This window comes from Taudactylus pleione, unplaced genomic scaffold (assembly GCF_031769625.1).
Source record: "Taudactylus pleione unplaced genomic scaffold, aTauple2 ptg000393l, whole genome shotgun sequence".
Lineage (NCBI taxonomy): Eukaryota > Metazoa > Chordata > Amphibia > Anura > Myobatrachidae > Taudactylus > Taudactylus pleione.
This window is the reverse complement of record NW_028284794.1, coordinates 2,256,493-2,400,671: the sequence shown is the minus strand read 5'-3', so window position 1 is coordinate 2,400,671 and position 144,179 is coordinate 2,256,493. Positions and strand designations below refer to the sequence as shown.

Below are 144,179 nucleotides of genomic sequence, written 5' to 3'. Positions count from 1 at the left end.
AACAGCTTTAGAGGTCCCCCAAAATAACAGCGTCTCACCCATTTGAGCTAAGTTGTCATCTACATATGTGTTTAAAATGTAAAATGAAGTCATCAGATTGACAAAGGTATGCAGGAAAACTCCAACTTTTAATAAAAGCATTGGGGCAACAATAATTTAAGGGTCAAAAGTGCCGAAGCATGGTCGGATATAATTATATTCTTAATAGAGGTATGTATAACTTTAGAAAAAAGATGTCTAGATATTAAAAAATAATCAATACATCAGTGAGTAGAGTGTGGGTAGGAGTAAAGAGAGTAATCCCATTGTAAAGAGTGAAGTAAATTAGAGATGAGCGGGTCCGGTTCCCTGAGAACCGGACCCACCCGAACTTCGGGGATCCAGGGCGGGGATCCTGCCCCGGATCCCTAATCGAGGCAAAACCTCGCAATCCTCTGTCAAATCTTGAGGTTTTGCCTCGAGCGGCCATTTTTAAAAATCCCTTTGCCTTCAATGGGTAAAGCGCTGTTTGGCTAACAACGCCATCTGTCACAGCTCTCAGCCAATCAGTGTTAAGCCCATTGAATGCAGGGAAAAAAGAAGATGGTGCTGGTTCCCACTTCCGGCACCCCCCGCGGCCGGCCACCCCCACTGCCAACACACCAGCTGTCGGCACCCCTACTGCTGAAAACACCGGCAGCCCCGCTGCTGACACCACTGGCTCTCCCATGCTGCCGACACCGTTGACACTGACAGCACTCCCAGTAAACCTGCATTAAAGACACCGCTGGCACTGCTGACATCACCGGTACCCTTCACTGAGGACACTGTCAGCACAGCAGCACTGCCATTCCATGTACTGAGGACACCATCAGCAATCCCCCACACTACTGACACAGCCAGCAAACCTGCTCTGAAGACACTGCAGACACCCCCACTCTGCTGACACCACCGTTACCCTGCTCTGAGGACACTGCCAGCATCGCAGCACTGCCATCCCATGTACTGAGGACACCATCAGCATCCCCCACACTGCTGACCCAGCCAGCAAACCTGCACTGAAGACACCACTGGCACTGCCAACATTGCTGGTACCCTTCACTGAGTACACTGCCAGCACTGCCATTCCATGTACTGAGGACATCGTCAGCAACCACTGCACTGCTGACACAGCCAGTTAACCTACACTAAAGACACCACTGGCACTGCTGACATCACCGGTACCCTTCACTGAGGACATTGCCAGCACCACAGCACTGCCATTCCATGTACTGAGGACACCATCAGCAACCCCCGCACTGCTGACACTGTCAGCAAACCTGCACTAAAGACACCACTGGTACTGCCAACATTGCCATTACCCTTCACTGAGGACTCTGCCAGCAACACAGCACTGCCATTCCATGTACTAAGGGCACCATCAGCAACCCCTGCACTGCCGACACAGCCAGCACCGCAACACTGTCATTCCATGTACTGAAGACACCGACGGCACCCCCGCTCTGCTGACACTGCTGATACCCTGCACTAAGGACACTGCCAGAACTGCAGCACTGCCATTTCAAGTACTGAGGACACCGTCAGCAACCCTGCTCTGCCAACACTGCTATCACAGTAAGTGCACTATTGGTGTATCCAACCCACACTGTATAACACACTGTATCCGTGTTGGAAATTGGAAGCTGAACTGCCACATGTTAGTGCCGCCCACTGTGTCACTTAGCTTAGTCAGCCAGCTAGCTGGATGCAACCCTTTGGCCTTAACTAGATGAAAAAAATAATATTGTGAGGTGGTCAAAATTGATTGGAAATTACTGGAAATAAATGTTATTGAGGTTAATAATATTGTAGGAACAAAAACAGGCCCATTTTATGTGATTCTAGCTGCTTTTATGATATTTTAAACAAAAATCCATATCCAAAACCAAAACTGAAAAACAAAACACCAAGGAAAAAAATCCAAAACAGATTCAGATCCAAAACCAGGGGAGATCAAGATCCAAAACCAAAACCAAAACACAAGGGTCGACGCACATCTCTAATGTAGATGCCAAGGGTCCAAAAGGGCAGAGAGGTGCTGCAAAAAAATACTGGTTAGGGGTGTTTGGAGCGTACAAGTTAAGAAAAGTATAATCAGCATTGTCAATAGTAACATCAGAAACTAAAAATTTCCTGCATATATGATATTGTAAATTCTTATGAAAAAGTATAGCAGTGCCCCTGGTTTTATTAAAATATGGGGCAGATATACATTCTCCTATCAAAGGAGGACATAGAGGGGTATTCAATATAGGAGCGAAAAGTCCGTGCTGGACTTTTCGCTCCACATCGGAGATTTTTCTGGGATAAAGTATCGGGCGCGCGCCTGCTTTATCCCTGTATTCAATATAAAATCTATGAAAACGGGACCTGGCGAAGTGGGATTTGCGATAAAATACAAAATTTTCCTGGAAAAAATTGTAGGACCCCCTAAAGCTGTAAAAACATGGGGGATCACTATGGGTACCCCCGTTTTAGCCTGCAAATGAAAGTCGGGGATTTAAATAGCTGCGGCAGGTGCTTTTTTCCCGACATTGAAGAAGTGATGCAGAAGAGCACTTAGGTTATTTTTTTTCGTTTTTTTAAGTGGTCCCATCAAATTTGGGGTACATGAAAATGGGTACTAGCATATTTTTATGTCCCTAAAGTAATTTTTTAAAAATTCTGCAACTGTGCACCTGCAGCTATAAATCTATTCTAGAATACACCTGCCGCTAATAGCCTATTCTAGAAAACACATGCCGCATACTTGCAGAATAGCCCTGAACCTATTTCCCTATTGTTAAACAATTTTTTCCATTTTTTTTTTCACCCCAATTTTTTTATTAATTTTTTGGGTTGTCCCTATTTTTAAAAAAAAAATTTTTTTGACACAGTTATTTTTAAAATGTCATTCCCAGGGGTGCAGGCTATTTTTTTTAAGCCTACACTCCTAAACCCCAATTCTGCACTTTTTTTCGCCACCTATTCAGTTATCCCCATTTTTTATCAAAGACTTTTCGAACCTGCGAAAAGTCTTTGAAATTGAATACGGTGTAAAAAAAACCCCTGCGATAATGACGTCATAGGTGCGAAAACATCGCAAAAACTGAGTTTTCGCTCCCATATTGAATACCCCTAATAGAGTATTTCTAGGATTGTCTGTCCAGTGAGTTTCCTGATAAAAACGTAATATGGGGACAGAGACGGCCGGGATGTGATATAACTTTCTTAGAATTAACAGTAGATTGTTCATGTTATTGAGGGGGAGATTTATCAAATCTTGGCAAGAGATAAACTGGAGAATTTGTCCATAGCAACCAATCAGTAAGTTTTCTAGCACAGCCTGTAAAATGCCAGTTGGTTGATTGGTTCTAATGGGCAACTAAAACTAAAACTAACATTTTTATTTCTGAAATCCAAGCCATGTGTTTAAAATATATGTTTTCATGTTAGTTGTACAGTATATGCAATTCTAGCTGTACTAAGCAACATCATGGATACTGCTATCATTAGGCACTCCATGTGATAATTTAGTTGTTAGGAGCTCAGGATTAAGGAGGCATCTAAAATGAGAAGAGAGCGATAAAGTGGAGAGGGATAAAGGGCCTGATTCAGAGCTGAACGCTCTGACCAGAGCGCTCGCTCTGAATCAGGGCCCTCCAACCTTTTTTTTGAGCGTCCTCATGGACGCTCGCATAGCTGTGGGTTACCACCCACAGCTATAGCGAGCGTACATGATGATGGCCGCGATGGTCTTGACCCTTTGGTGCGAGACCCGGAGCGATGGAAAGCCCGTCGCTCCCCGGGTCTCGCGCATGCGCACGACGGAGCTCCCTCTGTCGTGCGCATGCGCAGTGGGGAACATCGACCCACTTGTGAGCGTCCTGCCGCTCACGAGCGGGTCTGAATGACCCCCTGAGGCTCCCGGTAATGTGTGAGAAGTAAAGTCACCGCATTAGTGATCACTTCTCTTTCAAGGCCGTGCGTGTGTGGTCTGTTGACCGCGCATGTGCTGCTATGGAACCCCCTCCCAGTAATTTAGGATACAGATACTTATGCCATCTGAAGATGCCAAGGCCTGGTAAATCCAAAAGCCTAGCAGCCCCATATAAACTGGGGGCTTATTCTGCCATCAGAAGTTGAGGGAACGCTGGAGATATTGGAGATACCTGCTGAGGTCCTCCCATGTTATGTTCGGGGTAAACATAATGTTTGTAGGTCCCGCATATATTATTTGATAAATAGGCCCATGAATGAGAAGCATATTTTCACTTGTTGAAAATTGCCGGAAGCTGACTTGCAGATGCAATAGGGCACAGCTTCTTATCTGTAATGCTGCAGGCTACCACTCCGCCATGTTTGTAATGGGCAGGTACTGCCTCACTGTCTGCACCACAGAAGATGACATCAGCATCACAAGGGATAAATGACCCATGGGGAGGGGTTGCTGCTGCCTTGGGCATTGAGGGCACATACGAAGGTACAAACTCTGCACCCCTGCAGTCACTCAGAAGATGGGAGATTGTCTTACTGAGCGATGGAAAGTGAAGCTTGTTGAATTGCTCAGACAACACAGTGCCCATAGCTGCGATGGGGATGCTGTAAGCTGCAGAAATACAGAGAACACAAGAGAAATCAGAGATTGTTCTGCATTAAACCTGTTGCTAAAATGGAGGAAGCAGTGATAACTCTTTTCTCCGGCACAATATCCACAGAAAGAGGTTATTATCACTGCTTCATAAATAGACCCATTTTGTTACTGTTATGAAAGCGCAGCACTGTGATCCAAAAATGTTCTGAAGGCTGAAAAAAATGAGGAAACGTTCAAAAATGATGCACCAAAATATATAACTGGACCAATGTACTGTATGTAATAAAAAAAATGGATTATGAGGTTTAATTGACATTAATAGGTTTTATACATATAAAAAGCATGACCTAATAGTTAATCATAAATCGGACAAATATCATGTACCAAAATAAAAAATCAGATCAAAATAATGTTAAATATGCAGCATTTATATAAAGAGATACTGTAGCATCAACAGGAATAAAACACACATAATAATGAGTAGTGTTTAGAGATGCATGCGGACCCCCGTGTTTTAATTTAGATTTTTCCAAAATCACACTCAAAGGTTTTGGATCTGGATTTTTTTTTTAATTGATAAAAATAGCTAAAATCATGTAATGTGGGCCTGTTTTGGTCCTACAGCATTATTTAACTCTTTAACATCCATTTCCAGTCAAGTTTGACCACCTCACAGCTCACAATATTGTTTTCAGTTTTCACCCATATTGGACAAAAGCTGCAGTGAGCTGACTGGCTAAACTAAGCCTCATAGCAGTGGCACACACACATGGCAATTTAAAAAAGAATATAACACATGTAAGAAAAATAGTGGCACTGCAGTGGAAAACAGATTGGTGGTTTAATATAAACTATACAATGCTATAGACTATTTTCAAGAACTAGATTAGAGGGCCGAGGCCAGCACAGGTAAATGGAGGTGGATTATTATTTAGTGGAAGACAGGTAAAGCATTGATTAATTAATTGATTGATTAATTGATTAGTGTTAATCATTTAACAATAAATCAGAGAAACGGAAAACATTGTTACAAAACAAGCATACAAATTCCCAATGAGGTTGATTGATTGATTAATTGATTGCAAAATATAACTATAAATAAAAAAGTAAATGGAACAAACGATTAAAAAACAAGAATACAAATAAGATTGATAAATTAATTAATTGATTGATTCAATTATTGATGTTAATAATTTAACTATTCAAAATAATGAATTGGAGAAATGGAAAAGAAAACTACCAGAAAACAAGTATCCAAAATCCCAATGAATTTGATTCCCCAGGATTTAAGGGCCTGATTCAGCTTAAGATGGAATTGCAAAGCTGCATGCAGGCACTGGTTCTAGTGATAATTTAAGCCCCTCTGCTTGTAGCAGAGGTACAAAAAAAATTTAAATTGTTAAGATGAGTAAAACACCGGAACCAACTGTGTGCTCGGAAAAATCAGAAATCCCAGAGGAGAGTCCAAGTGTATCCACGGTTGCCATGTGTGAGCCTGACCTTTCTAATACTGTAATTGAAGAGGATCCTCCTTCTACCATTTGCGTGCCTTCTGACGTAGAAATCGAGGATGCTTCTGTGGAATTGCACGAGGATGACAAGATTATTTATCTAGTTGGCGATAACAACAAGGATCATGAGGTTGTTGATGATGATGAGGATGTTGATGGCGAGGATGTTTGTGTAAAAACTGCAAATCAGGCAACAGTTGTTGCCCATGGTGGGAAAAATCCCATTGTTGACATGCCTGGGCAAAGGACCAAAAAATCTACTTCTCATGTGGGAATTATTTCCACCCAAATCCGGACAACCATTGCCAAGCCATTTGTAACCATTGCCAAGAAACATTGAGTAGAGGTAAGGACCTTAACTATCTTGAAACCTCCTCCCTGTTACATCACTTGCAGCGCATTCATCAAATTGGAAAGGGTATTTCAAATTCTAAAACTTTGGGGACAAAAAAATTAACAACAATCAATCCAGTGTCACCTAACTGCTCCCTTCTATCTGGATCCAAGCGTCTGCAATCTCCACCACCAACACCTGCATCATCATCAACATCCTCAGTCATGATTGGAAGTAGTCCTGCATCCAATTTCATAAGCATGACTGACTCCTCTCCTATCCGTGATTCCTCCTAAGGATCCTTGAGTGCTGTGCCTGTTGCTGCTGCTGGGGGTGGATCTTCATCCCAGAAAGGGACCAAGAAGACTACTGCTAGTAGTAATTTAAAAAAGCAATTGACTATTAAACAGTCCTTTGATAGTGAAAGTACGTATATAAGAGCTGTCACCCAGTTTCACAGCGGATCACTGACGCCATGACGGCTGTGCTAGTATTAGATGGTGAAATAATAAAAAATAAGGATGATAGTGTGGAGGAAGTGCAAAAGGAGGATGAGGGGGAAATTTGTGTCCTATCTAATGCTGATGTTGATGATTAGGATGTGGTTTGCATAAATCAGCCACCAGTGGCAGCAGTTCTTGCTAATGATAAAAAGAAAGCCAGAAAAGCAACATCTTGGGTGTAGAATTATTTGAATCTAAATTCTGACAATAGTTGTGAAGGCATCTGTTCCATTTGTAAAGCCAAAGTTAGCAGAGGAAGGGACGTTAACCATCTAGGCACCTCCTCCCTGTTACGTAATTTGCAGCGAGTTCATGCAATTTGTTTAAAAAAATTATAATTTGTAAATTAATAACAAGCAGTCCAGTATCAGCTACCAGCAGTTTGGACCACCACATGCAATCTCCAACACCAACACCCTCATCATCAACCTCCACCCTTAATAATTGAAGGTAGTCCTTCCAAAAAATGTTTTGTGGGGGCTCAAACAAACCAAGGAGTTCAGCCACGAAAGTGTCAGTCCTAGTGGCTAAAGTGCTTGGTTTGCTAAACTGTGCATGTCCTTTTTAATATCCCACAAAAGAGTGGGTGGGAGGGACAATTCCATCTTGCACCTCTTTCCTTTACATTTGGCACAATTTGGGGCATTGCCGACTCACATTATTATAGTTTATTAAACTGCCATCCTGTCTGCCACTGCTGTGTGGCAATGTTTCATAGATGTCCTATATTTTTTTAAACTGCCGTGCGTTTGTGCCGCTGCTCTGTTGCTTACTTTAGCCAGCCAGCTCGCTGCAGCCTTTGGCCTATATTGGTGAAAAATAGTGAAAACAATATTGTGAAAATGCCTATAAATGCCTGAAAATGATTGTTATTAAGGTTAATAATACTGTAGGAATAAAAACAAGCCCAAATTATGTGGTTTTAGCTGTTTATATAATTTTTTGGAAAAAAAATACAGATCCAAAACCAAAAACAAAAAACAAAACACCAAGGAAAAAAATCCAAAACCAGATTCAGATCCAAAACCAGGGGAGATCCAGATCCAAAACCAAAACACAGGGGTTGGCGCACATCTCTATGGTTTGAAATGAAACACAGGGCATTACTGAGGTGAAGACATGCCAGGGTGCGACCATATCTGTAGGTAGAGACCTCACTTCTGCCATCGTTTGGCCTTGTCCAGGTGATCCAAGCTGTGTTTCTTTCCTGGTTTGTTATTTTCTTTTATGTCTTGAAATTGTGAGTAACTGCTGTGACTTTTTAAAATTATTATCATCTTTGTAACTTTATTGTACCATAAGCTTTGAAGATGGTCTTGGAATTAAATACTTAAAATTCGAGTTCTGGTTCTGTGTTCTTAGGGGCTGATTCAGACCTGCTCGCAAGCGCTATGTTCTTGCAAGTGGGTCCATGTATGCCCCCTGTGCATGCGCCACCTCTGGCGTGCGCAATGCGCGAGACCCGGCCAGCAACGGGGGCTCCGTCGCTACGGGTCTCGCACCAAAATGGGGCGACTGTCGATTGTGATTTACAGCTCGCCCTGTTTTGGAGACGGTCAGGGGGGATGGCTGGACAAACGGAGGCATTCCCGAGGGAATGCCTTCCATTTGTAGGCGGCCCTACTGACATCACTAGTGATGTCAGTAGGTGGACTCCCTGCTCTAGTAGAGGAGGAAGTCCACTGGGGCTTGCGATGGATGAGACCCTACCACAAGGGTCTGCTCGCAAACCCGATGGTCGCGATCATCGCGACCAATGCCAGGCCGCTTGCAAAAGCTGTAGGTGGTCACCCACAACTAGGCGAGTGGCCTGGAGGCTGAAACAAACAAACAAAAAAATGCCCTGATTCAGAGCGAGCACTCTTAAAGAGCGAGCGGCTCTGAATCAGGCACTTAGACCCAAGGCCTCGTGTGGCTCATATTACCTATTTTACTAAGTGTTCATAATTGTGTGGGCAGGTAAGGGCAATGGCTCACCATGTGTTTTAGCACTAAAGTTCCTCTTTGCTGGTGGCAGTGACCGTGTTTGAGTAACCACACGTGCTGAGGTAACCAGTAAAGACACAGACGGAAATTCTCATAGTGGCGTATCTGGAGAATCGGCTCGCAGGACTGTGACAGGGACAATTAAATTGTACCAATGATGGATGTGAGCAGCCACCAGAGGGAGATAGTTAGCCTACATAAGGTATAAAGGCTAGGTTAAGGTTAGACAACCACAGTGCACTATGACATTTTAGCCTTGCTAGCAAATGTGTACAGCAGCCATTTTTTTGGTTGGTGATATCAATACATAGCCGCGACCATATGTAGCCGTCATCCATTTTGTGTGGGACAAACATTAACTTAGAAAACAGGCAGCCATCTTTTAGGTGTATATAACAGACATCAATACACTCTCCATAACTGGGACCATATGTTGCCTTCATCCATTTTGTATGGGACAGATACCTTAAAGACAGGCAGACACTTTTTTCAGGTGTACATACAGTATATATCAGACAACAATAGCATAATCATGGATAATCATCTATAAAGTGAAAATAGCATCCTATTTAGTGTATAAATCATAAAAATGGGTTCAAGAAAGAATATACATTAAAAACAAGGGGTTTAAAACCTTGAGCACAAATAAAAATGTGGGTAATCAATCAATCAATCAATCAATCAATCAGAAAAACGACATTCAAAAAGCTTGTAAATACTAAAAAGTAATAAATACATAAAAAGTACTAAAAAGCTAATATATACTAGAAAGAATCAATTTGTAAACAATCTGATTAACACAAGACAGCAGTATAAACTCAATATATGAATAATAATAAAAATCGATAAAAGGAGGTGAGGGCAACAGATAAAAGACTAAAAGGAATAAACAATGAAATTAGTTAAGAAATGGATCTATTTCATAATTCTCATTCAGGCCATTAGGCATAATGGTATTGAGCTCAAATATCACTAACACTGGAACAAAGCTTGCCAGATCTGTGCTATCATTTCCACTACAGTAAAAAAAGTTGAAAAATAAATAACACTTTTTTTAAAAAAAGATGAAAAATATTTTAAAGGAACAAAGCTAATAATTTAAATATGATCATGACAGTCTCCCAGATAGAGATGATGGCTGTGTTATGGATGTATGGCAGTCTCCACCACAGGGGTAATGGATGCATGGGGGTCTCTGCAAGTGATGTGTTCATGGGGGACCCCCAGGGTTGATGAGATCTTCTAGGTCTCTCCTAGGGTTGATAGGTGTATGAAGGTCCCCCCACAAGGGTGATGAGTGCATGGCTTTTCCATCCCCCAGACCTTGACACACAAGCACACCCAAATTCCACACTGGTTCAACTCATCAAACATCTAATCTTCTCTTCTGGCTGAGCTGTGATATTCTAAACTAGGGGTGGGCAATAAGCAGCCCCCCAGCTGTTATAGAACAACATATCTCAGCATGCCCTGCCACAGTTTTGCTATTTGGCCATGCTAAAACTGTTGCAAGGCATGATGGGATATGTAGTTCAACAACAGCTGGAGGGCCGTTTATTGCCCACACCTGTTCTAGATTAAATTCTGTGCAAAAACACATGGCACGCTAGCTGGCCCTGCAGCCAATCCCTTAGCAGTAGGGTTACCTCTAGACTCTAGACAGATTGTACAATTACTGAATTGTCCAGACTAATGCCTAACTGTTGCCCCTGATAAGAATGGTCAGAGATTGACCTGTTCCACAGGTGGTGAGAGATGTCCGCAAGTTCCTGTGCTTCGTAGGGTACTACAGGAGATTTCTGCATAACATAAAAATTGCCACTCCTTTGTGTCGAAGTCGGATGATTGGCTGAGACAGAATCTGTTTAAAATCAAGATCCGCAAAACGCCATTTTAGCTACAACTAAAATAATCCTTACATTAAATATTCAGTGATGACAAGACAGGTTTTGTAGATTTGTCTGTAACAAATAATTAAGAATACACAAAGGTATGGCGATCGTTTGCTCGGCATACAGAACAGTATGCCTATGAAAATTGAAGAATACACAAAAACACTGATATACTCAGACAGAGTGAATTTGAAAACAATTGTTAGGCATTTAAGCTATCGTTAGCCATTGTAGGCACGGTATCTGATGTGGTGAAGCAAATTAAACCATTGTATTTAAGTCTGAGGCTTAAACAAATTAGCCTTACCTGTGTGATCTCATCAAGCCTCTTTTGATCACATGTGTAAACACATTGCCTGTCATTATTGTAGCCCAGACAATTAATATCAAAACCAAGTAATGCATAGAGAGAGATATGTATGTATATATATATATATATATATAAATATATATATATATATATATATATATATATATATATATATTAATTCATGATAAATACATACATGGACATAGACAATCGCATGTGTACCCACAATGCATGCTCATTGTATTGTATTGATAAAGAATACACAATAGCAGCAAAGAGCAGCAGCATGAATCATATCAGTCACTGGTAGGGTCCAACACAGGTGAAGCATGTCATCATAATGGTATACTTAACAAAACCAGGGTGGTCACCAAACTGTCGGTATGCATCTCACCGGACCCCCAGGACAGCAAGTCTAAACTCGACAGCTGTTTCGGCGCTGCATGCGCCTTTATCAAGAGCAGAGTATATATATACAGTTGCTATTTCAGATATAAACAGACACACAACGCATACTTACATATAATCATAAATATACACACAATTACATTAAAAGGTTCCGCAGTATTTTAGGTTAATATTCAAGGTTTTTTTTCTATCAGCAATGTTGTGAAGTGCATGTTATTTGATATCTAAGGTTTAGTACATGGTAAGCAGACAGTGTTTGGTGTTGTTCTGTTCCACTGTGCCTTTGCAGACCTCCGGTTCCATCGGTGGGGATATCGCAACATGTGTCTGCAAATTATGAACTATAGAGAGTTAGGCATTAAAATGTATTCTGAAATGCAGCCAGTTTAGATTTGTTAAAGTGGACACAAAGAGTGGTTGGAGGCTGGATTGTGATCCTTTGAACTGACCTATGAACTGTACTGTAACAGAAGAACCAGGAAGAAGAACCAATGGAATCTTGCCAACCTGTTCTATTGTATTGTCTATCTCTGTAAGAGTATATAGGTGAGCTCTCTGAAATCAGTCTTCAGTCTTCTTGCTGTGCTGTGGACGGAGGTTTCATCTTTGATGCCGGGATCTGGATTCATAGCGCGTGCATATGTAACAACTGTACCTTGGGTCTGTATGATTTATTTGTGCTAACTGTATTTAGATCACAGCGTGTAACTATCTGTTTTTTATATTGAATAATAACTTTTTGTGCTTTGGAACCACAATCAAAGTCTGAAAGCATTTATTTCTTGTGCGACTCATAACGCTAAATAGCAACAATTTTAGGAGGTATAGGTAGGTAGGAATTGATATTTGCATGAACTGCTGCATAGAGAATCTAGTCATGGGCATAGTAAGAGACCTAGGAGCTGATTCTGAGTTTAAAACAATTCTGCACTACAGGTGGGGTCATATGTAAAAGATGCAGAGAGATTTAGATTTTGGAGGGCTGTGTCCAAACTCAAATCTAAATTGCAGTGTAGAAATAAACCTTTCTATAATTTGTGGGCTACATGCAAAAACAGCCGGTATTTACCCTGCATGAAAATAAGTGTATTTGCACCTCTTGCTTTGCAACATGGGGTCCCATTTACTAATGAAAATCATGCCACCTCTCTGTATTTAGTATACAGCGGTAATCTTAGATTACCGCTGTTTGTACAGCATCGCTCTTGCCATCCATTAGATGGCGAGAGCGATGCAGGCCCCATTGCCAGCAATGGAGACCTGGCAGTGCCTTTCCAGCTTCAGCGAAGCCTTCCAGGTACTGCCGGGTCCCCCTGTCATGCACATGACCCATCGATGGCAGTGTTAGGCTGCCAGCAGCCCAGCAGAGGACCTCATTGAGGACGAGGATTTCGCTGGACTTCGCGGGACCTCGCCGGAGGGGTAAGTATTACTAAATACCAGTGGAATTTTCGTTTGTATCACAGTGATACTAAATGAAAATTGTCACTGGTATTTCGTTTGTTAGTTAATGGAGCCCATGGTTTGTTCCAGATATGAAGGGGTTAGGTACGGGATCTCGATGGTCAGGCTGCCAACGTTCACAATACCAACAGCGGCATCCCAACAGTCAGAAGCCCGTCAGATTCCTGTAAGTATGGTACTTGGAGACTGGAGCTGGATGCGTGTGGGGGTCTGATGTCTGTGAGTCCTGCTGGCAGGGGTAAGGCTATCAGCTTCACCATGGTGCGGGTGACTGGGCGTGGCCAGGTTGCCTCAGGGCATGTGACATAATGAGCCTATCCTGAAGCATCAGGTGATCTCTCCCAGACATTCACGCTCTGCTGCTGGGTACTTAAGGGGGTTTGGAGCTCCCTATAGTTGCCAGTGCAACGTGTTTCACAGCTTGCTGTGAGAGAGTTCCCTGTGCTCCTAAGCCTTGTTCCTGCTCCGGTGCTACCTCTACCTCCTGTCAGCTAACTCGGCTACCACAGACCTCCCAGCACCTCTCTGACCAGTCCCACAGCCTCCAGTCCGGTGGTGACTGCTCTGTCTTCCACAGTTCACCCACTCCTGTGTCCTGAATCTGTCGTTAACCCCTCGTTCAGCCATTCAACAGGATATCAGGATATCTCATTCAAATCATTCTGCAGCATATCGGGATATCTCATTCAGCCATATTTGAATCATTTCTGGATTTCACTTTAAACATCTCTGCCACTTTTCTGGACATTGACTTTGTTCTCTCCCATTACAGTGACCTATCATCCACCGTCCCGGTTCTAAGTTTATTTACATTGGGACTCTAGTTACTATCTGTATATTTTCATGTCTACTGATATCCATATAAAACAACCAACTTTCCAATTTAAATCTGTTCCTGCTTCCACTTCTGCTTGCACCCCGGGTCCACAAAATTCCCAGTCTGTAACAACTTACCTCCGCAATCTGTCTGTATTCTGAGAGTCGGGATGCCGCTGTTGGTATTGTGAATGTCGGTATCCTGACTATCAGGTTGCTGTCTACTACTTTGATCCCAAATCAGAATCAGCAATTAATGTGCATCAACAGACCAGCATCATGTATATTTCACCAAGCTAGAGACATTAGTGATTAAGGCTCCACTCTTAGCTTACACTGACTATGAGTCACCCTTCCATCTCTTCACAACTGCAAGCACAAGAGGGTTTGGTTACAGTCCTTTCCCAAGTGAATAATAGATGAGAACGGGTCATTGCCTACGGTATGCCACAAGATACCCCTGGAGGATGGAGAGGAACACTGAACATTAAAGTGCCTTCAAATTGGAGCTGCTGGCAGTGGTGTGGGTGATAACAGAAGAGTTCAAGAATTACTTGACATCAACCTCTTGTATTATCTTTACTGGCAATATTTAGTTGGCTCTCCTAGGAGCCTTAGCAAACAGGTGGGTGGCAAGATTGGACAACTTCTCCTACCGGCGTATGTGTGGTACCCTTATAGAGTGATGCAGTCCAATTCATAAGTATATACAGTATGCAGGTACATTGCATTTGATGGTTTAAGGAATGCTATTTGAAATATATACATTTATTTGTATGTAAATGTTTCCAGTTTATTTAGACATGTTAACCTCTTCCTGGGGAACATTGGAGCAGGCCACCCGTTCAGGACTTGCGGGCACATGACATGGGACATTGTTGTGCAGCCGAAGAAATGGGGAGAAACCTCTGGCCCCATAGAGAGGCAAGTAGTGGAGAGGGAGAGCGTGCCGGCGGGAAGGAGCCCGGCACGTAACCGCTGTTACTTAAGGGAACACCCGCGGGGACTGCGGGGAGAGTGCCTGAGGCGAGCAGCAGAGTGGAAGCCCTGTGTATGTAGCGGGACTTACCGGGTGGTGCTGTGAGGAGCCGTGGCGTCTGTGAGGGGAGAGCAGGAACCGGAGCTGCCAGGAAGCTCAGAGGAGCTGCCGGAGGAAGCAGCATCACCAGGGGGAGGCCACTTCGAAGCCCTCCCCGTCGGAGTGACTGACAGCCGGGAGGAGTGAGAGCAGAGAGCGCTGTCCTGGGTGCTGGAAGACATAAATCGTGGAGCAGGTCTGTCAGCTGCAGATTACCGCACCTACATTCCAACACAATTACCAGACCTTTCAGCCCAGCACATCTATATAGTCCTAGAGACACTAGTACAACCAGGATTTCCCCTGTTAATAGAAACAGCCGCAAAATGATTATAGAAATATATAGTGAAATCTACACAGCTATCTCAGTGACTAAGAACTCTTCTAAAAAATCTGCACTAAAGTCAGCTTAGCCGTGCAAGTAATTTGTGAGACGTAGAAAAGGCTAAAAGAGTCATTCTTATCCAGCTAGCCCATCTGAGATTCACCATTTATCTGCAGAGTTAGAGACAATCTCAAAAGACTATCTACAGGAGCTTCACCGGCATTAGTTTCAGCAATAATTGTAGTTAAGTTACCCTCTAACTCACAGCAAGAAGCAGGATACAGGGACCGTAAGAGTGAGGAAAGGAGACTCCCCGTTATTTACTTTATTACTAAGTCTAAACATTAATAAGACTAACTGAAAACCCGGGCACCATTACTAAGTTGTGCAAATTAAAATAACTACTTACATGCAATACTTCAGGATAATTTAACTGTGCATAGTTAGGGATATTGGACTCAGGGCCTGATTCTGACCCGCTCGCGAGTGCTGTATGCTCGCAAGCGGGTCGATGGTGCCTAAGTGTGCATGTGCACAACGGAGGAAGCTCCGTCGCGCATGCGCGAGACCCGGCGGCGAGCGACGGGGAATCCGTCGCTCGGGGTCCCGTACCAAAAGGGGGCATGCTGTCGATGGTGAGTGACAGCACGCCCCCTTTGGTGGGCGTGCCGGGGGCGTGGCTGCCAGACGGAGGCGTTCCCATGTGAACGCCTACCGTCTGAGTCCGGCCCCACTGACATCAGTAGTGATGTCGGTGGGAGTGATTTTGGCTCTGATAGAGCCAAACTCACTCCAGGGCTTGCGGCAGCGAGACCCTACCGCAGGGTCTCGTCGCAAGCCCGATGGTCGCGATGGTCTTGACCATCAGGACCATCATCATGGACACTCGCTATAGCTGTGGGTGGTAACCCACAGCTATGCGAGCGTCCATGAGGCCACTCCAAGTTGAGGTAGGAGGGCCCTGATTCAGAGCGAGCGCTCTGGTCAGAGCGTCCGGCTCTGAATCAGGCCCTCTGGTATTACTTGTGTAGCTAACGCATTGCAGGAATAGATATATGGTGAATATGCTTTAATTTCTTCCTCCCTAACCTAAAGCTAGCACAATGGAGATCCAGTGCTCCAGATAAATAAAGTACTCCGGGATCTATGTGTAATTTTACTGTGTGAACTTTAATGTAATATTCTGCATAGTCTTATTGTACTGCTAATATAATGGTAATTGACTCCTGAGAGAGAGTTTACTGAATAAAATTACTTTTGTTGTTCAAAACCAAGCTGGTATATCTGCTTCCCTGCGTTTCCTTGAAGTTAAACCGGAACTCAGTGGATCGCTGAACAGGGAAAAAACACTCTGCACCACAGTAAAGCTGGGTGAGGCTACTTGTTTATTACATATGCAGATCGATCGGTGGTGCATACTGCGCACGCATACGCAGCACAGTGCACGTGCATGACTTAGCATTGCGATCGCTCAAGCAGAATAAAAGCCATTTCAGAGTAAGTGACAGGCTGTGAGCATTTGGTGGTGGTGACTGGGGAGTGGTCAGAGAAATGCAGAAATTGTCAGTTTGATCGCCATTTCCTGGCCATGCGTAAATTAGGCACTGCGACGGCATATGCAGCTTGAGTACTCACTGCATTCAACAAGACTTGCAGTTTTTGCGGCAGGTCAGACCTGCTGTAATTCTGCATGAGAGGCTCGATGTCACTTGATGTTATTGATGTATATGCAGGACTGCAAGATATTACGGATGTGAGATAGCAGTGGTGGGTGTATCTATGCTGGCTATGTGATGGCTTTGCAATTGCATTCACTAGCGCATTTTTGCAGCAGACCTCCATGTGATTATGGAGTTGCAATCGCAATAGAGGTCCATGCTGAATAAGAACCTCTGTATATAAGTCCAACGGGAATGCCAATTCTTTGTTATGGTTACCCAACAAAGAGGAGGTGGGAGAAGGTGAAGATCATTGGGAGACAGAGGAAACCGCTGTTTTCCTACAAGTATCAGCCAAGCAACAGGCCATCATCACCATACCTGCCTCTCCACCAGATTTTCTATCCAGTAGCCCTGGGCAAAGGACTCAGGGCCTGATTCAGAGCCGCTCGTAAGCGGCCGCTCGTTCGCTCCGAGCGATGTTTGCCCAACTGCGCATGCATATGGATCGTTATACGCATGCGCGAACCAGTCAGTGCGGTCGAAATTCATGTGCTCGCAAAATAGTGAATGTCTGATAATTTGAGTGACAGGAGTAGGCGTATGTGGGTGGTAACAGGGGAAGGTGCTTGAAAACGGGGAGTGGAGATCCGAACGCAGGCGTGCTTAAAGGTCAAAACGGGCATTTTATGGGTGTGCATAATTAAAACAGCAGCGTCATTGACCACGTCACTGGGTTATTTTATAGCCAGAACTGCTCGCAAAATTGTGGTAGCAAAAACCAACCCCAAGAATAGCGAGCAGTTCATACCCTGGTCGATGTACTCGATTAATCTAATAAATAGCGGACATGACGTAGGATGCGAGCGGCCAGGGGGCGTAGTTATCCAAAAAACGATCGCAAGTTTTGTTCGCTCGTTCAGACATAGAGGCGTGAACAGACCGTAAAGAGCGAACGGTTCATTTGAATAGCCACCCCCTTTTCCTGAACGACCGTTCGCAAATTGCATCCGGCTCTGAATCAGGCCCTCAGATCAAGCTCAATCAAGGCAGAAAGGCTGTATTCTTGCCATTTCAAACAATTGTTGGTTTGCTAACCCAGAGTTGGTCTGAATGCTGAGACAGAGGAACCGACTGCTTGACAAGCAAGGACTGATAATACAATGTAATGTGGCCCCGGGAACCCACTCACGCATCTCTCAGATTGTAGTGCCAAGACAAAAAGTCACATTTCTGCTAAAGTCATATCATGATCAATCAGGATATTTTAGATTTTAAAAGATAGAGGCAAATCTAAGAAACAGATTCTTCTGAAATATAATTTGTGAGGAAGATTGTGTTACTTGTGCTGCAAAGACAAATTAGCACTCCTTCACCACATCCACTGCAATCATCCTTAGGAAATAGTAGCGCTGGATTGTGTTACGTTAGAATGCAGCAATCATACTGAATACCAGTATGCCTTAGCTTTTATTATCATTATACAAAGTTTGCAGTAACTGTGCCAGTATGTGATCTAACCACCAAACCTTCATAAGAAGTGCTCTGTAAAGCATTTGTGTGGTATTCCGGGTATCCTGAACAAATACTCACTGACCAAGGGTCTGCCTATTAATCCCAATTAAGGGCCTGATTCAGACCCACTCGCGAGCGGCTGTCCGCTCGCAAGTGGGTCGATGTTATGGACTGAGCATGCGCAGGACGGAGGGAGCTCCGTCGTGCGCATGTGCCAGACGCGACGAGCGAAGGAAAGTCCTTCGCTCGTTGTGTACGATCAAAGGGGGCGTGCTGTCAATGTTGATTGACAGCACGCCCCCTTTGGTGGGCGTGTCGGGGGCGTGCCTCCCTGACGGGGGCGTTCCCACGGGAACGCCTCCCGTCAGAAGCCGGCCCACTGACATCACTAGTGATGTCAGTGGGAGTGATTTTGGCTCTGATAGAGCCAAAATCACTCCGGAGCTTGCGGTTGAAAACCTCAACCGCAGGCTCCGGCTCGCAATTTCGATGGTCGCGATGGTCTCGACCATCGCGGCCATCACAATGCACGCTCGTATAGGCTGTGGGTGGTGACCCACAGCTATACGAACGTCCAGGAGGACGCTCCATGAAAATGGAGCCCGGCCCTCATTCAGAGCATGCGCTCTGCTCAGAGCGTACGGCTCTGAATGAGGGCCTAAGTCCCCCTACAAAGCCTGTTGACTTGATAATGTCAATGAGTTGATGTGTTGCACCAGGCAATGCACTTTTTTAAGTCTTCTGAGTGTGAAATGCCTGATTTTCCTGTTAACCATTATTCTGAGGGACTTGTAATCAATGTGCCCATTGCCCCAGAGCCAAGTCCTCATAAGGAGATCAGAGAGGAGCATTCAAGGTGTTCTCTCTGTATGATTCTGGCAATTGTTCACAGCAAGTTTTCATGCTAAAGTTTATTGCTGCTTTGTCCAGGACTATTGCAGACTGTTTCTACACAAGCTTTTATAAGATTTGTTTTGTGAGGGAATTTAAGATTCTTGCTGGGGTGCATGTGATACCCTGCATGACAGTAAGTAGTGAATAATGGCTGCCATGGTGATCACCCAGTGAGATTACATTCCCCATGAAGCCAATGGTGGAAAGTTGTGCACTTTCATTGTAACAAGAAATGGATGTAGAAGAAAGCCTCAAATCAGAGGAGGAGATGTTTGTGCATACTGTACTACAAGCCGAACGGGCTGTTGCCATTAAAGTAGGTTCTGGTGGAATGAGCGGGGACAAGAGGACAGCATTCCCTGGAGATGCCCATTTGTGTTACAAAGGTCCTTAACAGAGCTGTGTGGGTGATAAGCTACAGTAAGTACTTAGAGCCTGCTGTGAACACACCGAGAGTAGATTAACTGTACGTTATAGGCTGTTGTGGCCGGAGGCCGACCACACGTGATAAAAATGGCTGCCAAGGCATTGCGGGGATTAACCGTCATGCCATTGCGCCATTTTAAAACGGACAAAAGACGCTAGGTGCCCATTGTAAATGTGTACTCTGCTCTAGGCGCCGAGTATTTAAACATAAAAACTTATTCAAAATGGTATGTGCAGCACTGAGCCAGGACATGTATTTAAAATGTATGATTCTAAATGTAATATGGGTTTAAATGCACTTTTTGTATATGACATGACCAGCCTCTGTGGCTGCAGGAAACTAGATGCTAATTGTCATTCCCTTAGCAGGATGTCTGATGAATAGGCTTGACTGGAAGTTCTCTGTGTAAAGGTGTGACTAGTGTCATTTAGCTAAACCTTTCATGTACAGAACTTCCTTTGAAAAGGCAATAGCCATCAAGGTTGGTAAAGACAATTTGGTTGTTTGTAAGAAGATCCTTTTGGATGTAACTTCTAAAAGTTGAATGTGTTAAGGTTGGAAATGCCAAACTGATTGATACTTCCATTGGGAAGGATGAATGTCATTTACCATTTCCTGTGAAATGTTATATCAACATTTTAGAAGACAGTATAATGTATGATAAATCAGTTTGTGTTTAAAGTTTAGGTGGTGGATTAGGAAGGAGGAAATTGAGTGACTCCTTTGAAATGTAATATGTTGTTAATTTATATTTTGTGAGCTAGCATGATTGGCTAGAAGGAACCCAGGGTGGACTTACCCCCTATGGCACTGTGCCCTGAGTGGCATAAAAGGAGGCTTCGTGCCTGGTAAAATTGTACAACCCTGTAACTTCTTTGAGAAGAAGAACTTCTGACTTGATAAGAATTCTGTATGCTAATTATTTCCCTTCATTCGGAAGGTTGAGTCTTCTTTAAGACTGTGAGCAATAAAACACAGTTTGCCTGACTTCAATTGTATCTCAATCCTGCGACCATCAGAATTGCGCCAAACGCTATTCTGTTCTCCGGCTGTTCTGGGTAAGAGCTCCGTGTCTCCAAGCACAAGCCCTCTGCCAAGCTACCGTGCAGACCTGGTCCATTGCGAGGGATCAGGTGGGAACAGCCGACACCAAACAGGAGGTGTGTCCGCAGTTAATCAAACGCATACGCAGCAGAACTGATTCCAGGTGTTGAGGTAGGAGCCTGTGGGTAACGTAAAAAGTGGTTCCAAACGCCGATGGTAGATTTTGGTGGTGGCAGCATCGTTACACACCCACTGCCCAGTGGGCGGAATCAGTGACAGGCGGTGGAGTCCAAAAGCGCTAACCCGTGACCAGGGCCGGCCTAGATGAAGGGCGTCTGGTCACAGCTGTGTTTTTTATTTTTCTGGGTACCGAGTGTGTATAGAGTATCAGAGAATGAATCATGGCTACTGTGAAGTTATACAGAAGCTGGCTACTAGAGATCCTCCTTTGTGCTGCAAAGAACCAGGAGCAAGTTAGCCTGGTTTCTGTTGTACGCAGGGCTCAGTCAAGAGACTAAAGTGTAGCATCAGAATAGCTAGTCATACCTCATTGTGCAGTCATCAGGTTGAGGGAGATAAAACCAATATTTGCATTGGCCATAATTACTTTGATATTGATATTTGCATAATTAACAGACCCACTCACAAGTGCTGTGCACTTGCAAGCGGGTTGATGTTTAGGCCCTGCACACACGCAGCGGCCTCACTGCGTGCGCAAGCCACGGAGTGAGAGAGAAATTCTCTCGCTCTGGGGCTCACTAGAAACGGGGCACCTGCTGTTTGGGGGTGTCTCCACTGACATCATGAGTGATGTCAGTGGAGAGCTTCTGGCTCTGTTAGAGCCAAAAGCTCTCTGGGGCTTGCGGCAGATGAGACCCTACCTCTAGGGTCTCATCGCAAGCCCCGATGGTCACGATGGTCTCGACCATCACGACCATTTCCTGGTCACTCGCTAAAGTTGTGGGTGGTAACCCACAGTTTAGTGAGTGGCCAGGAGGTCATCTAAAAAAAAAAATGCGCCCGCCCACATTCAGAGCGAGCGAGCGAGCGGCTCTGAATGAGGTCCAGTGTTGCAATGTTTTCATGTTTTAATTGACCCACCAGTGTACTTAACATTCCAAACATGTTATGGGCTACAAACCTTCAATTCAATCCATTAAAAGGTCTTGATACTGTATTTCTGTATTGCTAGGTAAGATGATAACAACTATTTGGATAGAATGTGTGATAGGGCTGTAGTGCACCATTGCTGATTTCAATCACCAGGATATTCTATGTTGATAGTGATCTCTATGATATTAGGACTGTAGGAATAAAATAGCTACTGTGAAGTTATTGATGGTAACTGGATTCTAGTTTAGGAAATTAGAGTTCATAAGGTTAGAAGTCGATGATATCACAACTCATAATTATGAATATTATTGCAGCCCATAGTTATTGTTATTATTGTTTTATTGCATCAAGTCAATACTTCTTGGTTTTAAGTCATAATAGTAAGCCAGACTTCATAACCCTCTGTAGTTTCCATGTATTGCTAGGTTAAGAGGCCTATTTATTTTAAGGTACCTATTTTGCCAAAAGTATAATTGTTACAAATATCTATTTGCGCTGAAAAGTATATTCTTCTCTAAAGTGCATATCTTTTTAAGTATCCATTTCCTACAAGTAAAGAGTAAATTTGTTACACTTATAAATGTATGTATTTACTTTGTTGGTGGGGATTCCTTGCCTCTCTGTTGTGGTGTGGAGGAAAGAACCACAAGGGCACTGCTAAAGGTTGGTGTCAGGGCAAGAAGCTAAACCCTCATCTCCTGCTGCAGCCAGGTAACAACGGGCCTGTAGTAACCATCTCTATTAATATCTACAAATGTACTGTATATGGGGTACCACAGGGACATCCATGACAAGCATAAGTTGAAGATTAAATATTGTAAGATGTTCAGACTCTTCTCAAATGCAATCTAATAAAACTACCTTGTCAGGAGCTTTTCTCAAACTAAAATGTAACAGAACATCATCTCACACCATTAAAATGTCATCTATAGAATGTTTAAAATTAATACTGGTAAGCTCAGGCTGGTAGTGAGCCCAGGATGGCTGTAACTATAAGAGGACATAGGGGCTTGTTAGTAAGTATGTATGTCACTAAATAAAAGCAGCAAAACGGCCTTTCAATTGTTAAGACAGACACCCTACTGTCTGGCTGTACTGGATCGGGACTCACATTATTGGGATGTTTCACACATTTAAGCACCTAAGCATCTTCCATCAAGATAAAAATAATCTCTTTGCTCATCATTCGCCCCCTTATAGTGATCACATTGTGACCATACAGTATGCAGTCTTGTCTGAGTGTAACAGTACATGAGTGACAGATAGTGACCACTTCTGTGTACTTCAATGTGTCAGCACAAGTGATTTCAGTGTATGAGAGCTAGAGATTTTCTGTCTGGAGAAACGCTGAGACTGCAAGTGTGACACTTACATTATACAGAATGTTTTTTCAAGAGCAAAGAGGAAATGAAAGTAATCAGGATACTGGGTATTTGTCAATTTCCCTTTTTTTGTCATTTTAAGACAAGTCTGCTTAAAGCCCAAAAGGTATCACTATGTCCTGTGTACTGGGTCTATACCTGATGTTACTATGGGGTATGTACTGTATATACAGCTTGTGCCCTCTGTGTACTGGTCCTTCTTATGCTGTCTCTATAGATTATACATTATACTTCCTGTGTATTACACTCAGTAGGATCTGTGTGCTGGGTCTATACCTGATGTTACTATAGGGTATGTACTGTATATACAGCATGTGCCCTCTGTGTACTGGTCCTTCTCATGCTGTCTCTATAGATTATACATTATACATCCTGTGTATTACACTCAGTAGGACCTGTGTGCTGGGTCTATACCTGATGTTACTATGGGGTATGTACTGTACATACAGCCTGTGCCCCCTGTGTACTGGTCCTTCTCATATTGTCTCTATAGGTTATATATTATACATCCTGTGTATTACACTCAGTAGGACCTGTGTGCTGGGTCTATAACTGATGTTACTATGGGGTATGTACTGTATATACAGCCAGTGCCCCCTGTGTACTGGTCCTTCTCATGTTGTCTCCATAGATTATACATTATATATCCTGTGTATTACACTCAGTAGGACCTTTGTGCTGGGTCTATACCTGATGTTATTATGGGGTATGTACTGTATATACAGCCTGTGTACTCTGTGTTCTGGTCCTTCTCAAGCTGTCTCTATAGATTATACATTATACATCCTGTGTATTACACTCAGTAGGATCTGTATGCTGGGACTACTCCAGATGTTACTATGGGGTATGTACTGTATATACAGCCTGTGCTCTCTGTGTACTGGTCCTTCTCATGCTGTCTCTATAGATTATACATTATACATCCTGTGTATTACACTCAGTAGGATCTGTGTGCTGGGGCTATACCTGATGTTACTATGGGGTATGTACTGTATATACAGCCTGTGTACTCTGTATACTGTCCTTCTCATGCTATCTCTATAGATTATACATTATACATCCTGTGTATTACACTCAGTAGGACCTGTGTGCTGGGTCTATACCTGATGTTACTATGGGGTATGTACTGTATATACAGCCTGTGCCCTCTGTGTACTGGTCCTTCTCATGCTGTCTCTACAGATTATACATTATACATCCTGTGTATTACACTCTGTAGAACCTGTGTGCTGGGTCTATATACCTGATGTTACTATGGGGTATGCACTGTATATACAGCCTGTGCCCCCTGTGTACTGGTCCTTCTCATGCTGTCTCTATAGATTATACATTATACATCCTGTGTATTACACTCAGTAGCACCTGTGTGCTGGGTCTATACCCGATGTTACTATGGGGTATGTACTGTATATACAACATGTGCCCTCTGTGTACTGGTCCTTCTCATGCTGTCTCTATAGATTATACATTATACATCCTGTGTATTACACTCAGTAGGATCTGTGTGCTGGTTCTATACCTGATGTTACTATGGGGTATGTACTGTATATACAGCCTGTGTACTCTGTATACTGGTCCTTCTCATGCTGTCTCTATAGATGATACATTATACATCCTGTGTATTACACTCAGTAGGACCTGTGTGCTGAGTCTATACCAGATGTTACTATGGGGTATCTACTGTATATACAGCCTGTGCCCTCTGTGTACTGGTCCTTCTCATGCTGTCTCTATAGATGATACATTATACATCCTGTGTATTACACTCAGTAGGATCTGTGTGCTGGGCCTATACCTGATGTTACTGTGGGGTATGTACTGTATATACAGCCTGTGTACTCTGTATACTGGTCCTTCTCATGCTGTCTCTATAGATGATACATTATACATCCTGTGTATTACACTCAGTAGGATCTGTGTGCTGGGTCTATACCTGATGTTACTATGGGGTATGTACTGTATATACAGCCTGTGCCCTCTGTGTACTGGTCCTTCTCATGCTGTCTCTATAGATTATACATTATAGATCCTGTGTATTACACTCAGTAGGACCTGTGTGCTGGGTCTATACCTGATGTTACTATGGGGTATGTACTGTATATACAGCCTGTGTACTCTGTGTACTGGTCCTTCTCATGCTGTCTCTATAGATTATACATTATACATCCTGTGTATTACACTCAGTAGGATCTGTGTGCTGGGTCTATACCTGATGTTACTATGGGGTATGTACTGTATATACAGCCTGTGCCCTCTGTGTACTGGTCCTTCTAATGCTGTCTCTATAGATTATATATTATACATCCTGTGTATTACACTCAGTTGGATGTGTGTGCTGGGTCTATACCTGATGTTACTATGGGGTATAGACTGTATATACAGCCTGTGTACTCTGTGTTCTGGTCCTTCTCATGCTGTCTCTATAGATTATACATTATAAATCCTGTGTATTACACTCAGTAGGACCTGTGTGCTGGGTCTATACCTGATGTTACTATGGGGTATGTACTGTATATACAGCCTGTGCCCTCTGTATACTGGTCCTTCTCATGCTGTCTCTATAGATTATACATTATACATCCTGTGTATTACACTCAGTAGGACCTGTGTGCTTGGGCTATACCTGATGTTACTATGGGGTATGTACTGTGTATACAGCCTGTGTACTCTGTGTACTGGTCCTTCTTATGCTGTCTCTATAGATTATACATTATACATCCTGTGTATTACACTCAGTAGCACCTGTGTGCTTGGTCTATACCCGATGTTACTATGGGGTATGTACTGTATATACAGCCTGTGCCCTCTGTGTACTGGTCCTTCTCATGCTGTCTCTATAGATTATACATTATATATCCTGTGTTTTACACTCAGTAGGACCTGTGTGCTGGGTGTATACCTGATGTTACTATGGGGTATGTACTGTATATACAGCCTGTGTACTCTGTGTACTTGTCCTTCTCATGCTATCTCTATAGATTATACATTATACATCCTGTGTATTACACTTAGTAGGACCTGTGTACTGGGTCTATACCTGATGTTACTATGGGGTATGTACTGTATATACAGCCTGTGCCCTCTGTGTACTGGTCCTTCTTATGCTGTCTCTATAGATTATACATTATACTTCCTGTGTATTACACTCAGTAGGATCTGTGTGCTGGGTCTATACCTGATGTTACTATAGGGTATGTACTGTATATACAGCATGTGCCCTCTGTGTACTGGTCCTTCTCATGCTGTCTCTATAGATTATACATTATACATCCTGTGTATTACACTCAGTAGGATGTGTGTGCTGGGTCTATACCTGATGTTACTATGGGGTATGTACAGTATATACAGCCTGTGCCCCCTGTGTACTGGTCCTTCTCATGCTGTCTCTATAGATTATACATTATACATCCTGTGTATTACACTCAGTAGGACCTGTGTACTGGGGCTATACCTGATGTTACTATGGGGTATGTACTGTATATACAGCCTGTGTACTCTGTGTACTGGTCCTTCTCATGCTGTCTCTATAGATTATACATTATACATCCTGTGTATTACACTCAGTAGGATCTGTGTGCTGGGTCTATACCTGATGTTACTATGGGGTATGTACTGTATATACAGCCTGTGCCCTCTGTGTACTGATCCTTCTCATGCTGTCTCTATAGATGATACATTATACATCCTGTGTATTACACTCAGTAGGATCTGTGTACTGGGTCTATACCTGATGTTACTATGGGGTATGTACTGTATATACAGCCTGTGCCCTCTGTGTACTGGTCCTTCTCATGCTGTCTCTATAGATGATACATTACACATCCTGTGTATTACACTCAGTCGGATGTGTGTGCTGGGTCTATACCTGATGTTACTATGGGGTATATACTGTATATACAGCCTGTGCTCTCTGTGTTCTGGTCCTTCTCATGCTGTCTCTATAGATTATACATTATAAATCCTGTGTATTACACTCAGTAGGACCTGTGTGCTGGGTCTATACCTGATGTTACTATGGGGTATGTACTGTATATACAGCCTGTGCCCTCTGTATACTGGTCCTTCTCATGCTGTCTCTATAGATTATACATTATACATCCTGTGTATTACACTCAGTAGGACCTGTGTGCTGGGTCTATACCTGATGTTACTATGGGGTATGTACTGTATATACAGCCTGTGCCCTCTGTGTACTGATCCTTCTCATGCTGTCTCTATAGATGATACATTATACATCCTGTGTATTACACTCAGTAGGATCTGTGTGCTGGGTCTATACCTGATGTTACTATGGGGTATGTACTGTATATACAATCTGTGTACTCTGTGTACTGGTCCTTCTCATGCTGTCTCTATAGATGATACATTATACATCCTGTGTATTACACTCAGTAGGATCTGTGTGCTGGGTCTATACCTGATGTTACTATGGGGTATGTACTGTATATACATCCTGTGCCGTCTGTGTACTGGTCCTTCTCATGCTGTCTCTATAGATTATACATTATAGATCCTGTGTATTACACTCAGTAGGACCTGTGTGCTGGGTCTATACCTGATGTTACTATGGGGTATGTACTGTATATACAGCCTGTGTACTCTGTGTACTGGTCCTTCTCATGCTGTCTCTATAGATTATACATTATACATCCTGTGTATTACACTCAGTAGGATCTGTGTGCTGGGTCTATACCTGATGTTACTATGGGGTATGTACTGTATATACAGCCTGTGCCCTCTGTGTACTGGTCCTTCTCATGCTGTCTCTATAGATTATATATTATACATCCTGTGTATTACACTCAGTCGGATGTGTGTGCTGGGTCTATACCTGATGTTACTATGGGGTATATACTGTATATACAGCCTGTGCTCTCTGTGTTCTGGTCCTTCTCATGCTGTCTCTATAGATTATACATTATAAATCCTGTGTATTACACTCAGTAGGACCTGTGTGCTGGGTCTATACCTGATGTTACTATGGGGTATGTACTGTATATACAGCCTGTGCCCTCTGTGTACTGATCCTTCTCATGCTGTCTCTATAGATGATACATTATACATCCTGTGTATTACACTCAGTAGGACCTGTGTGCTGGGGCTATACCTGATGTTACTATGGGGTATGTACTGTGTATACAGCCTGTGTACTCTGTGTACTGGTCCTTCTCATGCTGTCTCTATAGATTATACATTATATATCCTGTGTTTTACACTCAGTAGGACCTGTGTGCTGGGTCTATACCTGATGTTACTATGGGGTATGTACTGTATATACAGCCTGTGTACTCTGTGTACTTGTCCTTCTCATGCTATCTCTATAGATTATACATTATACATCCTGTGTATTACACTAAGTAGGACCTGTGTACTGGGTCTATACCTGATGTTACTATGGGGTATGTACTGTATATACAGCCTGTGCCCTCTGTGTACTGGTCCTTCTTATGCTGTCTCTATAGATTATACATTATACTTCCTGTGTATTACACTCAGTAGGATCTGTGTGCTGGGTCTATACCTGATGTTACTATAGGGTATGTACTGTATATACAGCATGTGCCCTCTGTGTACTGGTCCTTCTCATGCTGTCTCTATAGATTATACATTATACATCCTGTGTATTACACTCAGTAGGATGTGTGTGCTGGGTCTATACCTGATGTTACTATGGGGTATGTACTGTATATACAGCCTGTGCCCCCTGTGTACTGGTCCTTCTCATGCTGTCTCTATAGATTATACATTATACATCCTGTGTATTACACTCAGTAGGACCTGTGTACTGGGGCTATACCTGATGTTACTATGGGGTATGTACTGTATATACAGCCTGTGTACTCTGTGTACTGGTCCTTCTCATGCTGTCTCTATAGATTATACATTATAAATTCTGTGTATTACACTCAGTAGGATCTGTGTGCTGGGTCTATACCTGATGTTACTATGGGGTATGTACTGTATATACAGCCTGTGCCCTCTGTGTACTGATCCTTCTCATGCTGTCTCTATAGATGATACATTATACATCTTGTGTATTACACTCAGTAGGATCTGTGTACTGGGTCTATACCTGATGTTACTATGGGGTATGTACTGTGTATACAGCCTGTGTACTCTGTGTGCTGGTCCTTCTCATGCTGTCTCTATAGATTATACATTATACATCCTGTGTATTACACTCAGTAGAATCTGTGTGCTGGGTCTATACCTGATGTTACTATGGGGTATGTACTGTATATACAGCCTGTGCCCCCTGTGTACTGGTCCTTCTCATGCTGTCTCTATAGATTATACATTATACATCCTGTGTATTACACTCAGTAGGACCTGTGTACTGGGGCTATACCTGATGTTACTATGGGGTATGTACTGTATATACAGCCTGTGCCCTCTGTGTACTGGTCCTTCTCATGCTGTCTCTATAGATTATACATTATAGATCCTGTGTATTACACTCAGTAGGACCTGTGTGCTGGGTCTATACCTGATGTTACTATGGGGTATGTACTGTATATACAGCCTGTGTACTCTGTGTACTGGTCCTTCTCATGCTGTCTCTATAGATTATACATTATACATCCTGTGTATTACACTCAGTAGGATCTGTGTGCTGGGTCTATACCTGATGTTACTATGGGGTATGTACTGTATATACAGCCTGTGCCCTCTGTGTACTGGTCCTTCTCATGCTGTCTCTATAGATTATATATTATACATCCTGTGTATTACACTCAGTCGGATGTGTGTGCTGGGTCTATACCTGATGTTACTATGGGGTATATACTGTATATACAGCCTGTGCTCTCTGTGTTCTGGTCCTTCTCATGCTGTCTCTATAGATTATACATTATAAATCCTGTGTATTACACTCAGTAGGACCTGTGTGCTGGGTCTATACCTGATGTTACTATGGGGTATGTACTGTATATACAGCCTGTGCCCTCTGTATACTGGTCCTTCTCATGCTGTCTCTATAGATTATACATTATACATCCTGTGTATTACACTCAGTAGGACCTGTGTGCTGGGTCTATACCTGATGTTACTATGGGGTATGTACTGTATATACAGCCTGTGCCCTCTGTGTACTGATCCTTCTCATGCTGTCTCTATAGATGATACATTATACATCCTGTGTATTACACTCAGTAGGATCTGTGTACTGGGTCTATACCTGATGTTACTATGGGGTATGTACTGTATATACAGCCTGTGTACTCTGTGTACTGGTCCTTCTCATGCTGTCTCTATAGATGATACATTATACATCCTGTGTATTACACTCAGTAGGATCTGTGTGCTGGGTCTATACCTGATGTTACTATGGGGTATGTACTGTATATACATCCTGTGCCCTCTGTGTACTGGTCCTTCTCATGCTGTCTCTATAGATTATACATTATAGATCCTGTGTATTACACTCAGTAGGACCTGTGTGCTGGGTCTATACCTGATGTTACTATGGGGTATGTACTGTATATACAGCCTGTGTACTCTGTGTACTGGTCCTTCTCATGCTGTCTCTATAGATTATACATTATACATCCTGTGTATTACACTCAGTAGGACCTGTGTGCTGGGTCTATACCTGATGTTACTATGGGGTATGTACTGTATATACAGCCTGTGCCCTCTGTGTACTGGTCCTTCTCATGCTGTCTCTATAGATTATATATTATACATCCTGTGTATTACACTCAGTCGGATGTGTGTGCTGGGTCTATACCTGATGTTACTATGGGGTATATACTGTATATACAGCCTGTGCTCTCTGTGTTCTGGTCCTTCTCATGCTGTCTCTATAGATTATACATTATAAATCCTGTGTATTACACTCAGTAGGACCTGTGTGCTGGGTCTATACCTGATGTTACTATGGGGTATGTACTGTATATACAGCCTGTGCCCTCTGTGTACTGATCCTTCTCATGCTGTCTCTATAGATGATACATTATACATCCTGTGTATTACACTCAGTAGGATCTGTGTACTGGGTCTATACCTGATGTTACTATGGGGTATGTACTGTATATACAGCCTGTGTACTCTGTGTACTGGTCCTTCTCATGCTGTCTCTATAGATGATACATTATACATCCTGTGTATTACACTCAGTTGGATCTGTGTGCTGGGTCTATACCTGATGTTACTATGGGGTATGTACTGTATATACAGCCTGTGCCCTCTGTGTACTGGTCCTTCTCATGCTGTCTCTATAGATTATACATTATAGATCCTGTGTATTACACTCAGTAGGACCTGTGTGCTGGGTCTATACCTGATGTTACTATGGGGTATGTACTGTATATACAGCCTGTGTACTCTGTGTACTGGTCCTTCTCATGCTGTCTCTATAGATTATACATTATACATCCTGTGTATTACACTCAGTAGGATCTGTGTGCTGGGTCTATACCTGATGTTACTATGGGGTATGTACTGTATATACAGCCTGTGCCCTCTGTGTACTGGTCCTTCTCATGCTGTCTCTATAGATTATATATTATACATCCTGTGTATTACACTCAGTCGGATGTGTGTGCTGGGTCTATACCTGATATTACTATGGGGTATATACTGTATATACAGCCTGTGCTCTCTGTGTTCTGGTCCTTCTCATGCTGTCTCTATAGATTATACATTATAAATCCTGTGTATTACACTCTGTAGGACCTGTGTGCTGGGTCTATACCAGATGTTACTATGGGGTATGTACTGTATATACAGCCTGTGCCCTCTGTATACTGGTCCTTCTCATGCTGTCTCTATAGATTATACATTATACATCCTGTGTATTACACTCAGTAGGACCTGTGTGCTGGGGCTATACCTGATGTTACTATGGGGTATGTACTATGTATACAGCCTGTGTACTCTGTGTACTGGTCCTTCTTATGATGTCTCTATAGATTATACATTATACATCCTGTGTATTACACTCAGTAGCACCTGTGTGCTGGGTCTATACCCGATGTTACTATGGGGTATGTACTGTATATACAGCCTGTGCCCTCTGTGTACTGGTCCTTCTCATGCTGTCTCTATAGATTATACATTATATATCCTGTGTTTTACACTCAGTAGGACCTGTGTGCTGGGTCTATATCTATACCTGATGTTACTATGGGGTATGTACTGTATATACAGCCTGTGCCCTCTGTGTACTGGTCCTTCTCATGCTGTCTCTATAGATTATATATTATACATCCTGTGTATTACACTCAGTCGGATGTGTGTGCTAGGTCTATACCTGATGTTACTATGGGGTATATACTGTATATACAGCCTGTGCTCTCTGTGTTCTGTTCCTTCTCATGCTGTCTCTATAGATTATACATTATAAATCCTGTGTATTACACTCTGTAGGACCTGTGTGCTGGGTCTATACAGCCTGTGCCCTCATACGCTGTACGATGTACTCGATTAATCTAATAAATAGCGGACATGACGTATGGTGCGAGCGGCCAGGGGGCGTTTTTATCAAATAAACGAGCGTATGTTTTGCTCGCTCGTTCAGACTTTGAGCTGTGAACAGACTGCAATTTGCGAAAGGATCATTTCAATAGCCATCCCTTGTTTTTGAACGAACGACCGCAAATAGCGAACGGCTCTGAATCAGACCCTATATGTTGTAAATTAGTATTAGGTGGTAGCCATAGAGTATCAATCAAAGGAAATGAGGACACCATTCCTCGCTCCAGGAGAATCCATAATTTAGGGCTATCAGTAGTAAGCCACTCGCAAATCTGAGATAATAGGCTAGCATGATAGTTGTGTAGATTTGGGCATGCCAGTCCCAAGAGATTCAGACGTTTGGAGAGGGACATCATTCTGCCAGCTAGCCTGGGTTTCTTGCCCTTCCAGATGTATTTAAGGAAGGCCAAGTGAATTTTCTTTAAAAGATAATTGGGGACTAATATGGGGATGGTTCTAAATAGGTATAGTAATTTGGGAAGCAGGAACATCTTCAGTTCGGCAATACAACCCATCCATCATCCAGTCGGACAAAAGAAGAGAGATCTTGATCAGGAGTGGGAGATAATTACATGCAATAATGTCCGAAATTAATGAGGTAAGGTGAATCCCCAGATACTTAAAGCTTCTATCCTGCCACACGTAGGGATAATCGGCACGGAGAGACTGTAAAAGACGAGGAGGAACATTTATAGGGAGGGCTTCTGTTTTAGAGCTATTCAACTTGTAGTAAGAGACATTAGCATATTCTTTTAAAACTTCATGCAGGTGCGGAACTGATGAAAGTGGGTTAGTAAGGGTCAGGAGAACATCATCCGCAAATAAACAAATTTTGTGGAATACCCCAAAAAGTGTAGGCCCCTGGATAGATGAGAGAGTTCTGATAGTTTCTGCCATAGGTTCGTTTGCAAGTGCAAAGACTAAGGGGGATAAAGGGAAGCCTTGACTGGTGCCATTAGAAATTTGGAACACAGTGGAGAGTAAGTCGTTGGTAAACACTTTAGCCAACGGATTAGAATATAATACTAGTATAGAAGATAGAGCCCTATAGCAAATTACAAACTTACGAAGGACTGTAGAAAGGTAGCCCCAATGAAGCCTATCAAACGCCTTTTCAGCATCCAATGACAATAACAAAAGAGGTTCACTAGAAACAGCAAAGACATCAATAGTATCAATAATCTATTAGTATTATCGGGAGATGGTCTGCCCTGAATAAATCCAGCCTGGTCCTGATGGATAAGGTGTGGGAGTATTGGATTGAGTTTATTCACGATAAGTTTGGCATAAATGTTAACATCAGTGCTAAGTAAAGCGATCGGATGATAATTAACTAATAGAGAGGGATTTTTACCCGGTTTAAGGAATGCGACAATCTGTGCCTTCAACATTTCCCTAAGGAATGAGCCACTTGTCAATGCTTCATTAAAAACTTAAACCAATACTGGGGTCAAAGTATCTTTAAAACATTTATAGAATTTATTTATGTATCCATCAGGACCAGGAGCCTTTTCTATAGGAAGGGAGTATATAGCCGCCGCTATCTCTTCCGTGGTCCAGTGGCGTTCCAGAGTGCAAAGAGTAGCTGAATCTAAAGAGGGCAGGTGAATGCTTTTAAGAAACTGCTCTATCCCTTTAGGAGTAGGTTGTGAAATGAGAGGATCGGCAGCTAAATTATACAATTTCGAGTAGTAAGTCGCAAAAGCATCAGCGATCTCTGTTGTGTCAGAAACTTCGATTCCCTTCACATTTGTAATCATTCTAATTCTATCCTTTGCCAACTTCCCTCTCAATTTTCTCGCGAGCATTCTTCCTGCCCTGTCATCCTGCACATAAAATTTTTGTTTCAATTTAAAAAGTGTTTTATGGACTTCCTGCAATGTCAAGACAATCCACTCTTCCAGAGTTTTCAGTAGTTCTCAGTACAATTTGTCGTTAGAGGGAGATGTTTTGTGTCTAGACTCCAGATCTATCAAGCGAGATTCTACTTCGGCTTGGTGACATACAGAAAATGGGATTTATGAAGTCTGGCTGCTGCCTGAATTGCTGAGCCCCTAACTACTGCTTTTAAGGACTACCAGAATGAAATAGGGAGGCATCTTCTGGTTTATTAGTTCCAAATAGAAGCATAGGGACTGGGATATAGTTTGTTTAGCCTCCAGGTTCAAGAGCACATGGTCTCCCAGATGCCATGGGCTGGGGAGAGGTCTGTGAGATGTATCGTCCCAACATTGTCTGAGGGCCGAATCAGACCACGTTATAGGCAGGATAGAAGCCTTTTTAATATGTTGCAGGGACCACTTGTTTGAAAGGGCCAAACTGATTCGTGAATATGAAAGATGAACGTGAGAGAAAAATGTATAATCTCTCACAGTGGGATTTCTTGCACACCAAATATTATATAGATCTTATTCTAATAGTACTCGCCTGAATGTGGGAGTATGATCACTAGTCGTTGGGGACCACCTACTGCACTGAGAATAGGACCTATCTATAGATGGGTCTAAGACCAATGTTAAAGTCTACCAAAACTAGAATGGAGCCATAGCAGCAAGACTGCAAAAGATTGCAGAATTTCCTAGTGACCTGTTTAGTATTTGGAGCATATACAGAGGCATAGTGACTGGCTTATCATTGAGTTTCCCCATAAGGATCAAAAATCTTCCCTCCTGATCTGTCACCTGTTTTTCTAATATAAAATTACAGGTGTTAGATAACAAAATAGCTACACCTGCTTTCTTACAAGGTCCATTGGACATATAGCAAAAAGGATATTTAATATTAGAAAATTGAGGGGGGGGGGACTTAATGAAGTGTGTTTCTTGTAATGCTATGATGTGGGCCTTAAATTTAGCAAAATAATGAAGGGCTAATCTCCTGTTGTTTGATGAATTCAAGCCCTTGACATACATAGGTAGTACATTAACCATAAAAAAGTAAAAAAACAGTTTCATATCGAAGATACAGATTGAACAGAAATGGTGTAAATACAAAATGCCATTAAGAGGGGTATTCAATTTGGAGCGAAAACTCCACAGTTTCCACCTAGCGAGGTTTTCGCCGCACATCAGAGTTTTGCCAGCGAAAAAGTATCGCGCACGCTCCCGCTTATCCCCGTATTCAATTTGAAATCGTCGAAAACGGGACCCGGCGATACTTGTATAGGCGAAAAAAAACGGGAATTTTCAGGAAATAATTGTAGGACCCCCCTAAAGATGTCCAGACCTTGGGGATCACTATGGGTACCCCCGTTTTTGCCTGCAGAAGAAAGTTTGGGTTTATAAATAGCCGCGCAGATGTTTTTTTTTTTTTCCCGACATTGAAGAAGTGATTCAGAAGAGCACTTAGGTTTTTTTTTTTCATTTTTAAAAGTGTTCCCATCAAATTTGGGTACATGAAAATGGGTACTAGCATATTTTTAAGTCCCTAAAAGTCATTTTAAAAATTCAGCAAAATACACATGCTGATAATCTGTACAATAAAAAAAACACCTGCCACATACTTGGGGACCCCACCAGTATTAATTTAGTTAGTTTGGCATTTTGTTTGACTATTTTTTTTTTTCCACCCCAAAATTTTTAATTTTTTTGGGGGGGTATCAAGAATTTTTTTTAAACTTTTTTTTGGAACATTTCATTTTAAGGGGGCATTCCCAAAAGTACAGGCCATTTTTTAGAAGCCTGCACTCCTAAACCCCGATTCTGCACTTTTTTGCACCTGCTATAAGTCATTGAAAAATTATCCATGGGATTTTTCGGGAAATATGCCTGGGATCCCCCTAAAGATGTCCAGACATGGGGGGGATCACTATGGGTACCCCCATTTTTGCCTGCAAAAGAAAGTCGGGTTTTTAAATAGCTTTGCCAGGTGTTATTTCCTGCCGCGGCTATTAGAAACCCTGACTTCCTTCAGGAGATAAAAATGGGGGTACCCATAATGATCCCCCATGTCTACACATCTTTAGGGGGATACCTGGAATATTTCCCGAAAATTCCCGTTGTGTTGTACCTGTAAAAAAACAGAATAAAAGTAAAAAAAAAAAAATGACATAGGGTCCCCCCCAAATGCCAAACCAGCCCCAGGCTTGCCAGCCAGTGGTGGTTTCTAAAAATACGGGGAACAAAATGTGTATGGTTCCACCGCATTTTAGAAACCAACCCAAGGCAGCAGGGACTAGTTCTGGTTTTAAATATAGGGGAAAAAAAAGTGGGGATCCCCCTATATTTAAGACCAGCACCAGAGCCAACCGACTGGGGTATAATGCCACAGCCCGGAGACCCAATCACCGGGGCTCCAGGTCCAAAGCATTAGTCGGTCAGCGCAAGCCGATGATCTCGGGGGAGTCAGGGACCCCCCAAAGAAGGGTCCCCCCTCTCCCGAGCACCACAGGCTTACGCTGAAGACCGGGGCTCTTCCCCATACCCCTGGAGTGGTGAGTATGGGGGTAATAGGGGGGCCAAATAATGTAACACTATTGTACTTTACAGTGAGTGCCAGCAGACATGCGGCACCTGTAACTTCACTGTAAAATAAATAACTCCAAAGCATGTGCAGGGCTGCTACTGGCCACATTCTGATGCCGTTGAACTGCAGGATGAATTCCTCCCACACTCGCAGGTCGTCCTTCAGTTCTTTGGAGATGTGTATAAAGTGATGCCTTTTTCTAACGCCATCGGTGGCCTGCTCCAGTCTCCTTTTAAAGATTCTGCCCATGGGAATCACCCTGCATGCAAAGTGGAGTCTCCCTAATAATGACTGCATCTGCCCTAGTGTGACTTTCTTAGCCCCAGTGCAATAGCATATCTCTTTCACTAGTTCCTTGACCTTGTCCACTGGATGTCTGCATTCCATCTTTTCTGCATCAATCTCAATGCCCAAATAGGATATTACAGCCCAGGGCACCTCTGTCTTGTCCTGCGCGATGGGGATGACAAATTCTACCAACATGCCTTTTAGCTCACCTAGCTGACCGCAATGGTCCAATTTCGGCGGGCCTGCCAGCAGGAAATCACCTAGGCAATGCCCTATTGCTGTTGAGCCTGTGCGTACATCCAAACACCACTGCAAAAACTAGCTAAATGCCTCAAATAATGCGTACGAAATGGCACAGCCCATGGGCAAGCACTTGTCTATGAAGTAGTATCCATCAAAACGGAAACCCATGAGCCAGAAACTGTCTGGATGCAGGGGCAACAGCCTAACAGCTGATTCGATGTCCAACTTTGCCATAAGGGCTCCCTTGCCCTGCCTTTGCACCATATTGACAGCTACAGTATGTCAAATGACTGGTACTGAACCGAGCACTGCTCTTTATCCAGGGCATCGTTGACAGAAAATAAACACCCGTCAGGGTGGATCCGCATGTCATAGCAGCAGACAGCAAGCCCAGCGTAGCCAGCAGCGAACACGGGAACACAAGTAATATCTGTAATGTAAATATTGTTGATTTTGACAGGGGGAGTGTTGATGATGTTAGTAATGCTATTGTGAAGTTTGCAGGAGATTCTACGGTTAATGCAGCAGTAAGGGGTGGCACACTGGATAGCAGTTCGTCAGATTCTGAGGATGACAAAGCATGTAAGGTACTAAAAGAGCAGCTGAAGATAGAGAGGGCTAACAGTAAAAAGAAGAAGGCAAGCATTCCGGGGGGTGGACGCAGTCAGAAGCCAGATGGAGCAGGTACAGCACCAGAAATCTGAAGGTTTCTTGCGGGAAGGGATAGTGATAGGCTGCGAGCTCAAATCAGTGGCGAGGTGCTTGCCAAAGCAATAGAAGAAAAAGATCGAGAAAGAGGCTTTTGTGGACATATGCTTGTTAACCGAGGCCGGGTTGAGGGACAAGGAGAGAGCTACAACGAGGGGAGGGAGGCAGACAGATGCATATAAAACCAGGCTGTTACATGGAGGCCTACCCAGAAGTGGGGATGGGTATGTTAAAATATACAGATTTTATCTATTCCGTGTACAAGGAGTATGGGGTATCTGTGTGGCGCAGGTATGATGAGGATTTTTAGGCTGCAGGCGCAGGTAGGGAAACCCATTTATTTCGGAACCAGAGATTTAAATGTGTGGCTCATAGCACAGGCTAGCGGCTCAGCATTAAGAGGTGCTGCCAGGCAGCGGGTCGGGGCAGGGAGGCCTAGCATGCTAAAGCAGGATCTTAAGTGCTGAGCCTTTAACGAGTCAAGTTGTTTGCACACCTGCACATTTTGCAGTGCGAACCACTGTGCCAAGGTTTGCTTTAGGAAAAGGGCTAGTAATTCATAAAAGCTACCTGCAGCAACGGGGCCTAGCAAAAGCAATTAGTCCAATTAACCTAAGCAGGATCCTGGAGTGGCTATCTAGGTATCAAAAGTTTGAGGATGCCAAACTGCTGCAGGAGGGGTTCAGTGATGGATTCAGAAGCCCGATATTAGGAAATGTTTCCCCAACAGATAGCAGTAAGGATTTATAATCCATCAGGGATCACACGCGGGTGGTCTGGGAAAAAATTGCTAAAGAGCTGGTGTTAGGCAGGATAGCGGGGCTTTTCGGGCCCCCCATACCAGCATTAGTAATTTTGAATCTTGGCCTGGTCCCAAAGAAGGTCCTGGGGAAGTTTAGGCTCATCCAGCACCTATCTTATCCTGATGTAATTGTTAAGACAAATAAGACACCTGAACCAACTTTGTGCTCTGAAAAGTCACAGATCCCCGAGGAGAGTCCAAGTGTGTCCACGGTTGCCATGTGTGAACCTTTTCTAAAACTGTACTTGAAGAGGATCCTCCTTCCACCATTTGTGTGCCCTCTGCAAATGTGGGGATGAGCAGCACAAGTCAACATGTTGATGTAGAAATCGAGGATGATTCTTTGAAATTGCACCAGGAGGATGAGGAGGATATTTATGTAGTTTGTGATAACAGCAAGGATGATGAGGATGTTGTTGATGATGAGGATGTTGTTGCCAGGGATGTTTGTGTAAAAACTGTAAATCAGGCAACAGTTGTTGCCCATGGTGGGAAAAATCCTATTGTTGCCATCCCTGGGTGAAGGACAAAAAAATCCACTTCTCATGTATGGAATTATTTCCACCCAATTCCGGACAAGCATTGCCAAGCCATTTATAACAGTTGGCAAGTAACAGTGAGTAGATGTAAGAACTGTAACCATCTAGGAACCTCCTCCCTGTTACATCACTTGCAGCACATTCATAAAATTGAAAAGGGTATTTCAAATTCAGAAACTATGGCTACAAAATACCTTACCACAATCAGTCCAGTGTCACCTAGCTGCTCCCTTCTATCTGGATCCAAGTGCCTGCAATCTCCACCACCTAAAACAGCATCATCATCAACATCCTCTTTTGTGATCAAAAGTAGTGCTGACTCCTCTCCTATCTGTGGTTCCTGAGAAGGATCCTTGAGTGCTATGCCTGCTGCTGCTGTTGCTGTGAGTGGATCTTCATCCCAGAAGGGGACCAGGAAGAAGACTGCTTTTAGTTTAGTTTAATCAAACAATTTACTGTCAAACAATCCTTTGCTTTGTGGAGCAAGTATGACGGCAGACACCCAGTTGCATGGCGGATTGCTGACGCCATAACAGCTATGCTGGTGTTAGATGTGCATCCAGTATTCACCATTAATGCAGTGGGTTTTAGACAGTTAATTGAGGTCCTGTGTCCCCGCTACCATGTCCCTTCTAGATTCCACTAGAATAGCAATTCCCAATCTGTCCAAGGACATTAAAAAAGCCTTATTAATGTCCTCCAAAATGCCATTGTGCCCACTTGTCCATTTAACACCAGATATGTGGACAAGTAGGACAGGGCAAACTAAAGATTACATGACTGTGACAGCCCACTGGATAGGTGTATTGCCTCCAACAGTGCAACCAGCAGCAACAGCATCTAACAAATGCCAGCTCATTCAGAGGCAGGCTACTCTGTTTATCACCGGTTTCACTAAGAGGCATACTGCTGAGAACATCTCAGAAAAACTCAGGGAAATCATTGCAAAATGGCTTACCCCACTTCAGGATGTGTGATTTCTGACAATGCCAGCAATATTGTGCAAGCATTACATGTGGGCGAATTTTAACACATCCCATGTTTTGCTCAAACAATTAATTTAGTGGTGCAACATTTTTATAAAAATGACAGGGGCATGCAGGAGATGCTCTCAGTGGCCCGAAAGATTTCGGGACACTTTCAACATTCAGCAACTGCATGTCAAAGATTGCAGCACCAGCATGTACTGTTGAATTTACCCTGCAATCAGCTGAAGCAAGAGGTAGTAACTAGGTGGAATTCTACCCTCTATATGCTTCAGCGGATGGAGGAGCAGTAAAAGGCCATCCAAGGCTACACTATGGCCTATGACATAGGGAAAGGAGCTGGAATGCACCTTAGTCAAGCACAGTGGAGAATAATTTCTATTTTGCAAGGTTCTCAAACCCTTTGAACTTGCCACATGTGAAGTTAGTTCAGACACTGCCAGCTTGAGTCAGGTCATTCCCCTAATCTGACTTTTGCAAAAGCAGCTGGAGAAAGTGAAGGAGGAGCTGAAACGGAGTAATTCCACTAAGTATGTGGGACTTGTAGATCAAGCACTTCATTCGCTTTGCCAGGATCCAAGGGTCATCAAACTCTTGAAATCAGATAACTATATTTTGGCGACCATACTTGATCCAAGGTTTAAGTCATACCTTGTGTCTTTCTTTCCGATGGACATAAATCTGAAAAGATGCAAAGAGCTGGTGGTGAAAAACTGTCAGCTCAAGCGGCACGTGTCATGACAGAATCTCCTTCAGTTTCTGCGGCTGCCAGGAAAAAATTACATTTTCCTAAAAGACCCACTGCTGATGGTGATGCAGATCAGTCAGCAAAACCTAATGACATCTGGTTGGGTCTGAAAGAACTGCCTACAATGAGTGACATGTCTACCATGACTTTGTCTGATACGGTCACAATTCAGAGAATGGTGGATGATTATTTTTGGGACAGCATCCAAGTAGGCATGTCAGACAGTCCATTTCACTACTGGCAGGAAAAAGTGGCACGTGGGTGTCTCTTACAAAAACTGGCTTTGCTTTACTTAAGTTGCCCACCTTTTCAGGTTACTTCCCCAAAATGTGGAAAAGATGATGTTCATCAAAATTAATTACAAATTCCACGAGGAAGATCTTTACCAGCAATTAAATAAAAAAAATACAGAAGAGTCTGTAATAGTGGTTTACAGCAGGGACAAATTAATATTGTGTGAAGAAGAGGAGGATGCACACACTACTGGGGATGACGATGACGATGATGACATCTGATCTTACCTATGTTGTAAAGCCAGTTTGTGTATGTTATCATTGCCAACAATGTCCATTGTGCATTGACAGCTTGTTTTGCTGGGGTCCAAACAAACCAATCATTTCAGCCACAAGTGACAGACACTGTCACTGAAGTGATTGGTTTGTTAAACTGTGAATGTCCTGTTTCATATATATAACATAAGGGTGGGTTGGAGGGCCCAAGGACAATTCCATCTTGCACCTATTTACTTTGCATTATGTGCTGTTTGGGACATTGGCCCTGATTCAGAGCCGGACGCTATTTGCGGTCGTTCATTCACAAAAAAGGGGTGGCTATTCAAATGAACCGTTCGCTCATTGCGGCCTGTTCACGCCTCTATGTCTGAACGAGCGAACAAAACTTGCGGTCGTAATTTTGAAAAAAATGCCCCCTGGCCGCTCGCACCATACGTCATGTCCGCTATTTATTTGATTAATCGAGTACATCGAACAGTGTATGAACTGCTCGCTATTCTTGTGGCTGGTTTTTCCTACCGCAATCTTGCGAGCAGTTCTGACTATTAAAAAACCAAGTGACGTAGTCAATGACGCTGCTGTTTTAATTATGCACTCCCTTAAAACGCCCGTTTTGACCTTTAAGCACGCCTGCGTTCTGAATTCCACTCCCCGTTTTCAAGCACCTTCCCCTGTTACCACCCACATACCACCCACTCCTCCTGTCACTGAAAATAGCAGGCATTCGCTATATAGTGAACAAATGATTTTTAGCCGCACTGACTGGTCCGCGCATGCGTATTACAATCCGTACGCATGCGCAGATGTGCGAACATCGCTCGGATCGAGCGAACGGCCGCTTACGAGCGGCTCTGAATGAGACCCCTTGTTCCTGACATTTTTTATTTTATGATTTCTGAATGTTCTGAAATTGTAATGGCCACAGACAGCATCTCCTGCATGCCCCTTTTATTTTTTTAAAGAAAATTCTGAACAACCAAATTGATGGGGTGGCCATCTGACTGACATCACCTCTGCTGCAAAAAGGATTGATGCATCCTCCTTTTTCTACCTTGCTGATGCATTGCTCAGGTGCCGAGATAGCGTTCACAAGTGTTTCCGATTCTCCTGTGAGTCTCCTGTTCAAGTCGAGTATCCAGTTCCCCAGTCTGTGTTGTTTTGCTCCTGCCATTTGTGTCATCCAGGCGGCATGGTCTGCACTTCAGTCACTTGCCGTTTGTGTCATCCAGGCAGCACAAGCCGCACCTTGGCACCCAGTGTGTGCAATCCAGTGTGCTGCTCATGGTGTCAACCCGGCGGTGCAAGCCACACTGCAGCGTCAAGTGTACACAAGCCAGCATACTGCCACTTGTTTCAACCCAGCGGCACAAGCCGCACATCAGCGTCAAGTGTGCACAATCAAGTGGACTGCTGCTTGTGTCAACCTGGTGGCACAAGTGGCACAACAGTGATATTTGGCCAAGGGTTCTCAGCCCTCAAGGTTGCTACATGGCCCAAAGTTTGCATCCTGCTGCACAGCCCAAAGGCCACCTGTCATCAGTCCTCACCAGCCCTCAAGGCTGTAACAGCCGCAACTAGCAAAGAGTTGTAGCCCTCAAGGCTGTTGCAGCACTGGTTCCTAATCATAGCTCTGTATTCCACTACTACTCAGCCTGGAGGCTGCATCTACAATTAACTATCAACTATCATTTCTTACTTCAGCCAGTGGCTGCACCAATAATCAACTATCAACTCTTCTTACTTCAGCCAGTGGCTGCACCAAATATCAAATATCAATTCCTTCTTCAGTCAGTGACTGTATCAATTATCAACTATCAATTCTTCAATCCTCAAGGGGTACACCAACCATCATCTTTGCACAGTCCTCAATTCTATTTATCACTCAGTTTTGATTCTGCCTAGGAATCATGATAGCCAGCTAGCTTGATGCAACTTTTTGGCCCTTAACCAGATGAAAATAATATAAATTTTGTAAGCTGTGAGGTGGTCAAAATTGACTAGAAAATTGTTCCAGCCCTCAAGGTTGTTGCAGGACTGGTTCCTTCCTAATCATAGCTCTGTATTCCACTACTACTCAGCCTGCATCAACAATTAACTATCAACTATCAATTCTTCAGCCAGTGGCTGCAACAATTATCAAGTATCAACTTTTCTTACTTCAGCCAGTGGCTACGCCAACTATCAATTCTTACTTCAGCTAGTGGCTGCACCAATTATCAAGTACCAACTCTACTTACTTCAGCCAGTGTCTGCGCCAACTATCAATTCTTCAGCCAGTGGCTGCACCAATTATCAGGTATCAACTCCTCCTACTTTAGCCAGTGGCTAATCCTCAAGGGCTACCCCAACCATCATATTTGCATGGTCCTCAACTCTATTTATCACTCAGTTTTGAGCCAGCTAGCTGGATGCAACCTTTTGGCCCTTAACCAGATGAAAAAAATCAATATTGTGAGCTCTGAGGTGGTCAAAATTGACTGGAAACGAGTGGTAATAAATGTTATTGAGGATAATAATACTGTAGGAACAAAAACAGGCCCATTTTATGTGATTTTAGCAGTTTTTATGATTTTTTTTTTATTTTTTAAATCCAGATCCAAAAATTTGGTTTCTCTTCTATTGATAAATGTGCCCAGATGTACAGTAAAGTATCTGATAAAATGACAGCTCTGTACAGCAGCACTGCCTACAGATGCGTTAAGTTTCTGTACCCCCCCCGACCCCACCCCGCTCACCTTCCCCCCCCCCCGACTTACCTGTCCACGCAGCAGCCTCCGGCTCCGTCCTGCTGGTCTGTCATGTGGTTCCCAGCAGACCACATGACAGATTAGAAAAAAAAAACATTTTTTTTTCTTTTTGTAAACTTTCTTGTGCTCTGCTGGGGAGCACACATGACAGACCAGCCTCCGGAGCCTGAGGACGGAGCAGAGCGCCGGAGGGACTCGTCGGGGGACCTGCACATGCTGATACAGGTAAGTGGATTCTGCTATTCGCCACCTCACAGTGGCGAATAGTAACTGCATCAAATTCCGAAAATTTATAATTTTCGGAATTTGATGAATACCACAATTTCCACATCCCCATACTAATGTATGGGTAGTGTGGAAATTAACGCAGGGGAACTTAGCAAGGAGATATCTGTGATATCTCCTGTGTTAAGTCTGTTCATGAATACCAAAATAACGTTATTTAAGGAGAATGTCCTTAAAAACGTTATTTTAGTGTTGATGAATAGGCCCCTAAGGCTGATTTAACTCAATTGTACTGACACAGGAGATACTGTAAACTGCATCTGGTACTTGGATTCCAAGACTGTGTGTTTGGGTTTACGACCACTGCAGTCTGGAGTGTCCAGGATTGTAAATCCCCAAAACCCAGATCTCCTGTCCTGAGTAATGCTGCAATTCCCATTTTGGCAAGCAATCTGTCTTCTAACCACTTAAAGATATGACAGTTCCACTTCTTAGGGAACTAGCTATGTGAAACTGGTATCAAAGATTACTTAAAGTAGTGATCAAAATCCCCCACTTCTCCTTGCCTAAGCAATCTGACCCCTATCAAGAGAATTAGGGGTAAATTTACTACGATTCGTGCTGGTCCGAGATTACTATCTCAGGTGAAAATATAACTTTTTTGCTTATCTAGAATTTACTATTATTAAACTCAAGTAATTTTATCATCTTTTGGGGCTGAAATCAAGTGTTTTAATGCCACAAATTCGGACATTTTGATCACTAGAAATTAATTCACCATCGTCTCAAATCAGAAGTACTTTTCATTCACTTCAGCCTAAAGCAGGAGTTTACCATTATTTGTTTTGCTATATTTATCCGTTTTTACAGCCAAATTGGGGACTAAATAGAAGTTTCAAATGCACCACCTCCTGAGCTGTCAGATTCCATCAAACATACACAAATCAGTGTGATTTGTGTATGTTTAATAATGAAAAGTGTGTTTTAAGGGTTCATTTTATGAAAAAATGTAAGTGGGATCCCCTCCCAAAAGCATAACCAGCCGCGGACCTGTCAGCCAGTCCTGGTTCCTAAAATTATTGGGAACAAAAATAGTAGGGTTCTACCGTAATTTAGGAACTAGCACCAGGCTGCAGGGCCAGTGCTGGTTTTAAATATAGGGGGGAAAAATTGCGTAGGAGTCCCCCTATATTTAAAGCCAGCACCAAACCCAAACCGACCGGGGTGTAATGCCACAGCCAGGAGACCCTATTACACGGTCTCCATGGCCAAGGCATTCGCACCCCAAGCTGGTCAGCTGGGCTGTGGGTACTGGGGTAATAATGTGTTAAATAGTTGAAAACTATTGTATTTTACAGTGGAACTACAGGTGCCAGCATGCCTGCTCTTTGGCACTTGTAGAACTACAAGTGCCAGCAGGTGGCCGGCATCTGTACCCCCACTGTAAAATAAATAGTTAAAAAAGACAGAACACACACACCATAAATAGTACAGCTTTATTACATACCTACCTATCCCATTCACACATACTTACTACCAGCTGGTCTGTCCCCTTGTCTCATGTAGAATCCAATGGGTGTGCCTGAAAAAAAGATATTCACCTCCATCCTCGCGCTGCTCTCTGTAGCATCCCCATACTTGGCAACATAACAAACAAAAAAACTGAACCCATACAGAAAAGTATTGCTATGTGTGTTGTCACACATAGCAATACTTCGCGAATGACAGCCGACGGGCCGCTTCCGGAAATCCCATGGGCCACCAGCCAATCAGAGGATGCTTTGCATGTAGTGGCTGCTCATTGGTGGGACCCACGTGTGGGTTCGTTGTGACCTCCCCTGAGATTCCCGGCTTAAGCTGACCAGCTTGGGATGTGAATGCTTTGGCCATGGAGACCCGGTAATATGGTGTCCTGGCTGTCGCATTACCCCTACACATTTTATTCCCTCTATATTTAAAACTAGGACTTGTGCTGCAGCCAGGTGCTGGTTCCTAAATTATGGTGGAATCCTACTGTCATGACCAGGGCTGTGTGTGTCTGGGGCCAGCGAGCCTTACCTGTTCGGATGCTGTGGTGTGGTCTCTCTGGTGGGGGTGGGGGCATCTGGAGGTCAGTGCTGCATACCTCAGGGTCACGCAGGCACAAAGTCCTGAATGTAGGTGTAAATTTTGGTCATTTTAGGCAGAGCTGCAGCACAACATGGGCACCACCTGATTTCATCAGGTGACTCATTTCAGCCATTGCAGCCAGAGCATTATCAGGAATCCTAGCAACCATGCACTTCCTTTGGTATTTAAGGGCTGCTAAGCAGACCTTTCTTTGCCAATGCAACATTAATCCCAGTGAAAGCTGGGTACAAGTTCTCTGTGCTCCCTTGCTGTTACCTGTTCTTAGCTGGTATCCTCAGACCCTGCTTGCTCCAGACTCCAGTCACCCTCGTCAGACCTCTGTGTGACAGCAGTGCTACTCCAGGCTACCACCCCTAGGGGAACTTCAGCTGATATCCAAACAGTCTGTGCTTCTCCCCAGTCATCTGGTTACCAGACGTCTGTACCCTGCGTACCTATTGGGTATACTTCCATCTAGATCACCACTTGCCAGCGGGCCACTCATGAATAATACCCCTCTGAAACCTGCATCCTTCCAGTACCAGCAATCTGCCCTGAAAACCTCTCCTGGTTCCACTCCGGGTCCAAGTCCTCTTTCACCCATGACACCTACACATTTTGTTACCCGTCATTTTCAGAACCAGGAATGGCTGACCAGTCCGGGGCTGGTTATGCTTTGGAAGGGGGACCCAACTTCAATTTTGTAATAAAAATTAACCGTTAACATATAAAAAAAGAAACAAGCAGCCTGCACATATTTCACTGATATGTACAGGCTGCTTGTTCGGGAGAAAAAGTCAGGCAGGGAATTTGGGGCTTCAACATGAACAGGATCGATCAAATACACCATCAAACAAAACAATCCTGTCAAAACCAGGAGCTTGGTAAATTCCCGATTTTTAAAATGAAAAAGAAACGCGGGACAAATCGGGACCATAACGAGTCTAAGAAAATGTACCCCTTAGTGTGATGCTCAGTGGAAACATTTACATCTTCACCAAATTCTTCCAGAGAATAGGCATCTGTAACTACCCATTTTGCAGGATAAAGGACAGAGAGACCTTGGGGTACATTTGGTAAGATTCATGATTGGTTGAGATGCCAATTTCTGTTGAGCTTAGGAATGATTTTCATCTCGCAAATTTACTAAAGGCAAAGTCGGGTGAGTTACAGAGAGATTTCTCTCTTCTCACTCGTAAAACTCGAATCAACTCACCACCAGGACAACTCGGAAGTACTTTTCACCGAAAAGATACATCTCTCAAATTTACCAAGAATCGAGATGACAAGCTCGGATGAGATGACAGCAAACTCTCTGCTAAACTCACTTTTCAAACTCTCTACCTCCTGAGCTGCGAGTTTGGCAGAAACATACACAAATCATTGTGATTTGTGTATGTTTCTGCCTGTAAATAGTTAAACTATGGTTATTTTTTTTTCTTAAAAAGACGTAGGATCTGCCCCAAAAGCATAACCAGCCCCAGACTTGTCAGCCAGTCCTGGTTCCTAAAATGACTGGGAACAAAACGAATAGGGTTAGGAACCAGCCCCAGGCTGCAGGGCCAGTGCTGGTTTTAAATATAGGGGGAAAAAAATGCATAGGGGTCCCCCCTATATTTAAAACAAGCACCGGACCCAAACCGACCGGGGTGTAATGCCACATCCAGGAGACCCTATTGCCTGGTCTGCAGGGCCAAAGCATTAACACCCCAAGCCGGTCAGGTGAAACCGGAGATCTCAGGGGAGGTGGGGACCCCTGGAAACAGGGGTCCCCCCTCTCCCGAAACTCCAGGTTTTTTCCTGAAGCCCGGGGCTCTTCCCCGCACCCCTGGGCTGTGGGTACGGGGGTAATAAAGAGTACAATAGAAGTAAACTTATGTATTTTACAGTGGAACGTCAGGTGCCAGCATGCCTGCTCTTTGGCACTTGTGTAACTACAGGTGCCAGCAGGCGGCCGGCACCCGTACCTCCACTGTAAAATAAATAGTTAAATAAAGACACAACACATGCACCGTATATAGTACAAGTTTATTACACACATATCTCAATCATCATACATACTTACCTGTACCAGCCGGTCGGTCCTCTTCTCCAATGTAGAAATCCGTGTGGAATGACCTACAAAAAAAATCCTACACTCACCTACATCCTGGAGCTGCTCTCCGTAGCATCCAAGGTCTTGATAAAACAACAAACCGAAAAAATCACCCGAGTTCAGGCGAATTACAGTGAGATTAATCTCTTTGCAAATTAGGACAATCTCGATTCTTAGTAAATTTACCCCCTGTAGTGTGTTGTTTATTTATGTGGGAGAAGCCGTAGGGCTTAGATGCACCAATCTAACTTTCCTGTGATCTCCTGCAGAACAGAGATAAAGGTCTTATTGTAAGTGATCCAAAGTCTCTGATTTTTACTCTTTTATTTTCTTGAAACCGAATTTGCATTATGATCTGTGTGTAAATGTATGTAAAGTATTTTTGTACCCGTGAGCCTTGGAAATCTTTTTCAAATTTAATTAAATTATAATTTTAGCTTATTTTCTCTGTTTTCTTTGACAAACCTAGCTACATGCCTATGTGAATTAAGGGCCAGATTCAGAGGTGGGCGCTATTGCAATTCGCATGCGGATTGAGCAATTGTTTGCCATTGCACGTGCCTATGCATCGCAGTGCGCAAAGGCAGATGTGCGGTTCTGCAGTGATCGCTGTGCATGCCCGCAGACCACGGAGGCCCATTACAGATTGATTGACAGGAAGTGATCATTTGGGGGTTTTGACGGGGGTGTGGTTAAGGAAACGCAGGCGTGCCTGGGCGTTTGAACCACCGTTACGTGGGCGTGCATAAATTAGCCACAGCAAGTGCATACGCTGCCCTGTGTGTCAGAAAAGCTCCCTAGGCTAAGGGTAAAATGTCTGCCAATGTCCTTCAATGTTACTGATATTTATGCGTGCATGCGATTGCGCATGCAAGTACAAAGGCAGAAGTGGGACATCTTTATGCTCGGGAGATCTTTGCTAACATTAGCGTATTATCACAGCTGCGAGCATGGGAATGTACGGCTGCGTACACATTAGCGTCCAGCTCTGAATCAGGCCCTAAGGGGCCTATTTACTAAGCAGTTTTAGGAGACAGAGTGAAAAGTGATAAGGTGCCAGCCAATCAGCTCCTAACTGTCATTTTTCAAACACAGCCTGTGAGATGGCAGTTGGGAGCAGATTGGCTGCCGGCTGCTTGGCGGAAGGGAGGGGGCCCGTGTCGGAGACTACACACGGGCCCCCTCCTCTCTAGAAACGCCCCTGCCTTATTGTATGCCTAACTAACACATTAATAGAAGTACTGTAGATGGGTCACTTTCTTCTTACAATGTCTGCACAATCAGCTCCTAAAAAACTATCTATGTGAATATTTTAATGGTCTGATATGTTAGAAAAAACTTGGGACAGTCTGGCCAAGTGGGAGTTAAAGATTACATACAATAAATTGCTATGTCAAATGCACATTACTAATCTCTGTGTAAAAGTCCACAGAAGAATGCCTAACTTCCAACCTTGGGGAGGACGGGGTCGGGAATGTTGTGTTCCTCATGACGTGCAAGGACAACCCCCTCTTGTGCACATTTTGGGGGAGTGACCATGCATCATGCCCCCTTATCGTCACACTGAGGGCTTGCCTAGTGCTCTGTGAACTGCTGTACAGCCCCCAGCCTCACCCTGTACAGTGATCTCTGAGGTCCCAGCTCATTGAAATTGCATGGGATAATGGGCCCTATTCAGCTTGGATCACACGGCTGCGTTCGCACACAGCCGGTCAATGTTTGTGCTCTGCGCATGCGCATGCAGCGCAGTGCTCGAGCGCGAGCCGGCCGCTGCGATTGGCAAGTGATCACAGTGAGCACACAGTCCAACAACATAGTGATTGACAGGAAGTGACCATTTGGGGGTGGAGAGAGCGGGTGGTCGGCATGCCTGTGCGTTTGAACGCCGTTATGGGGGTGTGCATAAATAAGTCCCTATGATTGTATACGCTGGCAGAGGTCTAGATGGCGACAGGAAGTTTAGCAGTTTGTGCAGTAGGGTCAGGTCACCCACAACTGTGCGAATGGTTCTGTTGTTACCGATGTTTTCGCTGACTTGCGGATGCATGTCGTGGGAAGTGGGCAGCTTTATACAGTGATGGGCATCTTGGTATAGTGCTGCGGTTACCGTGTGATTGCATCCATTAGCATATTTTCACAGCTAGCGGGTGCGTGCGACCCGTGCAGAATCAGCCCATAGTGCATGAAGAGTGAAGTGCAAAAGGGGAATAACTGCATGCACTGGTCCCCACACATAGTCTAAGCATACATGCCTACTCTCCCGGAAGTCGCGGGAGGCTCCCGATTTTTCGGGTAGCCCCCCCCACGCACCCCCGGAAGAGTAGGCATATCTCCCACATTTTGCCCACTTCCTAGTGAAGTGGGCAGGATGGGCAGATTTTATGGCAAATTTTTGGGTCCATGTCTAGGGGGAGGGGCTAAAATTACGTGAATCGCTTCATTTAGCCCCATCCCCTGCTCGCAGACCCACGGATCGAGGTATTTTTCCAGTGGTGGGGCTGGGCCTAATGACGTATATAGTCCGGCCCCGCCCCTGAAGATGTCACAGAATCACCTCTTCGGGCCTTATCCTGGGAAGGGGAATTAGAATGTTGGCAAGTATGAGTCTAACACAAATGAGTAGTGGGCAGATCTGCATGCTGCGCATGTTCAGCAGAAGGAAATCACCAACTGCGCCAGGGACGTTGCACACACACACAGACAGAGTTCACAAGTGCCAACGGATTGATCCATCTGGTAATAGATGATTTATTCTGTGAAATGGTCAATCCTGGATGATAACTGGGTGGTGAATGTGTGGATGCAGGGAACCTTCTAGTGGGGGAGTCTTGGGCATATGCACAGACCTCTGTAGCGCATGGATGGAGATGCGACGCCAGTTTAAGGTGGATTTTGTGCACCCAGCTTGGAGTGGGTGCAAGTCCATTTAATGATGATGATTGGGGTTGCAGAAGGGAAAATAGTGGGTGAATGCTTGTTCCGTATATACGGACCGAGTGTGGCATTAGTATGGGCTAGTAAGTGGGTGGCCACAGCCACAAATATGGCCAATTCAGAATCAACCCCCTAATAAGAAGAGCAGAGCGGGGGCCTTTGGAGGTGGCAGGCATAAGGCCTGATCCAGAGCAGTGTATGGGAATCTGATCCTACACAGGTCCAGTTATGTACATGTTCAAAACAGGTCCTGTATGATCGTACGCAGACCCCATATGCCTCTTCCAGATTGACAGGCTGAGGCATTAACGGGGCGGGGGCGGCCTATGTTCACGGAAATGGGGACATGTTGCCCCTGTTTTCTGGCAGTGGCAAGGCCAGGATCTGCGTCCATGGTCCAAGTGTATTAGAAATGCATGGGGGCATTCGTGGGTGGTGACTGGGTGATGACAGGGAGGTCGCTAAACAGCTGCATGGCATCTAATGGGAGTTTTATGGGTTGGTAAGGGGTGTATTGCTGATAGTGGCTGAATACACAGACTCTTTACTGATCACATTGAAGGATAATGTGCACCGGCAATAGGGCTGCTGCAAGTTTCGATGGTGCATACTAAAACGCACCAAGCATGATCTGAAGGTGGTGAGTGGACATCTCAGTCCTTGCCCATTGGGAGACACAGCTTGACACCAGGGATAAGCTTTTTAGTGACATTAGCATAAGACACAAACATGGCCGATACTGCACCTGACGCATAACCAGGCCCAGGGTCCTCATGTTCATATGTAACGCAACTAACATAGAAATCTATTTATTTTTTCTCAATGGTTGACGTTTGTCTTTTTGCTATTGTGTTAAAGGTCAGACACCTGTATCTGCAAGACAAATCTGCATGCACCAGCCCATAGCATCAGAGGCAGCAATAGGAGAATCTATCACCTTCTCCTGCGGCTTTGTGTACCCACTGAGTGAAGACGGAAACTCATCCTTGCATATCGCAGTAAAAGCAGCTAAAGATACATATTGTGGAACTGAAAACGATGAAATTTACAACAGTTTGAAAATGTTCTCAGCCCCTGGCTATAAAGGAAGATTATCTGTAATACTGCATACAGAACACAGGAATGCATCCGTTACTATAAGTGACTTACGGAGCGAGGATAGCAAACAGTATTGCTGCCGTGTGCAAATCATCGTTCATAATAAGATTAAGGAAGTGTGGCAGAGCCCTGAAGGCACTGACATCACAGTGAGAGGTAAGAGAGGATAAGGGGATAACCCTGTCATTCAAAACATATATATCTATTGTATTATTTTACTTTATTACAATGTATCATAATTATGTTCTTAAAAGATCATTCACCGATGTATCCATTGTCTTAGCTGTGATTGTTGCTCCTGTGTTTGCTCCGATTTAGTATGATTTACCACTGGCCGCGGATCAAATCCCGACAGCTGCATCCCGGCAGCAGTGAAAATCCCGATCGTCGAGAGGTAAGTATTGACTAACCCTATTCTCCACCCTAATCCTAACCCTCCCTTAGGGGTGCCTAACCCTAATCCCCCCTCTAAGTGCCTAAACCTAACCCCCCCTTCCCCGCCGCCTAAACCTAAGTCCCCCGGAGGGGTGCCTAACACTAACCCCCCCCCAGGGGTGCTTAACCCTCCCTTCCCCTACCCTAACCCTAAACTCCCGGGGGATGCCTAACCATAAGTCCCCCCGGGAACCCTAAACCTAACCCTCCCCCCCCGCGGCTGTCCACACGTGGCGCCCGGCTTACCTTCGATCGGTAAGCCGGGTGTCAGGCTCCCGGCATAGTTAAAATGACAGGTGTCAGGATTTTGATGCCTGTCATTTAGCCCTTGCCGGGATTAGACAGTCGGGAAGCCGGCGGCTGGGATTCTGTCCATTGGCTTCCCGACTGCTTCCCGTTTGCTCTTTTGCATTTCGGATTAATGTTCAGTGATTGGAGATTTATCTAGGTGACCCTCATAGCATCTGCCACCCCATTGGCAATTTATGGGCTCTCGTTTTTTATCACAATTTACTGCATACACTTACAGTACTGCAGCCACTTACAGTACTGCAGCCATTTACAGTACTGCATATATTGTGTTGTTTTAGAAAAAGATAAAATCATATTTCTGCTTGCTTAAATCTCAAGATGATTTTCAAGTTTAGTTTAGGAAAGGTACAGAGAGATAAAAGGAGGAAGGGGGGTGTGAGAGTCTCTGAAACCTAAACATACCATGGGATCATTGAGTCTACATTATGGGGCTCATAAACTCCCTATTGCCAGATCAATGTTCACCTACTCCCAGTGTAGTGTAAACCCAATAAACAATAACAATATTGCAATAACGTCACTGAGACTTGTATAAGGGGAAAGGAAGGTCATCTTTATTTATCTAATCTAGTTAAACTAATATCAATTAAATCTAATTAAACTAAGTAATCTAAGAAGAAGGAAAGACAGACAAAGTATGGTGACACCGAAAGAACAGCCCCACAATGCAAGATCCACCAACTGCCACTCCATACTCCACCCAATCAAAATGTGAGGTGATCAGCCAGCCCATTACCACACCCAAAGTATCCACCTCCCACTTCAATGACACAACATGAGACCCAACAGGAATGATGGTGCCGCTGACACCAGTAGGGAAGAATCAGCCTAAGCCATGTATTGGGGAGGGAGAGCATCTCAAGCTCCATAAACAGATGGCGACTGCAACCGTTCTTTCCCGCCAACCACCAAAGCTGACACCAAGCTATTCAACACAAACAGGGAGGGAGGGAGGGGAACAAACCAACCAGGAAGATATCCCTAAAATGGCTACTCCAAAACTTTATAAAATGGCCATAAAACACCACCCCATTGCATCACTCCTATAGGCTAACCCAACTCAACCCATCCCATAACACTACCATCTACCTAAGGCATTAACCCTCACTAGCCCGTAGTCAGGCACTCCCTGGCTCAGGTGTTTATCTTACTTCTTGCATATGAAATGCATTCTGTCTTAATTCTGTGTCACACTTATTTTTGTGCATGGACGTAAATGACGCGTGTTTGCATATAGCACAAGCACAGATATGAGCTTGCACATTTTTGCTTATGTCCGGCCTATTCTGAATCAGACAGGACATGGGGCCTGATTCAGCATGGATCACTATTGCGATGGCGTACACAGACACGTGTGTGAGTTAGAATTGCGATTGCTCTGTGATCACTCACGCAGATAAAAAACCATTGCAGAGTGAGTGATGACAGGTCAGTGTTTGGGGGTGGTGATAGGGGAGTGGTTGGAGAAATGCAGGCGTGCCTGGCCGTTTGAACGCCGTTACTTGGGAGTGCATAAATAAGCCAATGTGATGGCATACACAGCTTGTGTACTCACTGCATGCACGAGGTTAGCAATGTCTGAGTAAGGTCTGTCCTGTTGTAATTGTGTGTAAGGGGTCGATGTTACTCGATGTTCCCGATGTATACGGTGGATTGCAAGGTATTACTGACGTGAGATAGCGGTAGTGTGCATCTCTATGCTGGCAGTGCGATAGCTGTCATTAGCATATTTTCGCAGCAGATCTGCGTGTGTAATTGCAGCTACGATTGCAATAGTGATCCGTAGTGAATCAGGCCCATGGATCTGTTTGTCCATAAAATGGGACATTTCCGGGTGGGAACAGGACGGTGACAATGCTAGCACACACTGAACTGCCCTGACTTGTTGGAGTTCATAGGAGTGTCATGTGCATGTAGCTAGCACTCGGTGCTAGATGTGTATAAGGACAAGGGAAGCCTGTGTCTGACAGATCTCTTGCACCTACTGTAGCATGGGGCTGGTGCTGATCCTAATGATGACTGTGGCGGCTGGCATAAAATGAATGGGCAGCGCGGTTTCCTGCCTGCAGAAGTACGGACCCTCTCAGCTAACCAGAATTTCAAATTAGCATAAACCTTCTATCGGATGAGGTGTTGTCATGTGTGCAAACCACTTATCATACTAACATAAAATAAAGACACTGAGACGTGGATTTGGCAGATAACTTGATGGCGATTTATTGGAGCAATAATAATTATTATTTATTTAAGGATGTATGGTGGCAAAGAAAGGACGGCCAGAAATCAGCCAGATCTGCTATGCCCACACACAAACAACAAAAGGCATAGCAGGCGTAGATCGCCCAGAGTGCATACACATAACCATGTAACTCATATCATCAACAAAAGGTAACGCTCACCCCCATCTTGACTTCCCACCCGTTTAGGTGGTGATACTGCCCCCCGTTAGGTTGGTACAGCCAACTACCAGTCAACGAAGGGAGCGCCCTTAAATCATAATTGCACCCGGACTGGCGACCTGCCGTTCTTTCCCGCCACCCAAAACCAAACCCACAACATACCAAAATTTATAGGGGAGGGAGGGTGGGGAATCTGGAACAAAGAGGCTTTGGCCCACACTTTTATCCCACTATATAATGTTCCTGTTACAAACCCGCCCCTGCTTGCCATAGGCTAACTCCCACAAGTAATTTGCATACATGCCTGCCCCCATCCTAGAGGTTTAAAACACCTCTTTTCTTATGCAATCTTTCGGTTTCTCTAAACCTTCTATCGGATGAGGTGTTGTCATGTGTGCATACCACTTATCATACTAACATAAAATAAAGACACTGAGACGTGGATTTGGCAGATAACTTGATGGCGATTTATTGGAGCAATAATAATTATTATTTATTTAAGGATGTATGGTGGCAAAGAAAGGACGGCCAGAAATCAGCCAGATCTGCTATGCCCACACACAAACAACAAAAGGCATAGCAGGCGTAGATCGCCCAGAGTGCATACACATAACCATGTAACTCATATCATCAACAAAAGGTAACGCTCACCCCCATCTTGACTTCCCACCCGTTTAGGTGGTGATACTGCCCCCCGTTAGGTTGGTACAGCCAACTACCAGTCAACGAAGGGAGCGCCCTTAAATCATAATTGCACCCGGACTGGCGACCTGCCGTTCTTTCCCGCCACAGCAAGGTTCTGCTTATAGAACCGCTGCACCGCCACCATACCAAGTACTACCCCAATAACGCCAACTCCTCAAAAAGATCCCCAATAAACAATGACCAACCCTCCTCTGTTAAATGAACTCCATCAGGTCTATACATATAACTAAATCGAAATTGAATGTTCTTATGGTAAATGAAACGGCCATAATTGGCCATCACAAATTTGGCAACTGCGAAATTAAGTTTCTTCCTAGCTTCGTCATTAGCAGGAAAACTCCTAACCCCACGCCAGACCTGTCGAGGTACAATGCAAGACCAAATTAATTTACACAAGGGCCAGGCCGATAGCACCCTCGCCAAATCGTTGACAATATCAACTCGTAATTCTACAGTGGACCTCTGCCCTAAGTCGTTGCCTCCTAAATAAGCCACCAAAATACGTGGCCTACCAAAAAGCCTTGCATACTCTAACAGTTTAGGACAAAAGGAATGCCATCTCATACCTCTGGAACCTATGCAACGGACCCTAGCTGAATATTCAAAAATTGGAGCTTGATCTGAACTCAAACCTAGCAGCCCAGAAAATATATGAGTGGCCTATAACCCAAATTTCCTGCGTGTCAAAGAGCAATCCTAAAGGTGGAGGAAAGCAGTAAATAAAAAATTAGTAATTGTCATAAAACAATAAAATTTTATGGTGTATTAGTGGGATCTGATAGAACATAAGTGAGTATCTGCCAAAAAGAAAAATTTTCTATTGGTCGCCGACTTTACTATTTGAAGTGGCTGAGACAAACAGAAGACACAAAGGGGAAGAATGGGTGGGGGGGAATTGGGAAAAAACAGGTGAACTCGGCAAGAGGTAAAATAAAAACCTGCTGAGGGATGGACTATGGCCTAATTAAATGATTGAGAATAGCCGAATTGAATCCGTCAGTTCAGGTAAAAATTGTAAAATCCCTCAAGACTCCCATTGCCAGCAATGGCGAGTAGCTAATCCCGAGTAGGACGGACAGGGGTAACAGACAAGACAGGACAGTACATGAGACAAGACAAAAACCAGGCAAGCATAAAATATAAACGTAACCGGAACAGACTGTGAAATGACTTTAAAACAAAGGGCCTTCACGCCTAGGTCGAATGTAACCTTTATAACTATCCGATTTCCAACGTCCTAGGGCCTTAATTTCTGATGCCGAGAAACCCGCAGCTGCCGCCGAAGTTGCGGCTCCGATCAGAAACGAGTGTGTACCAAAATCTTGAGGCGGGAGGCCTAAAACTGATACACACCTCTTCAAAAACCAACCAAACTGGTATTTGGTAAGCGGAGTCCTGTCCATATGCATGAGTCATGAACCAGGAACATCCGGCCGCAATAACTCATACCGCATAGCTAGTGCCACGGGGCAGATCTGTTCGTACCTAGATGGACCCAACGAGATCCACCCACCCCTACCAGTCTGGTCGGTCTTTGACCGCCGAATCCTACAGAGAACAGACCTCTCACTGACCAGGATATCCGAGAGGAGCATGGCGGCATCAACCCATTTGGATGATGCCACCAGCTCCGATACCCTCAAGGTGCCGTGAAAAGCCTCTGAAAACACCACTTGAATCAGGACCGCCTCATACGCAGTAAGAGCCACTCCGAGAACCGCCCCTAATACTGCCGGAAGCAGATGAGCGTCCACAGGTCTCCTAAGGTCAGCTACTGGCCGGGAGACCCGTGCCCAACCCTTTAAAGCCTTCACAATCAGAAAACTTTTAGTAAAGTCAGGTTGGCCCTTCAATTTACAATAAAATGCAATGCCCCCCAAAGAGCGCGCAACAGAAGCCCTGGATCTGCCAGCCAAATGGAGACTCCAAATAAAAGAAAGCATCGAACGATGCTGACTCTTACCTGCCTGTTTGCTGCTACGGGAATAATCTTCCCATTCATTCCATGCCTGCCGATATGCTCGCAACGTGGAGGGGGCTAAAGACTGTTCTGCTAAGCCCTCCATGCCGGCTCGATCACCTGCCAAACATAAGAGGGGCAAAGCACAACGTCAGCACCAGGGGCCACAGATCGGGACCTAGCCCACTGGAAACGTGATAACGCATCGTCTATCTCATTCTCCACCCCAGGAACGTGTCTTGCCTTAAACATGATGTTACAGCGCAAACATGTGAGCACAGCTGCGCTAGCAAGCGCAAAACCAGCAGGGAAGCCGCATGTTGCTGATTGTATCGCATGGACCACGCCCAGGTTGTCACACCTGATAATGATGCTGCGATTGCGTAACCATTCCCCCCAGATTTCCAAGGAAACCATTATGGGAAAGAGTTTGAGAAGGAGTAAGTCCTTAGTCAAACCCTTTCCCACCCATTCTTCCAGCCAACGGCCAACGCACCAGGAGCCATCAAGGTAACATCCGAACCCTGTGGTGCCTGCTGCGTTGGTGAACAGCTGCAGCTGCAAATTGTCAGCGGCTGGAGACATCCACAACCGAACGCCATTAAAATCCCGAAGAAACGAGACCCAGACAGAGAGGTCCTGCTTAATCTCTGAGGATAAACATAGCAAATGTCTCGGTTAGTGACACCAGCCGTGGCCCTTTCCAATTTACGTGAAAAAGCTCTGCCCATTGGAATTACTTTACAGGCCCAGGAGGGATTGCGCCTGCCGCAGGGTAATTCTACTGGAAGCCGTGCGTTCCGCTATGGCATTACGCAACTTGACAGGCTTATCGGGAGGAATGCGACAAGAACCCGCTGAGGTACAGATCTCGATACCCAGGAATGACAAGGGGAAGGGCCCTCCGTTTTGTCCGCAGCAACGGTAACTCCAAATGAAAAAACAGCGCTCGTAAAGAAAACAAAAGATAACTGCATCTGCCTGAACCGGAAGGGCCGACACACAGATAGTCATCGAGATAGTGGGCTATTCCATGACTACCGCAAAAATTAAATAAATAAATTCCGCGCACCAGTGTAGGAAGGTGCTAAAATGCTCGAAAAACGCACAGGACACAGAACACCCCATAGGCAAGCATTTGTCTATGCAATATCCGTTGTCCAAGCTAAAAACCCATAAACTGGAATGACTCTGGGTGCAAAGGAAGTAGACGAAAAGCTGACTCAACATCTATCTTAGCCATCAGTGCGCCCGGACCATAACACCTAATGACATCCAAAGCATCGTCAAAAGACTGGTACACCACCGAGGAAACCTCAACTGGTATGGCAAAATTTACTGACGAGCCTGGCGGATAAGACAGATGTTGCATGAGCCTGTATTTTCCTGGAATTTTCTTGGGAACCACTCCCACCGGGGAATTCACAAGATCCCTAATGGGGGTTCTGCAAAAGGCCCTGCAATGCGCCTGACGCTAACCTCGCCAGCCACTTTTTCCCTAAGAATGTGAGGCAATTCAAAGGCAGACTTCAAATTTCTAGGCGAATATGTGTCGACATCCCTGCAAATAGGTAAACGAAAACCAAAACTGAAGCCTTTTAACGAAAATTCTGCATCCTGCAGAACCGGGTACCAACTCAACCATTTTGCTATCGCTGTGACACGGACAGGGGATGGAACTTTACTTAGCACTTGTGCCTTTTGCTGGCTGTGCAGGCTGCTGCTGGGCACCCCCCTTGAAACACTTGGCAACTGGGTGATTGCCACCACATCGCAAGCAGAGGTGACGAAAATGACATTTTCGTCCCTGCGTACAGGTGGAATTATTAAAGGCGAAGCATTTTCCCCAGACGCCTGCTGTTAGCCCTGACGAACTGAACTAGCTGCTTTGCTCGCGTTGTACCCCTCATAGGCAGGACGCGAAGGCTGCGTGACCTCCAGCAATGTATATTTGTCGAAGTAGGAGCATAGCTGAGAATGGAGCTTCCCGGTGATAGCTGCTTGGGGCAGTGATTGCAATAATAAGCTGTGCACCCTGTAGAAATTCACTGTAGCACATGTATTCTGTCTATTTTGTAAGTTAAATGCTCAGAATACAGTATATAATACAATCTCCTCTATTGACTGATAATATGATTCAAAGGAGATAAAAGCTAGATCTAAGGTGCCATACATAAATAAAGCAGTGTCAAAGCCATTACCCCTTACTGTCATATAACGCATCACTAAAGCATTCTATTCCCCCAATGATACCTCAATGCCCAGCATAATACTGACACTGTTTGCTGCAACTGTTTTCTACCATTAAGAGGGCATAATCAGCACAGACCAGCTATAAAATACATCATACGAATGTACTGAATGATATAATTCTGGCATATACAGGACCAGCAAACACAGTAAGCAATTATATGTAGAAGTAGAGCCATCCTGTCTGAGCTGAATCTTTTTATTTCATGTGCCGGCTCCTTTACAGATCATATGAGCAAGTTGGGGAATCTGGGAGAGGGCAGAAAAAGAAACCATGCACTGTCCTGGACATAGATGCACAGATTGGTCCCCTTATGTACTGGATGGTGTATTATCCAGTATTAATAATTGATCCAATAGGTGATCCATATCAGTGCACCCCGTACAGTGCATGTTTTCCAGATCTAGTTGGTGCACAACAATATTCATTACTGGCTTTTAACTTTTTCTACTGGCTGACACATTTAAAAGATCAACAGGGACTGTAGTGCTAGTTATTTCATTTGTGACACTGAGGGGATCCTAAAAAACATGCAACTTTAGTATTATATGCTATTTCTATTGTAGTCATCATGGTGTGTGCTGAGGGGGGGTTCAGGCAAGGCACTCATAAACCCCTCCTGCATTTGCCTATGGTGCTGGCCACTGCAGCCACAAAGATGATATTGACCAGGGGCATTAAGGACTGAAGGGAAGCACCCCTCCCCCGCACTGGCACACCTTCCACAAAGCTGCTGCAGCAGCCTGAGGGGGGATAGAACTATCAATAGGGGAACCACACCTGCAGCTCCTAATAACATGGGGGCACTGTGGAGCCAGGGACCAGGGTCTGGGGAGGCTCATCACTAGGCAGGACATAGCTACACCCACCCCCAGCAGAACAAGAAATCAGAAAATATAGTGACAGTGATTGAGGACAGAAAGGAAAAGTAAAAGCAATGATATGAAGTAAATGAAAAGAATGACTAAATACAATAAGGAAAAGGAGGAGAGAAGAAGGAGAAGCACTAAGAGAGTTTTATTAAGGAAAATGACAACTGACAAAATGCACTTCCCTGTCCTGGAGGAATCTGGAACAAAGAGGCTTTGGCCCACACTTTTATCCCACTATATAATGTTCCTGTTACAAACCCGCCCCTGCTTGCCATAGGCTAACTCCCACAAGTAATTTGCATACATGCCTGCCCCCATCCTAGAGGTTTAAAACACCTCTTTTCTTATGCAATCTTTCGGTTTCTCTTACTTAGTAAATCTGCTTCCACGGATGCCGTGCAACTCAGCATAAGCCCCTATTATCCCAAAACGAACCTAAAAGTAGAAACTATTCTAGGGAGTCCCAGGGAAGTACATAAATTAGGTGCTAGACCATAAGGGGTAAATTTGCTAAAGTGCTGGTTTTCATAAGTGGAGATGTTGCCCATAGCAACCAATCAGATTCTAGCTTTGATTTTCTATAAGGTGCTAGATAAATGTTAAGTAGAATCTGATGAATTGGGGAACATCTCTACTTCTAACAACCTGCACTTTTGTAGATATACCTCTAAGTTTCAGGAATGAAAAATAATTTGTATATCTGTCTCAATAAATATATTAGTCAGTATGTGTGAAGGTAAGTAATAAATACATTGGGCCTGATTCAGACCCACTCGCAAGCGGGCGAACGTACGTTAGGCGTACGTACAAAAATATTTAAATTCAAGGGCTCGCTCGTATTTTCGAACGCATCTAAAAATCCTCCCCAAACTCAGACGACCCCTCCTCTAACTAACGAGCGTGCGAAATAGCAAGCGTACATCCCCAAAATGGCTTGAAGGGAACGCACGCACAAGTATAAACCGGAAGTGGCCTTGTCAGATGTCGATTACCTGCTCCTTTATTCTGCCTACCTCCATCAATCGTATCATGCCAATCAATGTATCAATTAGCTTAATTGTTTTTTTTTTTCAACACAATCAAAGAAACTTTACTCTTGTCCGTGTTTGTGTTTTCCCGCAGAATACGTACGGCTTAAACATTCGCTTTTATTGCTCAAAAAACATGTTACCCACAATTAAACAATTGTTCTATTGCTTTGGATCCCCGCATATTTCCCGGGGTTCATTTCTTTATTTAAATTTGCTTACGCATGTCACTGCATCAAGCCTATCATAACTCTCCAAAGATTTCTGGCCCTGTCGAACACATGACTCATACACTAACCAATAGAATTGCTCCTGTTAATTTCCCAAATACATTAGCCAATCAGAAATTTTTTGCCCACTTTATCAAAAATGAATTTTAGGAAAAACACCATTGCCATCATGAGAGCCTCCGCATTCACCAAGCGCGAGCTGCTGGTGCTAACGGAGGTGATAGATAGGCGTATCACCAGCCAGCCTCCACCCATCACCAACCGGCAGAAGCGTTCCGCATATGCGGAGGCACGGGCCCGCCTGCGCTCCTTCGGCTCACGCCGCAACATCGGCCAGCTGGAGCGCAGGTGGTCGGACCTGCAACGGCGAACGCCCCGCTTGCTGGCATGCTTTCGCATGCAGATTTCAGAAAGTAAGTTTTATGTATTTTGTTTTTCATGTTTGTCTTTGTGGCCCAAACTGCGTGTGCATGTTTTCATGTCTGTCCTATTTATTAATTCTCCTCATATTTGCCTGGCCATGTTTTCCCTCTATTTCATAATTATTCATTCGACTCATATTTGCATGGCCATGTTTTCCCTCTATTTCATAATTATTCATTCTCCTCATATTTGCATGGCCATGTTTTCCCTCTATTTCATAATTATTCATTCTCCTCATATTTACATGCCCATGTTTTCGCTCTATTTCATAATTATTCATTCTCCTCATATTTGCATGGCCATGTTTTCCCTCTATTTCATAATTATTCATTCTCCTCATATTTGCATGGCCATGTTTTCCCTCTATTTCATAATTATTCATTCTACTCATATTTGCATGTTTTTTGTTGGTGGGGGGTGATTTTAAATTGTTTTTTGGCCAGGATTTGTGCTGAAACTAACCACAATTTGTTTGACATCTTTTAGGGGGACAGCCAAGACTACGCCGTCACCGTCCGGCCAGACGGCGGTCACGCCCACTCTCCCCAACCCCCAGCCAACACTCCACCCCCAATAATTCCCCTATTCCCCACTCCTCCCCAGCCTTCCAAGACCCTCTCCCAGAAATGTCGGGCCTCCTTCCCCTCCGTCCCACTTCCCCCTCTCCTCCAACCACCCCTCTTCCAATTACCCCCTCCCCGGAGTCCGTAATAACCCCGCCCCGATCTTTGGGGAATGGAGGGTCCTCCGAGGAGGACGATGGTGGGACTTCCGGAGCTGCCGTTTTGTCAACCGGTATGTTTTTCTTTCGCCATTTTTTTAAGCACAAACTGTTTGTATGTAATCATGTGTCGTTCCTTTATTCGGGTTTTTTGGGTCGACTTTTGTGGATTTAGCAGATTGCCTTTACCTGTTCCTGCTGATTTCAACATACACATATCACACCTGGGGGAATTTGTACATAGGCCTTGTATTTTTTGCACCCCCCAATTTTTTTTTTTTTTTTTTTGGAGTGATTTTGTTGGATTTTAAAATTTTTAATGTGGTTTCCCTATTGTTGTATTAATCCACACACTTTTCTCACCCACAGAGGAACAGAGGCGTCGTCACGAAGTACAAGACTGTGTGGCCCAGATGCGCCAACATATAATTGGGGTGCTCGTGGCCCTTGACCGTCTGTCTGGCATCCTTCGCCAATAGTTTTTTTTTTGGTTGTATTTTTTCAAATTAAATTGTATTTTTCAAACATACGTTCCGGCTAATTCGTTTTTTCAAACCCAAAGATTGTTTACCCTGACATAAGTAGACTGTTCCTGCAAGGATTTCCATTTTTTTAAAGTAAGATTGTGTTTTGTATTTGTATGTAAAACAGCCACAAGAAACACATAACAGTCACAATGTCATTTCCCTTTTTGGGTGTAGTGTCAATTAGATATTTCTACATTTTACAGGTTCCTAGTTGGTGTGCAAGCTGCTTAGGCCAATCTTACAAAGCCAAATGATTGTACAGGCTTCCTTTTGTTGTGGGTTTTGAACCTGAAAACATATTTCATTTTAGCTCAACTGGCGACAGTCAAATGTACCGTGTGTGAACCTGGTTACACTTGCTGGTAACGTCCAAAAAAAGGAAGAACATTTCACTCTACAAACATTTATTCACAACATAACTGATAAATCAAAGTGGTCACTCACAAAAAAAACACACAGTGATAATCTCAAATACAACACATACCAAACAAAAACAAACCAAAATCAACAAATCAAGAACTGGTTGACGAAGGACCATGCCAACATGATTCCACAAACATGGCGTTGCGATATGGGTTCCATAATATATTCCCAAAATGTCCAGATCCAGGTTTAGTAAGGGTAGCAGGAAGTAGTGAGCGTTGGATTGCCAAAGATTATGTGAACAAACAGAAGATGGTGAAAAAAACAACAAAAAATTAGAGGTTCGCAAACAAACCCAAACACATTAGGTATAAACACTGTTGTTTTGTAAAAACTTACCTAAAAAATCTGGCCACCACATCATCGCGTATGGCCCCCCCACATACTGACCTCCGACCAACCTCGGGGGGGCCATCCTCAGGTAAGGCATCCTCTGGCTGCATTGGGACACCACTCCTTATGGCGATGTTGTGAAATATCCAACACAGGACCACAATTTTCGACACCATATCCGGCAAATACATGAGCTCGCCACCAGAGCGGTGGAGGCATCGGAATCGGCCTTTTACAAGGCCGATACAGCGCTCCACCACTTGCCTCGTGGCTGTAAGTGCGGAATTATATGCACTTTGTGGGCCTGGTGTGGGAGCCAAATAAGGAGTGAGCAGCCAGGACATGCAAGGATATCCACTGTCTCCTGTGAAAAAGAATAGACAACATCAGGAACACTGTGTATCAAGCTTAACATTGTTATGTACTAAAGGTCTCCACTTACCCAGAAGCCACGCATCACCAGCTTGTAGGTTTAATTTGTGCCATATCCCTGATTGCCGGATGACGAAGGAGTCATGTGCACTTCCGGGTAATTTAGCATTCAGGGACAGGATCTGGAGGGAGGCATCACATACCACCATTACATTCAGGGAGTGATAGTGTTTCCTGTTTCGAAATATGGCCTCCAGCCGTGCTGGAGGCTGAAGTGGTATGTGAGTACCATCCACAACCCCTATGATGTGTGGGAAGGCAGCTATTTGGTAAAAATTGGCCTTGGCCACATTAAGGGCACCCATATCCAAAGGCATTTGAATAAAATGATGGAGGTGCTTGAAAAGTGCCTCCATCACTGCCCTCAGGATCCGGGAAAAGGAGGATTGGGAGACGCCCGCCACTATTCCCACCGTTGTTTGAAACGATCCTGAGGCACAGAAATGTAACACCGCCATAAATTGCGTAAGTGGTGGTATTGCTGTTGGACTGTCAATTTGCCGCTCAAGATCACTTTCTATTAATGAGAGAGTGTCTATGATGATTTTGGGAGGTAGACGGTAGCGTCTTAAAACCTCATCATCGGGCATTCCAAAAAGGGTGACACGTGTTCGAAATACCTGGGGCCTTGCATGCCTACGATGCCTACGCCTGGGATGAGATTGAGGTTGGTCGGCTTCCGGGAGCATGGCCAGAACAATCCGCCCCAGATCTACCTGAAATTCAAAGATTTCAATGTAAGGCTTTTGACCCACCCCAAAAGTAAATTAAAACAACTCAGCTTGATGATACCATCCATTGCTGCTTACATGCCGGGGTATTGTCATGATACGTCCAAACTGAAATTAAACACCAAAATTATTTGACACATTTCACTCTGTGCATTTTTGTTTCTAAATTTTGTGCTAGACCAAACTTAAAATATGCGAAACACACATTTTGCAAAACAGCAAAACGACATTTCACACAGTACATCAAAATGTGTTGAAATGTGTGCACAAAAAGCGAAAGGGAAACCTCAAAAAAGTTAAAATGATTATTAAGCATTTAAAAATGCGCTAATTAGTTCGCAAATACAAGTCACAAGAGTAAGTAGTAAAAATGCGCTAATTAGTTCGCAAATACAAGTCACAAGAGTAAGTAGTAAAAATGCGCTAATTAGTTCGCAAATACAAGTCACAAGAGTAAGTAGTAAAAATGCGCTAATTAGTTCGCAAATACAAGTCACAAGAGTAAGTAGTAAAAATGCGCTAATTAATTCGCAAATACAAGTCACAAGAGTAAGTAGTAAAAATGCGCTAATTAGTTCGCAAATACAAGTCACAAGAGTAAGTAGTAAAAATGCGCTAATTAGTTCGCAAATACAAGTCACAAGAGTAAGTAGTAAAAATGCGCTAATTAGTTCGCAAATACAAGTCACAAGAGTAAGTAGTAAAAATGCGCTAATTAGTTCGCAAATACAAGTCACAAGAGTAAGTAGTAAAAATGCGCTAATTAGTTCGCAAATACAAGTCACAAGAGTAAGTAGTAAAAATGCGCTAATTAGTTCGCAAATACAAGTCACAAGAGTAAGTAGTAAAAATGCGCTAATTAGTTCGCAAATACAAGTCACAAGAGTAAGTAGTAAAAATGCGCTAATTAGTTCGCAAATACAAGTCACAAGAGTAAGTAGTAAAAATGCGCTAATTAGTTCGCAAATACAAGTCACAAGAGTAAGTAGTAAAAATGCGCTAATTAGTTCGCAAATACAAGTCACAAGAGTAAGTAGTAAAAATGCGCTAATTAGTTCGCAAATACAAGTCACAAGAGTAAGTAGTAAAAATGTGCTAATTAGTTTGCAAATACAAGATAAAAAATGGACTTACCAAGAGCAAATATATAAGAGTCCAAATCAAAAGGTCTTTTGGTTCGAAAATAATCAAAAACTAAAATAGAAGAAATTATGGATCCAGAATTAAAAAAAAAGAAGAAACACAATGAAACAACAATTGATCAAAAGTTAGACTTCACAAAACTTACCAAATCAAGAAACGAGGTCCCAAAAATATAAACCAACAAAGAGAACGGAAAATAAAAACGCAAATCTAACCAACAAAAGAATCTCCAACCGCCAACTCCTTTATACGCAATCAATAAACTCCAGCCAAGGTAACCTCCAACAATCCAAAAACGCCACCTCGACTAGAGACACACCAAGCCATAAATAGTGTTTCGTTTCCCGCACAAATTAAGGAGGGATCATAGGGACGCACAATCAATGATGCGGCCGCAAAATAAGGACGCATGTATAAATACGTCACGAAAACACATTAAAATTCTGGTGTATTTCTTGTTTGGACCTCAGACATGGCGACAGACCAGGGAAACAATGCCCAAGAGTCAGGCGGTAAGTCTTTCATGCATTTTGTATCAATGATTAATTTGAAACATAAGATTGGGCAAGTTGTGATTTTGTGAATTCTGAAAATTTACACAAATAGGTGAGGAGGATGACATGGAAGAGGCTGCTGGGCCGAGTATTCCGGCCAAAGCGGCCAAAAAAAAAAGGCAGCCACATTTCACAAGAAAGGAGATGGAGGTTTTGATCCAGAAGTGTGTGGACATCCTGCCACAGGCAGACAGGAATATGAGTCTAAGCCAGAAGTGGAGAATGTGGGAAGAGCTAGCCGTTGCTGTCAATAGGGTGGGTGATTATGTCCGTCTAGCCCGGGATGTCAAACGGCGGTAAGTAAACCCTTACCCCCCTAAAAACAAACACCATTTTAAACCAAAGGATAATGGCTTCCATTTTTTCCCACAGATGGGGCGACTTCAAATATCGCCTAAAGCAAAAACTCGCGGACAGGGCTAGGCATGCAAGGGGGACAGGTGGGGGTCCCACCCCTGTGTCATTGGAGTTGACGGATTTAGAAGAGCTGGCACAGGGGTGTGTGCAGCCTGTGGAGGTGTTTGGCGTGTCCAACATGGATACGGACATGCCAGACTTTGCGGCTCCTCATGTTGTCCCAGGTAAATCTTTTGATGTCATCAACTCAGAAATGTTAGTGTGCCAATATGTAGATTTTAATGTGAGGCATTTCTCTTTTTTCCTAACAGAGACACAGGCGGATGAGTCTGCTCCAGAGGGGAGCCTTGGCCGCCGAATTTCTGCTGGCTCGGCAGGGGAGGAACCAGTACATCCGGCTGTGGACCCTGCAGAAGCCAGTCCAGGGCAATCCCCCTTGCAGGCAGTGTCCCTCCTCACAGAACTCAATTTCAATTCGGATTTCCATACGGAGATTCTGCAGAGGATGGACGCCAGTCTGCTACGGGTGGCTGAGGCCCTGGAGCAAAATGCTGCGGCCAACGTGACCATTGGTCAGGCCCTGGCGGAGAATACCAGGGCCAACATCCGCATCGCCATTGCCCTGGAGCAGCTTGTTCGCCAGCACATGGTGGAGCCGACCTCCCTTCCTGCCGAAACATCTGGATCCTCCACCTCTTGCACAACTTCAGCCAATCCTCCAATTGTACCTAGCCCTGTGCCTAGTCCAGAGGCCACAACATCTGCCTCTGGACAGGCCAGCCCGATGACATCCCGGACCCGGTCTGGCGCCCTCCCTCCCCCATCCAAAATGGGTGAAAAAACGGTGACAGCAATGGTGACTTTTCCCACAATCCTTCTGTGCTTGGCTCATATTCCTTTCTGGTCAAAACTTCCCTCTCCTTTCTTGTGAAATGTTTTTATTTTTTTGTTGTATGTTTATGTCAACAGTTATGTTGGGCCAATTTGTTGGATTTTAGAACATATCTTTGGCCAAAAAAGATGTCCCCAATATTTTTTTTTTTGTTTGTTTGTTTGAGCAATAAATTGAAAAAAAAAATCTGACATTGGATTGTGAAATTATTGTACAAATGGGTTACATTTAATCCTGGACCAATAGGAAAAAACTGGCCCAAAAAAAAAAAAAAAAATGGGCTCTTTAAGGAACGTTTAAAAATTCATATAACGAGGCAAATTCAAGAGGCACAAATAGAATGGTGCGAAAATTAAAACATGATGACATTATTGTTACAATAGGCCCTAACCACCAAATTGAGGGCAAAATAAACCCCCACAAATGTACGCAAATTGATTGTGTCATCCTGACATTAGCAGCTCTGAGTTCCACCTGCGTACGGTTTTGTGCTATCCCAAAAAACTGATTTCAAAACACATACCAAGCCGGTTCTCAATCCAACACTAATTGCTTTTCTGCCCTCCCGCGATTAATCGCAACAACATCGTGGAGTCCCGGGACGGAGGAGAAGGCCATCGCCAATGTGGTCGAGTAATCCAGACCCTAAGCTGTGCGAGCATTTTGAAGTGAAAGAGGATCATCCAGTGACGTATGAGTCGGTCCGAACACATTTTACGCTCGCATCTGCTAATGTATGTACGCCCCAAAAACGCCTCGCCACGCCTGCGTTTTTCCATCTCCACCTCCGTCAACACCCTAAAACGCCCTGTTCTGTCAATCACATTTGACATGTCACTTCCTGTACGCTATTTTAGGAACGAGTCAAAAAAAGCTTGCAATCTGCCGTACGCACATGCGCAGTGTTACACCGACGCATGCGCGGTTAGTCAACATCAGAACGCAACGAGCGTACTGCTGTTAACGAGCGGCTCTGAATGAGGGCCATAGACCCTATTTCCTATGAAAGCTTATCACCCTTTTTCGGTATCATAAGAGCTGCTCTCCTTTCAAATTACAGGGCAGTATGTATCAAGCATTGCATTTTAAATGCGATATATCCCACCAATGATCACATGATAGCGGCGTTTAGTAACACCGTATGCATGTAAAATTGCGATGAACAAAGCAGCTCTTCTGATAAGAATTGTGATTCGCTGGTTGAAATGGAGCATATTGCCTGATTCAGAGACGGGCGCTAATGCGATTTCAGCTGAGATTCAGTACACATCACAGCTGCAAAAATATGCTAATGGTTACAGAGCTTATCCGAGCATAAGGACGCCCACTGCTGCCTCCTCGTATGCGTATGGCGTCGCTTATGTGCGTAAATATCAGTAACATTGCTGCACATCCAGCAGCCATCTTTCCTTTGCGGCAGGTCTGACCTGCTTCAGCCTTATTAGATCTCCCGGCATATAGAGCTGCGTAAGAGATCACATGGGCTAATTAATGCACGCCCATGAAACGGTATTTAAACGGACATACACGCCAGCCCTTTTCTGACCACCCCCCGCCACCATCCCCAAACGCTGACAGCCTATCACTCAATTTGTTATAGATTCCTCTGTGCGTCCATAGTTCATAGTGCATGCGCCTTGGCAAACCGTCACTCGATCTGTGGCCCTGATTCAGAGACGGACGCTCTGAAAGAGCGCTCGCTCTGAATCTGGACATTTTTTTTTTTTGTGCGGTCTTCTGGCCGCTCGCATAGCTGTGGGTGACCACCCACAGCTATAGCGAGTGGCCAGGATGATAGTCGCGATGGTCAAGACCATCGCGACCATCGGGCTTGTGATGAGACCCTTGTGGTAGGGTCTTGTGGCCGCAAGCCCCAGAGAGCTTCTGGCTGTAATAGAGCAGGAAGCTCTCTCACTGACATAACTGGTGATGTCAGTGGGGCCGCCCACAAACTGCAGGCGTTCGCATGGGAACGCCTCCATTTGTGAAGCCACCCCCCGGCCACGCCTACAAAATGGGGCGAGCTGTCGATCAACATCGACAGCCACCCCTTTTGTAGTGAGCCACGGAGCGAGAGATTTTCTCTCACTCCGGGGCTTGCGACGCGCAGTGCGGCCACTGCACGTGCGCAGAGCACACCATCGACCCGCTCGCGAACACTCAAGCACTTGCGAGCGGGTCTGAATCAGGCTCTGTGTCCATAATCGCCATTGCGTCCAGCTGTGAATCAGACCCATAGATTGAGCAGAGCAGGTTGTGATACAGTTTACCAGATGCTCAGTGTATAGCTCTAGCATGCAGCACTGCAGTATGATGGAAAAGCGGTAATACCATGAATGTTCTAGGTCTCTGTTTGGAGCTAAGTGGGAGATGTCTGTCTGCACTCTTTAGCCCCCATTAATTAATGATCACTTTTGCAATGCGATCAGGACATGAAAGTACCGCCCATGATCGTATTGCAAGATGCGATCATAGCAGCTTGGTGTATCATCCGGGACATGCAGGGACACGGGCTCCTATAGGAGCCCATTCCTGCGATGTCTCCGGAGAGCTGTCGGCCAGTGCAGGGGCTGCCACGCATGCACAATCCTGCGGACTGCACATGCACAACCGCTATAGCCGGGGAGGGCTCCGGCGGATCCCTCTGCTGGTTAATAGTGTGCAGTGTAGCCCATAGGATACAGTGGCTAATGCCATCTTCAGATGGCATTAGCTGCAGGAGCCAATATCTGGAATGCATCACATTCCGGATATTGGTAAATTTGGCAGCATCGCATCCCCCATAGTAACCTATGGAGGATACAGCTGATAGCGGTAATTGAGGGATCACAGCAGGTATCGGAGATTCCTGCTGCGGTCCCTCCTTAATACATCTGGGAGATACTTAATATATGAGGTAAACCCCCGAACATTTTGATAAATGGGGCCCTGAGTATTTCACTACTAAGCGTTAGATTGGTGTACAAATCTGTTGCAGATTGTGCAATATAATAAAAATGACCACATCTCAATTATGGGGTATGGATTTTGCCACTATTCTATAAAAATAATATGAGAGGTTATTCTCAGTGTTATGTACTGTAAGTCACTTTTTACCTGTTCTGTTCATTCTGTTCCTATGTACTCTGTAACATGCTGCTTTCCCCTTGTGGTGCCATATAAATAAAGGATAAGAATAAGAATAATTATACTGTATATTAGTAAAAGGGGAACTATTATATTATAAAATATTATATAAAGTCATATGCTTACACTGAAAAAAATAGGGGTGACTTAAACAGAAAGTATAAATGTACTCAAGGTGAGTAAAAAGGAATATACAAAAGGATTTCATACCCGAGATATCCAAGATTCCCAATTGCCAAAGAGACATCCCTGGTGACTCAGTAAGAGTGTGTTGAGGTTGTAGGTGCTGTGTAATTGGGCACTTACTGTACTCCTTGTGCCACCAACTTCAATACAATGGATGACCTGCAGCTTGTTCTAAAATGTAGGTCGGGCAATGCCTTGATCAATAAAATATGTGAGGATTAAATAAATAAACAGAAGGGAAGTATTGGGAACTCCTTACTTAACTGGATCAGGAAGTTATACTCACAGACACAAGCACCTTGGGCTCCCTTTAATTATTATTTTTATCATTTATTTATATGGCGCCACAAGCATTCTGCAGCACCTTACACAGTACATAAACAAATCGGTGACCAGCGACTTACAGTACAATACAATGCAATACAGGATCAGGACATGGATAATATACAATGCTACATTAGCAACCATAACACCCAGATAAGCAACAGAGCATAAGCAACCAAGTGTTAGGTGCCCTAGTGTGGAGTAAGAAGTAGGTAAAAGTAAAGTAAGGAGAAGCACAAGAGGGCAGAGGGCCCCACTCATAAGAGCTTACACTATAAGGGGGAGGGGCAGATAAACTGGGTTGACACATATGGGGTAGACAGGGAGGAAGGAGCATGTAGCAGCAAGTTAGGATGAGAACTGGAAGGCTATGATGAAGTAGTGGGTCTTGAGAGCCCATTTGATGGATTGTAGAGAGGTGCAGAGTCTGATGGGGAGAGGGAGAGAGTTCCAAAGGTGGGGAGCAGCATGGGCAAAATCTTGGAGGCAGGAGTAGGAGGAAGTAATCAGTTGGCATGAGAGGTGTCATGCTTTTGTTGAATAAAGAGGGTGGATAGGGGAGTGAAGGGAGATTAGGTCAGATATGTAAATGGAAGTGGAATGGGTGAGGGCTTTGTAAGTGAGTGTGAGAACCGTGAATTGTGTTCTAAAAGGAAAGGGGAGCCTTGTAGGAAGAGGGAAGGCAGAAGTAGAGGATTTGGAAGGGAAGATGAGCTGAGCAGCAGCATTGAGGACAGACTGGAGAGGAGAGAAATGGGAGTTGGGGAGGCCAGATAGGAGGAGGTTACAGTAGTCCAATCTGGAGATGACCAGTGAGTGTATATGGTTTTAGTAGCATCCTGGATAAGAAAGGATCTGATCTTGGAAACATTTTTGAGATGGAAATGACAGGACTGCGAGAGGTTCTGGATATGTGGTTTGAAGGTGATGGAGTAGTCCAGGGTAACTCCAAGATGGTGCACTTTGGGGCTAAAGGAGATAGTTAGGCCATCAATTAATAAATAGTGGGAAGTGAGGTTATATGGGAGGGTGGGAAGATGATCAGCTCAGTTTTAGACATATTAAGTTTAAGAAATCGCTAGGACATCCAGGAGAAGATAGCAGAGACAGTTGGAGATACGTGTAAGGAGAGAGGGGGAGAAGTCAGGGGAGGAAAGGTAGATCTCAATATCATTAGCATAGAGATGATAATGGAGGTAAAAGGAGCTGATGAGTTCACCTAGAGGACGTATAGAGGGAGATTAGGAGAGGCCCAAGAACAGAACATTGGGGAACACCTACTGTAAGAGGCTATGGGGAGGGAGAGGACTCATGAGAGGAGAAGGAGAAGGATCGGTCAGAGAGGTAGGAGGACAGCTAGGAGAGGGCAGTATCATGTAGACCAAGGGAGTGAAGGATTTGCAGCAGAAGAGTGTGGTCCACAGTGTCGAAAGCAGCACAGACATCAAGGAGAATGAGCAGAGAGTAGTGGCCCTTGGATTTGGCAGCAAGGAGGTCATTGCTGACTTTCATGAGGTCAGTTTCAGTGGAGTGGAGAGAACAGAAGCTGACTGGAAATGGTCAAGGAGGGAATGGGAGGAAAGATAGATGGTAAGGCGGTTGTAAACAGTATGCTCAAGGAGTTTGGAGGCAAAAAGGAAGACTATTATCTCCTATGGGTTTGCTCACACCCAGTTGACAGCTGCCAGTATAACAAATCTGATACCAGTCTACTGCAAACACCTTTAGTCTGTTTTAGCACCCATGTGTGTCAGTCAGACTTGGACTATGAGTAGATACACAGATGGTCTGTCATGCATCGGAAACACCTGTCCTACAAGGAGATAGACACACACAGAGATCACTACACACCATGTTCAATCTAGCCTACTTGACCTTCTCCTACTGCACCTGCAAAATAAAACATGCAGCTCACCCAATCAGATTACTCTACTGCTCTGTAGCCACTCACCAAATCTAACTACTTAACAACAGTACACAAGACCTACAACACTAATTGCCAAAAATAGTACAACAATATTCTAACAGACTAGGTGTAATACACTATTGTAGATAAATATAATGATTATAGATGGTCTAACAAAAATTTTGTGGGCACAGCAACACAACCAATATAAACATTGTAGTCAGGTACATAAACTAAAGAATCTTGGAACTCACCAACAGTCTATGTAGGACCATAATTTAGAGGCCTTTACCTCTATGCTCTAGTGTCTAAAGGGTGCATTGCTAGTGCACATGGTACAACAGTTCACGGACCTACAGAGGTCAATCTTTATCTTATTTTAATTGTAGTTAATTAAGTCATGGAGATCCATTTGGAATATTGAAATACTGTGTACGAGACTGTGTGGATATAAAAACTGGTTGTGTGTCACTGATATATTAATATTTAAGTGAGTAATAAGAGGCAGGGCCGGCTACAGGGGTAGCCGCGCCCTGTGCCGGAATGTTATAAAGTACCCACTAGTCCCGCATGGGACCAAACATGGGGGCGTGGCCTAATTACCATAGGCCACATCCCCTAAGTGTCATTATTTGTAATTTCAGGATGGTAGCAAGCCCCGTACTTTGTCACTATCTGGGCTTCCCTCATCTCCCTCCCGCCACAGAATGGATGCCGCACGCATGCACACAGCATCCATTCATCTACCCTGGGGACCAGACCACCCATGGGTCACTTCGTCTCATGGGTGGAACAGCGGGACAGTGCTGTCCTGCTGAAATCTGGAAGTTGGGAGAGCTGTGCCCTCTATGGGGTTGCACCCCTGTTCGACCGCACTGGTCGAACACCCCAAGAGCTGGTCCTGATAAAAGGGGATTGTGTGAGATAATGCTTTACTATATACAGTGTATATATTTATCTGTATATTTACCCCTAGGCTAATTACCTCAAGAAAAGCAAAGTAACCTCAGTAGCTAGCTAATCTGGAGAGCAATGGATGAGACAAGATTGCTAGTATTTGATAGATTCCCTATAAAAACCACTCACAATATTGAGTTTGTTATACTTACAGGAAGCATTGCCTGATGTCACTCATGCCTCGAACAAATAAGATCCCAGAAGACAGAACATTAAGAATTGTTACTGTGCTTCCATTACTGACATTTGTAACATATTTTGGAAAGTTAGATTGGATTTTAAAATCTTTTCTACATTTTCTGATTTGTTTTAATGGCCCCTGTAATGGATTTCATACTACATTATTAATACTAATATTACGCTCCATCTGTCCTTGTGTCTTTTGAAATATACAAGTGACAATCAAACATGAAAAAGGGGCTTTAATGACGGTAGAGCCAGACATGTACAGTATACAGGAATCACATCACTTCCTCTGCCCATCTCAGTTATATTATATAATATGTCTCTGTGCTTTGTGCCTCAGGTGAGAAAGACGTGATTCTGGAGCAGCCATCTTTTATCCCTGCACTCGCTGGAGACACTGTGACTGTTCTCTCTAAAATAAGAACTAAGAACAATAGTAACATTAATGTGACTGCCTGTCATGTGTGGTGGGACGCAACGCAAGCTGGATGTGGCACAAAAACCCATGAAATGAACTGCACCAAGAGCACCAATATTTTATTCTCAATCAGCCAAGTAAATGAGTCACACCAAGGCTGGTACTGCCTGTCCATTCATCTCTCTACTGGTGAAGGAGCATGTTCTGTACATGGAACACAACTTCTCATTCTACGTAAGTCTCTGTTACTAATAGGCGCTATAAACCCATCCCCCCTCTACAGGGGACGCAGATGTCTCTACATCAGACAAATCTATAGAAAAGATGTAAACATTTTTCCCTACACCTTATTACCCTACAGAGAGTGTAATGGCTAGACTTATTTATGTGTGTGGTAAAGGGAAATTCTATTTTATATCTTTTAACAAGGTGCAATCATCTGCTAGGGTAACATTGAGCAGAAAGTGGTCAGTATAGGACCAGTTTTAGGCTGGGTACACATGTAAAGATTTTCTGTCCAACCAGCCAACTAGTTGATTGGTTGGAATAAAAATCTGGTAACGTATGGGAGTAAATGATGATCAGCAATTTGCTTCTAAATGCCAGAAAACAGATGAAAATGGTCGCCAGACAAGTTTGTTAAATGTTTGATCTAAACAATTTGTTCAAACAACAGTTTTTGGCCATTTTCCGGCATTTGGGAGCAAATTGCTGATTGTCATTTGCTTTCATACCTTACCAGATTTTCATTCCAACCAATCAACTAGTTGGATGATTGGACAGAAAATCTTTACGTGTGTACCCAGCTTTAGTTTAAGACAATTGTAATTCTGAGTATAATATATGTAGTAAAGACTAGTTTGAAATGGTGCAACTTATAGTTATTGCTACAGTATAAAAAATAAATACTGTGCTAAAAAATGCCAATTTAGTCAATAAAGATCTGAGTTAGTAAGATCAACCTATCAATGAGGTAATAAATTGAATAGTATAGTACATTTCCAAAGTACTAAGGAATAAATAATCAAATTTATTTAACTAAGTACAAAACTTTACAAATAAGATACAGTACAGCATCTCATTTTATACCATGTAACAATTCAATCATTTATTTATTAACAGTTTCTTATATAACACAGCATATTCCATTGAGCTACAATCGGAAACATTTGTAGAACAACACAGGGTAATAACAGACAGACATAGAGGTAAGAGGGCATTGATACACAAGGATAGGTGCTATATATTGCAATTTGGTCCAGCCAGAATGCAGAGTTTCTTGGTGGGCTGCATGATCCAGTCACAGAGGAATGTTGGCCAAACGTCAGGAGTATGTGAAAGAAAGACAATGTGTAGGGTTATATGTTTACTGTGAGAGGGGATGTAATAAGACATGGAAGCTATGAAGGTTATGTGGTCGGTTCTGGAATCTGATAAGCTTGTCTGAAGAGGTGAGTTTTTAGGTAACGCTTGAAGGATTGAAGACTAGAGGTAAGTCTTGTTGTGCGTGGTAAGGCATTCCATAGAGTGGGTACAACCCGAACAAAGTCCTGTAACCACAAATGGGAGCAAATAATGCGTGGGGATGAGCGGAGAGGTCAGGTTGGGAGATATTTTGAGATGAGTGAAGAGATGTATGTTGGTGTAATTTGGTTAATGGCCTTATGTGTAAGTAACAGTATTTTGTATTGAATACGGTAGAAAACCAGCAACCAATGGAGGGACTGACAGAGCGGGGCAGCAGACGAACATTTGGCAAGGAAGATAAGCCTCGCAGCTGCATTCATAATGGATTGTAATGGCAACAGCCTGTTTTTGGGAAGACCAGTAAGGAGAGATTTTGTAGTGTCTTGTGTGAGATATGGTCGAATTTTGGATATGTTTTTTAGATGTATGTAACATGATTTTGAGACAGATTGAATGTGGGGAACAAAGGACAGTTCAGAGTCAAGGATGACACCAAGGCATTGAGCATGTGGGGCGGGGTGGATTGTTGAGTTATCAACAGTGATAAAGATATCAGGTTGGTAACTGTTATTGACCGGTGAAAATATAATTCATTCTGTTTTAGAAAAATTAAATTTCAGGTGGCGAGATGACATCCAAGATGAAATGATAGAAATACATCCAGTGACATGGACCAATACAGATGGTGATAAATCTGGAGAGGATAGGTAGATTTGAATATCATTCACATGCAGATGGTACTGAAATCCAAAAGAGCAGATTAGTTTGCCAACAGAGGTGGTATAGATTGAGAATAGCAAAGTACCTAAAACAGAGCCTTGCGGTACTCCAACTGATAAAGGTAGGGAAGAGGAGACAGAGTCCACAAAATGAACAGAAAAAGAGTGATCAGATAGGTAGGAAGAGAACCAAGAAAGAGCTGTGTCCTTAAGACCTAGGGATTGTAATGTTTGTACAAGAAGAGTGGTCAACAGTGTCAAAAGCAGCAGAGAGATCTAAAAGAATTAGGAGTGAGTAATGGCCTTTAGCCTTGGCAGTGACCAGATCATTTACTACCTTAGTCAGTGCGGTCTCTGTGGAGTGCTGGGAATGAAAGTCAGACTGAAGTGGGTCCAATAAGTTGTGGGTGTTAAGAAAGTGTGTGAGGCAAGTGTAGACAAGTCTCTCCAGTAGCTTGATATAGTAGCTATAAATCACCATAATCCACAATTGCACATGTAGAATAAATAGCTATGCATATCTTAATGCACACTGAATTTATATATATATATATATATATATATATACATAAAAAATATGTATAAAAATATATAATATAAAATAAATAATACAAATAAATTTATTATTTAAAAGTTCATATCCTGTGTCCAGTTGATAACTCAATTATAAAAATTATAGTTCTAATCCAGTACAGGTTGAGTCTCCCATATCCAAATATTCCGAAATACGGAATATTCCGAAATACGGAATATTTTCAGCATGACTGAGATAGTGAAACGTTTGCTTTTTGTTGGTTCAATGTACACAAACTTTGTTTAAGGCACAAAATTATTAAAAATAAAGTATAAAATGACCTATAGGCTTTGTGTATAATGTGTATATGAAACATAAATTAATTTCATGTATGTACACAAACTTTGTATCAACCACAAAATTATTGAATATATTGTATAAAATTACCTGCAGGCTGTGTGTATAAAGTGTATATGAATCATAAATGCATTCTGTGTTAAGATTTGGGCCCTATTTCTAAGACATTTCAATATGTTATACAAATATTCCAAAATACGGAATATTCCATTATCCAAAATACCCCTGGTCCCAAGCATTTTGGATATGGGAGACTCAACCTGTATTTGAAAAAGACTGTTCATGAGCACAAATCAGGCCGGTATACTGGTCAAGATTTCCAATGTAAAAATTATATTAAGATTACCTGCTCTCCAAAATATGGCCAATAACTGTAGGATCCAGACTGTTATGGGATTACAGGTAAACAGTGGGAATGGTGCTATATGTATAAAATATATAATAAAAAATAAATAATAAAAATAAAATTATTGTTTTAAAGTCCATATGCTGTGTCCAGTTGATAACTGTCAATTATAAAAATTATGCTTTTACAAGACAAAAAAGGAGCGCTATCTCTACAGGTCTGAGTGTACTAGTTTATAAATAATCCAACAAGGAAAAAAATATCACAGAATATCAGGAATATAAAGTCTTGCAAATGATTAAATAAATGAAAAAATCTTTATAGACATAAAAATATTGCAATTACAGATACCCAATGGGAATTTTTTTTTCACATAGACAACAATAACATTAAATCAGTAACATGAACATGAAACAAGAAAATTAAAAAATAAAGGATAAAAAGCTACAATGGAATGTGACCAATTAACAATTGCTGGATGCAATAATCCTAAAGAAGATCCGTAGACCCTGATCTGAAAGCTGCCGTGAGTATTGACTAAGATGTAAATTCTCCAATAATGTGCAACCCGGACAGTCAAGTGTTGTGAAAACCCCTGCATCGGAGATTGAAGGTACCGCACTGACTCCTTAGCGGCACATGACTGATCCCTCCAGCGTGTCCCCACACCGGAGATTGAAGGTACTATATTTACCTCATCAGCGGCACACGACTGATCCTCTCAGTGTGTCCCGTCTCCTGGTTCACATCGCTATTCATGTACCTCACAATAGATCCCAGCATTGGGACTTTTCTACTGTTTTAACCCACCTTGGTTTCTCAAAAGGAGACTATGGCCCTCATTCAGAGCCGTACGCTCTGAGCAGAGCGCACGCTCTGAATGAGGGCCGCTCTCCATGAAAATGGAGCGTCCTCCTGGACGCTCGTATAGCTGTGGGTCACCACCCACAGGCTATACGAGCGTGCAGTTTGATGGCCGCGATGGTCTTGACCATCGCGACCATCGAAACTGCGAGCCGGAGCCTGCGGTTGAGGTTTTCAACCGCAAGCTCCGGAGTGATTTTGGCTCTATCAGAGCCAAAATCACTCCCACTGACATCACTAGTGATGTCAGTGGGCCGGCTTCTGACGGGAGGCATTCCCGTGGGAACGCCCCGTCAGGGAGGCACGCCCCCGGCACGCCTACCAAAGGGGGCGTGCTGTCAATCAACATCGACAGCACGCCCCCTTTGATCAGACACAACGAGCGAAGGACTTTCCTTCGCTCGTCGAGTCTGGCGCATGCGCACGACGGAGCTCCCTCCGTCGTGCGCATGCTCAGTCCAGAACATCGACCCACTTGCGAGCGGACAGCCGCTCGCGAGTGGGTCTGAATCAGGCCCAATATCATCGGTGCTTACTTGTAAAGGAGCAGTGCTTATTCTGGGAATCCATTTAATATCACTGTGCATAGGGATTGAGATGAATTCTTATTTTTGGCTGTTCACATGGATGCAATATGAACCCACTCAGCTGCAGATATCTATAGACTACACACTAACAGTAGACTTGATTTTGTTCATCTTACCTTACAGGACATTTTTTGATACAAATTGGCAACAGTGTTGCACATTATTGGAGAATTGACATCTTAGTCATTACTCACGACAGCTTTCGGATCAGGGTCTACGGATCATCTTTAGGATTATTGCATCCAGCGATTGTTAATTTGTCACATTCCATTGTAGCTTTTTATCCTTTATTTTTTAATTTTCATGTTTCATGTTCTTGTTACTAATTTAATGTTATTGTTGTCTGTGTGAAATTTTTTTCCCATTGGGTATCTGTAATTGCAATATTTTTATGTCTATTAAGATTTTGTCATTTATTTAATCATTTGCGAGACTTTATATTCCTGATATTCTGTGATATTTTTTCCTTGTTGGTTTATTTATAAACTAGTACACTCAGACCTCTAGAGATAGCGCTCCTTTTTTGTCTTGTATTGGTTTTATCAAGAGGGTCAGCACCTCTATTGGTAGCAGCAATCACTTGAGGCCTTGATTGCTCTTCTGTAGTGTCTCCCTCCTACCATTGTGTTCCCAACATAACTATTTAATCAACCGTTTAGTTGTACAGCGCCCCGATCTTTGTTTTTTCTAAATTATGGTATTAATACAGTATTTGAAAAAGACTGTTCATGGGCACAAATCAGGCCAGTATACTGGTAAGATTTGCAATGTAAAAATTATATTTAGATTACCAGCGCTCCAAAATACAGTATGACCCATTTATTTTGGATAGCAGGTAATCCAAATATAATTTTTACATTGGAAGTCTTGACCGGTATACCGGCATATTTTGTACTCATGAAGAGTCTTTCAAACACGGTATTAAAACCATAATTTTTATAACACATTTTTTTACCCGCTGACCATGCTGGGATATAGAGATAAAAGGAAATTATTAATCAACTCCGTTTTTGATGTAAGGAACAACATAGATACAGACGCTACCATCTTGATGGATGAAGACCTTATGGGTGTCATGTCTAAATTAGAGAAAGTGCTTATACGTGAGAGTAAAGCATGGTGGGAAATAGCCACACTTGAAAGTTATTTAGATGACCAAATTGTACCAAAAGGATTACAAATCAAAAATATATGTACATTCAATACACTTAATGAGGAGTTTGAAAAAGAGTGGAACATAATCTTAAACATTTTTTTCAAATTCTCTGATGAATTTAATCATCAAAGAAAGGATGTAGAACCTTATAGGTATGGAGAATGAAATTTTAGAACTAACCACACTAATCAATCCTTTTCGAGATTCAAGGGAATATAAAGAATTAGAATTAATTAATGAGAATGAGAACACGTAGGTCCCCAAGTAGAAGGAGGTCTTTTTTAACAAATAAATATGATTTAGCTCCCAAGAAACAAATACACTTTAGAGATGCGAGGAAAATGAATACCAATAATTCTACTTATCGGGAAAGAAATGAGCCTCCTGATATGCACCACAGACATTATGTCAGGGAAGATGGGGGACATTACAACCATACATTGGAAAGAAAAAGAACATACAATAGGGACAGAACAAAGAGAAGTGACTATTCCTTGAAACCTATTAGATACGAAGTACTAGGGAATGAGGATTTTTTAGAGGAAAACTGGAAAAAGAACAGAAACAGATATATATTAATAGTAAGAAAAAGAAAAGGACCCATAGGGGCAAAAGGGAAAAGGGTTTAAGAAAACAAAAATTTTAACCAAACAGTGAGATCATATGTAAAGAGAACACTACCAAAACATTCAACCTTAGTACTTATCAATTGAGCAAAGAAGAAAATAATATTTTAAGCAAGGGATTAAAATTTGCCCCAGTGAATAAGCTCAATAAATTTGAAGCATATATTGATATACAAAACTTTGTACATAAACTTTCCTTAAAGAAATATTTTATAAGTCATAAAGAAAGACTTTCTAGAAAAAGAAAGGATTTCTTTTAGACCAAAGTCCACATTTAATCCAACTTTCAGTAGAGGGTGTTTTCTTGAGAGTTTCAATTGAATAGTCTGCAAAGAAATGGAACAAATAGACTTGAAAAATAATAAACCATACTTTAACATATCTAAAAAGGAAAAAGAGGCATTAACGAAGTTAGAAAAGAACAGAGATATCACAATAAAACCTGCAGACAAGGGTGGAAGTATAGTAGTGGACACCGATAAATATAATAATGAAATCTTGTGTCAACTGGGGCACAGATCTACATCTAATCTATTGAAGGGCAATCCGAGTGATAGAATCAAAAAAGTCTATCATACTTGATACATAAATATGAGGGTAATGGCATGATCACTGAACATGAGAGGAAATATTTAATCAAAGAACAAACCAGTCTACCCGTTATGTATATTTTACCAAAAATTCATAAGGATCCAAACAACCCCCCAGGTCGACCCATAATTGCCAGTACAGATTCGGTATCTTCAAACTTATCCCATTTCATGGATCACTTCCTACAACCGGAAGTGGTAAAATTAAAGTCCTATGTTAAGGACAGTATAGATGTCATCAAAACATTAAAGAACACTGAGATAAAGGATGACTACTTCTTAATCACTGCTGATGTGTGTTCTTTATACACAATAATTGAACATAAACTCGGTATTGATGCCATAGAACACACATTTAATAAATATGAGGGAAAGTATGACATTATGAAATTAGAATTTTTAAAATATGCTATTAACTTTCTTCTACACAACAACTTCTTCTGGTTCCAGGGTCAATTTTATATTGAAAGTAAGGGTACCGCAATGGGGAGTAAATTTGCCACATCCTATGCAAACCTTTTTATGGGATGGAGGGAGGATCTATGTATATGGAATTATAACCCTTTTAATCAGTTTTTACCCCTGTGGATACGATTTATTGATAATATTTTTTTTATATGGAGTGTACTGGAGGAGACCTTAAAATAATTTAGTGAAAGTCTTAATACTAATGCTTTTAATATTTCATTAACCTTTTTGATAAACAAACAGGAAATCACCTTCTTAGATCTCACTATTTATAAAATTCAAGACAAATTAGCCACTAAAAATTATATAAAACCTACAGATAGCAATGCATACATTAGCAATAAGAGCCATCATCACCGAACATGGTTGAAAAATATCCCTAAGATCTAAAAAAAAAATTTATAGGCTATGATGCTGTGGGCATTGAAACCACTATAGAGGGCTTCAGAAATATATCCCAAGATACTTTATTTGAATACAAGAAAGATAAAGAGAAGGATAATGCACTGCCCATATCTTTCATCACTACCTATAATCATCAATTTAAGACTGTGAAGCACACTTTTAGAAAGAATTAGTTTATATTAAAATAAGACCCGATTCTAAATTAGATTATTCCCCCGAACCCAAATTTTGTATATAGGAGAGCACCTAATTTTAAAAATAATTTGGTTAAAAGTGCTATACCAGATAAGAAGACAGGTAGAATAAAGACAATAGGCTTCTACCACTGTGGAATATGCAGCATATGTAGGTAACATACCAAACAACCCTCCAAAATGGAGGATTTTTGCTCTGCATCAACTAAGAGAGATTTCATTACTTGTAACACCATGAACTGCGTGTATATGATAGAGTGTACTTGTGGATTACAGTATGTAGGGAGGACCACTAGAAAATTAAGAGAAAGGTGGACAGAGCATCTTAGAAACATTAAAAAAGGTTTCGAGAATCACTCCATATCACAGCATTTTAAAGAAAAACATAATTGTACTCTTGAAGGTATAAAATCAATCATAGGAATCAAAAAGGTAGAGAAAAATTGGTGGATAAAGGGGATAGAAACCACATTAGCAAAGACCGAGATTAAGCTAATATACGAAATGAAAACCCTGACGCCATATGGCCTAAATAATGACTTTGAATTAAAATGGTTTCTCTAAATCATTAATTAATATCACTGCATACTCAATAATCCCATATGAAAATACTTTTACCGCTAGCAGTCCCACAGGGTAATTAGATATTCATATTATATGGTATGCTAGGCTTACAATATTGATTGATTTTTATCTGTTTTATATGTAGTTTTTTAGCAAAATGGATATAAATGCACTGTTCTTATTATTTTATATTAATTCTTTTTAGATCGTGTTATTATTGATTTATGTATTTTTGTGGATTAGCATTTTTATCAGGAATCTATGCATCCTATTATCTTACCGTTATCCCCCCTATTTATTTCCTTATTTATATATATATTTAGAAGTGTAGATGTATTTAGGGTTATATGGATATAAGGGTCAGTGTTGCACCTAACCACCATAATATGATCTTTAATAAGACCCATACAAGATTATTAATTTAATATCATCCCCCCTGGTACATCCTATGATTGGTTATGCATTTGGCTGATTCAGCTATAAACTGAACAAATCACCATGGAAACCATTGCGCCTGCCATCTTTAAATAGGCTGATGCGCACTGGCATAATGATGAGCACTCCAATTAGTGGAACAAAAGATAGAGGGCAGAAATTTCCGGGGGAAGTATGGTGCGCTCCAACACGTGGAACGCACCACCGGAATCCCCATAACCATTACGTCATGTCTGGCAGTAGCGGCTTGCGTTCCAGGAGCACGGAACGCTAATCCAGGATACTGGAAAAGTTTTAAGTAAGCACGGAGAACATTAAAGTAAGATCAATGTTAATTGATTCTTATCTTCGGAAGTATAATCCAATTTTTATTATGAGCAAGTGTATTTTTCATTCGCCACACCCCCTAGGGCGGAACCATTTCCAACACCCTTATATATATGAAGCAATTGAGATACACAGGTATACCTTGATAAAGGCTGCAACTGAAACACGTTGGTTACCTGTGGGAGCTGCCAAAATCTGCCTATTGGGAGGGACCTGTCATCCTGCAGGGAAGGTGAACTACTCTTGGGTAGCATTGTTAACCCCATTTGCTTTTACACTGTGACTTTCTGAAAAGGTTATGTCTGGTACGCTGCCACTTTGTTTTTATATTATCACACATGTGTAACCCATTTTTATTGAAAATAAATATACAGTATTTCATGAAGGTAGATCTCAAACTGTGATTTTTTGAGGTACCATTCAGATTGAAGGGGTATGCCAGGAGTGTGCCATAATCAATTGTAGGAGAATTTAAAGAAACCAGTTTTCACTGTTTTAATCATTCTCTGGAGTGTGTCACTGCAGGAAAATTTAAGAAACCAGTTTTTCACTGTAATTAAAAAGATTAACTTCCGTTTAAGGAGTTTCTGTGACTGTTTTCTATTAGTGACTAATCAGGTATATCTCAGTGGAGGAGCGCGTATTTTGTAATTTTTTTCTATTTTTTATAATTGACAGTTATCAACTGGACACAGCATATGAACATTTAGGCCCTCATTCAGAGCCGTACGCTCTGAGCAGAGCGCACGCTCTGAATGAGGGCCGGCCTCCATGAAAATGGAGCGTCCTCCTGGACGCTCGTATAGCTGTGGGTCACCACCCACAGGCTATACGAGCGTGCAGTTTGATGGCCGCGATGGTCTTGACCATCGCGACCATCGAAACTGCGAGCCGGAGCCTGCGGTTGAGGTTTTCAACCGCAAGCTCCGGAGTGATTTTGGCTCTATCAGAGCCAAAATCACTCCCACTGACATCACTAGTGATGTCAGTGGGCCGGCTTCTGACGGAGGCATTCCCGTGGGAACGCCCCCATCAGGGAGGCACGCCCCCGGCACGCCTACCAAAGGGCGCGTGCTGTCAACCAACATCGACAGCACGCCCCCTTTGATCAGACACAACGAGCGAAGGACTTCGCTCGTCGCATCTGGCGCATGCACACGATGGAGCTGCCTCCGTCATGCGCATGCTCAGTCCAGAACATCGACCCACTTGCGAGCGGACAGCCGCTCGCGAGTGGGTCTGAATCAGGCCCTTAAATAATAGTTTTATTTTTATTATTTATTTTTTATTATATATTTTATACATATAGCACCATTCCCACTGTTTACCTGTAATCCCATAACAGTCTGGATCCTACAGTTATGGGACATATTTTTGAGAGCAGGAAATCTAAATACTGGACACAGCATATGAACTTTAAAATAATAATTTTATTTTTATTATTTATTTTTTATGTATATAATATATAATGTGTACATTAAGATATGCCCATCTATTTTATTCTACATGTGGAATTGTGGATTATGGTGATTTATATTTATGATTGAATTGTTACATGGTATAAAATTAGATGCTGTACTGTATCTTATTTTTAAAGTTTGCTACTTAGTTAAATAAATGCAATTATTTATTCCTTAGTACTTTGGAAATGTACTATTCAGTTTAATACCTCACTGATAGATTGATCTTATTAACTCCTGCCATGTAGCACACAGCTTTATTTAATACTAAAAATAAGATTAATAAAAGCAGGTTGGGTACGCAATCCGGGCACTGATAATGCCGGCAAAATCTCAGCAGTGTAATCCCAATGGTGGAAATCTTGAGGAATGCAGGTGAGTATTCTAACCCTACCCCTTACCCTAATCCACCTTTCCCGCAGTCTAATCCTAACCATCCCCTCCAGCAGCCTAACCCTAACCCTCTGCCTACTACCTAACACTAACCTTAACACACATCATCGGGATCGCAGCCATTGGCATTCTGACTGCTGTCGGGATTCCAGTGCCGGGATTGGTAACTACATCCCAATAAATGCATATTTATGCAATAAAATGTACACACATTGGCAACAAATAGAATCTCTTATTCAATCCAATTTCGAGTATTAAACAATTATATGTACCAATAATGTTGTGCCTCTCTCTCTACCTAATGCAAAGTAACTTATTTATTTTATATTAACAAAACAGGTTGAATCAGGGGCATATTTATAATGGGTGCAGGGGGCCCACACCATACATCTTGCACCCATATTTTTATAAATACTTACCCCTCCAAAGTCCTGCATCGGCTGTACCGCTGGACAAAACACCTGGAAATTTGCCGCCGCTGCCACTTTCTTGGTGTTTTGAGAATGCGCAGTAGAGAAATCACCGGGAAAATGGCGGCTGCTCCATTTTCTCGGTGAACTGTGCATGCACAGTAGACTCTGAATACAGACAAGTGTCCAGAGTTCACTGCTGCGGTGATGCGGCCAGCCGCCGGAGAGAGAGGAAGGGGCCCCGGATGGGGAATGCACATTCCTCCTCTCTTAATATGCCTTTGGGTTGAATTATATGTGTTTGGAAATTTTTCTCCTCATAAACATTATTTACTTGTTTGTCATTAATGGGAACACTAGGTGTGGTTTCCCCTCAAACCCACAGCTTTTTCTTATTGCACTTTTTACAGTAACTATTTATATATAATATTTACACATTCACCACCTAGATTTTCAAATTTTTTGGTTTGGAAGTAATGGTGCTTTAGATATTGTTGAAGCTCCTTAACAAGGAATATGAGAATCTATTGGCCTTTTTATATATGATAGGCATGTGAGGCGGCCAATGAAAAATAACCATATTCAATAATGATTTATAAACAAAATAATCCATTCATTGATGAACTGTGTGTACCCACAAATATTTATCACTATTAGGGGCACCGAGAGGGGGGGAGTTGTTATTAATAACCCGGTCTTGATGGCCCAGGTCAGCTGCTCACCCCCCACCCCCTTACCTGCCAGGGACAAAGCCTGTGTCTGCCCAGCCCAGCATACACTGCTGTGTGCTGGGTTGCAGTGGGACCTCCTATGGCTGTGTGTGTTACACTGATTGTGCCCCCTCCCCCCCGGGATTTGCCCCTGGCTGAGGGGGCTGAGGAGCGCACTGTGCTGCTTTGCAGCATATCAAATACTGTTTTTTTAAGGAGGTGTGGCCACGCCTACTTACATTAGGTCATGCACTGTGAATTTACCGGGGCCTGGGAAGGCTCTCTACAGCCCTGTTTGTGGTCAGCCATATAGGATGATATATTGGGGTTTTATTGGCAACATCTCTCCAAAGGCCCTGAGGGAATAGGGGAGTAGTTTGCACCTCAGTTGTATAAGATAGAAATACATTTTGATATTGTTACCAGGTTATTGCTGTTCTCCAGTTTAGGTTGTGTACATTTTGCAACTATTACTCATATTTTTCTGACTCACAGGTGTCTTTTTTGTCCTTTACAAAAAAAACACCCTTATTATGATGTAGTACACAGTTCAAGCACCTGGTGGCCAGTGTGGGATGTACTGTAGTTAGCAGACCGGCGGACGGGATGCTGATGGTCTAAATCCCGATGGTGCAAGCCCAACACAGGATTTAAGATAGGCGTCGAAATACTGATGCCTATCTTAATCTCGATGCTGGAATCTAGACTGTACATCCCGAATAAGCCAGGGCATTTTAGCTGTTAGCCGCATTGTTAGGTTTAAGCAGCAAAGCGGGGTTAGGGTTAGGTTTTTTGGGGGGATGATAGGGTTAGGCACCCTTAGGGAGGGGGTTAGGGTTAGGCACTAAGGGGGGAGGGTTAAGTTTAGGCATGAAGGGGGGACATTTAGATTAAAGCACTAATGTAGAGGGTTAAGGTGCAGGTTGAGGAGGGTTAGGCTACAAGAAAGGAAGGTTATGGGGAGAAGGGAGGAGGGTTAGTATACTTACCCGACCTCTGTTGGGATTCCGACCATCGGGATCCCACCTTCTGTATTTTGACAGGAGGCATCCCGACTGCTGGTATTACATACCCATTCCGGCCAGTGTACCATTCATGAAAACCACACGTACAGGACATTGTATTTGATATGCGACTTATGACCCACTTCTCTCTCCTCGTAACCCGCCGCTGGAGTCCGACCCACGCTGCACCTAGCCTTCCCCCTGGCACCCCTGCAACACAAGCTCCCACCAGCAGAAGAGCACAGGAAGTTGATGAATTACACAATAACTTATTGAGGCACAGTTGTAACCAGGAGATATCTGTTATATCTTCTGCGTTACATGATAGATGAATGGGGCTGCCATTTAAATGATACAAAATTAGTTGAAAATTTTATTTTCACCTCCTTTTGTGTAAATTAAGTGATGATGAATTGGCCCCATAGTCACTTTTTATATCACTCTTTACATTTGTTTGTTATTCATACCAAAGAAAAACCTGGCGCTAATAATATACTAAATCACGATTGTAATGGTATCCCAAGTTTATCACTCTAGCAGCAAAAGAGTCAATGTGCTTGTGATTGCACATATATAAATGTACCTAAAAATTAGGTGTTACACAAAAAGACACTTGGAAAACACCCTTGCGCTAATATAAAAAATGAATGAAGAATGGTACAATTTGTTATAAATAAAATAATTTTTATATATAAATATAAACACATTAATTATCTCACATATAATCTAATTTGTTGACCGGCCAACAGAAATAACAAATTTAGCATTACATATAGAAAACTCCATGGAATCAATAAAAAATAATAAATGATACACACATTAAATATTTAAAATGAGTACTAATTCTAGTTCCAAACAATTGTTACAGTTGAAGGAGGTGAATATATTTGTATAACGTCTCAATAGTAGTTAAGTTCTGTGTCCACACCCAATTTGCAGTGTAATTAGTATGCCCTCTTGTGAGAAAGTATATGCAAAATCTCTCATCTGGTATACTGCTACTGCTGTTAATCGAGGTGTAGTTGTCCGTTAAATTGGCTCCATATTATCTAAACAAATTTATATAGACATAAGGTAACTCTGTGACAGCCAAAATACTTAGGCACATGCATGACAGCTAGCACTCCTCCTCGGGAGATCCACATTGCTTTTCTAAGGTGATCGTAAGAGACAGGGGAGGGAGGCAGGGGCATTTTAAGAGAGGAGGGGGCCATTGTGCACTCCTCGTGCGGAGTCCCATACTCTCTCCCTTGTGGCTGGCAGCCGACTGATGTGACTGGCCAGCCACCGGAGCATTAGTAGACTCCGGGCACTAGAGTGTGCCCGGAGTCTACTGTGCATGCACAGAACGCCAGAAAAATGGCCGCGGCGGCCATTTTTCCAATGTTCTGAGCAGCAGTGACATCCGACGCGGGACCCCGGACAGGTAAGTTAAAACAAAATATGGGTGCAGTGTGTGCGGTGCAGGCCCCCCCCTGGACCCAGGGGCCCATGTGCCCCGCACACACTGCACCCATTATAGATGCACCACTGGAGGGAGGGAGATATGATAACTCCACCAGGAGATTACTTAATCAGTACCTGTCAGGCTGTTGTGTCCTTGGTAAAGGTAATGTTGCGATCTCAACCTCGACCTTGTGGGCTGTTGGTATCCAATAATTGCAATATAAGCACATCGCTCCAGAGCTCTAGAAGTCAGCGGCAAGCAGATAGATGTCACAGACTATATCTTTGGGTCCAAAAGGAAACCTTCAATGGGGGCTTTTTCAAAGAGTGATGTAAGTCTCTATAAGGACCCTTTCTATAGCAGCAAGCAATTAACTAATTGGTGTAAACGCTTCCACTATTGATCACACCTGTTGAGATCCACCTCCTAATTCACCTCCAATAACTTAATCTAAATTTCAAATAGAAAGATTTCAGAAAAGTATATGCTTTTTCTGCACTTCACATTATGAAGATCAAAAAATATCTTTGCTTTATAATACCTAAAACACACATCCGCAACCTATTCAAGTAAATATCATAAATGGTTCATTCATAAGTATAACGCATACACATATACAGTAGAGAGATACAATATATAAAAGATACATACCCTACTTATTTCCTTTAATAGCGCATATTTGTAAAATATAAAATAATTATAAAAAATAATAAATTAATACACTTATACACACAATCCTCACACTATCCCCTGACCTCCTAGTACCCAGACCGTAGCTCTACCATAACTCTATCTTGTCACTCGTGTCTGTTGCTAAAGCCTGTGACCATCTCTCTCTCTCTTATGAACATCTTAGGAAAGATTTTGTATCCTATTGATGGTATTATTAGTGATAATAGATATATATATAATATATATATATATATATATATATATATGTCCAAATCAGCGGCACTCGTGGCGACTTCATAAATGACACAAACCCCGTTGTAATGTCAACATTTCAGGGTCTTTAATGGCCCTTTCGTCAGGATATTAATAATACATACAAAGCGTCCTACCTTAAATGTGCAAACCCACGAGTGAGCAGACGCCGGGAGCCCGTCGCAGACGCAGCTAACCTCTGACGTCATCTACAGCATGTGACCACCCATCACCATGGTGATAATACAAACATATACACAGAAGCCTGGAAGGTACAAGCGGGTATGGTAAATGCGATATTTAAGCTAACAGTGAATAATTCCTATCTTACTAATGCCCATTACTATTGCATGTTAACCAAACAGACAAATCTACACAGTTCCTAGATAATGACCAGCTCATTCAAAGATGAGTTTATACAGACACCTACAAACACATTAATAACAAACATAATTTGCAAACGTTGTGTATACCATTAAAAGTTGGTTCAAAAATAATGAGATATCTGAACAGGTCACAAGCTAGTTTGTTTTCAGACAAAGCACCATATTAATACTTGTTCACAGATAGCATTGTAAGCCCAGTTGCTCATTCAAGCCTTTTGGGGATAAAGTATCGAGTCTAAATATCCATATAGACTCTAATTTTAACAATTGTTTAGATCGATCTCCCCCTCTCAACATGCGCGGCACATGATCAATAATTTTATATCTTATAGATGCCAAATTGTGTTTGGCATCCAAAAAATGTTTGGCCACCGGTTGCTCACTGTGACCCCTCTCCAGGGCTAATCGGATGGCACTCCTGTGCAGTGCCATCTGCTCCTTAAACATTCTGTCGGTCTTGCCAACATAGGGCCTCATTCAGACCCACTCGCAAGTGGCTGTCCGCTTGCAATTGGGTCGATGGTGTGCACTGCACATGCGCCAGACGAGACGAGCGAAGGACTTTCCTTCGCTCGTTGTGTCTGATCAAAGGGGGTGTGCTGTCGATGTTGATTGACAGCACGCCCCCTTTTGTGGGCATGCCGGGGGCGTGCCTGCCAGACGGAGGCATTCCCAAGGGAACACCTACCGTCAGAAGCCGGCCCCACTGACATCACTAGTGATGTCAGTGGGAGTGATTTTGGCTCTGATAGAGCCAAAATCACTCCAGGGCTTGTGGTCGAAAACCCCGACCACAGGCTACTGCTAGCTCTGGCGATGGTCGCGATGGTCAAGACCATCGCGACCATCATCCTGCACGCTTGTATGTGCTGTGGGTGGTGACGCACAGCTATACGAGCGTCCAGGAGGACGCTCCATTTTTATGGAGGACGGCCCTCATTCAGAGCGAGCGCTCTGCTCAGAGCGTCCGGCTCTGAATGAGGGCCATAGTTTTTACTGCAAGGACATGTAATTATATAAATAACATATTTGGTTGTACATGTTAAAAAATGCCTAATAGTATATACTTTGCCTGTTAGAGGATGATTAAAGGTTGTACCACTGTTCATGTACCTGCATGTAATGCAACTGGCACATTTAAAGCAGCCCTGTTTTTTTATTCCCAAAAAGTTGCCTGAAACATTTTGTATTTCAGCTGTGACATCTGTTTTCACCAGCATATCTTTTAAGTTCTTGCCTCTAGTATAGCACGGCATGATTCTCTTATTATTTAAGCTCGTGAGATTTTTATCACTTGCAATAATGGGCCAAAAACGTGTAGTTTGTTTTTTAATTTTTGTACTCTCAGGGTTAAAATGATTAACCCAAATGATCCTGTCCTCATGTTTTTTTTTTATTTTCATATTCGATTTAAGGAGCTGCTCGCGTGTCAACCTTAAAGCTTTTTCTTTCTGCTTCATAAGATCATTTAATTTATATCCCCTTTGTACAAATTTCCACAACATCATATCAAGTTGGGCTTCTACTTCATCTCTATTACTGATGATCCTACAAGCTTGTAGGAACTGGGAGTAGGGAAGTCCCTGTTTAAGGATGAAAACTTTTAGAGTGCAAATAGTTATTTCTATCCGTTTGTTTCATAAATAAACTGGTCTTAATTGTAGTGCCAACCCTCTGAATAGTGACATCTAAGTAATTAATTGAGTGTGTATGATGCTCATAAGTGAATTTGATTGGATGATCACAATTATTATGTTCACTTATCACACTACAAAATTTTTCAAGTGGACCATTCCAAAAAATCAAGAGGTCATCTATATAACGTAGATATAGAAATATATGTTGACTAATATCTTGATCAGTAAAAAACAAATCCTTCTCTACTCTAAACATGTAACAATTTGCGAAGGCAGGTGCTACTGATGAACCCATTGCACACCCTGCCAATTGGAGGTAATAACTCCCATCAAAATAAAAATAATTCCGCGTGAGAGTTAATTCCAGTAGATTGATGATCAATTCAATGTCTGGTCCATTATACTTAGCATTATTTGTCAAAAGCTGCCTCACTGCAAGCAGCCCACTTTGGTGTGGAATGCTTGTGTACAGACTCTTTACATCGGCTGTACATAAAAATAGAGGATCCGATAATTCTGGTAAATTTTGTAAGATCTGTAGCAATGTTGTAGTGTCTTTCAAAAAGGTTTTCTGATGTTGAACACACGGTTGTAGCAAACTATCAAGATAAATGGAGACCGGTTGATAAAGGGAACCTCTAGCGGAGATTATTGGTCTCCCTGGCAGTTTGATAAGTGATTTATGGACTTTTGGGACTGTATATAACAGTGGTGTTTTTGGAAAATCCAAAGTCATAGCTTGACAGAGGTCCGAACTCAATCTGCCATCACTAACAGCTTGTATAAGGATCCCATCTAGTTCCTTCTTGAAGATGAACGTGGCATCTCCCCCAAGTTTTCTATAGTTTCCTGAATCCGATAATTGTTGGTAGATTTCTTCCTTATAGTCCGACACATTTTGTACTGTGATGGATCCCCCCTTATCAGATGGTCTGATAACGATATCATTATAACTTCTAAGATCTTTCAGCGCTTGATGTTCCTGCCTGCTCAAATTTGAATGATACTGTTCTTTTTTCTCATTTAATGCTCTATCTTTCAGTAATCTAGAGAACGTTTTAATTGAATGATTATTTAAGGTTGGATCAAATTTCGATCCTGGTTGAATAGCCTTAAGTTTAGGTGGAATATTGTCAACTACTTGGTTAGTAGGTGTTTGGTTTTTAAAGAATTCTTTAATATTCAAAGTTTGTTCTAGTTTAAAGTAGGGATGTGCAGGCTCGGATTTACTCGGATTTACTCGGTTCTTATCGAAACTTTACCGCAAATTCAGATTTATTATATTGGCTATCCAAAACACATGATAGGTGATAGCCAATAAAATGCAGTTTAGAGATCCGAGTAAATCCGAGTAAATCCGAGCTTGCACATCTCTAGTTTAGAGTTCTCCACCTGCCATTGGAAATTGTCAAATTTGGTTGTTGGTACAAAAGATAGTCCCAGGTTAAGTACATTTCTTCTTCTGTGAGGATTCTATCCGACAGGTTAAAAACTAGGCTCTCGGTACCGGAGGCGGTTTCATGCCCTTTGGTTTTCCTCTCCCTTTGGTTTTGTTTGGCCCTCCGTGTACGGGTACTCTTACACTGGATGCCAATGCTCTGGTGGACACGCCTAAAGGGAAGGCATTGTCCTGTGAGGATGTAGAAGGTCGTTCTGTCTCACTAGCGGTACTATTAGAGTCGCCTGAGGTATCAATTTCAAAGCGAAACTTCTGTATTCTTTTGGGTCTGAATGTACTTCGTGGTTGTTGGGCCCCTGTGAGCCAGGAGTAAACGTACTGTTTTTCATAGTCATTGTTAACTTTGACCAATTTTGATTTTTTACATTTAATAAGATCACGGGTATACTGATCGATTTGTTTCTCCAGCTTCACTAACCATTGGTTGGAAGTGTCCTTTTCTAATGATTCATTATGTTGTATCTCGAAGGACTTAACGTGTTTTCTCGTTATAAGTAACTCCCTGGAAGCCTCCTCTATAACCAATAGCATGAGGTCTAGGAAGAGAACTTGTTGAGAATCGCTACCCATTTTTTACAAAAGGGAATATTGTTTCTTCCTACGGTTGGTACATTCTTCACCCTAAACCCTCTAGGGATTTTTTTGCTTTTGAAGTAGTCCGACAGCGTAATGCCGTGGTATAAATAATCTACCTCTCGTTTTTTTAATCTTATGAGGTCTCTAAAGATATCTTCACAGGTGGTCTCTACTTTGTCCGCAAGTTGTTCTTTAAATAAAATTAATTCTGCTTCCACATCTGAAAAGCTGAAAGTATCTCCTGTTTGTAAATGTATCCCTGCGGGTAACTCCTCCACCGATTCCATTCTGTCAGTCTGAATCTTCACAGACAATGTTAGCCCATAAACAGGTATTCTCTTTTATTGTCCAAATCCAATACCTTCCCAGGATTTAAACCACGATACACATAACATATAAGCTCAATCCAGAAAGCATGTTTAAGCCAATGAAAAAATATGTGCGCTGGTAGCCTTGCTAAGACCAAGTCTGTTAAGGGACAACAGACGAGTCCATACACATCCAGAAAGTAGCCGACACTCCTTCACTTGCTTGAAAAGTAACTTGCGCCCGGTGCCCTCTGTATTACCTCACCTGTTGTAGTGAGGAACAAATATATGTCCAAATCAGTGGCACTCGTGGCGACTTCATAAATGACACAAACCCCCGTTGTAATGCCGCTGATTTGGACATATATTTGTTCCTCACTACAACAGGCGAGGTAATACAGAGGTCACCGGGCGCAAGTTACTTTTCAAGCAAGTGGAGGAGTGCCGGCTACTTTCTGGATGTGTATGGACTCGTCTGTTGTCCCTTAACAGACTTGGTCTTAGCAAGGCACCCAGCGCACATATTTTTTCATTGGCTTAAACATGCTTTCTGGATTGAGCTTATATGTTATGTGTATCGTGGTTTAAATCCTGGGAAGGTATTGGATTTGGACAATAAAAGAGAATACCTGTTTATGGGCTAACATTGTCTGTGAAGATTCAGACTGACAGAATGGAATCGGTGGAGGAGTTACCCGCAGGGATACATTTACAAACAGGAGATACTTTCAGCTTTTCAGATGTGGAAGCAGAATTAATTTTATTTAAAGAACAACTTGCGGACAAAGTAGAGACCACCTGTGAAGATAGCTTTAGAGACCTCATAAGATTAAAAAAACGAGTGGTAGATTATTTGTACCACGGCATTACGCTGTCGGACTACTTCAAAAGCAAAAAAATCCCTAGAGGGTTTAGGGTGAAGAATGTACCAACCATAGGAAGAAACAATATTCCCTTTTGTAAAAAATGGGTAGCGATTCTCAACAAGTTCTCTTCCTAGACTCATGCTATTGGTTATAGAGGAGGCTTCCAGGGAGTTACTTATAATGAGAGAACACATTAAGTCCTTCGAGATACAACATAAAGAATCATTAGAAAAGGACACTTCCAACCAATGGTTAGTGAAGCTGGAGAAACAAATCGATCAGTATACCCGTGATCTTATTAAATTTAAAAAATCAAAATTGGTCAAAGTTAACAATGACTATGAAAAACAGTACATTTACTCCTGGCTCACAGGGGCCCAACAACCACGTGGTACATTCAGACCCAAAAGAATACAGAAGTTTCGCTTTGAAATTGATACCTCAGGCGACTCTAATAGTACCGCTAGTGAGACAGAACGACCTTCTACATCCTCACAGGACAATGCCTTCCCTTTAGGCGTGTCCACCAGAGCATTGGCATCCAGTGTAAGAGTACCCGTACATGGAGGGCCAAACAAAACCAAAGAGAGAGGAAAACCAAAGGGCAAGAAACCGCCTCCGGTACCGAGAGCTTAGTTTTTAACCTGTCGAACAGAATCCTCACAGAAGAAGAAAGAAAGTACTTAACCTGGGACTATCTTTTGTACCAACAACCAAATTTGACAATTTCCAATGGCAGGTGGAGAACTTTAAACTAGAACGAACTTTGAATATTAAAGAATTCTTTAAAAACCAAACACCTACTAACCAAGTAGTTGACAATATTCCACCTAAACTTAAGGCTATTCAACCAGGATCGAAATTTGATCCAACCTTAAATAATCATTCAATTAAAACGTTCTCTAGATTACTGAAAGATACAGCATTAAATGAGAAAAAAGAACAGTATCATTCAAATTTGAGCAGGCAGGAACATCAAGCGCTGAAAGATCTTAGAAGTTATAATGATATCGTTATCAGACCATCTGATAAGGGGGGATCCATCACAGTACAAAATGTGTCGGACTATAAGGAAGACATCTACCAACAATTATCGGATTCAGGAACCTATCGAAAACTTGGGGGAGATGCCACGTTCATCTTCAAGAAGGAACTAGATGGGATCCTTATACAAGCTGTTAGTGATGGCAGATTGAGTTCGGACCTCTGTCAAGCTATGACTTTGGATTTTCCAAAAACACCACTGTTATATACAGTCCCAAAAGTCCATAAATCACTTATCAAACTGCCAGGGAGACCAATAATCTCCGCTAGAGGTTCCCTTTGTCAACCGGTCTCCATTTATCTTGATAGTTTGCTACAACCGTGTGTTCAACATCAGAAAACCTTTTTGAAAGACACTACAACATTGCTACAGATCTTACAAAATTTACCAGAATTATCGGATCCTCTATTTTTATGTACAGCCGATGTAAAGAGTCTGTACACAAGCATTCCACACCAAAGTGGGCTGCTTGCAGTGAGGCAGCTTTTGACAAATAATGCTAAGTATTGTGGACCAGACATTGAATTGATCATCAATCTACTGGAATTAACTCTCACGTGGAATTATTTTTATTTTGATGGGAGTTATTACCTCCATTTGGCAGGGTGTGCAATGGGTTCATCAGTAGCACCTGCCTTCGCAAATTGTTACATGTTTAGAGTAGAGAAGGATTTGTTTTTTACTGATCAAGATATTAGTCAACATATATTTCTATATCTACGTTATATAGATGACCTCTTGATTTTTTGGAATGGTCCACTTGAAAAATTTTGTAGTGTGATAAGTGAACATAATAATTGTGATCATCCAATCAAATTCACTTATGAGCATCATACACACTCAATTAATTACTTAGATGTCACTATTAAGAGGGTTGGCACTACAATTAAGACCAGTTTATTTATGAAACAAACGGATAGAAATAACTATTTGCACTCTAAAAGTTTTCATCCTTATGGTCTTAAATAGGGACTTCCCTACTCCCAGTTCCTACAAGCTTGTAGGATCATCAGTAATAGAGATGAAGTAGAAGCCCAACTTGATAAGATGTTGTGGAAATTTGTACAAAGGGGATATAAATTAAATGATCTTATGAAGCAGAAAGAAAAAGCTTTAAGGTTGACACGTGAGCAGCTCCTTAAATCGAATATGAAAATAAATAAAAAACATGAGGACAGGATCATTTGGGTTAATCATTTTAACCCTGAGAGTACAAACATTAAAAAACAAACTACACGTTTTAGGCCCATTATTGCGAGTGATAAAAATCTCACGAGCTTAAATAATAAGAGAATCATGCCGTGCTATACCAGAGGCAAGAACTTAAAAGATATGCTGGTGAAAACAGATGTCACAGCTTAAATACAAAATGTTTCAGGCAACTTTTTGGGAATAAAAAAACAGGGCTGCTTTAAATGTGCCAGTTGCATTACATGCAGGTACATGAACAGTGGTACAACCTTTAATCATCCTCTAACAGGCAAAGCATATACTATTAGGCATTTTTTAACATGTACAACCAAATATGTTATTTATATAATTACATGTCCTTGCAGTAAAAACTATGGCCCTCATTCAGAGCCGGACGCTCTGAGCAGAGCGCTCGCTCTGAATGAGGGCCGTCCTCCATAAAAATGGAGCGTCCTCCTGGACGCTCGTATAGCTGTGGGTCACCACCCACAGCACATACGAGCGTGCAGGATGATGGTCGCGATGGTCTTGACCATCGCGACCATCGCCAGTGCGAGCAGAAGCCTGTGGTCGGGGTGCGACCACAAGCCCAGTGCGACCACAAGCCCTGGAGTGATTTTGGCTCTATCAGAGCCAAAATCACTCCCACTGACATCACTAGTGATGTCAGTGGGGCTGGCTTCTAACGGTAGGCGTTCCCTTGGGAACTCCTCCGTCTGGCAGGCACTCCCCCGGCACGCCCACCAAAGGGGGCGTGCTGTCAATCAACATCGACAGCACGCCCCCTTTGATCAGACACAACGAGCGAAGGAAAGTCCTTCGCTCGTCTCGTCTGGCGCATGCGCACGACGGAGCTCCCTCCGTCGTGCGCATGCGCAGTGCACACCATCGACCCACTTGCAAGCGGACAGCCGCTTGCGAGTGGGTCTGAATGAGGCCCTATGTTGGCAAGACCGACAGAATGTTTAAGGAGCGGATGGCACTGCACAGGAGTGCCATCCGATTAGCCCTGGAGAGGGGTCACAGTGAGCAACCGGTGGCCAAACATTTTTTGGATGCCAAACACAATTTGGCATCTATAAGATATAAAATTATTGATCATGTGCCGCGCATGTTGAGAGGGGGAGATCGATCTAAACAATTGTTAAAATTAGAGTCTAAATGGATATTTAGACTCGATACTTTATCCCCAAAAGGCTTGAATGAGCAACTGGGCTTACAATGCTATCTGTGAACAAGTATTAATATGGTGCTTTGTCTGAAAACAAACTAGCTTGTGACCTGTTCAGATATCTCATTATTTTTGAACCAACTTTTAATGGTATACACAACGTTTGCAAAATATGTTTGTTATTAATGTGTTTGTAGGTGTCTGTATAAACTCATCTTTGAATGAGCTGGTCATTATCTAGGAACTGTGTAGATTTGTCTGTTTGGTTAACATGCAATAGTAATGGGCATTAGTAAGATAGGAATTATTCACTGTTAGCTTAAATATCACATTTACCATACCCGCTTGTACCTTCCAGGCTTCTGTGTATATGTTTGTATTATCACCATGGTGATGGGTGGTCACATGCTGTAGATGACGTCAGAGGTTAGCCGCTTCTGCGACGGGCTCCCGGCGTCTGCTCACTCGTGGGTTTGCACATTTAAGGTAGTACGCTTTGTATGTATTATTAATATCCTGACGAAAGGGCCATTAAAGACCCTGAAACTTTGACATTACAACAGGGTTTGTGTTATTTATGAAGTCGCCACGAGTGCCGCTGATTTGGACATATATTTGTTCTTCACTACAACGGGCGAGGTAATACAGAGGACACTGGGCGCAAGTTACTTTTCAAGCAAGTGGAGGAGCGCCGGCTACTTTCTGGATGTATATATATATATATATATATATATAATATATATATATATATATATATATATATATATATATATAGTATAATAAATCTTCTTAAAATTCGAACCCTTAAGCTAATACACTTAAATATTACAAAAATAAATGTGTAGGAGCGCTTGTTTGTATAGATATATATGGAAATGAACAATAATGTAAAAAATAGATGAAGGTTTAATGACAATGAATGACAATAACAATCAGCAATATCAAACAACAATTTCAAGAATGAGCAATGAGCACATAGCTCTGTGCAGTAATTCAGACCGACCTAACTGGACACTACTGTGACCAGATTGCTGGTGGAAATATATGAGTCCGTTTCATGTGGAAACAATGTGGTAGATGTTTGAAGCCCAGAAACGGTATCAGCGCACGTTAAGTGCGCTGATACCGTTTCTCCCCGATATATGATCGGGGGTCTGGGCGGTAAATGACAGGGGCGCTATGCGCCCCTGTCATTATCGGCGCTGCTATCTACAAGAGAGCAGCGCCGACAGCCTGGGCTATGTACGAACGGTCAGATCGTCTGACCGTTCGGCCGGCTGTAGCTGTCGTTATCGACAGCTACAGTCAGGCGCTAGCCTATCCCCACAGTAGGGACAGCGCTGTCCCTGCTGTGGCGGCTACCGGCTCCAGGGCTGCACGTGGGGATCTCGCGATACTTGTGAGTTCCCGCGCATGCTCATTGGAGCCGGCCGGGCCTGACACACATCGCATCAGCACTAGGCTGATGCGATGTGGTCTGTAGCGGGTAGCGCCGGAGGGGGGAGTTAACGCTCCCCCTCTCCGGCCGGTGAGATGTTCACACATCTCACCGGTAGTGCTTACTGCTTCGCCTCGGTAAAGAGGCGAAGCAGGAAGCGTTATAGCGGCACTTAACGTGCCACTATAATACATCTACCCCATTGGTTGTAACTTGTTAAAAATGCAAAAACAGTCCTGGAATATATGTTGATACAGTGTCTTCTTATGGACTTAGTTGTCTCAATGGAATGTACACCAACAATAAGAGAGTGACTGCTATAGGGAGCCGCTATAAGATGGAGATGTATGGACTGTCCTGCAAATCCTGTATACAGGTGATGTGCAAAAGTAATAACTCTACCACTAATTTAGCGGGAGTGTACCTTGTAACTGTGTAGGATAGTTACCATTTATGTCTCCAATGTCCGGTAGCCCACAACATAGGGATGCTGCAGATGCAATCTCTGGAGAGAAGTGATGCTCTGACCGCTCGTCAGCGGGAGCGTGGGTGCTGGCGGGCTGAGAGCCTGTGGCTTGATGCTCCATATGTGACCGAATGAGTCACCTGTGTGTAGATGCGATCAGCCGCGTGCTGATCGCATTTACACACAGGTGACTCATTCGGTGCCACCACCGGACCGAATGAGAGAGTGGCTAGGGAGTAAGATTCAGCCTCTGGTGAACAAGCCCTTTGCTTTATGGGTGAAACGCCCATCCAGCACACACTATAGGAGCTCCCGCCGCACCCGATGGGAACTCCCTGAATGTCTAGGAGAATAACGCTGATTTAACACACACAGGTATTTCAACTCCTTTTTCTCCCTAGTCACTCTCTCATTCGGTCCGGTGGTGGCACCCTGCAATGCTTCACAGCACCAGGGTCCACACTGGTTAACTATCTACATGAACAGCAGAAGTGACTTTGCTTCCTTCTAAATTGCAAGTCCCTACACCATACATCCAATGACTGCCTGTTCACTGCACACAGCACACAGGCAGGAATAGGGTTAATTTTGGTGATTCAACTACTGCAATTCTGTCAAATTTTTTCTATGGGACACTGACACACAGCAGTGAACACGGAGATATACAGTCAGGTCCATAAATATTGGGACATTGACAGAATTTTCAGATTTTGGCCTCTATTCACCACCACAATGGTTTTGAAATGAAACAAACAAGATGTGCTTTAACTGCAGACTTTCAGATTTAATTTGTGGGTAATTACATCCAAATCGGGTGAACGGTGTAGGAATTACAACGGTTTCTATATGTGCCTCCCACTTTTTAAGGGTCCAAAAGTAATGGGACTATCAACTCAAAAGCTATTTCATGGACAGGTGTGGGCTATTCCCTCTTTATTTCATTATCAATTAAGCAGGTAAAAGGTCTGGAGTTGATTCTAGGTGTGACATTTGCATTTGGAATCAGTTGCTGTCGACTCTCAATATGAGATCCAAAGAGCTGTCACTATCAGTGAAGCAAGCCATCGTTAGGCTGAAAAATCAAAACAAACCCATCAGAGAGATAGCAAAAACATTAGGTGTGGCCAAATCAACTGTTTGGAACATTCTTAAAAAGAAAGAACGCACCGGAGAGCTCAGCAACACCAAAAGACCCGGAAGACCACGGAAAACAACTGTGGTGGATGACAAAATAATTATTTCCCTGGTGAAGAAAAATCCCTTCACAACAGTTGGCCAAATCAAGAACACTCTCCAGGAGTTAGGTGTATATGTGTCAAAGTCAACAATCAAGAGAAGACTTCACAAGAGTGAATATATAGGGTTCACCACAAGATGCAAACCATTGGTGAGCCACAAAAACAGGAAGACCAGATTATAGTTTGCCAAACAACATCTAAAAAAGCCATTACAGTTCTGGAACAACATCCTATGGACAGATGAGACAAAGATCAACTTGTACCAGAGTGATGGGAAGAGAAGAGAAGGAAAGGAACTGCACATGATCCAAAACATACCACCTCATCAGTGAAGCATGGTGGTGGTAGTGTCATGGCGTGGGCATGTATGGCTGCCAATGGAACTGGCTCCCTTGTATTTATTGATGATGTGACTGCTGACAAAAGCAGCAGAATTAATTCTGAAGTGTTTCGGGCAATATTATATGCTCATATTCAGTCAAATGCTTCAGAACTCATTGGACAGCGCTTCACAGTGCAGATTGACAATGACCCGAAGCATACTGCAAAAGCAACCAAAGAGTTTTTTAAGGCTAAAAAGTGGAATGTTATGCAATGGCCAAGTCAATCCCCTGACCTGAATCCGATTGAGCATGCATTTCACTTGATGAAGACAATACTGAAGGGAAAATGCCCAAAGAACAAGCAGGAACTGAAGACATTTGCAGCAGAGGCTTGGCAGAGCATTACCTGGGATGAAACCCAGTGTCTGGTGATGTCTATGCGTTCCAGACTTCAGGCTGTAATTGCCTGCAAAGGATTTGCAACAAAGTATTAAAAAGTGAAAGTTAGATTTAGGATTGTTTAGTTTGTCCCATTACTTTTGGCCCCTTAAAAAGTGGGAGGCACATATAGAAACCGTTGTAATTCCTACACCGTTCACCTGATTTGGATGTAATTACCCTCAAATTAAATCTGAAAGTCTGTAGTTAAATCACATCTTGTTTGTTTCATTTCAAAGCTATTGTGGTGGTGAATAGAGGACAAAATATGAAAATTCTGTCAATGTCCCAATATTTATGGACCTGACTGTATGTCTCATTATTTCCCAGGAGTCTGGGACAACAGTGCGTGTTATGCTGTAAAAATCACATTGCCAAGAAACAGATCTGTTTAGTTACTTGTTTGTTTGTCCCTTCTGACAGCTGCTAAGAAAGTGATTGCTCTCTCTTTCAGGCAAGGACAAATTTTGTCTCTTAAGCTGGGTTCACACTGACCGATAAATTCACCTTCGTGTACATATTTGGCTGTTATTAGAGCTCTTTGCATCTCTGTGGAGAGAACGGAAGCTATGCGTGGAACATACACTCTATTTGTTTTCTATGATGTCCTCATACACCAGGGAGGGGGTCGGTAATTATAGTTTGAGCACAGTATCCTGAGATGTTATTGGGGATTATTCAAGTATGTGAGTCAATCCACAATTGTTAGAGTATAACCCTATCTAGGGTGTCCTAAATACGAAGTGTGGAGGTGCTGCCCTGAGGGTAAGGGTATATATGAAAGTGGTTTTGAGGAGAAAAAATAAACTCTTTTTTTGGGGGCACTCTAATATAAAGATATAAATCAATTAAAAAGTAACTTTTATTTAAATATGAATTAAAAATTATACCCGCCACATTGCACACATCCTGGACCTCATTCAGAGTCAGTCGAAACGGTCGTACGGGAAAAGAGGCTGGATATGCAAATGATTCCCTCGCAAGTTGCGTCCCTAAGTTCGGATCGGCTGCTGGCCGACCAGGGGGAGGAAGCGGCCGGAAGACAAAAAAATACGCCCCCTTCTCGTACGCATTACACGTCATCTCCGGGCATATAAGGATTAATCGAGACCATCGGCAACCATTGGAACTGGTCGTAGAGCTTAAGGTTGACCATACCCTCTCTTAAGCTCTACGATCATGTCAGTGTAAAACCTCCCATGTCACATGTGCCATGACACTACTTAGTTAATTATGCACTCCCATAATCCGTATGCACTCCCATAAAACGCCGTTCGCATAATTAGGCACGCCTGCGTTCGGATCTCCACTACCCCGTTTTCAAGCACCTTCCCCTGTTACCACCCACAAACGCCTCATCCTGTCACTCAAACTACCGACCTGGCTGTATTCAAGGAGAGAGAATTTCTGATCGTGCATTGCGACCTTTACGCATGCGCAGTTCAGCGAACATCGGTGGCGTACGACCATGCAGCCGCTTCGACCGACTCTGAATGAGGTCCCCAGTGTGGATCATGACGCACAACATAAAAAACAAGAACAAAAAAAATGAAAATGAAAAAATAAAGATTAATTAAAAGTAATATCACAAGTTTTTAGAAAGCCAAGTGAAATATTATACAGTGGTACTGAAAATACCAAATATGCAATAATGGTGTAATCACCAATTAACTTATTGGATATATCATCATGTGGTATTGTAACCAAAACAATGTACAGGTGTCAGGGTACAGTGACCAATCAATGTATCAGCACATACAGAGGTGTCAGTAATTCCTCTTAATAATTATAGAACCACAAGGAGAGATTAATGAGAATTAATATATATTTATGGAACTCTCCATGTTCACATGATTATTGTTGTATGCATATGTTAGGTGATGCAGAAAAATCAGCACAGCAATTGTGACATCCGCTTTTTTTTGTTCTTGCTTTTGATGTTGTGTGTCATGATCCACACTGGATGTGTGCAATGTGGCGGGTATCATTTTTAATACATATTTAAATAAAAGTTACTTTTTAATTGATTTATATCTTTATATTAGAGTGCCCCCATGTCAGGACTGCGACTATTTCAGTTCATAAAGATAGACTACTTTGCCAAAGTTCCATTGTGGTTGTTGGAGGAGCTATCCTGCTTGCTGGCATGCTTCTCATTCAGGGGATAGAGTGTTAAAGTGATCATCTGTTTCCCAGGTGTTGTCAGGTTGTGGGATTCCTAGATTGCTCATTATTTCAAACCTGATTCCATTTGGGTCACAAGTTCTGAAACTTCCTATGGATCACAGACCTCTAGTATAAAGCCTGTTACTACCTGTGTCTCTGTGTCTGTGCAACGTTGCTTTCAGGTCTTTTCTTGGACTCCTTCCAGATCCCTGCTGTGCCTGTGGATTGCTGTGGACTTTGTTATATTCCTGATGAACTTCTGATGCCAGTTATCCGCTGCACTACAGAGCCCAGCATTCCTATTGTCTAAGTATTGCTTTTTGCTTCATCATTGTGCTTTCATCATTTTGCTGCACTTTACCTGTTGTCTTTTCATTCCTGTGGATATTGAACTCATCCTTGTTTCAGTTGTCAACTGCGCCATTACAGTGTCATCTTCGCATCACAGGGCTCAACCCTGCTCCGTACTCTAGCCACACCACAGGGCTCAACCCTGCTTCAATCTTCTCTGCATCACGGGGCTCAACCCCACTCCGTACTCTAGCCACGATGCAGGGCTCAACCCTGTTCTGGAATTTAATCGCCTTACAGGGCTTAACCCTGCTCCATCTTCACTATACCACAAGGCTCAAGTTTGCTTCATCTCTCACTGCACTATAGGGCTCGGCCCTGTCCCGGAACTATATTATTCTGCTGGGTTCGCTCTGCTCCGGATTTCCAATACTACAGGGTTCTACCCTGTCCAAAGTCCTCAATGCCATCCTGAGGTGTTAGTCTTATACTGGACTCGGGGTTCCCTACCACGTTAGTTCTTATATGTCAAAGACTTTATATATATTTGGGGATTCTCTCCTATACTTATTGTTGCATATATGAATCTCTGTGCTGTTTGAGACTTTATATGAGACCTTGCTGATTATAATTATTTTGTGAATAAATTCTATTTTACTTTTATCCTGTGCTACTGAGTTTCATGGAAAGGTCATTGAAGTCTGTGAAGTTGAGGATAGGAGCTTTGCATGAAGAAAGTTTAGAGTTTTTGGTATTACCTATTTCTATGTATGATATAGTTCTTGGTTTACCATGGTTAACTCTTCATAACCCTCATATTGATTGGACTTGTTCTCAAATTCTTTCTTGGAGTCCCAAATGCAAATTAAATTGTTTGATTCCTGTGTTACGATTGGCTGAAGTGAAAGTAGATGTTCCACCTTCTCTCCCACAGCCTTATCATGAATTTGCTGATGTCTTTTCTGAGCAGGCGGCAGACGAACTCCCACTGCATCATCCCTGGGATTGTCCTATTGAACTTATCGCTGGTAAAATGCCACCTAAAGGTCGAGTATGCCCTCTCTCTGTTCCTGAGACTGAAGCCATGTCAGAATATGTGCAAGATAACCTACGAAAGGGGTTTATCAGGCCTTCTTCATCTCCTGCTGGAGCGGGCTTCTTTTTTGTAAAGAAAAAAGATGGCGGTCTTCGTCCATGTATCGACTTTAGAGGTCTAAATGAGATTACGGTAAAAAATAAATATCCTTTGCGTCTCATTACAGAACTGTTTGATAGAGTAAAGGGTTCTCAACTATTTACTAAACTTGATCTGAAAGGAGCTTATAACTTGATCAGAGTTAAAGAGGGTGATGAGTGGAAAACCGCATTTAGTATGTGAGATGGCCATTATGAGAACCTTGTCATGCCTTTTGGTTTATGTAATGCTCCTGGTGTGTTCCAGGAGTTTGTGAATGAAATTTTCTGAGATATACTTTACCAGTTTGTTATTGTTTATGTTGATGATATTTTGATTTTTTCCAGGAATCTTTCTGATCATCGTACCCATGTTAAAGAGGTATTAAGTCGTCTTTGAGCTAATAAGCTTTATGGTAAGATCTCCAAGTGTGTTTTTGAAGTTCCAGTTATACCCTTTTTGGGGTATATCATCTCCGGTTCTGAGCTTCAGATGGACCCTGAGAAGTTAAAGGCTATTCAAGATTGGGTTTTGCCCACTTTGTTAAAGTCTATTCAGAGATTTTTAAGCTTTGCCAATTATTACAGAAAGTTTATTAAAGCATTTTCAACGATTGTAGCCCCATTTACTGCTATGACAAAAAAAGGGGCTAATCCCAAAGTATGGTCTGCAGAGGCATTGAATACCTTTCAGACTCTTAAAGACGCATTTTCTGCGGCCCCCATTCTAGTTCAACCTGACGTTGAGAAACCATTTATGCTAGAAGTGGATGCTTCCACTTATGGAGTTGGGGCTATTTTGTCTCAAGTGTCTGCAGATGGGAGAACAGTGTCTTATGGATTCTTTTCATGAAAGTTTTCTAGTGCTGAGAGTAATTATTCCATTGGGGACCAAGAATTGTTAGATATTAAGTTAGCTTTGGAGGAATGGAGATATTTATTAGAAGGCACAAAACATCCTGTTACTACTTTTACAGACCATTAAAATTTGTTGTATTTGAAGACTGCTCATTGTCTGAACCCACGACAAGCTCGTTGGGCTCTCTTCTTTTCTCGTCTTGATTTTGTTCTCAGATATCGTCCAGGTTCTTTGAATAAAAAGGCAAATGCTCTCTCACGCTCAATTTGGAAGAGAAAGAACAAAATGAGGATCAAAGATACCCTATAATAAACCCTCTGGCCTTTTCTTCAATTTCCATCTCTCCTGATCCTCCTCCTGGGAAGATATTTGTGGCACCTGAGTTACGAGGTAAACTTCTTTCCTGGGCTCATAATTCTCATTTCTTTGGACATCCAGGGGTTTGTAAAATGTACTCTTTTTTGCAACGTTCCTATTGGTGGTCTTCCATGAAAAAAGATGTACAAGAGTTTATACGTTCTTGTTCTAAGTGTGTACAACATAAGTCCTCCTGGCAGTCTCCAGTTGGTCCTCTCCATCCACTACCCATTCCCACCCAGCCATGGACCGATCTTTCCATGAATTTTATTACAGATCTTCCTGAGTCTAGTGGGTTTACAGTTATTTGGGTAGTGGTGGATTGTTTTACCAAGATGGCTCATTTTTGTCCTTTGGCTCGAATTCCATCAGCCCCCAAGTTAGCACAAATATTTATTAAAGAGATATTTCGTCTTCATGGACTTCCTTCTGAGATAGTGTCTGATCGAGGTGTCCAGTTTGTTGCTCAGTTTTGAGAGCTTTATGTTCATCATTGCAAATTCAATTACAGTTTTCTTCTATGTATCATCCTCAGTCAAATGGGCAAACTGAAAGAGTGAACCAGGAGTTGGAGACCTTCTTAAGAATGTACATTTCTTCCTCCCAAGATGATTGGATGGATTTTTTGCCTTGGGCTGAGTTTGCTCATAACTTTCATTATTCGTCTGCTACAGGTGTAAGTCCTTTTTTTGCCAATACTGGTCGACATCCTCAAGTTCCTGAGCTTCAGTCAATTCCTACTGTGGACATCCCAGCAGCTAAAGCTACCCTCCAATGCTTTTCTGGAATTTGGAGACAGGTACATAAGTGTCTTAGGAAAGCCTCTCATAATTATAAAACCTTTGCTGATAGAAAACATTCGGCTGTTCCTAAATATTATGTTGGGGATCATGTCTGGTTGTCTACTAGAAATCTGCGACTTAAGGTACCTACCATGAAGTTTGCTCCCCGGTATATTGGTCCTTTTCGTATTATAAAAATTATCAACCCAGTGGCATGTAAGTTACAGTTACCTCCAACCAAGCGTGTACCTAACTCCTTTCATGTCTCTGTGCTTAGACCATTGATTCTTAATCGATTTCATGACAGCTTGCCTAAAGTACCTTCCATAACAACTGCTCGAGGTCTGGAGTTTGAGATCGATAAGATTCTGGATTCACGTAAGCATCAAAATCAATTGCAATATCTTGTAGACTGGAAGGGTTATGGCCCGGAAGAGAGATCTTGGATTAAAGATTCTGATGTCCATGCTCCTAAGTTGATACATAATTTTCATGCTAAATTCCCTTTAAAACCTGGTGGGTGTTTGAAGATCACCCAAAAAGGGAGGGGTACTGTCAGGACTGCGTCTATTTCAGTACATAAAGATAGACTACTTTTGCGAAAGTTCCATTAAGGTCATTGGAGGAGCTATCGTGCTTGCTGGCATGCTTCTCATTCAGAGGATAGAGTGTTAAAGTGATCATCTGTTTCCCAGGTGTCGTCAGGTTGTGGGATTCCTAGATTGCTCATTATTTCAAACCTGATTCCATTTGGATCACATGTTCTGAAACTTCCTATGGATCACAGACCTCTAGTATAAAGCCTGTTACTAACTGTGTCTCTGTGTCTGTGCAACGTTGCTTTCAGGTCTTTTCTTGGACTCCTTCCAGATCCCCGCTGTGACTGTGGATTGCTGTGGACTTTGTTATATTCCAGATGAACTTCTGATGTCAGTTATCCACTGCACTACAGAGCCCAGCATTCCTATTGTCTAAGTATTGCTTTTTGATTCATCATTTTGCTGCACTTTACCTGTTGTCTTTTCGTTCCTGTGGATATTGAACTCATCCTTGTTTCAGTTGTCAACTGCACCATTAGAGTCATCTTCGCATCACGGGGCTCAACCCCGCTCCCTACTCTAGCCACACCACAGGGCTCAACCCTGCTACAATCTTCTCCACATCACGGGGCTCAACTCCGCTCTGTACTCTAGCCACACAGGGCTCAACCCTGCTACAATCTTCTCCACATCACGGGGCTCAACACCGCTCCGTACTCTAGCCACGTTGCAGGGCTCAACCCTGTTCTGGAATCCCATTGCATCGCAGGGTTTAACCCTGCTTCAATCTTCTCTGCATTACGGGGCTCAACCCTGCTATGAACTCTAGCCACGCCGCAGGGCTCAACCCTGTTCTGGAATTTCATCGCCTTACAGGGCTTAACCCTGCTCCGTCTCAACTATACCACAAGGCTCAAGTTTGCTTCATCTCTCACTGCACTATAGGGCTTGGCACTGTCCCGGAACTATATTATTCTGCAGGGTTTTCTCCGCTCTGGATTTCCAATATGACAGGGTTCTACCCTGTCCAAAGTACTCAATGCCATCCTGAGGTGTTATCCTTATACTGGACTCGGGGTTCCCTACCATGTTAGTTCTTATACGTTAAAGACTTTATATATATTTGGGGATTCTCTCCTATACTTATTGTTGCATATATGAATCTCTGTGCTGTTTGAGACTTTATATGAGACCTTGCTGATTATAATTCTTTTGTGAATAAATTTTATTTTACTTTTATCCTGGGCTACTGAGTTTCATGGAAAGGTCATTCCTAAAGACTACCCCAGTTTATTGTGCCTAGTAGGCCTGCCTCCCTCCAGGAGTCTCAAGTGTCGGCAGCCGTGACACCCCAAAAAGAGAGTTTCTTTTTTCTCCTCAAAACCACTTTCTATGATGTCCTCGTTAGCCAGCCTCCAAAGAGTCGCTGGTCCGCTGGTTTTGTCTGACCTTCAGACAGACGATTATGGCATCATCTGGGGTGATAGCCTTCTTGGCCTAGAGGTAGTGTGGTGGTATTACCTTGCTATGGTCCAAGGTTCAGATCCAACCACAGTCTAATGTTTTAGGGCCTCTGACTTTTAATACAGAGCATTCCTCTCACTCAGTGGGTTCCTAATAGGTGGCTGCTAACAGGGTTTCCATGGAGTTACTTTGCCGAGCGGCTTCTTGGTCTGGCCGGCAAACCTTTATTCTTTTTTATAGATTTGACATGTTTGCGGCTTTTGTAGTGCAGTATGGCTGGTCTGTTTTGCAGGGTTCGCAGTGCTTTCCTGCCTGTAATGGGAGCTCTGGGACATCCCCACTGTGTTCTCCAGGGTCTCATAGTGGATGAAGGAGAAAACAGTATTTTGGTACTTACTGATAAATCCCTTTCTCTGATTCCATAGGAGACACTGGACGCCCACCCTGCGCTGTTCCTTTCTGCCAGGGTTGGGGTAATTTTTTGTTATGACTGTTAGAGAATGGTTTGATGTCTCTGGTTGTGTTACTGTTTTTCAACCTTTTCATATGTTCTGTTTACTTGCTTTGCCTCCTCCTCTTCCATTTGTTTTTTATATGCTCCTCTCGTGCACAGTTTTCTAAGACTGGGGCTTGGAGGGGGTATAGAAAGGGAGGAGCTAGTCACATTTCTTAATATTTAAAGTGCCAAGCTCCCACTCAGCACCATCTATACCCCACTGTCTATGCTCTCCAGTGTCCCCTATGAAATCGGAGAAAGGGATTTATCGGTAAGTACCAAAATCCTGTTTTCTTGGGATGCCCTGTGCCCCAGATGTGAACCTTAGAGTGCTAGGGACCTGCTTGATGAGTTGATCTTGATGTTGGTGGGCAGGCCTGTATCATTGGCCAATGATATGCAAACTACCACTGATATGATACATAATTACAATGTACATTTAAATTTGAACAGCAATGATCACATAGTGTACCTGCAATTTATTTTCTTGTGCAGGTAGATAAAGTGACAGCTGTGGATGTAACGGATAAGTTTGAATCCACTGGCAATTTTTTTTGCAATGTACAATACAGTATACTGTGTAGATGTTCAATGCAGATATAGTACAGTTTAGGAAATGCATTATCTGCCATTTGAAATCTGGTATTACACTGTGTTGCATCTAAATTACCATTATAGTGTGCTATGTCAGAGAACACATGATGTGTCATGCCTTTCTCAGATGTCTGACAAATTACAGGTAAATGAGGACATATCTGTACATAGATATCTGACTTAGACATACTTTGTAACGTATGACATAAATTTTAATTCATTTCCAATACCTCCTACGAATTATATTTAAAAAATGTACGGTAGTAGAACTAAGTAAAGGTGTATGATAACTATTGCGTGTCCTGGTTTTATGTGTGAGTTATAATATTGGCTATTTCTGTGTCTCATTTTTAAGAACATGGAAAGACATTAAATATCAGTCAGACGCCAGAAGTTGTGTTCAAGAATCCAGTTATAATCACCTGCAGCTTCTCTGTACAAGACAACAGAGCCATTCTACGTTCTCAGGTCTACTGGATGATGGGAAACCCAAGAGAGCACTTTGTGTATCATCCAGACCCGGACTACATACACCCAGATTATAAGGGAAAGACCAGGCTGGTAGGTGACTCTGATCTCCGCCTAGACATGGTCAATGTTCCAGATAACACCACGCTCTACTGTCGAGTAGTCATAAGACGATGTTTGCCTATAGGAGATAATATGATTGACACAATCCTGGAGGAAGGTCCTGGAACACGTCTCAAAGTCCAAGGTAATCAATAATTGTGGAAAATACCAAGATGTAAATCTTCCTAACAATGATCAAAGTAATTTATATAACACACATGATTTTAATATATATATGAATTTCTGGGAATGCATTCAAAATACTATAACTTAATTTCATACACCTATCATACTCCTATCATAAACCCATCATACTCCTATCATACACCTATCATACTCCTATCATACTCCTATCATACACCTATCATACTCCTATCATACACCTTGTTTGTGCCCCCCCTCCCCTTCCCTTTCGGCTTGTATTCACCACTAACACCCTAGCAGCACCCAGTCACACACTTTCCTCCCCCTGCATTCACTTCCAACACCCCAGCAGCACCCAGACACACACACTCAACCCCTATCCCCTCTACATTCACTTCCAACACCCCAGACACACACTCTAATCCTCCTGCATTCACTGCCAATACCCCAGCAGCACCCAGACACAGAACCTTTCCCTTACATTTACTACTAGCACCCTAGCAGCACCCAGACCTCTCTCCCTTGCATTCACTTCCATTAACCCAGTAAAAAAACCCACACACCATCCCCGCTCAATTCACTGCCAACATCCCAGCAGGACCCAGACACCCCGCCTGCTTTTACTACTAACAACCTTGAATCACCCAGACACACTCTCAGGACCTCATTCAGAGTTGGTCATTGCGGCCGCACGGTCGTACGCCACCGATGTTCGTAAAGTTTGCAATGCGCGTGCGCAAACTTGCTGCTACGATCAGAAATTTCTCTCTCCTTGAACACAGCCAGGTCGGTAGTTTGAGTGACAGAATGAGGCGTTTGTGGGTGGTAACAGGGGAAGGTGCTTGAAAACGGGGGAGTGGAGATTCGAACGCAGGCGTGCCTAATTATGCGAACGGCGTTTTATGGGAGTGCATAATTAACAAAGTAGCGTCATGGCACACGTGACATGGGAGGTTTTACACTGACATGATCGTAGAGCTTAAGAGAGGGTATGGTCAACCTTAAGCTCTACGACCAGTTCCAATGGTTCCCGATGGTCTCGATTAATCCTTATATGGCCGGAGATGACGTGTAATGCGTACGAGAAGGGGGCGTATTTTTTGTCTTCTGGCCGCTTCCTCCCCTTGGTCGGCCAGCTACCGATCCAATCTTAGGGAAGCAACATGCGAATGCATCATTTGCATATCCGGCCCCTTTTCCCCTACGACCGTGCGGCCGCAACAACCGACTCTGAATGAGGTCCTCAGTCCCTGCTTTCACTACCGACATCAAAACACCCCCTCTGCATTCACTACTAACACCCTAGCAGACCAAAACCACACACTTTGCCCACCAGCAACACCCAGAAACACATCCTCCTCTCCTGCATTCACTACCAACACTCCAGCAGCACCCAGATGCATTCTCCTCACTCCCTGCCCCATCTGGATTCCTGTGGCAACTAAGTTGTGGGGCCCCCCCGCCACCACAGGGAACCTAACCCCTACCGCTGCCCCCCCCCCTCGATTACTTACCTTCTGGCCCTATGTTGTGAATAAAGCAGCACAGTCAGCGCAAAGTGGCTCCTGAAGCCCGATATCAGTGATCAGTGCCACGGACATGATGTGTCATGTGATGCTGATGAGGGGAGTTGGGAGGTGCTTTGCGCTCTCTATCCGGCAGTGCTGACTGTGCTGCTGCATTCAGAACACAGAAACGTGGCAGATCAGCCCCATCTGCAAACACTACCTATCTGCACTACCCCCCTGATCCCTCCACACTCACCACTATCTATCTGCACTACCCCCATGATCCCTCCACACTCACCACTATCTATCTGCACTACCTCCCTGACTCCGCCAATCTCAACACTACCTATCTGTACTACCTCCCTGATCCCTCCACACTCACCACTACCTATCTACACTACCTCCCTGAGCCCTCCATACTCACCACTACCTATCTGCACTACCTCCCTGACCCCTCCATACCCACCACTACCTAGCTGCACTACCTCCCTGACCCCTCCATACCCACCACTACGTATCTGCACTACCTCCCTGACCTCTCCTTACTCACCACTACCTAACTGCACTACCTTCCTGACTCCGCCAATCTCACCACTACCTCTCTGCACTACCTCCCTGACCCCTCCATACTCACCACTACCTATCTACACTACCTCCCTGACCCCTCCATACCCACCACTACCTATCTGCACTACCTCCCTGACCCCTCCATACCCACCACTACCTATCTGTACTACCTCCTGACCCCTCCATACTCACCACTACCTATCTGCACTACCTCCCTGACCCCTCCATACCCACCACTACCTATCTGCACTACCCCACTGATCCCTCCACACTCACCACTACCTATCTACACTACCTCCCTGACCCCTCCATACCCACCACTACCTATCTGCACTACCTCCATGACCCCTCCATACCCACCACTACCTATCTGCACTAACTCCCTGATACCTCCACACTCACCACTACCTCCCGGACTCCGCCAATCTCACCACTACCTATCTACACTACCTCCCTGACCCCTCCATAACCACCACTACCTATCTGCACTACCTCCCTCACCCCTCCATACTCACCACTACCTATCTGCACTACCTCCCTGACTCCGCCAATCTCACCACTACCTATCTACACTACCTCCCTGACCCCTCCATACTCACCACTACCTATCTGCACTCCCTCCCTGACCCCTCCATACTCACCACTATCTAACTGCACTACCCTCTGACCCCTCCATACTCACCACTACCTATCTGCACTACCTCCCTGACCCCTCCATACTCACCACTACCTATCTACACTACCTCCCTGACCCCTCCATATTCACCACTACCTATCTACACTACCTCCCTGACCCCTCCTTACTCACCACTACCTAACTGCACTACCTCCCTGACCCCTCCATACTCACCACTACCTATCTGTACTTCCTCCCTGACCCCTCCATACTCACCACTACCTAACTGCACTTCCTCCCTCATCCCTCCACACTCACCACTATCTATCTGCACTACCTCCCTGACCCCTCCACACTCACCACTATCTATCTGCACTACCTCCCTGACCCCTCCATACTCACCACTATCTATCTGCACTACCTCCCTGACTCCTCCATACTCACCACTACCTATGTGCACTTCCTCCCTGACTCCGCCAATCTCACCACTACCTATCTACACTACCTCCCTGACCCCTCCATACTCACCACTACCTATCTGTACTACCTCCCTGACCCCTCCATACTCACCACTACCTATCTGCACTACCCCCCTGATCCCTCCACACTCACCACTACCTATCTGCACTACCTCCCAGACCCCTCCATACCCACCACTACCTATCTGCACTACCTCCCTGACCCCTCCATACTCACCATTATCTATCTGCACTACCTCCCTGACTCCGCCAATCTCACCACTACCTATCTACACTACCTCCCTGACCCCTCCATACTCACCACTACCTATCTGCACTACCTCCCTGACCCCTCCTTACTCACCACTACCTAACTGCACTACCCTCTGACCCCTCCATACTCACCACTACCTATATGCACTACCTCCCTGACCCCTCCATACTCACCACTACCTATCTACACTACCTCCCTGACCCCTCCATATTCACCACTACCTAACTGCACTACCTCCCTGACCCCTCCACACTCACCACTACCTATCTGCACTACCTCCCTGACTCCGACAGTCTCACCACTACCTATCTACACTACCCCCTGACCCCTCCATACTCACCACTACCTATCTGCACTACTTCCCTGACCCCTCCATACTCACCAATACCTATCTGCACTACCCTCTGACCCCTCCATACTCACCACTACCTATCTGCACTACTTCCCTGACCCCTCCTTACTCACCACTACCTATCTGCACTACTTCCCTGACCCCTCTTTACTCACCACTACCTATCTACACTACCTCCCTGACACCTCCATACTCACCACTATCTATCTACACTACCTCCCTGACCCCTCATTACTCACCACTACCTAACTGCACTACCTCCCTGACCCCTCCATACTCGCCACTACCTATCTGCACTACCTCCCTGACCCCTCCATACTCACCACTACCTATCTACACTACCTCCCTGACCCCTCCATACTCACCACTACCTAACTGCACTACCTCCCTGACCCCTCCATACTCACCACTACCTATCTGCACTACCTCCCTGACCCCTCCATACTCACCACTACCTATCTGCACTACCTCCCTGGCCCCTACATACTCACCACTACCTAACTGCACTTCCTCCCTGACCCCTCTACACTCACCACTATCTATCTGCACTACCTCCCTGACCCCTCCATACTCACCACTACCTATCTGCACTACCTCCCTGACTTTGCCAATCTCACCACTACCTATCTACACTACCTCCCTGACCCCTCCATACTCACCACTACCTAACTGCACGGTATGCAGTCGGGCAGCCGGTGGACCAAGTCCCGACAGCCAGCTTCCCGACTGTCAATTCCCAGCAAGGGTCTATATACAAATGTCAATATGCCTATGCCTGTCATTAGACGTACGCCGGGAGGCCGGCGCCCGGCATCCCGATTGAAGGGACGCTGGGCGCCTAGCGCAGATAGCCGCATGTGGAGGGTTAGGTTTAGGGTTCCCAGGGGGGACTTAGGGTTAGGCACCCCCCCGGCAGGATAGGTTTAGGCTAGGGGAACTGGGGGTTAGTGTTAGGCACCCCCGGGGGGGACTTAGGGTTAGGCGGCGGGGAAGGGGGGGGTTAGGTTTAGGCACTTAGAGGGGGGATTAGGGTTAGGCACCCCTAAGGCAGGGTTAGGGTTAGGGGGTAGAAATATATTATTATATACTTACCTTTGACGATCGGGATTTCCTCCTCTGCTGGGATTCCGCTGTCAGGATTCCAACCGCCGGGCATGGGTACAGCGGTAAATCATACCGATTCCAACTGCACTAACTCCCTGACCCCTCCATACTCACCACTACCTACTGTATCTGCACTAGCCTATCTCTGAGTTTTCATTCTAAGATGCCATGAGTGCCGCACCTTTGCACTGTAGATTCTTTTCATGAGGGCACCAGCAGCTGATAAACATTGTTATTGGGAGTTCCAGACCATGCAGGGGAGGGCGTGGTTTTATGGGGAGGGGGCATTGCCTTGTGGCTGAACCCCCGTGGTCCCGTTATTACTGGGGGGATGTCGGAGGTGCGGACTGCCTTGAGTGCAGTACCTGCTCCCTCACAGTGTGAGGGGCCAAGTGCTGCACTTAATGCTACAGAGCAGCACCTGTCTCCTGTCACTGAGGGGGAGTCTGCACCTTGGTGTCACCCCTCGGCGGGTGACACCCGCCGAGTGGCTACCAATTGGTATTGGGCACCAATAATGGTGTCCCGCGCCCCCTGCACCCCCTTGTGATGCCACTGGGTCAGTGTGTCCCCGTCAGGGCTGGCGCCTTGAGGCGACCACTTCTCATTGTCTCCTGTATTTACACCCCTGCATATAGATCATATAAAGCACAGGTCAATGGTATTAATGCAAAATCTGACAAGATGTTGTAGTGACCACTGATATGTCCAAATAAGTGGGTACCAATAATAGGCGGTGGACTAGCCACAAATGGTAATTTCAAAAGATCATAAGTGTTATAACAAATTGAGGTACTGTATATTCGGGTACTTTCCAGTCAGAAGATAGTTATATTAGCAGCTCGTAGTGGAAGAAGTCTGTCCAATACTTAGCAGGTAATTTTCCAGCTGGTGGTAGATGACAGGTGCAAATGCTGGATATCCGAGAATTACAGCTTTTTAATCCCGGTCCAGAAAAGGAATAACAAGTGTCCCTAAAGTATCCAATGGATAAAGGACCTCATTCAGAGTCGGTCGTTGCGGCCGCACGGTCGTAGGGGAAAAGGGCCGGATATGCAAATTAAGCGATCACAAGTTGCGGTCCTAAGATGAGATCGTTAGCTGAACGACCAAGGGTAAGAAGCGGCCGTAAGACTAAATCACGCCCCCTTCTCGATCACAACACACGTCATCTCCTGGGATATAAGGATTAATCGCGAGCACCCGGCTACTGACAGAGTGAAGGAGTCGGCACTTTGAAACAGACTTGTCCCCATGGCAGCCTGCACCTCCCACACCCCTGGAGTGACTAAAATGGGGGTTCGAGCCTCAAAGCCTTACCCCCTACCCACAAAGCCTTACCCCCATTCCGCAAGACCACACCACTTTTTTGGTGCCAACATCCATCCTCACTACTACCCACACTGGATGTCACCTCACCAGGGGCATAGAGAGGTCGCCGGACGCAGGTGAAGGGGAATTGGCATAATTGCTGGAGGTGTGGCCACGCCCATCAGGATTTTTAAAAAATATATATTTTTGCAGCGCTGCTATGTGTAGGGGAGGGGGGATCGGTGAGCCCCTCAGTCCAGCTCAAAGCCGCAGGGGGGCTCAATCAGTGAGATCTTTCCCCCCCACAGTCATAGGAGACTGCAGCAGCTGCAAGCAGTCTCCCACCCCAGCCCAGCACACAACAGTGTGTGCTGGGCTGCTGTGATTTAAGAGGGATGGGGGGGAACGCTGGACCCGGGCCCCCTGCCGGGCCCCTCCAGAAGCCCAGGCCTGGGTAATTAGTATCCGCTCCCCTCTCCCTCGGCGCCCCTGCACCTCAGTGAGATTCACAAATTTCGGGGTGAATCGGATTTCTGGAGAACTCAACCGCACATCTCTAGTAGCTACATATCTCTTCTCAGCAAAATGGGCCTGATTCAGAGCTGTACGCAATGCTGATATTTACAGCAGCTTTTGTACATGCACCATGGCAAACAATCGCTCGATCTGTGTAAATATTGGTGTAGCGTAAATCTCTGAATCAGTTCATAGGTTGTGGCTCATGGAAAATAAATCCAACTTACTGTATAGTAACATTATCTGCTTCTAAAGGTTTCTAGAGTGGAGGCCTCTCACATTGTGAATGTCGAAAAGCACAAATTGGACACTTTATGTTAGTATTAGTGTTAATACACATATGCATGAAAACTGAGGTGTTGACAAGTTTATTTTCTACATTCAAACCATGTCGACATTCTGATACTTACGTTGTGAATATCAGCATTTTGTACCCCACCCCAACTTAAGAATACCTACATTTTCCTCAAATCAATCTAACACTAAGGGGTAAATTTACTATTGGTCGATTTGCAGCACGAGTTGAGGAGTGATTTAGCACTTCTCAAATCGACTCAAATCACATGCAGTGAAAAACGTTTTTCACTGCATTTACTGTGAGTCGATTTGTTTTGCGATTTGCAAAACAAGTTTGATTTGAGTCGGTTTTGAAGAGTGATTTGCTCTTCGATTTGGAAATTTCAAGTCCAAATAGAACGGCAAATCACCCATCAAAACGAACTGCAAATCCCCGACACAACGAACTGCTTCACGCTTTCACTTTCAGCATTAGCAGTTCGTTGTCACACAGATACATGCAGACATCAGTGAGATGCCTGCCTGTATCTGCATGTAAAAAGTCATGTAAAGAGATAAATTTAAAAAAAAAAAAAATCTGAGGTGACCCCCTAAATCAGAACCAGCCCCGGACTACTAAAACCCAGTTCTGGTTGACTAAGTACAGGGAAAAAATGACGTAGGGTCTCCCTGAAATTAGTACAACCAGCACTGGGCTATGGGATGCAGAGCTGGTTCTGGATTTACAGGGAAAAATTTGCATAGGGTTCCCCTGTAAGATCCAGAACCAGCCCTGGACCCTTTCTAATGGGGGACTGATGCCACAGCCAGGGGAGCCCTATCACCGGGCCCGCCAGCTGCAGCATCAGCCCTGACCGTTAGTTAGCCCAGGCCAGGGATCACTGGGAGGTTGGAAACCCCTTCAAAAAATGGGGTCTCCCTCTCCTGGGCACCCCTAGCCTAGGCTGATAGGAGACCACTGGAGGTAAGATAGTTGAGTATTGTGTGAGTGTGTGTATGCATGTATGTATGTATTAAAGTTATACTTTGTAAGGTGTATGTGTTTCTTGGGACATTTCTTTACAGGTGAACTACAAGTCCCTGTGGGCTCTTAATGCCCTGCATATTGGTGCTTGTGGTTCTCCAAGTCCCAGCATGCGGGGGAGGCTTGCTGGGACCTGCAGTTCTACTGGAAAGACAATGTTTATTCATATTTCTTTTTACACCACACCTACACAATCAACCCGCCACCCACCGCCCAGGCTAGAGGTGCCCTGGAGAGGGAGACCCCTTTTTTTGAAGTTGTCTCCAACTCCACAGGGATCGCTGGCCTAGGCTGACTAACGGTCAGGACTGATGCTGCGGCTGGGGGGCCCGGTGATAGGGCTTCCCTGGCTGTGGCATCAGTCTGCTTCCCATAGCCCAGTGCTGGTTGTACTAAGTATAGGGAGACCCTACATCATTTTTTCCCTGTACTTAGTCAACCAGAACTGGGTTTCAGTGGTCCCCTGTGCATTACTTTTCCATGCTGCATTGTCCAACGCAGTATCGGATAACCTGCGTACCATCGGCCAGCTGCGGTGACCCACAGGGTCCCACAGCCGGCTGCCATAGATGAGAGGAAGAGGCCAGGAAATCTCAGTTTTCTTCCCCCCCCAATGCCCCCCCCACTCACAAATGGCAGCAGACTGTCAATCACTTTAATAAAAAGGAGAATGATAGCCTCAGTACCAGATAACATGCAGTGACCCAGAAGTACCAGCAAAGCAGATGGAAACCAGATGTTCGCTTATTAGAATTTTACGAATTCTACTCCAATTGCTCTGTAGTAACTTTAGGTGAAACTAAAATAATGTGAAAAGGGTGTGTATATATGTTTTCTCATACACTGAGGTATTGCTAGTGACAATGGGGGATATCTAAATATACCTTTATAGGAAAATACTACACCTGTTCCATGTAAGCACACATGTGAGCACCCCTATCTTATCATCTACACCTTATTTGGGAGCTGCACTTCATTCATTGCTAGAGATCTCTAATTATTATTCTGTTTATTTATATACAGTATATATATAATTTTTATTTTGCATACATTTCTCTGAGTATTATATGAGGAGTTTTTCAGTTTCAGGGGCCTATTCATCATACGTAAACTTTCTCTGGAGGTAATTAGGTTTAGAACTGGCATGGAGTTCTACCTAATTACCAGAGGAATTCATCATTCCTCCTCCTCCCCATAACTATCTATTCCGAAAAGCTGTCATTTTTGTGATGACAGCTGTTTAGGAAATAGATAGTTATCCCTGTCTACACTAACTTACCGCAGGTGGAATCAGTGCGGCGCATGCGCTGTTACATCTGTAAAACCAGCGCATGCGCAGCACTGCCTACAGCAGCAGTAATTTTGTGTGCTCCCCCCAACCCCCCACCCCCCTTTCCCCTCCGCTCACCTCCCCCCATCCACGACTTACCTGCCCGCGCAGAAGACTCCAGCTCCATCTGCTATGCTGACACGTGGTCTCCCGGCAGAACACGGTACAGTTTATAAAAAAAAAAAAATGTTTTTTATTTTTTCTAAACTTTATTGTGTTCTGTTGGGAGAACACAGTGTCAGCATAGCAGATGGAGCCAGAGGAGGGACCAGAGCAACGGAAGAAGATGCCGGGGGACCTGCCCAGCTGAAAGCAGGTAAGTGTTACCTACTATACGCCACCTCACAGTGGCGTATGGTAACACCATCAAATACCCGAAAATACATAATTTTCACAATTTGATGAATACCATAATTTACATATCCCCATACAGGTTGAGTCTCCAATATCCAAAATGCTTGTGACCAGGGGTATTTTGGATAACGGAATATTCCATATTTTGGAATATATGTATACCATAATGAAATATCTTGGGAATGGGACCCAAATATACACACAGAATGCATTTATGTGTTATATACACCTTATACACACAGCCTGCAGGTCATTTTATACTATATTTTCAATAATTTTGTGGCTCAAGCTAAGTTTGTGTACATACATGAAATTCATTTCTGTTTCATATACACCCTATACACACAGCCTATAAGTAATGTTATACAATATTTTTAATAATTTGTGCCTTAGACAAAGTTTGTGTACATTGAACGATCAAAAATCAAAGGTTTCATTATCTCAGTCATGCCAAAATAATTCCGTATTTCGGAATATTTGGATATGGGAGACTCAGCCTGTATGGAGAGTGTGGAAATTAACGCAGGGGGACTTATCAGTGATATCTCCTGCGTTAAGATACTTAATGAATACTAAAATAACGTTAATTAAGGAAAATGTCCTTAAAACCATTATTTTAGTGTTGACGAATAGGCCCCTCAATCTCTATGATTATGGGAATAAAGAAACCTTGATGTTTTTATGTAAGCTGTAGTGTAAGCATATGTTTTCTCATACAGTGAGGTGTTGCCACTGATACCTTTATAAGAAAATACTACACCTGTTCCATGTAAGCACACATGTGAGCACCTCTATCTTATCATCTACTCCTTATTTGGGAGCTTCAATTCATTTATTGCTATAGCTTTATGATCATCATTCTGCTGATTGATATATATATATCAAATACTGTAACTGATAGTAAGTAAATATATCAGGATCAACTAAGACCGACGGGGCTCATGCCGCAATAGAGCCGGAGGTCTGGGAGTGAAATAGCGGACTTGTGCTAACCTTTTCAGCCTGTTTTGATGAGACTCTAACAGGCCTAATTATACTTTATTAATGCACTATTGTGGGTTTTCATATGGACAATTGGGATCGGTTGCTCAATATATTTACTTACCGTTACAGTATTAAAATGGTATGATACATTGTTGCTGGAGTGCCATTTTTATACACATTTTTATTGTGTTTGGTTTATTTAATATAAAGTATTTATAAACAGAGGAGTAGCGTGGAACCATGGCACCTGGAGAATGTGCATGTCATAGTGCCCCCCTCCCTGTACTGACCTGTGCCAGTGGGGTATGGGCAGCCTGCGGGGGAATACTGCAGCGAAGAAAAAACAGCAAACAGTGGCAGTATCACGCTGGGCATTGAGGTCCCATTAGTGGAATGGAATGCTTCGGTGATGCACATTAACCGGTAGTTACTTTGGCACTGCCAATAAGAAAGAAGACGGGAAGGGGCAAAGAGCCGTTCAGAGATGGGTGGTGACAGAGGCCAATAAGAAAAGAGAGGGGAGGGGCAAAGAGCCAATCAGAGAAGGGAGGTGACAGAGGCCAATAAGAAAAGAGAGGGGAGGGGCAAAGAGCCAATCAGAGAAGGGAGGTGACAGAGGCCAATAAGAACGGAGAGGGGAAGGGCAAAGAGCCAATCAGAGAGGGGTGGTGGCAGAAGGCAATAAGAAAGGTGAAGGGAGGGGCAAAGAGTCGATCAGAGAAGGACGGTGACAGAAGCCAATAAGAAAGTAGTGGACAGGGGCAAAGAGCCGATCATATGGTAGAGAGAGGATGGAATTAAAGAGGTGATAAGTGAATGTAATCAATCTGACAGGAAAGGGGAGGTGACAGAAGATGCTCACAAAGGAGGGGGGGCTGGAGGGGAGACAATCTGGGCAGCTTGAGGGAGCATGAGATGTTAAAACGGATCTCAGATCTGTAACTTATTTAGGATATAGAGCAAACAAACCGAGATAAAACTAACGTGTGGCAGTCATACTGTGTAGTGCCCCATGAATTCCAGAACCCTGGATGGCGCCCTCTGTCCATTTTGGTGCCCGGAGCTCATACTCCACTGGAACCACCCTCGCTACACCCCTGTATATAAAGCTATTTTGGCGTCTTGATCATTTTAGATCTGCCATATCAACATGTTTACATGCATATCGCAACACCTAATTTTGTAATTACCATGGCACTTGCAGGATACCTACACAATGGTTTTTGGGCCTGATTCAGCAAGGATTGGATCTGCGATTACGCACGCTATTGGCCTATTGTGCAGTTCTGCGCATGTATATGCATTGCAGAGCACGTGCACATGTGGAAAGGGTTCACTGCGATCATGACTGCGAACACAGTCACAGAGTGATTGACAAGAAGATCCATTTGGGGGTGGTGATGGGGAGGTGTCAGCGAAATGCAGGTGTGCCAGTGCGTTTGAATGCCACTGCATAGGCGTGCATAAATTATCCACAGCGATACCATACGCAGCCCGGGCTCTCATAGCCTGCGTTCATGTTAGTATTTTCTGAGTAAGGTCAGACCTTGTGCAAGTGTGCTTGAGGCTCTGATGGTACTCGATGTGTCCGATGGTTTTGCTACATATTACGGTTGTGAGTAAAGTGAAGTGGGCGTCCTGATGTTGTACTGAGATATTTTCGCAGTGGATCTGCGTGCAATTACGGGGATGTAATCGCAATTGTGATTCGTTCTGAATCAGGCCCTTTGTGCATAAATTAATATTAACATGTCGAAAGGTGCTGTGTAAAAATAAGAAAGCAAATGTCAAAGACGCCGGGATTTGTATTGAGACGCCCACAGGTGGCAGCGCAAATCCAAATGGCTGCTTACAATGACGCAGCATCGGTCACAGATTCTTAATCAGCTTTCTGAGTAATCCTGTGGTTGCGCAGTATGGCCGCTTGTACAAAGATGCCGGATCTATTTTTATTTCATATGGGATCGCAGACGTGGCCTGCGACATTCCCCAAAAACATTTGAGACATTGCGTACATATCTGAATGAGGCTCATTGTCTGCAGGGGTTCGGCATATTTTTTCAACCTTCATAATGTTGACATGAGAATGTCAACACGGTTGTAATGTCGATATTCCACCTGTTGACATTCAGAACAGTCAGGTGATAGCGATTTCCAACTTTATTCCAGCGGTTCCGGCGGTGAGTAATGCTAACCCCTAATCCTAACCCTAAACCTTCCCTCATGCAGCCTAACCCTAGCTGCACCCACTGCTGTGCTTTGGAAGGCGTTAGCATATTTCAATGACTGCGATTCATGAGAGAACGCAGCTGCCATTGTACTAGTGTAAGTCTTAAAATCATGCCCATAGCGCGCAGGTGCATTAGACATATATTCTCCCAATGATCGCCCTGAGGGCCTGATTCAGAGCCGCTCGTAAACGGCCGCTCGTTCGCTCCGAGCGATGTTCGCACATCTGCGCATGCGTATGGGTTGTATTGCGCATGCGCCAACCAGTCAGTGCGGTCGGAAATCGTGCGCTCGCAAAACAGCGATTTTGCACTAATTTGAGTGACAGGATGAGACGTTTGTGGGTGGTAACAGGCGAAGGTGCTTGAAAACGGGGAGTGGAGATCAGAACGCAGGCGTGCCAAAAGGTCATAACGGGGTGTGCATAATTAACAAAGCAGCGTCATCGACCACGTCAGTTGGTTGTCTTTTAGCCTGAACTGCTCGCATGATTGCGGTAGGAAAATGCTACCACAAGAATTGCGAGCAGTTCATACGCCGTTCGATGTACTCGATTAATCTAATAAATAGCAGAGATGACGTATGATGCGAGCGGCCAGGGGGCGTTTTTTTCAAAATAGCGAGTGCATGTTTCGTTCGCTCGCTCAGACATAGAGGCAGACCGCAAAGAGCAAACGCTTAATTTTAATATCCGGCCCCTTTTTCAGAACGAGCGAGCGCAAATAGTGTCCGGCTCTGAATCAGGCTCTGAGAACTCTATGAGGGAAGAAGGTAAGTGTCTGCATCTCTAGTGGCTGGATAATTAATAGGACACTCACTAAATAACAGGTACCAGAGCTTAATCAAAGGAGTGTTACTCTGTAGACTTTTTCAAGCTGTGTGCCGACACTGGCCCTCATTCAGAGCCGTACGCTCTGAGCAGAGCGCACGCTCTGAATGAGGGCCGCCCTCCATAAAAATGGAGCGTCCTCCTGGATGCTCGTATAGCTGTGGGTCACCACCAACAGCCTATACGAGCGTGCAGTTTGATGGCCGCGATGGTCTTGACCATCGCGACCATCGAAACTGCGAGCCGGAGCCTGCGGTTGAGGTTTTCAACCGCAAGGCCCGGAGTGATTTTGGCTCTATCAGAGCCAAAATCACTCCCACTGACATCACTAGTGATGTCAGTGGGCCGGCTTCTGACGGTAGGCGTTCCCTTGGGAACGCCCCCGTCTGGGAGGCACGCCCCCGGCATGCCCACCAAAGGGGGCGTGCTGTCAATCAAAATCGACAGCACGCCCCCTGTGATCAGACACAACGAGCGAAGGAAAGTACTTCGCTCGTCGCGTCTGGCGCATGCGCACGACGGAGCTCCCTCCGTCGTGCACATGCTCAGTGCAGACCCTCGACCCACTTGCGAGCGGACAGCCGCTCGCGAGTGGGTCTGAATCAGGCCTACAGTCTCCATTATTAGCCCTATTATACATTAGCTTATACTGCATTACTAGAGTGCATGCCTTGTCAGAAAGAGACAGGTAAGACAGTGACAACAAGAGCAGCATGGAATCGGACAAGAGAAAATAAAATAATGATATACAGTGGTAACAGTACACTAAGGGCCTGTTCCAGAGACAGAGGCAATGGTGATAGTTATGCAGAATGAGCGATTACGTTACCACAGAGGATCCACTCAACAAGTGAGTGACAGGTCGTCAGCATTTTGGGGTGGTAACAGGGGGGGGTGGTAATGTAGGGGGGTCATAAAAATGCCGGCGTGGCTGGCCATTTGAACGCTGTTTCGTGGACATATATAAATTAGCCATTGCGACTGCATTTGCAGCATGAGAGCGCTCAGCGTGCGAGGAGAGCTGCAGTGTTTGTCGCTGGTCAGACATGCCGCAAGGACAGATGGCTGCTTGATGTGCACCAATGTGCATGACCGCAAGCCCTGGAGTGATTTTGGCTCTATAAGAGCCAAAATAACTCCCACTGACATCACTAGTGATGTCAGTGGGGCCGGACCCAGACGGTAGGCGTTCCCATGGGAACGCCTCCATCTGGTCAGCCACGCCCCGGCACGCCCACCAAAGGGGGCGTGCTGTCACTCACCATCAACAGCATGCCCCCTTTGGTGCGAGACCCCGAGCAACGGCTTCCCCGTCGCTCGCCGGGTCTCGCGCATGCACACGACGGAGCAACCGCCGTCGTGTGCATGCGCATTTGGGTACCATCGACCTGCTTGTGAGCGTCCTGCGCTCGCGAGCGGGTCTGAATGAGACCCAGAGTACAGCAGAGTATGTAGCTGACAGTACAGTAAAGTAGTGTAGCACAGAGTACAGTAGAGTAGTGTAGCACAGAGTACAGTAGTGTAGCACAGAGTACAGCAGAGTATGTAGCTGAGAGTACAGTAGAGTAGTGTAGCACAGAGTACAGTAGAACAGTGTAGCACAGAGTACAGTAAAGTAGTGTTGCACAGAGTACAGTAGAATAGTGTCACGCAGAGTACAGTAGAGTAGTGTAGCACTGACTACAGTAGAGTAGTGTAGCAGAGAGTACAGTAGAGTTGTGTAGCACAGAATACAGTTGAATAGTGTAGCATAGAGTACAGTACAGTGTAGCACAGAGTGCAATAAAGTAGTGTAGCACAGAGTACAGTAGTGTAGCACAGAGTACAGTAGAGTAGTGTAGCACAGAGTACAGCAGAGTATGTAGCTGAGAGTACAGTAGAGTAGTGTAGCACAGAGTACAGCAGAGTATGTAGCTGAGAGTACAGTAGAGTAGTGTAGCACAGAGTACAGCAGAGTATGTAGCTGAGAGTACTGTAAAGTAGTGTAGCACAGAGTACAGTAGTGTAGCACAGAGTACAGCAGAGTAGTTAGCTGAGAGTACAGTAGAGTAGTGTAGCACAGAGTACAGCAGAGTATGTAGCTGAGAGTACTGTAAAGTAGTGTAGCACAGAGTACAGTAGTGTAGCACAGAGTACAGCAGAGTAGTTAGCTGAGAGTACAGTAGAATAGTGTCACACAGAGTACATTAGAGTAGTGTAGCACTGAGTACAGTAGAGTAGTGTAGCACAGAGTACAGTAGAGTAGTGTAGCACTGAGTACAGTAGAATAGTGTAGCACTGAGTACAGTAGAGTAGTGTAGCACAGAGTACAGTAGAATAGTGTCACACATAGTACAGTAGAGTAGTGTAGCACTGAGTACAGTAGAGTAGTGTAGTACTGAGTACAGTAGAGTTGTGTAGCACAGAATACAGTTGAATAGTGTAGCATAGAGTACAGTAGAGTGTAGCACAGAGTACAATAAAGTAGTGTAGCACAGAGTACAGTAGTGTAGCACAGAGTACAGTAGAGTAGTGTAGCACAGAGTACAGCAGAGTATGTAGCTGAGAGTACAGTAGAGTAGTGTAGCAAAGAGTCCAGTAGAGTAGTGTAGCACAAAGTACAGTACAGTAGTGTAGCACAGAGTACAGTACAGTAGTGTAGCACAGAGTACAGTAGAGTAGTGTAGCTGAGAGTACAGTAGAGTAGTGTAGCACAGAGTACAGTAGAGTAGTGTAGCACAGAGTACAGTAGTGTAGCACAGAGTACAGTAGAGTAGTGTAGCATAGAGTACAGCAGAGTATGTAGCTGAGAGTACAGTAAAGTAGTGTAGCACAGAGTACAGTAGAGTAGTGTAGCACAGAGTACAGTAGTGTAGCACAGAGTACAGCAGAGTTTGTAGCTGAGAGTACAGTAGAACAGTGTAGCACAGAGTACAGTAAAGTAGTTTTGCACAGAGTACAGTAAAATAGTGTCACAGAGTACAGTAGAGTAGTGTAGCACAGAGTACAGTAGAATTGTGTAGCACAGAGTATCATCGACTAGTGTAGCACAGAGTTCAGTAGAGTAGGGTAGTACAGAGTACAGTACAGTAGTTTAGCACAGAGTACAGTAGAGTAGTGTAGCACAGAATACAGTAGAGGCAATTTAAAAATAGGTGAGCTGGGGGGGCGTGGCTTGGCGGCTATCGGGATAGGATGTGTGCAGCTCTAGCTCCTGGTTGGCATCCTATTAAAGGCCTGGAAACCTGCCTTCGGCCCCTACTTAGGGCACCTATCTGTCCCTCCCTACCTGCTGCTGTCAGGGGATAGGGACTGCAGAGCGGGGGGGAACCTCCTCTGCCTTTTTGGGTTGTGGCCTGTCATCAACCCTCCAGAGACCCCAGACTTGCCTGAAACGTGGGTCCCACAACAGGGCGCGGCGTTCATGTGGCCCTCAGTCACACCCAAAAGTTCCTGCTTGCCCCCGACTGCCTCCTCTCACCCTCCGGACCTCCCCTCATCACACTATAACTACGTCTTGGTCCATTTCTGGCCATTGGTTTCTGTGACTGCTGCGAGAGCGGCCTGCTCCACCCACGACTCCGGAGCTGAAGACCTTCACTTCTGGACTGATCATGGACCCTGCACATCAGCCCCACAGCCTTACCTGACTCTCCTTATTGGGTTGCAGGTCTGCTTAGCCCCTGGTGTTGCTGCTGAAAGTACTGTACAGCAGGTGGTCATCTTAGACCTGCTGGACACCAGGTTGCTTGCTTGGAGGTGACATTTAAAACTCTCAGTTAGCTCTGAGGACCTCATTCAGAGGCGGTCATAAGCGGCCGCTCGGTCATACGCCTAACGACCGAGAAACTGAAAAAGGAAGCAATCGCTTGGCCGGTCGGTTGCAACCAAAGTGATACCCATACGTGAACAATGCACCTCCTCTAGCTAACGAGTGATAGCAGTTAGCGATCTAGTCAATCGTTGTCAGTCGCTGTATGTTAATTTTCTTCTCATGGTTGCGGCCGCTTGTGTTGTGTTGATGCCCACAAAAAATAAAAAAAAATGCATAGAGAAAGCAATCACCATGAAATTTATTTATTCTTATTATTCACAAATGCAAACACAGCAGAATCAATTACAAGCCAATTAGCAGTGTTATTAGCTACAACAATCGATTATTAGCTGCTTGCATTGTGTGGCTCAAAATAGAAACATCAATCCTAACATCAGTTACGTTTGATACTATCGATTGTACTGTGTGGCTTGCGGGTGCTCCTACCCTACCTTAAGCTGTACGATCAGCCAGCCCTCTATCCTGCTCGCAGAGTGACGTTTTACTACTTCCGGCCTTCTATGTCGGTCGTAGCAGGTCATTTATGTACGCCCCTAAAACGCCCTCAAAACGCTGAGGCACGCCTGCGTTTTCAGACCACCACCCCCGTCAACACCCACAAACGGCCTTTCATGTCAATCAACTCTCGGAAGCCACTTCCTGCTCGTAATCCATACGATCTACAGCATTTTGGATCGCAAAGCCTCGTACGCACATGCGCACAACTAACCATGCGCATGTGTGGTTTGGAACACTGGATGTGTACGACCGAGTGGCCGCTTACGAACACCTCTGAATGAGGTCCTGAGTTCCAAGATATAGCCCATTTATGATGATGTAGGGCTATTCCTAATGAATTGGGCAGAATGGAGAGAATCTTACCAGCAATCTGCGTTCCACACAGTGGGAGCGGGGCCTAATGACCCAATTAAATGAATCAGTTACTTGTCCCCTCTCCTATTCAAATATATGCGATTCACGGGATTACCCACACAAGATAACTGTGGTGCACTGAGTGACAAGCATAGTGAGCGATTCCACCAAGACATTTCAGCAATGGAACAAAGATATCAGGGTAGGTGATAACTACTGTTGGACAGTGACAAGAGATGCCCCAGAAGAGGAGTACAAGCGACAAGCATAGAGAAAGCACCCCCATGAATAGGCCACTATAATACATAGTACTTTCCTATGCTGTATGTTTGTTTCGTTTTGTGTTCTTATTTGTGATTGATTGAATTAAAACAACTGTTATTTATTTTCTATCAAGAAAATATCAGATTATTTTAAAATAGTTTTTCACTATGACTATATTACTAATGTACATACAGTATAGTACAAGTAGTATAGCTTCAAAATAGAACTAGTAAAAACATTCTGAAATCATTTTAGTTTTTCTTTAACCTCAAATTAGTAATGTATGACTATTGTTAGAAAGTAAACAAATTAAAAGTATTAATTTGTTGTACACTGTTATTGGGAGCTCGTACAGCACATAATAAATTACTTAATGACAACATTAAATCATCACTACGAAAATGAAAATGTTGATTTTACCAATGGGGGAACAAACCAGGGAAACTTCTAGCCCAAGTCTTGAGAATGCAGCGAGCATCTGGGTTTATACATGCTATTAGAGATAATTCTGGCATTTCACATTTGCAGACATCTAAAATTGTCTACTGCTTTCAACAATATTATTCCACTCTTTACAATTTGGCGGATTCCTCCCCAATCTCATCTCCCCTCCATTCATCCCAAAATGTTTTAGACTATCTTTCTTTAGTGTCTTTCCCAACCCTTTCTCCCTCAGACAGAGAATCACTTGAGCTTCCTTATACACTACAAGTGGTTGAGTTAGCAATTTCCTCCTCTCCCACGGGCAATAGCCCTGATGGACTATTGCCCGTTTTCAATTCTGTTTCTGCAGACTCCCAGTTTTCTAACCAATCCTTAGAAGATCATATTTCGGTCATCCCTAAGCCAGGTTACTCCTCCCTGTGCCCAAGTTACAGACCCATCTAGCTTCTTAACGTTGATCTCAAATTATAGCTAAACTTATAGCCAATAGAATCCATCCCCTTCTCCCACAATTGATCCACAATGATCAAGTAGGTTTTGTTATGGGGCAAGAAGCATTTGATAATGCCACAAAAGTCCTTAATCATTTGCATCTGGCATCACAGATGAATACACCCACCATTCTCCTATCCACTGATGCTGAAAAAGCATTTGACAGGATAAATTGGACGTCTCTGAGGTCTGTGCTCGAGTATATGGGACTAGGTCCTCTTGCTTTACATATAATTTTAGCCTTATATGCGAATCTTTCAGCAACAGTAAGAGTCAATGGCACCCTGTTGGAGGCCTTTTCTATTATGAATCACCAGTCAGGGCTGCCCATTATTCCCATTAATTTTTGTACTTTGTAATGAAGCTTTCGCAAGATCTATAAGAGCTAACTCAAATATCTCAGGCATAACTGTGGTTGACGTAGAGCATAAACTAACCTTATTTGCAGATGATTTGTTAGCCATCATTTCCCATCAAAAATTTGGAGAATTGTCCAACTTCAAGATTCATTTTTCAAAGTCCAGGGCCCTCAATATTTCCTCTCCCTCCTATATAGTAGCTGGCTTGCAAGCAGCCTTCCCTTTCTTTTGGCACTCCTCCTATATTACAGTATGTATCTAGTGATTAAACTCACTAAAATTTTGTCACAACTATTTCACGCTAACTTCTCCCCTCTTCCCTTGTCCATTTGCCTGGACTATAGCCATTGGCATCTCAAGCAGCTTTCTTTGCTGGGGAAAATTAATGTGGTCAAGATGAACATGCTTCCCAAGTTGCTCTATGTCCTCCAAACTATACCGATAAAAGTGCCGGAGTCTTTGTTCTGTTTACTCACTCTTTTGATTCAACACTTCATTTGGTCCTGGAAACGACCCAGAATTCTACGAGATTTATTGCCTTGTTCGAAACAAGCGAAGGGCCTCCAACTTCCAGATATTAAGTCTTATTACCATGCCACCCACCTGAATAGAATTCTTGAATGGAATAGGAATAGAGACATTAAGCATTGGGTTGATCTAGAAGGCTGCTTCATGAAACAACACCCTGAAATCGTGCCTTGGTGACCCTCTCTTTCTAATTTTTCTCCTCCTCACCCATCAATATCTTCCACACTTTCTATCTGGAAGTCCTTGAGGAAACTTCCATCTATTTCTTCGGACTTTGGACCTCTCTTCTACTTCCTGGCTAATCCCAAGTTTCCACCTGGCCTCAACCCCTCACATTTCCCCGCTTGGACTTCTGCAGGCCTCTTCAGAGTTGGCCAGCTGGTTTCTGTTTCAGGCATTAAACAATTTTCAGAGATTAGAGAAAAATGGGAAATTCCTCACTCAATTTTGGAAGTTCCTCCAGGTTCGCCATTTTCTAAACTCTGAAAATAAGGTAGTCCTAGCTAGAAGAGAGCTTACCTCTTTTGAGAGACTATGTGTCTCCCACCATTCCCCCTCCCATATGATATCAGTTCTTTACAATTTGCTATTATCAGATCAGGCACTGTCCCTTCCTCCCTGGACCAGGGCATGGGAAAAGGAAGGCCTCTCCCTTTCTGAACAGGATTGGCATTTTTTTTATTATGACCAATTCCAGCTCTATCTGTGCTACTGTAAAAAAAACACAATATAAGATTCTAATGTGATGGCACAGACACCCCTCCCTACTCCATACCTTGTTCCCTTCTATCTCTAACACATGCTGGAAGTGTTCTTTGGCTGTAGGATCTTCGAGGCATATTTGGTGGGACTCTCCTTGTTTATCAACTTTTTGGTCTGAAGTAGTTCTTATTTCACAATTAATTTTAGACTGCCTTGTGCCTACAGACCCCACTTCTTGGCTCCTTAATCAGTCCTCAACCCTGGTTTCTACATATAAAAAGTCCCTACTTTGCCATCTATGCAATGCAATGTGATCCATTATCCCAATATTGTGGAATTCTGATAAACCCCCCTCTCGCAATGGCTGGTTCCATAAATTTATTTTGTTATGTCTATGGAAGATATTTTAAACTCTTCATTGGATCAACCCTCGGATTTGACCAGTATCTGGTTTCCATGGCTATATTACAAGTCCTCGGATGACTTTAAGAATTATATCACATCATTACATCATACTACATGATTTATGACCCTTAGATATGACTCTTGTTTTCCTTATTTTTGAAAGATCCCGCTTCATTTTTTATTTTTTTTTACAATGTTGTTGATTTTTTATTTCGGATATGTATGTGACTATATTTTTTACCAGATCTTATACTGTTTTGATACATATGCAATATGTGTTGTTTTTTCTGTTTATATGAAACTTTAGTAAAAACAGAATATATAAAAAACATAGGTGAGCCAAATGTAAGCAGGTAGTGGTGGGCGGGAAAGTGGAGAGCCAAAATATCAAGCAAGGGAGAGCAAAGATATTGTTGAAGTGTATCACAGGGGAAGGCGGGGCTAGTAGTTCAGGAGAAAGTTGTTACTATGAATCTAAAACTGCACCCACATCTCGCCACGGCTCGTGCGACTGGGAACAAGTTTTAACATGTTACAGTCAGTCCTCAGTGAAACGGCTCTAACTCAGACGTGTTTACGTAATAGGTACCAAAACAAATCTGTTTTTCTTGTTCCAAAGTAATATTTTTCACCTAGATTGGAAGTCGTATCTTGGCTGGACTGGTAAAGGTAAGGGGTTTATCATTCATTTTGTTAAAATCACAGACCATTAGTGTATTTATTATCATGGTTATAATCATGAATTGAAGCACGGAAATCAAACTATGGTGATCTTGGTTAGTTGTTACACCGTATTGGAGGAAAGTTGTTACTCACTGACACTCCCATTAAAGACCAGCTAGAACTAGAGGCAAATATAAGAAATAAAAAAAAAGAGGAAACACTACAGAAACGTAAGAAATCTTTACTCTGGAATGAAGGCAAAAATAAAAAGACTAAGAGGACATCAAAATCTAAAAAACAGAAAGTAGCCAAAACATTGTTGAGTTCGGAAGATGAGTGTTCCTGTATAATGTGAGCTAAGAGTTACAAAATGTGGAAACCTGGCCAAGGGTGGGTCTAGCGTATTGCATGTATAGGGTGGGCTCATGTTGCTTGTGTAACAGGTGATGCAGCAGCATTTACTGTACTTACACTAATTGTGAATCAGAAATCGGCAGTGACAATGAGTGATTTCTGTCATTGTCATCAGATTATATACCAAATATATGCCAAATGTGATTTTGTGACAAAAGTATAAAGTTTTCTAATGAATGTTTTTTATATTAAGATTTTGTATAGATTATTTTATCTCTAAAAATTTGCCCTAACCCCTTAACAGTTTACCACTGTTGGAGGCAGATTACTATGATTATTTTTGTTCTGAAAAACATGTTTTTCATTGTTACAATAATTATTGGGTGTTACTTACTCCCAAAATAAATAGAAGAAAGAATACTGTTTTGTTTGCAAATTTTTATGTTTGGTTGTGATTAAAGATTTTTTGTAACAATCAGCCTCACCTTCCCCTATACAGTACATCATAGTGGAGACAGTAAATATAAGTACTGAAAAATGAAATAGTACAAAAGAGTGTGGGTATCTGCTACTAATGTGTCTTCCAGTTCCATTTGTGTACATATCAAAGAAAACGCCTATAAGCTCTTTTATAGATGGTATTATGTCCCATCTAAGCTACACAAAATGTTCCCAGATACCTCTAATTTGTGTGGGAGATGTAGTACTGATATTGGAACTTTTTTGCCCATTTGGTGGACCTGTCCTAAACTCGTTTCTTTTTGGAATGAGATTAGATCCCTCCTTCACGCTATAGTCAGCCTAAACATCCCTTTTAGTCCTAAGTATTTTTTACTTCCACTATGTGTCCCAATCCCAGATGCTACTCGTCACCAGCATAAATTTATTCGACATGTAATCTTATCATCTTAATGTACTGTAGCATTGCAACAGCTTGGAAAAAACCAGAGGTCCTTACAATAAGAGAGGTCATAGCTAAAGTGTGGCATGTATATCCTATGGAATACGTGATGAGTATTTTACGCAACTGTTCCAAAAACTTAATAAAAATAGGGGATCCATGGAATTCAAATTTTCAGATGCCTCCAGTGTTTCTATAACACCTGGTCATAAAGATGCTCTTTAGTTATATTACTTCTATTTCTATATATACATTTCCTCTTCTCTTCTTTTCTCTTCTCGCCCCCCCCCCCTTCTTCCTCGTGGTGGATTGTCACGCCACAAACATTCTAAAATCTATATGAAAATAGTTTAGACAATTTATTTTTTCCATGTACGATGTTAATTTCTTTTTCCAATTGCTATTGTACTAAATATGTTTTGGTTTATTTTTTCTTGTTCTCATAGTCCCCTGCATGGTTTCCACTGCATATTGTCTTTCATCTTTTGAATAAAATATTGATTAAAAAAAAAAAAGAGTGAGTATCAGATTACAATGGTGAACCCAGATAACACAGATAGAAGATGGATGGAGCTCTCTTTGGTTATGTTGAGGCTGAAGGTTGGAGAATAAGAAGATAGAGGAAAGGAAACACGGGGGAAGGATTATAAAGACAGTACTGAGTGAGGAGTTACTTAAAATGAATTCAGGAGGTTATAGAGATAGTGGAAAAGGCAAGAGTCCAGAAACCTGTATGACTGACAATCAATGACCATTGTGTCTAGGTTTGTAAGAATCAAGGTTTAAAAATAGTTCAGTATGGACTGTTAATGCACAGCCCAAGGCATGTGTCTTAAATGGAGAGTAATCAAAATGCATGCTGGTCTGAGACAGAATGTGTAATCAATCTGTATCTCAGTAACTTTACAGCTGAGCAGCAGGAGTGCTTTTCCAGACACAGGCCTTCATTCAGAGGCGGTCGTTCGGGAGCGATCGATCGCACCCAAAGTGATCGAGAATATGCAAAACGAGCGCTCAATCGCAACGCACATCGTAAGCGCGGAAACACCCACAACAATGAAAGCACACCTATCTCTACGGCCTAATTCAGAGTCAGTCGCAGGCGGCAACCTACGTCAGCATGATTAACACCTGTTACATTGTTAATTGCCTACAGACATCGGTTGAGGCAGAAACCATCGCCTGCACTCGCAATGCTTAGGGTAGACCCTGGGCTACCTTTAGCACTACGAGCAGTAGCATCGTTATTGCTACGAGATGACGTGTGTGATGACTCGCTCAGTAATATATGCGCGCCCTTAAAACGCCATTTTTTAAGGTCAGCCACGCCTGCGTTCACACCACCACACCCCCATTCACAAGCACCTTCCCCTGTAACCACCCACAAATGGCACAAAATGTCAATCACAGCTACGACCTCATAGTGACTAACGAGCAAGAGGATTGTGGTCGGAAAGACAGGCTTGCACATGTGCACTGCCATGTGGATGCATGCGCAGATGAAAAAAACATCGCTCGCTACGTCCAATCGCTCCGTGCGACCGCCTCTGAATGAGGTCCACAGTGCCCATCCAGGATTAGTGATTAGTGACTCCAGAAACATGTTCTGATTTCTGGTCTGGCCAGAGTAAACCTGAATGTGAAGTAACAGTAGCTCCTAACCACATCTCAGCCGACTCCCAGGGAAGAGGCAGCCCCATTTTCAATCCAAGATGGGTTATATGAAATATGAGATGCAGGAAGGAGACAATTTAGGAAGGGATTGATGCTGCCAAAGGGTGGGTGGACTCCCTGTGTTCCCCTATATTTGTGTCCCTCTCCCTCCCCCCCTGCAGTTCCTGATTTCCTGATACCACCTCTGATAAGAGAAATGGGTAGGGGTGATTGGGGGGGGTGAGATCATGAAGCTACTGCTCCCATTCTGTCAGGTTTAAATCTGTCTTACATTCAACTATCCTCTGTGTGTCAGTGTTGGTGTACAGGGGAGCAGGATGAGGGGGTACAAACTAAAATACTGAGTACTAGAGAAAGTTACACACATTAATGCCTTACATACAAACAAACTAAGTGAATTAAAGTAAACTAACTGATAACCCTAATGTTGTGATACTGTGTCATTTTACAGGTAGATAGATGTAATGTTTATTGTATTTGTGATTTCCATAATCAAGGACAATTATATGCACTAAGTTTAATATATATTGTCATGGAGAGTGGAGAACTTCTACTTTACTGGGAAAGCTTCTTTGAAATCTGCAAAAATAATTAAATGGTCTTTGTTGGAGCTTTTAGAAGTAGCACTGATGGGTCAGTACAAAACCCTAACAATGTATGATGTTGGATTGTATCATAGTTTATTTTTAAGAATCCAATATGCACAATTAGAGGATTTAACCACAACTCATGTCAATGTTTTTCAGGGAGAACATTTGGAGTATGCTAAAGTGAGACCAGCCCTCTTCTCCTGCAGCTAAACCACAAAGATGATGTAATCTCCTAGGAGCAGGATCCTCCTCACTGTCTCACAGCCTTCTTCTCTAGCACTTCTATGACAGCCTTCACCTTCCCAGCTGTATTGTGTATAGAGAATTGTGTTGCTAATTGTTAGCTTGTGCTCTGTTCATAATTTGGTTACTGTATTGTAATGTAATGTTCTGTGTACCCTTTACTGTATGTATGGCACTGCGGACAACTTGTGGTGCCCTATAAATAAAATGTAATAATAATAATAATCATAATAATAATAATAAAAGATGACGCACACTGGCATAGAGACCATCTTTGCTGATGTGCATAATCATTTGCCATTCATTTTTTATGCTCATTGTAAAATTGAGGACATTAAGGACTGTTTATAATATTATTCTTTCTTCCTCCACTAGGGGGCACAGGGATGACTCTGGGTATAGCCTGGAGAGGGAAGTCTGAGCACCACACAGTTAATTCAATTACCTGCTGTACAATCCCAGGCTCCCTTACCTCTATACCCCGCCCCCAGCCCTGAATCTCAGTTTTAAGTTTGGTACCAGCAGGAGCCGGGCACCAGTTTATAGGGTGCTACTTTAGATGGTCCTCCGATTTGTAATTGATTTATTTTAGAACATTTGTTTTCAGTTTTTTGGCTGTGGACTCTCAAACAGTATAAACTGCCAGCTGCAGCCAGGGGATGTCAGGTTAGATGGCTCTCTGCATGGAGGGAGCCATGAGTCAGCGGCTGTCACCACCAGAGCAGGAGACTTCCAGTGGTGCTGATAGTGAGGGGCACCTGTTTTGACTGTGCTCACCACTAGGCCACCAGGAGCAGGGGCTGCTTTAACCCTGGGGGTTAGACCAGGTGGGTTCTTCCCTGTTTGTCCCTCCCCTGGGGCATGCTTTACCTAAGAGCCCAGCAAGTCCCATTCACATTTTACCTTCATTCCTCCCCCTCCAGAACTGTGAGCCGCCATTTTAGCTATAGCCTGTCTCAGTGTCGGAGAGTGAGGCAAGGCTCCAGTCTTCTCTGATAGCCTGCTCCCAGCAGCTGCACTACTTTCCTTGCTCCTTCCCGCTACATTTTGCTGGTTTGTTGAGCTATTGCCCACATATTCTACATTGAGTGGTCTGGATGTATGATATATGTAAGTGTACTTTCTTTTTATCTGTGCAGCTGGGGCTGGTCACTGATGGTACATCCCTTGCAGAGGTGAGTAGAATTTTTTTTATGCCTAGTTGCTAGTTGCTGCAACAGAAGCAGGTATATTTCTAATACAAGGGTTTTCATTATATACTAGCACTACAAAGACCCTGGGGTGCTTACACCTTACTAAGTAAGTTGGTGTATATTTTTTTCTGTTGCTTACTGTATGTCCAGAAAAAAAACTACTAAGGAGGCTGGTGCTACTGCAATGCGCACATCAAACAGTGTCTTAGTGTCACTTCTCCTCAGGGTCAGGGGCATGACAGTCTGTGTGTCCATTGCTTTGAGCCCTGCAACAGGTAATTTTGCCTATAGCTTCTACTCAAGAACCGGCTTGGGTGTCTTGGCTTACACAGGTAAGGTCATAAATGTTAGACCATATGTTAGTACCAGTACACCTGTACCTGTCACTGTGCCACAGCTCCACATGATAGAGCCACCCTGTATGCAGATATTTGCCCAATATGCCTAGGGGCTACCTCAGGTGTTCATGTCCTCTCAGCAGATGCTGGATAGAGATAGGGCTCCTAGGCATAGACCTGCTCTGCGTGAAAGTTCCACTCCATTATCTTCTGGAGGTTTGGATTCAGAGATATGCTCAGATGGTGAAGCTAGCTCTTCTATTTACTCAGACGTGGAGACGTCTTCTGTCCTGGGAGAAGACTATGTCTCCTATAGATGTAGAGGCTCTTATCAGAGCAGTTAAGACTACTCTATTCGTGTAGGAATTGGAGCAACCTGTCTGTCTTCTGCAGAGGCTTGGACTCACCCCAGTAGACACTTTCAAGTTTCTAAGCGTATTGCTACCTTTTACCTTCTCCCTGCTGCAGATAGGGTTAAGTGGGAGTCTCCTCCCACCAGTGGAAACCCCAATACTCGGCTTATTTTGTCATCCCTTTTACCTATCGCTAACATGGCGTCTCTTAAAGACCCTACAGATAGGAAATTGGAAAATTTCTTAAAGACCATTTCTGTGAATGCAGGGGCTCTGGCTCGTCCATCCCTAGATTTCGGTTGGGTAACTAAAGCTGTGGGCCGCTGGGCAGACAATTTGGAAGAAGGTCTCACCTCTAGTGCACACAGAACTGACTTAGGGCCTGATTCAGCAAGGATTGCAACTGTGATTACACACGTAATTAGATGATTCATATGCATCGCAGTGCACAAACCAGCCACTGCGGTTGGGAGTGCAATCACAGTCACTACGCAGACCCATCGTAGAGTGATTGACAGGAAGTACCATTTGGGGGTAGTGATGGGGGGGTTGGAAGGTGAAACACAGGTGCGCAAATGCATTTGAACGCCATTGCAGGGGAATTCATAAATTAGCCACTGCAATGCCATACGCAGCTTGGGCTTTCACTGCGTGAGATGAGGTTAGCAATTTCTGAGTAAGGTCAGAGCTTGTGTAAGTGTGCATGAGGCTGTGATGGTACTTTATTGTACTGTTGTGTTTGCCATCTTGCTATGCATTACAGATGTGTGTAAGGAAAGGTAGGCTTTATGTTGTATTCTGATGGCATGGCGATCACAGTGGATTAGAATATCATCACAGTGAGACTGTATGCGTAATTGCTATTGCATTCACAGTTGTGAACTGTAATGAATCAGGCCCTTAGTTACTGTGGTTGCATAAATCAAAGAAGCAGCTTCTTATTTATCTGAAGCATCTATAGATTCTGGGATTTTAACCTCTAGTTTCTGCTTCGGCAGTGGCGTCGAGAAGAGCTCTCTGGCTGCGCACCTGGAAAGCAGGCACTGAATCTAAGAAGGCTCATGGTGTTCAACTAGGGGTATCCTTACTTTTTTGCAGACAAGTCTGCAAAAGCCTTCGGCTATCATCTTTGTAGGTCCAACATTCAACTTTGAATGTCCTTTTTCAAAGACAGATAGCTCTGCTTCCTGAAGTAAGAACTTTTTACCAGAGAGTTCTCCATTTGCAGTCACCATTTTTTTCTCCTGTGACTCCCT

The 144,179-nt window shown here is 43.4% G+C and overlaps 1 protein-coding gene across 1 annotated transcript; it reads left to right on the top strand.

Annotated features, from left to right (window-relative positions):
* The first annotated feature begins 23,365 nt into the window (after positions 1-23,365).
* LOC148506847 (uncharacterized) lies at positions 23,366-142,914 on the top strand. Its single transcript, XM_088446091.1, has 7 exons — positions 23,366-23,405; positions 52,987-53,382; positions 76,980-77,291; positions 114,643-115,002; positions 140,918-140,976; positions 142,179-142,214; positions 142,681-142,914. The coding sequence occupies exons 1-7, from the start codon at positions 23,366-23,368 to the stop codon at positions 142,912-142,914; spliced, it is 1,437 nt and encodes a 478-aa protein (XP_088302217.1).
* The last annotated feature ends 1,265 nt before the right edge of the window (positions 142,915-144,179 follow it).

Bases quoted from the DNA above. Each gene is read 5' to 3' on its own strand.
- LOC148506847 (XM_088446091.1), top strand. From the start codon at position 23,366: ATGTCCTGTGTACTGGGTCTATACCTGATGTTACTATGGG. The intron at 77,292-114,642 runs GTAAGTCTCTGT...CTCATTTTTAAG, and splicing joins AACACAACTTCTCATTCTAC to AACATGGAAAGACATTAAAT. The intron at 140,977-142,178 runs GTGAGACCAGCC...TTATCTGTGCAG, and splicing joins AACATTTGGAGTATGCTAAA to CTGGGGCTGGTCACTGATGG.